Raw genomic sequence first — 144,179 nt, 5'->3', positions numbered from 1 at the left:
TTTCCATTTCGTACAGTTTCTTGCTTTGGTTTTCGTGTGTTGTGAAGTTAGGGGTTTGTCCAGGGCTATAAATTTCTCCTCTATGCAGCGTCGCCAAGTACCTCCAGGTCTGCCTCTCATGCGCTGTACTTGAGGCTTCCACTCCAGTGCCGCCTTTCTACAAAGTACGTACACTATCCACTTCCATTGGCGGTCTCTGATATCTCTTGAAATAGATTTTTGTTGGCACCGCCTATGCATTTCAGCGTTCGATATCCAATTGTCTGGCCAGCAAATACGTTGAATACGCTTTAGGCAGTAGCTCACAAATACTTGAAGGTTTTTTTCATTTTCCTCTTTGAGAAAATAACTGAGTAGAATGTGTTTGTTAACACTACAGAAATCTAAGAAGTTCTGAACTAGTTCTGAGTTTCGTTGTCTGTGCTTCTACGGACTTACGCAATTATTTACTTCCCAGGCTCAATTTTCAAAGCTACAATAGTCAGCAGAGCGGATGCCTTACACCTGCATGTAGTAGTCAAGAAACTCTCACGCACAATCAAACGGGCAGTAAGCTTACGTAGTGACTGCTGCAATGACTGCCACAGTAAATGCCGCAATGATTCTCATGGAGATCACCGATGAAATCACAATCATTGCGTTACCCTGTTTGTTGAAGTTAATGATAGTGTTGTTGATGCCTCGATAAGCTTGGTGAGGCGGACGGTCGCTTGCTTTTTGCTTGGAGACATTACAGACGCTTATCTTTCGAACATTTGTAGCCACGTTTCACGATGATCTTATTTTTTTTGTTGTCATCATGAGAGGTCTAATCTGTTTCACTTCCTATTCTCCACTACCCGCGAATGTTGCATATGCGAGTAGGTAATAAACGTGAATACTCTTATAGTTGTTTTTATGCCTAAGGCACGTAATAAATGCATATTTTATTTATTCTGTTTTCTCTATGCTGCTTGTGATCTTTGGCCTTCAATCAAATGCACTGTGCGTCCCTGCTGTTCTTTCTCCCACCATCTTCTTTTGTCCATTCATTGGCGCTTTGGTTATCAGTACTGTTGGGCGCATTATTATGATGATTATAATTTTTATTACTCTGGCTGGATAATTATATACGCATGCATGTATATATTCGCAGCTGCCGTATTTTATTATATTGCGTATTTATCCTTTCGGCTCCGCTATTAATTTTTCTTATGTGAACTCAATTCGCTTTTGTTTACCTTAAGTTGGCGATTCTTGCAAATGTACCTAATTAATAAATTGTTATTATAAATATTACCACTTACATAGGTATCTGCAACGTATAATAGGAGAAAGAGAATTCTGTTAATCCAATTCAATCCACAAAAATGATTTACCGATTCACATACGGCAAAATAGTTGTAAAATTGACAATCAGCTGGCAAGACTGTTTTGAAAGGTTTTTCTTCATAGAAATTGGTTTGGTGGAATATTTTAGTGTTTTTGGTTTCTTTAATTATTATTAATGATACAAGGTGGCGCAAAAGTAAACTTGCGATGTTTTTTGGCTGTCATTTAAAAAAAAAGAAAAAACTTTGATTCTTATTGTGGATTATTTTTATTTGGTCTTTTAATTTTTTTACATCAAGTCGAGAATATGATGTCATGTAAATGGCCGCCGCCACAGTTGATTGCCATTTGAGCCCTTTTTATGGCATTTGCCATCACTTTGGCCCAAACTTCCGGCGATAGGTCCTCACATTCTTGACGGATATTGTCTTTAAGAGCTGCAAGAGTCTGAGGCTTGTTGACATAAACCCGCGACTTCAAAAAGCCCCACAAAAAGAAGTCTGGAGCGGTCAAATCAGGCGATCTTGCTGGCCAGTGCAAACCGCCAAAACGGGAGATTAGGCGCCCGGGAAATGCATCCTTCAGCATATCGGTTGTGGCACGTGCAGTGTGTGCCGTTGCACCGTCCTGTTGGAACCACATGTTTTCCAATCCCAATTCATCAAGTTGCGGCAAAAAGAACTCGTTGATCATTGCTCTGTAGCGCTCATCATTCACAGTAACCGTTTGGCCCGAGATGTCTTCGAAGAAAAAAGGTCCGATGACAGTGACTTTGAGCGGGTGTAACGGCTCTTCGTGGGTTACACGCGGATTTTCAGTGCCCCAAAAGCGTAAATTTTGCTTATTTACGTACCCGCTAAGATGGAAATGGGCCTCATTACTCATGATAATTTTTGATGAAAAATCATCTTCCTCTTGGTGGTGATTAAGGATGGCTTGAGCGTATGTTAGGCGCGATTGGCGGTCAGCAGCTAGCATCTGATGCACCGTCTGGACTTTGTACGGAAACATCTTCAAATCTTGTACCAAAATTCGCTGTAAAGACCGTCGACTGATACCCATTTGCGTGGCACGTCGTCTAGTCAATGTCGACGGCGCTTCCCTGACATCCTCGGCTACAGCAGCAATATTCTCTGCAGAACGGCTACTCCGGGGTCTGCCACGTCTGGCAGCATCTCGTGTTGTGCCACTCTCTTAGAGGCGAGCGGCTAAACGTTGCAGTGTTTCACCAGCAGGCGTTGGACGGCGAGGACATCTGCGACGAAATTCACGTTGTGTCAAAGTCACCGACCGATTATTGGTCAAATAAATAGTCAGCAATATTCCGCGTTCTGGAGCAGTGTAGCGTAACATTGTTTATTAACGTGTATTTCACATGTGTTTACTACACAAATGTCAAAACAGAACTGACATTAGGGGCCAATCGCAAAATTTATAGCATTTTCTGATAGAAGGATTACTGTAGCGCCACCTGTTATAAAGAAAAGGCAAAGAGAAGCAATAGTTGTAGGAAATCCGTAAACGACGTCTACTGAGGCGTAATAAGCAATAACAGGCCAAAGAGCATAAGGACACACGCTTTTTTCGGTAATATGAATATATAACTAATAATATCTAACAAAAATTGTTTTAGAATTATGCCTACAAACCTCATTTATTTGTCGGCGTTCATTTTATTTAGTCTTTCCTTTGACGTTTCTCCTTACATTCGTAATAATAATTATCGATAACACAGGGTTGTTGAAAAACGGTATCTTTATAACCTACGATTTTTTTATAATCTCGGATTTCGGGAAAGAAACTGTTTGGGTAATCTCGCTTTTTAATTACGGATTGGGATTTACGCTAAGAAACATGCAGAGATGACAGAGAAATTTGCTGTCGGATTGAAGCAGCGAGGAAATCTTTCTTCGATTACAGGAAAGTTTTTCCCAATAAAAGGTTGAACATAAAATTACGCCTTCGGTTCCTTAAATGTTACGTTTTGTCTGTTTTGTTGTACGGTGTGGAGGCATGGACAGTGTCCATTGGACACTAAAGGTTACGAGTATGAATAAACTAGCGACGTTTGAGATGTGGGCAACAGCGGATGATGAAAATATCGTGGGCACACAAAGTTAGTAACAAAGAAGTCTTAACGAAACTTGGAAAGGATAGAGAGCTGTTATTAACGATAAAAGGCCGCAATATTATATATATTATATATATATATTATATATATTTTGGTCATATTATGCGTGGCACTAAATATGAATTGTTGCAACTGATCGTGTAAGGTAAAATCGAAGGCAAACGAGGAATTGGAAGGAAGCAAATGGCTTGGGTCCACTCAGATCAGTTAAGTACTGCGGTACTTTTGGGCGCTTAGGCGAGCATGCATTTTTTTAAATACTGTTTAGTAGGAAGTAAGTAATCTAAAGGCTGCTTTGCTGACCAGATTTGGCTATATTTGCATCTGCAAACCTCACGAAGCAGTCCCAAGATCAGAATTCTTTGGCTTCCCCTGACTATCCAATATGAAAAACTGGAAATTTTACTTCTCAATGCAGCCGTCGAAATGAACGTCAGATAGAAAAGAATCTTTACGGTTCAAACGAATGTCAACTACTGCGATCGAGACCTCATATAAACACCTTCAAATCGCCAGTATATTGCTAAAACGAACACAAAAATAGTATCAGCAACGACACTCCTTTTACGAGGGCGGACACTTATTCATATGAGTATCATAAAATTGTACAGGTTGAAGCATAGGAACAGAGATAAGAATCAACAGAGATGGAGAAGTAAAGAGAGGGAAGTTTAGTAAACAAAGAGAATATTAGTAAATACCTAAATCATTATCCTACAAAAACCATATAAATTGAAGTTCCACGCTCTGTATACATTTAAAAAAAAAATGTATTAAAAAAAGTTGCCTTTAGTGCATGCTAAATATGTCAAAGTATACCTATGATTTTATTTAATTTTTTTAATACTCGCTTACACATTTAATCTGCTTACTGCTAGCATGTGTGACAAAAAACATTCTGTAGCATATTTTGGGTGGCCCTGGTGATGATATTAAAGCACCTCATGTAGGTATTCATCAATTCCTGCATAATTTCTTCGCTCGAAAATTTCGTGTGCCTTGTTCTAAACGCCTTAATGTGTGCTTCCAAGGCTTTTTCAGATAATCTGCTTATGTATTGGTTTTGCATTTTTAGAACAACATCAAGACGCACACCACAAATAGGAGTAGGAGCTCGGCCTAACCCCTGACAGAAGTGTACGCGACAATTATTTATTTTTATTGATCTTGAAATTTTTTCAGTAATACAATATCTCCCTCATCAATTTAGACATTATGACCTGAACTCGACAGATGGAAACATTTCAAGAGAACAAAAAGAGGTTGTCTGTAAAGTCGGTTTACTGACGATATTTTAACGTGACAACGTCATAAGAAAATACTGATGTAATGGTTGCATTTTTCAAAAGAAAATTTTAATTTTATTTGTTTGATAGATATTTTGTATGGCTATAGAGAAGGAGGTAAATGGAATCGCAATGGAATTGATCAAGTTACATTTACACAAACATGAAAAATTACGAAACATTAATCAAATTCATAAAATATATGTTCAATTCCGATTGTGTATCAGACGTTAATAAGTCAACAACACTAAGAGGCATCATCATCGATTTGACTTTTTCAAGACACATTTCCTATCATCGTCCTATTCTCAACAGAGAAATGGTTCATTTCCATGGTACCACACAGAAAGAAGGTATGTGCAAATACAAATATGTGAATTTATATACATATGCGCATATACATGCATATATATGCTCACTCCAGTAGGAGAGAGCCAGATGTCGAACGTTGCCTAACGCGGGGGCCGATTGTGCCTCTTTGTCGTTCGTTCCGCGCTTTCGCTTGTAGTTCAAGCAAGGTAACGACGCATGAACAAGATAACGACGCATGTTTTGGTTCGTGCAGTCGGCTACATCGAATTATAAGACGTTATCACGTCAAAACGTACCGCCCGTTTTTTTAAGAGTATCGTAAGTTTCAGTATAAACAGCTAAGATGAAAGTGATCGGAAAAGATTTTTGGTTATCGCTAGAATTACTAGTTATTCTCTAATTTTAACCACATTTTATAAAAATAATAACCAATATAACAACCTTCAAAATGTGTTTAATTCCAGTTAGATCTATCGAATCTCCCACTGTACGCTGTTGGCCGCGCCGGCTTTGGCAACTAACATTGCTGAGCCATTTTCCGGCATTTAGTCAGGCGGAGAGCCAGAACTGGCAACCAAAGGCGTTGCTAAATTCATTATAATTGATTTAATTAATAAAATTTATTCAACTATTGTCTAAAATAATGGTTGCGTGTTGTCGGCGATCTGTCAAGCGTACACACACTCTCAAGGTACATCTACATATATATATATATATATGATATATATGTATATATATGCCGTTGGCCTTTTTGCGGCGTTTGCCACATTGTTGCTAGCTTTTGTGGCAGTCATTTGTGACGTCGCGCATTGTATCGTTGATGACTTCGGGTAAGCCAAAAAAAAAACGTTCTGAGAATGAGCGGTGTGTGCTCACTTTTGTTGAAAATGAATTGTCTGGGTGTTCACCAAATGGCTGCCAAGTATTATTAGCATTTCAATTGAATTTTGTTTTGCAAGTGTTAGTTTGGAGTGCGGTGAACGTGCTAAGGAAAGCTTCACACATTTTTTGCACGTCTCTATTAAATATTTGCGGAAATTTTGTGCACAAATTAATTTCGGCTTGAACACCTGCCAATGAAGTACCGAATTCTTTAAGGTGGCACCGTAGGGAAAATATTCTTTGTAGAACTTGTTGTTGTAGCAGTGCCATTGTGTAGTGTTTTATGGCAAGTGTGGCTTTATAGTGACACAAAAGGCCACACTTAAGCGCAATGGTCAAGCATTTCCATGCGCACGTCAAGGGGGAAAAATAAAGCTCCTCCATTATTGTGTGAAAAAAAATCTTTGGAAAATTTCGAGAATAAGTGCAAGAAAACATGAAGGCTACCCTGATTAAAATGAATATAAAAATTGAAGGAATTAGTTTCGCCCCTCTAAGTATATATGTGCATACCTTTAAGGTGTCTCAGCCCAAGCTAAATATACAAACACACAGGTAGGCACCCATACTGTCACAGCCACATTTTTCAGCTTCCAATTGCATGAATTTCGAAACGTACCTACATTTCCATTGCAGGTGTAGATGGGGAGACGCTTTGCATATTCTGCACTCAGCTATCGTGGCTGAACGAAGGGGTGTTTGCTTGATTGTGTGGCTCCAACTAACAATTGCATTTGTTTCCTTTTCGGTGTAAATTTGTTTGTGCAAATTTTGTCGCTGTTTTTACCAGCTTCTGTCAGTTGCACGTTTTGCACTTTTATTTCTACTTTTTTTCCATTTGCTTGCTTGGTTGGTTGCTGAAGGAATTTTTTCAGAATTTCCAGCCGACTGAGGCGGAAAAATACCATAACCACATAACGGGCAGCTAAAGCGCAGTGTAAGGCAATGCAAGGCGTGGTTGGTTTGCTTTAACAGCTAAACGACGTTGCAATGTGTTTCAAGGACAACAATGCTGCCACACCAATACAGAAACGACAGTGGCAGCAATTGGTTGGTGATGGCTAACAGTGTGAATGCTGTTGCTTTCTTTGGTGCTGGTCAGTTTTAGTTGTGGCTTTTTGTGGGTATGCCTGAATTCGGGTTGAGTTTGTTCGTTGGAGCGGAAGCTCGTGGCACGTCAACGCAAGGACATGCTGCTAGCGCATCGCCACAATCCGCTCTCCACAATTCAACAAATCCGTCCATGTTGTTGCCTCGTTTCCGACTATCCATAATTGTTGGTTTTGTTGTTGTGGTTGCCTTGCCACTGTTGTCGTTGCAACAAGGCGTATAACAATTGTGGTCGCTGTTGCGGAAAACTAAAAAATCCTCAAAAGTATTTCGTAGCAAATATGAAAAATAAAATAAAATTTGTTATTAAAATACGATGAACACGAATTAAACGACAAATGGAAATGTGAAATGCGGTTGAGGTGTGCGCTGCGGTTCACAATAAAGTGAATGCAAGGAAGTTGATGGTTTTGACATGCCAAAAACAAAAACAGAAATAGAAGAAAACTAACAAAAACTGACTTATTTCAGTGAACAGCATAGATGGTTAGAGAAGCATAGTTAAATCGTACAAATGTGCAACGATTTGAAATTTTAAGCAATTTAAAAGAGTTTTTTTTTAACTTAAAATATTTACAAATTATCTTTCTTTGTGGGTTTCAATAATATTTAGAGGCCAATATCACTATGCACATTGTTTTAGAAATTTACACGCAGGTATTTTTTACATGGGTATAGTTTATATATGTAGTATATTCATAAAGGTTTGACATTATCTAAATCTGCACGTCAGTTCTTCTTTACGAATGTTGGGCTGTATTGTTTTTTTTTCTCTTGTTAGTGTATGTGACATGGACGGTTTTATCTTCGTTTTAACGGAAAAGTCGATGGAAAGTAAGTGCAAAAGGACATTTAAGGCAGGGCTGGGGCAAGCTTTACATGCTCCGGTGATGCCAATGTATACAGTCTTTTGCAACCTCCTCAGTTTAGTGTTATTATAGCCCTTCCGGAGAACTTCCCACCAAACTAGGCACCCATACCATAAAATTGGCAAAACCCCTGCGTTGTACATCTAAAACTCGACCTTTGGCTGGAGTCGCCATTTTTTACCGAACATAGATTTGCTGGAGTAGAAGGCTATACTGACCTTCCTTACCTGATTTTCAATGTGTAGCTTCCAATGGAGTTTAGAGTCAAGTATCACTCCAAGATACCTAACTTCCGATGAGAGCGGGAGAACGTGGTTGTTGAATTTAGGAAGTCGAAAGCGTGAAGGTTTATATTTTCTGGTAAATAGCACCAGATCCGTTTTGTCAGAGTTGACTCGGAGGCCGCAAGTGGCAGTCCAGCGACTGAGTACAAGCGTGGCTGAGGGAAACTGTCCCGATACCATCAGGACCAAGACATCGGCGTATGTTACTTAACCCTTGGCCTTATTTAGCATTACCGAACTTCGTCAATAGCAACTAGCCAAAGTAGGGGCGAAAGGACACCCCCCTGCGGCGTCCCCCTGTGAACGAATCTAGTGACTTGAACCCATCTTGCGACCTCACTATATGTTGTTGACTAATTTCTAAAGTTTATTAGCAGCCATCCGTGGATCTGTGTCTGATGCTAGCAAAACAGTGGCGTCTGTAAATGCCAGTTCTTCGTTGCCGGTGTAGGGATATCAGCTGCATATAAAGAAGACAATGAAACTGCCCACGGACACTACCTTGAGGTTCACCTACTTCCATTGTTAGTATATCAGAATACTCATCTTCGAATTTTACATAAAACTGTTTTCCAATTATATAGCTTTTCATTAATTTGTAGTAGTCTATTGATAAATAAGTTAAGAGTTTTTGTAGAAGTCCTGCATGCCAAACTGTGTCAAAAGCTTTGACTATGTTGGGATATACTGCGACTTCTTCTTGATTGGCGCGATAACCGTTTTTCGTGGTAACCGGCGCTGGTTAGAAACACCAAGTGAAGTCAAGTCCTTCTCTTCTTATCTTTCCAACGCAGATGAAGCAAACCCAACGGCATTTAAAAGACGAAGAATTATACTTTAAAATACTATGTTTACTTTTTTATGAAGATCTAAATCTGCATAGCTACATAACCTCAAAAATGGACAAAAACAGCGTTTTTTGCACTTTTAGGTTAGTATATCTCAAAATCCTGACGTGATAGAGCAATTTAAACCCCGGATTCGGATTATACGCAAAAAATTACTTCGAAAATGACCCTACACTTTCCTAGGACAAAACGTTGCAGACCTGTGTAACGTGCAAAGGTAAAAAAAGCGCCCTACGTTAGGACGGGCATGATGAGAGTCTTGTAGAGTGTTAGTTTTGATCTTCGAGAGAGAACTTTACTACTCAGTTGCCTATTTAGTCCAAAGTAGCACTTGTTGACAAGAGAGATTCTGTGTTGGATTTCAAGGCTGAAATTAGTATCGATGTTAGTGCGGGTTTACACGTTCGATTTTTATCGCTATCTTCAAGAATTTTAACCATAACTCTGTAACTTTGGTGGATGGTGGAATGTTTTTGCCCGAATCCGAGTTGGTGGTATTATTTTATTGCATCTTTTGTATAACATAAAACTCCCTTCTCTGGGAGTTCTCTAAAAATTTTACCCGTTATTAGGACGTATCCTGGCGACTTCTTAGGATTGATTCGCTTCCAAGTGCATTCTAAGTGAATTTTGTTTTTAAACAATTTCGGGACTTGAAGCACTATTCGCCCCGAATTCGGGAATACTGATGCTAACACAATTTTTTTTTCTATTTATTCTTTGAGAGCTGAACGCTTGCCGTGCTAACAAAGCGCATTTGGGGTACTTAAATTAATATTCAGACAATTAGTTTGAATAGTTAAGACAATAATTTGTGCATGTTGTGCAGAATACATTTGCTGTTTGGAACGGGACAACATTGAAGATGAAACATTAATATCATAGAAGGTGAAGGACTTGTAAGTAATACACGTTTTCAAGAAAACGATACTTCAACTGACAATCGGCGTAATATAATTTTTCTAGAGCTGATCAACTCAAATGCTAGCAGTTATAATTTATGGTTAATAGCGTAGCACTAAAAGTTTTTACAAACAATCTCACTGAACTTTAAATTTCTCTCTCAAATAAATTTTTGTTTTCTAATTATTTCATATTTTTACTTTACTTCATGTAATAGTAATCGGTCCAAATTAAAATAAAGTACAGCCAAAAGGCATCAAAGGAAATCAAAAAATGCGCTTAGATGTTGTTTTAAAATAAAACATGTAAAAATTTAGATTCGTTCAAGCTATTATACTTTTGTTAAAAATACGGCTTTTAACAATTATATGTGAAAAATTAGATTATTTAGTCATCCACTTTCATCCACCATGAGCACGTCTACAGGGCAGCCATTAAAAAAATTAGCATTTTCAAGGATTCGCTCACACGTTATCGTATTGAGTTCAGAAAACTCGGAATGTTGTGTTTCAGCTCTGGAATGGTTGTAGGCCTATTCACATAGATTTTATTTTCGGCCTGTTCACATAGAAATTAATCGACCGAGAAACTTATTGTGTGCCTTGTGGCTCCATCTTGTTGAAAATAAAGATCGTCTATAGTATGTCTATACCTTCAAACTCAGGCCGCAAAAAATCTTCAATCAGTTGTCTATGGCGCTGTCCATTAACAGTAATAGCTCCTTCATATTCAACTTCCAAAAATAATGGGCCAATCATTCCACCAGTCCAAGATTCAAAGAGTATATTTTAGTGACTGTAATAATTTTTTCTAAAATTACTCGGGGTTTTCTTCTCCCCAAGTGCGGCAATTTTGTTTGTTGCCAAATTCATCCAGTGTTTTTGAGTTTTAACACTAAAGATGAGTTTTGCGATACGTTTTTCTTACAGGTTGACCATTTCCACAATAAGTTTCAATTCATTTTAACGCAATGTTCTATCGTGTAAGTATCCTTGATTAAAATTGCACATCTCTCTGCTTGACAAAGATCATGCAAACAAAGGCAATGTCTAAGAATTATTTACTACTGACATCTGGGTGTTACTTTTGAAAGACCCTTCATTTGCTTGAGAGCTATTAATTACATATTTTTATTTGGAAAAAATATTTCTCCTTTGTTCGGGAATTTTTTAAGGAATTTAAAATTAAATTTGACGTAATTTTTTCTTCAGACAAATATTTGGGTAGGACTATTGTTTAATTATCATGGATATTTTTCATTCGAAGTCCATATCATATGGAATGAAGCTTAAACCATGTATTCGAGTTTTTCAGCGAGAAAAGTTGAAAAGTGATTGAAATAAATTTTCTCTCTTAAATTTGATATACTCACCTTTTGTGGGCATCAACCGACAAAATTTACTACCATTGTAATTAATGAATTATAAAAACGTACGTACTTTGTAAAAAATATATAATTGGGGCACATAAAGGATCGTCTATTAAATCAAATCCATGAAGGTTTTTGAGCAGAAGCATTTTGCATTTCTGGAGCAAACAAAAAAAACGATTTGACAATAAAAGTTCAGAAAATGAAAGCACTCTTACATTTATTCTCTTCATTTTATTTGTTTAAAACCAAAAATTGTTATGACGCTTTTCAAAACACTATACAAGGTGGCACAAAATTAATCACTTGTCAGAAGATTTTTAATTTTTGTAAATGGAGTCGTACGCCAATAGTATTTGGCACTTGTGAACTAAACAGCTACACTACACAAACAGAGAGGCAACGGAGCCGAGAGAGATTTCCATACGCAAAATCATTTATTTATTCAGTATAAAAGATACTCAAATATAAAGTTGGATGATTAACTTTGCGCCAACTTGTTGTGAAAATCACGGCCAAAAATTATTTGCTCATGTTGCTCGAAATATACCTACATATATATTTATAATTGGCGCTTACACCCTTTTTTGGTATTTGGCCGAGCTTCTCCTCCTATTTGTGGTGGGCGTCTTGATGGAGGGGTCAACAGTTTTAAGCCGACTCCAAACGCAGATATTTTTTATGAGGAGCTTTTTCATGGCAGAAATACACTCGAAGGCTTGCCATTGCCAGCCAAGGGGCGAGCGCTATTAGAAAAATTTTTTTCTTCATTTTGGTGTTTCACAGAGATTCGAACCTACGTTCTTTATGTATTCCTAATGGTAGTCACGCACCAACCCATTCGGCTACGGCAGTCGCCGAAATAGCCATAGGCCATATTTTAATGACTAACAAATATTGGTATAGTTTGAGTTTATCGCAACCGGTAATTTAGAATTTGCTTTATTAAATTCCTTTAAAGCATTTTTTTTATTAATGTTTAACAACAGTAAGCTACGTCTTCTATTCAAATCTATTTTTGGGGAAGTTTGGCTATTCAGCTCCTCATTTTTATTTACATACCACAGTGAGAGTCAGTGTTGCGGCATTCGCATTATAAGCCATACATTTTTTCTCGCTTTCTTCTTTCCCAGGTGGCACCAGTTTAAAAAATATTTACTCTAGGTTCCCCATGCTTATAATTCTCATGGCTTATAAATTCTCACTTTGAAGTGTTTTTCACGTCGCACTTTTTTGCATAAACCTTGTATTTTTCATTTTTTTCTGTTCTTTATGCCGCGCATTTCAAATGAAATACGAAAAATATGCAAATTTTTGGCGCTCAAAGCTGACTAAAAAATATGAAAATAAATGTGCATATATGTGTATGTAGTGTGCATGTGTTGGTATATGGAGTTGTGCTCGCATCTGCTTGGCTTATTTCCTCAAATTCATCCGCGTATTTGTTTTTGGCACTACAATTTCCCAAAGGAGTTTGCCCTCGCCCCCGTCTGAACGACCTTCACTCAAACCTCGCTTTTGTTTGATGATTCCAACAGTTGAAGTAGCAAGAGGTGTAGGTATGGCGGCTCGAAGTAGTCTGAAAGTCGCCGGCAAAGCTCAACTCAAAGAGCTTCGAAGTGCAATGCGGTTGTGCATATTTTTATGGCACACTGTTTTCCAACACAAATAAACAAAGCTGTTTTTGTTTGTGGCACAAAAAATTTTCACTAGAATTTCATATGAGAAAGAAAATGAGCGGGATAACGGAATGCGGAAGTGTGATAAGACGCCAGTGTGGAACTGCATTATCATACCAATGTAATCTGCTTTACAACTAACAGCGGAAAAAGTGCTGCTATTATGGCTGTCTTTATTCGCGGCTAGCAGCTCGTGTACACATCTACTGATCCCAAAGGAAATCAAGGACGTGTGAATGCGTTTCATTTCAATTCTCTGTGTTTTTGTATTTGTAAACCCCATTTTTCAGCTTTCATATTCCTCGCCTCGCCTCGTTCGCTTTGAGTGCTGTAATAGCTTTCAATTTGACTTCTGCATGATTTACGCCAAAGTCAAAAGGAATATAGGAAGAAAAAACATAAAATGAATTTACAATCAAATAAAGTATTTAAAAGTATGAAGGCAATGTTTTGCTTTGGGCAACTTTTTCAACAACAGGCTGTATAAAACCAATGCGCGTATGTATGTATGTGTGTGTGGAAAAGTACGTGTAATATGCAAATTACACTTGTAGACTCCGACGACGCAGATTCAAGAGCGTACTGGGAGTTTTCGTGTCCCCTCGCTGTTAGTGAAAATTACAGTTGTAATCTCTGTGGTGTTAAGTACGAGTTTTAAAATACTAACACATGCATATTTTTATAAATAAAAGTGAAAGTTTGTTGTACATAACCTCCCTCTCACTTGATAAGGTCAATAATTTTACTTTTTTTGGTTTTCGACAGGCTGCATCACCAAAGCATGTGGCAGTCGCACCAACGTAAAGACAAGCTCAGTACTCCAAATTCCAATGCAGTGTGCTGCATTACGCTGCTCTATCTAAGCCAGTCGAGCCAGTAGCGGGAGGCAAATAAGGCTGCATATTATCGCCTCCGTTATTTTTAATAGTATTTGCTGATGCTAAATAATGCTCTCGATACCAGCCCGGCAAGGGGAATTCTCTGGAATCCGATTAGTATAGAACAGCTGGGAGATTCTCACTACACTGATGGCATTGCCCTCCTCTCACAACATAGGGGACAGACACATGCAGAAGAAGTTTGATGACATCAGTTTTCACACAGAGGGCGCAGTTTTCACGCACGTCTACATATAAATGTGCGAAAAATGAAATCCACGCAAATCGGCACTTCGGAGACAAACTCTTTTATAGAGCAAATCGAAAACGCGGACAAATTTACTTACCTCGGAAGCCGGGTTACGTCAGATGATGGAAGCATGACTGATATGAGTGCAAGAACTACAAAAGCCAAATCAGCATTTGCCAGCCTAAATAAGATATAGTATTCAAAACAACTGGTAAGATTAAGAATTTTTAATTCAAATACAAAATCAGTTCTTCTTTGTGGTCGTGAAACATGGTTCATATCAGCATCTATCACACAAAGCTAGCAATCATTTGTTAACCGATGTCTCAGAACAATTCTGCGTAAATGGTTAATGGTTAATGGTTGTAAAGGGTTAAGGTATGGCCCTTTATTGATCTATGCTGTCTATTGTTTTTGTTGAATCCGAACATAGGACTAGGTCCGATGAAGTTTTCATCTGCCCCTTTTTTGGCTTGAAAGTCTACCTTTTCGTTGCCGTCATATCCCTCATGTCCCAGTACCCAAATTAATGAGACATTGTTTTTGGATGCCAGGTTATTGAGTGCCTTGTGGCATTCTAAGAGGGTTTTTGAGTTGTAGGTATAGCTATCTAAAGCTTTTAGAACTGATTGGCTGTCCGAGAGTATTTTGATCTTTACTCTCTTGTGGTTTCTACGTTGCATGACGTTGCTGCTTCCATTATTGCGTATAGTTCCACTTGGAAGATGGTGGTGTCCCTGGTGAGAGTGAATGATTTGTGGATTCTGGGCCCCACTACTCCTGCTCCTACACTATAAGGTGTTTTTTATCCATCAGTGTACCATTTTTGTGAACCATCATTCATCCATTTTGGGTTTGTTTTCCACTGGATCCTCTCAGGAAAGGTAACTGTGTATCCTTTTGTGAAACAGAGGGTTGGGTCAATGTGGTCTGAGACTTGAGCCATGCTTATGGTGGTTTTGATTTTATTTAGGATATTTAGGTGACCGGTGAGGTTTCATAATTTGAAATTTTCTTTCATGTGTAGCACGAGTGCTTGCGTAGCTGCTTCCTCTTGGATTGCTATATGAAGTGGTGGGAGATTAAGGAGTATATAGTGGCCTGACAATTGGATCTCGAACGATCAACTCCTTGCAAGAAGTGAACAAAAACCAATAAGTCTTCAAATACAGAGTCGTTCAGAGGACGTTCGAAAGAATCAAGGGGCCGTAGCCATTTTGACGAATTTTTAGGAGTTGATGGAAACCTAATAAGATCAATGCTGAAGCGAAAAATCTACAACATTGGCAATCGTGTATTTCGGTACAATGCGTCTCCAATCGGCTCGACAGCAACTAAGAATAATAATAGTAATAATAAGAGAATAGCAAACTGTGTTGACATTCCTGCTCAGTAAGGTTTGAAAAGTCATAATGAATTGTCCAACGTCCGAACAACTCTTCCAGAGTTTGAAAATGTGCTTTAAAAAAATCAAAAAAAATTTTGTTAGCGAAGTTCATAAAGTGAAGTGTTGAAAATGTCGATTCGTCCACGTCTCGACTTGTTGGCCTTTGTTCTCCGACTTCGTAGAAAATTTTACGCAAGGATATTCGCTTACGTGCGGAAAAAAATTGTCAAAAATCAACACAATTTTTCAGCCACTTGAAATGCGCACTTTATTAAACCAAAATTCCATTACAAGGTCATCATATGAATGAAAAAATTTTTTTCAATCTTTTTAAACTTTCTTTAGTTGAAGCACATTTTGCCAATACGTTATGCCCGAATTTGGTTTGGAATCATTTTACATCAATGAAATGTCAGTGCGTATAAGTAATCTAAAAATCTTTTCCTTCTTTATTTGTGTACTCATGGTTCTTTATATCTTTTTTTAATCTAAAATTTGTGCAGTGCCATCAAAATGTCATATTTTCCAATTCTAATCTCCATATCTTTGAATACTCGTACTTTGCCCTATGTGATTGTAGGATTATCATTTCATCAACCACTTTATTTATTATGCAATACTGCCTATACTCACTACCAAAGCAAGTAAACAACGAATGCCAATTCGAATTATATCAATATTTGAACTTACATCCAAAAAACCGAGTTTAATTATAATATTTTCTACGTTTGCAGGTAATTTCCCGAATTGGCAGTCACATATAACAGCCAGCTAACGAAGTGACATTTCAATTTCGCGGTTCACCAAAGCAGATAACGCACCTTAAACTGATATGATATGACCTGCTAAAAAACGAAAAATATATGGGGAACAAAAATGAATACATAGTTGTTAGGCCAAAAAATATTCAAATGTTGAAAAATTTCTTTTAGAGTTTCTTCGAGATGGAAAGAAATGAAAATTCAAAATTGCTGCTTAACTTTGCCTGTAAGACAGGCCGACAGCCGCCACTGCTAGCTGCCTTAATTTGGGTAATAAGTTATTATAATTATATTTCATTCAATTAAATAAATAAATAAAAATTCATGGAGATATATTGATGTACATTTTTTTTTCAAATTTATTGAAATTATATGCTGTTATGTAATTAAATGACTTCTGTTAGTGTGCTTTTATATTGCAATATATGTATGCAATTTTACCCGTAGGGTTGGAGGGAAATCGCCGTCATATTTAAAAGAAAATCTTCGTTTGAATTCATTTATAAAAATTGGTGTTTAATATTAATCAAATATATATTTTCCGTTGTTTGTTACAACTTGTTTCCCTCTTTCACGTAGCCTGTGAATTCCTGTTTTGTAGAAGTCCTTGGAGTTAAAATAGTCAGCAACTGCCTTAGAAACATCTTAAAATTTTTTTCCCGTTAGACAATTTTGCAGAGATCTGAACAGATAATAATCAGATGGTGCAACGTCAGGTGAATGCGCTGGGTGACTAAGAGCTACCTATCCTAACGCATTCGGTTTATTGTGTGTCACCATTGCAGTATGCGGTCGAGAATTATCGTGGTGGAACATTATTACTTTTCTGGACGCTAATGCTAGCCTTTTTTCTTTGATAGCTGCATTCAATTTATTCAGCTGATTGCAGTACTGATCGGCGTTGATCGTTTTTCTCTGTTTCAGCAGTACAATTTCGTAGTACACTGAACCTTTCCTGTCCCACCACAAATAAAGTAGTACTTTACGTTGATGTATATTTCGCTTTGGAATTATTGCTGATGACGTTCCTGGTTTGTACTGTGATTTTTTTCTCTCAATATTCTCGTATATAATGCATTTGTCATCTCTAGTAATCAACTTGTCCAAATACGGCTGCACAATATGTCTAATCAGATGTGATGAGTACATTTTTATACGATCAAACAAACTCTTTCCGTTAATTCATGTGGAACCCAAACACTTTGCTTTATCATAAGCCCCAGAGATATAAAGTGATTTCCAATAGTTGCATGATGAATGCCAAACTCTTCTTCAAAATCTCGACTTGTTAAATGTGAATTATTTTCCAACATACAGTAGATCACAAAACATCATTATCGGTCTTGGATCGTCATCCAGACCGATCACTTTCTTGGAGGCTCCGATCCCCAGAACGAAATTTGCTCAACAATATTTGACAGGTACGAGCATTTACCATATATTTTCCAAATACCGTACATAAATTTTAGCGTGCATCCGATACGCTGCTTCCTCTGTGGAATTCATACAAAATGTAGTGTCGTAAATGCACTTATCTACTGCCACTTTAAATATCACAAGTAAATGATGAATAATATAAAAGGAACGAAAAATTACCTGTCTATTTAAAATACGACAGAGTTTTCCCTCCAACCCAAAATTTTGAGGTTGGGTTCCTAGAGAGTTCCTGAGCAATATGAGAGAAATTAAATATCTGACCATACCAAACCAAAAGGGGTAAAGATGCCTCTATTGCTTCTGAGCCTTTCTTTTCAGAGGAATTTTACTCAATAGAGTAGATTTAAGACTTTTAACTGGTTAATCAATTAAATATTCGCCGTTGCTGTTTCCAACGTCTTCCCACCTCTCGGCCAATTTGTTGATGCCGTTCCGTAAAAAAAGGCTTCATATGCTTTGGCAGCGTTTTAAAAATTTCTGTTATTTCTCAACGATTTGTTTGCTGCTAGGCAAAGGTTAAGTATTCATTCGGTAGAACTCTGCCTGCTCTACAAAACTATGTTGCTTGTGGTTTTGAGTTATTTTATTTTTTATTAGTTTTGAGACTTAGAAATAGATTACTTCGGAGGCAAAAACCAACATTTTCGATATCGAAGTCACGAGTCTACAACAAGGAAATGGTTTGCATTGTTCAAAAATGGCGTCTTTGACTTCGATAACACGTCCCGCAGCGGAAAGTCTTCTGAATTCGATGAAGAACGTCTCAAATCACTTTTGAAGGGACCGGTGGCTAAACCAGTTGGTGGAAAAAATGAACTGCGATCATAAAACGATTCTCAATCACCTTCATTCAATGGGATTTACGGAACAATTGGTAGCCTGGGTGTCTCATGAGCTCAACGAGAAAAACAAAGAATGTCGCCTTCGAATTGCTTCTCAGCATCTCGCCCGCCTTCGAGCAACACTCGGTCATAAACAGCGGTTTTTGTACCGAATCGTTACGGGAGATAGCAAATGGTGCCTATACATCAAAGGCAAAGAAAGGAGTGGGTGGCTCCAGGAGATACGCCAAAGCCGAGAGTCAAACCGGATCTTCTTCCAAAGAAGATCATGATATGTGGTTGGTGGGACTGGGAGGGTATGGTGTACTGGGAAATGTTCGAAAGGAATGCCGCCCCCGTGAATACCCCCGTGAATGAGGCTATTCGACAGACAATACCTGATTCCCGCATACTCCTTCATGACACTGCCGGATTCCATTTTGCACATGTCGATAAAATCGCAATCCAAGAGCTCTCCGGATCTTGCACAGACCGATTATCATCTTTTTCGCTCCCTGTCAAACTATATGAAAGACGTTACCTTCGTTAACAAAAGGGTCCTTAAAAATTGTCTCAACAACTTCTTTGACACCAGACCAGGCGATTTTTGGTGGAACGGAATCAACAAATTGGTCAGAGGTCAGAAGAGGTTGGAAACAGCAACGGCGAATTTATAATTGATTAACTTTTTGATATAATTATTGCTTTTTTGTTTAAATAAAAGTCTTTAGTGAAAACGCTACGAACTTATTTCCCAACCCAATATGTGTGTGACAGCTGAAAATGGCAACTGTGCTTACATTTCTGTTCACCAAGGTTTGGAAGTCATTGTGAATCTTTTAGTTTGAAAAATATAAATCTGCTCCCGAAATTCAAAGAGAAGAGTTGAAGAAGACGTCGTTCTCAATTTGATGGCATTTGTCCTTCGACTACGAGGAAAAGTTTATTAGATTTATTATTCAGCTTTATTAGCAAAAATAGTCAAAAATTGGACTGATCGAATGGACTATGTAACTCGTAGCTTCGGCGGACATATGACGGATATTATATTACAAAATTAATGTGATCAAAATATCTACCGGATTATAGTAAAAAAAAATTATTGCAATAATATTTCTATTTTGTATTATCATTCTAAGATCTCAATCTCTTTAAAGCACACCCTATATACATGTATTTACAAACATTTTAACTTTGTTCCCGAGCTGTTTAATATATGTTATTAAAAATTTGTTTATTTTCATTTTGTTTAAATTTTTTTTAGTTATAATAGGGTAATCTGAACTTTGGCCTCTGTGCGATATACCTTAAGCGTCGCCAATCGGGACCAAAATCTATATGTTATATTTTCGATTATAGTAGTAACGACGCAGAGTTTGAGGATTAGTAAATATGATGTTGTTTCTACTTTTAAGAACCAACTTAATGTATGGCTCTAATTTAAAACTTTTGTTAGGTATTTGGCCGACCTTCTCCTCCTAAATTAAGGTTGTCATACTAATGGTGACATATAGAGCTTTACATGTCCCTGGCCAATGGTTATTTCAAGGTTTATTTTAGAAAAAAACCGGGCTTTTTGCTACTTTAATTTCATTTATATTAATTATTGAATTGTGTCATATATTTTTTTACTAAGAAATAGTTCAGATTTAGATACTTTATGATAATCTTTTTAATCTGATAAAGTCACTTGAAGATTCGCCATTGCCTGCCGAGAGGTAACCGCTATTAGAATTTGATGTTTTTTGCCCACCATAGCGGGCCTCGAAGCCAGACCAACGCATTAATAATTACGTAAACGTCCACAAGACTGTGGTATTTACGATTCGCCTCCCTGGGTCAAAAGGGAAATGTATTTTGTTCTATACTTTTAATTTAATAATAATGGCATAATAGAAAACAAAAATTTTTTGGATTACTGTACCTATTCCTAAATTCGATATATGATTTTAGGCAGCTTAATTTATTCACAACTATATAACATATAACATATTATATATTTATATTAAGTTTGTTGTAATTTTCTACTAAAGCCCACTTTAATTGTTTGCTAAGCTCAAAACAATAAATCTCTTAACCAGCCGCTTTATATTTCCACATCTTTCCTCTTCTCCTGTTTCGTCAACTCTTACATAATATCTCTTAGTTGCCACCCGTTTAGCTCCTACAAAATGCAAACTACCAACAAATTCTATGAAAAATTAATACCTCTAATAGGTTCCAATAGACTACTGTGCAAAGCGCCCATCTAAAATCTCTTGCCAATCCTCTGCGCCATACACTAAGTGGCACCCTATTTGGTTGCGCCACTACGGTAAATACCGACTACCAGATTAAGTCCACCAGTCGAGCGTTTCAAGCGTAAAAGGTGCTTCGGCAGCCTTTACGCCACTCCCGTCTAGCCACTCCTGCTAGCTACTTGAATGTTGTGTCCGTTCCAGCTGCTAGCACTCATCCAGCATCCAGGATCATCGCATAATTCTATGTACCCGCATTGGCGCAGTCAACCAACACTGGCACAGACAGTTGTTTCCTCAGCTGTATGTGTGTGCATGTGTGTATTCAGTATTGGAAGCACAGCTTCACATTGCCTTACATGAATTTTTCATTTAATTAATTACAACCGCAGTCTTTAGGTGACGCGCACGTGTTACCAAAGCCGCATAAACACATAAATATACAGATGCAATACAATATATATATAGAAAGTTCTGTGTTTGTGAATATGAGAGCGTCACTAGTTTAGCTGTAATATGTGGCTATATGAGCGTAAGTCACTGCAACGCGAGTAGCTGCCTGCGAGAAAAACAAGTAACGGGATCAAAATATCTACATATGACCCATGTATGTTCTTGTTGTGGCAATATGCCGCGTCTGTTGGTTGCACCACCTAAGTGTAGAGTTTCTGCGGGCGAGAAAAGCCTTAGTATTTTTAAGCTGCCTTGACTGCTAATTCGTATTCAAGGCGGTAAAAATATTTCAGAATTTAATTTGGTTAATTTTCCACTGTTCTGTAGCTTTTTGGGTTCTGTGAGGTATTTTTGTAGGAATATGTAGTTTGCTGAACTTGAACTTGGAAGTTAAATTCCGGGAGACGAAGCTTTCTTTATATTGCTTTGAGGGGCAATACTAGCCGCCTGATGTAGTGGTGACCCAAGGCACAGCATATTGTAATAATTTGATACTCGTCTAAATTTTTTTGAATCTACTTGATTTATGAGCAAATTTAAGCAGATTATACATATGTACAGCTAATCTTTTCTTGTAAACTTCCTTTACAAACGCTCCAATAATTACGGCGTGTGCTTTATTAAAAAGAATATGAATATTCTTAATGCAACCTTGAAAAATAAAAAATAATAATAATAATAATTAAAAAACAAAAGAATACTCATCCCGTTTTATTTTAGATACAATTTTTTGGATATTTTTGAAGAGAAATTCATAGAGGATACTAAATAGTATCGATTTTTTTCTTGTTCATTCCTCTCGGGAGCATAGGGACTCCACAAGATTTGTTTTGCGTTGGTTTCGTTAATCTATTTGATTTCTGACAGGATAGGTGATTAGCCTGCCGCTATCAGTCCTAAGTAGTGGGAATGCCCACCTGTCGTTGCTTAGATATAAAGCCTTCTTACTGCTTGGAGCGCCATCTGTGTATCACATTTTTCTGGCAAAAGGATCGCAAAGATGGTTGAGGACTTCGCTAAATTGGTGTGTCTGCGCTATTACCGCGGCTGCCCGCTTCCTCTTGCTGGCGTCACTTGATGCAATGTGTAACCATGTGCTTTTCTTTGTTTTTGCTTGCTTTAGCAGCCACAATGCAAATAATGCGCTGACTATTGTGCGGGAGGAAAGATGTTAAGGATGGGTGAATGAAATTTGTTTTTTTTTTAGAAAGAAGGAAATTTAAAAAGTGCGAGGACCGTGCTTTACGTGGGATTCGAACCCACAACCTCTGCTATGGCAGGCTAGTGCACTTACGCAAGACTACCGAGGCACGCAATAATATCGAATATATAATACGAAATTTACAGAAAAGTGCATTTTTTCTATAAAAATTCATTTGTAATTTTCAAAGCGTTAAAATATAGGTGACGCATTTTTTGGCCTTAGACAAAATTTTTATTGGCCATCCACCAAAGATTTTGCAGTTTTGACTAATTTCCTTATTTTTCATAAAATTTTTATAAAATTATAGTTTTTTCTACAACGAATTTCGTATAAATTGGGGCTTAAAACTTTGTACAAGATTCATAAAAATTCGAAAAATTTTCACAAAAATTTCAAACTTTTCAATAAGAGTTTCTAAGAAAAATTTGGGTACACAATATGATTCTCAATTAAATTTTAAGATAACAAACTGCATGTTTGCATCGTCTGGAAATTTTCGATGATTTTTATTAATTTTTTCCTTACTCGACATTAGTTACAGTGGGAAAATCCACACAGCAGTCACACTAAATTTAAGTTAAAGGTTTAGCTGTGATGTATTAAGAGGCTTAAAGTACAATTTTCTGGCAAATATTTTTGTTGCACGTCTTAACCCGGTATATTCCTCTGTTCTGTGTGTTTTTCACCCTTTCCTGCAAAAGAGAAAAAAGAGGCCTTAAATGTTCCACTAAAATTTCTCCGTTATTTTTTCCATAGAATTGCTCAACATGCAGCCAAAATGTGAGGATAACATAGTTTCTTATGACCATTTATCATAAGAATGTAGCCAATGTCACCCCCCTCAAATTTTTCCTTTGCATGAGGTGTTGATTAGCTCCTTCTTTTCATAGCAAACTTTAATATGCCTTTCGGTAGACCATAATACAAAGCAGACGTTACCAAATAGTCTCATTAAAAAATGCATCTTCATTCCTACTTCCACTACTTGTAAACGATGGCAAAGCAGCTTAGAATTTCACAGGTTTTAATTTCTCGAAATTGCGCATGAATCACAGTTTAATAGAGAGCCATTAAAGAAATAAGTTCACCACAGAATTGACCGGAAGAATTAAAAATCAAAAATCAAACTAGAAGCACTAAAACCAACAACAACCTTCGCTTTTATTAATGTCGTCTACACTCATACAATAAAAGAAATTGCCTTGACTTTAATTACAAGTATTAAAATATCAAAAGAAGAGATTACTTGGTCATTTGGTGATAGAAGTGCAAGCACACATAGAAGGGTGTTTTTTTAGAGACATAGGATGTTTTTGTTTTCTTAACAATACACAAAAGGTCAATGAAGTGACCAATATTCTAGCTGTATTATTATTATTCTTATTATTAAATTTGTATAATAACAAATATAAGGAAGCAGTAACAGGAGCAGCATATGACATCGGCATCAAAAATAAAATGGTTTCAATTGTTTTCTAATAGCTTCTCATATAAGACATACACAATTCGAAGGCATCAGAAAATTGTAGAGCTCTTCATATGTAAGGCTACATCAAGCCGCACGACATAGATTGCAAGAAAAACTTAGTCAAGCAACTATTTGTTATAGGCAATTTTTCTGACTTTTAGTGCTTATGGGTAGAGCTTTATGAAAAAAGACCATGCCAAGGCCAGAAGTATAAATTGTAACCCGTGAACACAGAGTGGTGTAGGATTTTTCAATGGATACAATTTTATTCTTACCAGCTATGCACTTATAAATAGGATCTGCTAGGTGGTATATGACTTAGTACTAAGTTTTTCAGAACCACTCCAGATTGTGACGGATCGATATCTTTGACAATATTAAGTTCACTTAAGATTTGCGAACCAATTCAATTGAACCCAAAACATGTCAAAATGTCGCAAGTGCCTGACTAACAGGTATACGAGTATTAAGAGATAATCTTCTTAACCTACCAGCTGAATCATGTTCACTTAAGCATGCAAAAGTGTTCTTCTACGGCGTAGTGATGCTAAACAGATGCGAGAAGCATATTCTAAAAGGGCCTAACAAAAGTTATATACAACTTGTGAAGAGAAATGTGTACAATTACGCATACGCTTTTGGAATGGAGTAGTCTTTAGTGTAGAGTCGAAAGTCTTTAATTTGATTTACAGTGTACAGGTTAGACCACGAAATAGGTAAGGTCTTTACTTTTCTGGAAAAAACTACTCGAAAGCAATATCAGTATTCGAATGTAACCGATTTTTCTCGCACCAAGAATAAACTCTGCCTACGTCAGATTGCAATAAAACTAAGTTTTCAAATCGTAGAAGTTTTTGAATCGAGAAATATGAAAAACAGAGAGCGAAAAAAAACATGAGCTTATATTATCAATAAAATTATAAAGGGAAATGGACCAAGAATACTGCCTTGAGGAACACCAGACGTTACCTGAAAGGAACCGGAAGTTGTGTTTCCCAATGCAACTGTACAGGTTCTACCAGATATTTATATATGATGCTGTCCAATTTAGCAATGCCAAGAACATAGAGATGATTTAAAATAAACATCTCCGTTCATCTTTCAAGATAAATAGATATAAATAGTTTTTAGTTATTAAAGAATAAAGTTGTAAAATTTCCAAAAAATTTCAAAAAACACATCGTAAGCCTCTCACCAACAATAGGCTGTCGCCAAGGTGTACGCAAAGGGAGATCTCCTCGCTATTCTAGAAGCAGACTGTACAATTATAGGTTCGCAATCAATAAGAATCTAAGGAAGCAGTATTTCACTATCTCTGTGAGTGCCCAAGTCTGCGTGCTCTACGACGTAGATGCTGGAATTGTCGATGACTAACTTGAAAGAAATTGCAGAAAAGAAAATAGACGACTTAGGCAGATTCATAGTTAAATCAAGACCAATAAAAAACAGTGGTTCTACAAGTGGTATATCAAAATGGCATCTTTAGCGCTAATTAGGTCTGAGCTGTGCACTTAGAAAATACCTCCACAAACACAAAACCACGCTGATTCGGGCTTATTAGGCAAGACTGAGCGAAAACCAGCTTTGCCTTAAAAATAATCACAAAAAATTTTGAAATTGTTGTCATTTTCGTAAAAGGTCTGTAGTTTACAAATTTAAAGTCAGTAATTTCCATTTTTAAAGATTTAAGTTGTACGAGCTTTTTCCGATCCGGTGACAATAGTCCGGATGAGAACGACTTATTCAAAATTAGCATTATTGGCTTTGTGAGCGAGTAGCAATTTTTGAAGGGAACGGGTGGTAAGCTATCAGAATCGGTTAGTAATTGGAGACGTACAAGGTGAAGTCCAAAATAAACAAGACAAGATAAAAATGTTTTTGAAGGCGCCATCTGTTTAATGAGTTAGTGCGTTTCAAGTTACATCTCTAGCTGACTTCCAGTGGAAGCTTGATGACATTCGGTTCAGTGGAAGCGAAGTTATAGTGTCTAAAGTGTCAGTATGTTTATGTCATCGGTACAAAAATTAGTTTCGATCAAAGAGCTAATATCAAATTTTGTTTTAAAATAGGTAAAACGTTTACTGAAACATTTGAATTGATGATCAAAATTTGTGGCGATGATTGTCTATCTCGTGTCAGAGTTCATGAGCGTTTTCACGTTTCAGAGATGGTTTTGAGGACATAAATGACAATGAACATATGCGCCGCCGAAAATCAGTTATTACCGAAAACTCCATTGAAATTGTTTGTAAATTTATCAAAAATTAACCATTGAAATTCAAGGAATCGCAGTTGAATATCTCCAAAATATCGATTTATCGCATTTTAACTGATTATTTGGGCTTATGTTTCATTCCGCACAAGTTAACTGAGGACCAAAAATTGCTCAGAATTCAACATCCGAAAGACCTCATTAAAGAGGCGCAAAAATACTTCCTTTACAACATTGTAGCTGGTGATGAAACGTGGTCTTGCCAACTTGAACCTAAAACTAAGAGTCAAAGTGCCGAATGGAAGGCCCTAGATGAGCAATGCAATTTCCTATCTTGGCGTTTTAAAGCAATTGTTGCATCGCATTCGTCGAATTCACTTATTGCATGATAATGCACCATCTATCTCATCGATCCACTCTTCTGACTGATTTTTTGACCAAAAATACCATTTTAATCACCGTATTCGCCTGATATAGCTCACGGTGACTTCTACATATTCGGAAAATTGCATTTCGCCATGAAAGGAAAACGTTTTGCGTCCGTAGAGGCCATCCAAAAGGCGTGGACCGACGTCCACCGAACCATATACAGTATCTCGACCATGTTTTCTTTCTTGTTTTGTTAAGCATTTACATATACATATGAGGCTTACGGATGCCTAAAATGTTTTCCCTGTAGGTAAACTGTTGGCCATACATTTTTTGGTAATTTCAAAAGTCTAGTGACCAGAAATGATAAACATACAATACTATTTACTGGAGCAGTTGATTGCACAATAGTACTCATCGATGTTCTCTACGGGCATCTGAAAAATGCACCCATTATATTAGTATATGTACACTTAGACATTGAGAACATACTTGTTCGTTTCAGTATACGGTACATAAAGGTTTTTATTATTTTCAATTAACAAGAATTCGTTATGCACACTTAAGTACTTAAGCAAAGGCAATAAATTTTTCGTTTTGCTGGAATTTGGCATTTAGCATATTATTTCGCACATTCCGTCTTTCAATGCCACATAAAGAGCTGAGAGGACATTAAAATACGCGGTAAGTGTTGGCGTTTATTTGTATGTGCATTTAGTTGAATATGTGTAGTTACTCCTATACTATACATATGTATGTGACATGAGCGTAAGAAGAGCGTTAACACCTACACAATTTTTGTCCCTCGCAAGATTGTAGCAACTCACTTCTGACGCTCATAGCATAAATAAATATTTACGGGCCCATAACTCTTGTTTAGTAGAGTGCCAAACATTCATCTCATCTTTAAAGCTTTACAAATTTTAAGCTATTGTACGTTTGTACTTACATATACCTATATAAAGGGCAATACACATTTGAAACATTTAACAGGAAATGAGTACCAATGCCTCTGAATGAGTTCGAAAACTAAAGCAAAGTCAAAAAGTTGTGATCTAAATACAGACATATAAAACTTGGTATTACAAGAGCGTAAGACGTGTTGGTATTTATAAAATGCTGATCCCAAAAATTTTACAATTAGTTCTACTAAAACTTCTTTAAAACTGATTCCTGAGAAAGGTTAAAAATGTATTTCTTCATCATCTTATAGTATATAATTTATTTCCATCTGTTCATGAATTGAAAGATCTGGGATTGATTTTTGGCGTTCATTTGTCATTCAATCTTTGTTGTATCTACTTCTTACTCTGCCTTAGTTTTTGTAATTAAAAAGGCTCAGCTAAACACCTATCTGAGGATGTACCGAGACGTAGAATATTATGAATATCTGGTCGGTTGTTGATTTTTTAGGTCTGGGTCACAGTGATAAGACCTAATCAGTTCCTTAACGGTGGGTTTTAGTCTTTTGTAAAATATGCTCAAAAGGGCTTTTTTTGCGAAGTTTACAAGGCTAATAATAGTCGATGCAGATTGCAGAATCTTGAGAACTTGCTTGAATACCATCCGACATGCATGCATACACAGGCTGTATATGCTTGAATAGCTCAGCCGGTAGTGTATCGGCTCCAGTATCTTTGTCGGCTTTTAACCGTGCTAATTCCGTCTATTCGCATTTCGTCATAGTCAAGTAATAGAACAGCAGTCCGGTCAACAATAATTGCTCTTATATGTTTTAAAATTTCTATGTATATACCGCCAATCTCTCTATAAAAGTTTTCAGACTTTTTTCCTTTCGGTGAGCATCTCAAGCTCTTCGCATTTATGTACTATATTTTGGCTTCTTGTTTCTTATTGCGAATTATATGTACCTCTTATTTTTTCAACTCCTGATAACAATCCCACACAGTTCGCAACGTTGCACTTCCCGCCATCCCAATTTCCTTTTCGGACACGCCGAAATCCGAACCCTTCTTTGACAGCGATAAGCAGAGAGTGAAAAATGTAGTTCCATTGCTCGCGCACGCGATCTCCTTGAGCGGTTATGTATTAGAGCAGATGTGCGAGTCAAGAGCATATGTGTTTCGATTGCAGCTTTTCGATGTCTTGATAATGATCTGCGTCGATGTTGGGTCTTCGGATAGTACGCATATCTAAATCACAGGAATCTGTCTTGAACCTATCGCAACAAAAAATTATAGATTACAAGATCGCGACAACCGGGGGAATAATTCTGAGTGTGACGTAACAATAAAAAAATAAGTAAGTGAACGGCGTTGTAGAGGAAGTTCGCTCATGAATAATAATAAAAATGAAGAACAATATATGTTTATATATGTAATTGGCGCTTACGCCCTTTATTGGGTACTTGGCAGAGCTTGCCCTATTATTTCTGGTGTGCATCTTGTTGTTGTTCCTCAAATGGAGGGACGTACAGTTTAAAACGGACTCTGAACGAATGGTTTTTTATGAAGACCTTTTCCATGGCAGAAATATACTCGGAGGCTTGCCATTGCCTACCGAGGGGCGAGGGGCAACACTGTTATTTGATGTTTCCTGTACGAAGATTCAAACCTGTGCACTTCCAAATGGTAGTCACGCACCAACTGATTCGGCTAAGTTGGCCGAAAACATTGCAACAATAAAATAAATTTAAATATTATATTATTATGCCAACAATTCAGCTGATTCCATTGAATCTAGTGAGAGTATGACAGCTTCTTGCGGATGTCACCAGTTTTGATGTTTTCGATCAGCCACATAGCTTGATGAATGTTTTGGGCTGGAATTTGTTACCGCCGATGTCGATCAGCTCCGGTCCATAGGTGGATGCTTCATCGTGTAATCTGAATTTGGCGGTTATGGGACAAAAACTTACTTTCTTACCCACACTTGAATTTATACATATATTTTGACCTAAACTTAATGGTTACCAAATATTTGAGAGTCCGTAATTAAGGTCGAAATATCGACAAATAAATAATAGCAACAACTTAAATTACTTTTGTAGTATTAACCGGCCTTGAGCTCACGAAATAAGAATATGAAACCCAGATATTATATTTTATTATTGGTTTCTCAAAACCGGCACTGACACTTTTGATAAAATGTTGAAAGATAGTGGGGGAATAATCGCAATATTCCAAACGCGTCATATCACCAAAATGTTTCGTATTTCTATTTCTCATTGTTTCAAAATGACTACGTAAGGACCCTTATGACGTATTCTGAAGTTAAATTTAACCAAACCTTCTTGATGGTTACGGAAATGCGTTGTTGTTCGTTGCCTTGTGAGAGTGGGGGTTTCACCAGCAAAACAAAGCCGAATATAACTGAAATTGCTTGCATATTCAAATAGAAAAAGCGCCGCAGGACGTTTAATTAAGAACACAAACAAAACTCTGAGAGTCCACAGCGCAACGACAGTCGCCCAACAACCAACGGGCAGTAGACAGACGCGCCGTCGGGCTACTAGTACAACAAAGTACAACGACATACATGAACCTACCAACAAATATGCAGGGATTCCTATGTAGTCAACTACACATACATATGTATGTGTGTGTAGGTACAGCATTTCAGCAAGATTGGCAAGCAGCAACAGCAGTTGCAGTCTATTTGCTTATGTGATTGCTTGTTGTTGCAACAGTTGGTGGCAGCAACAATGGCAGATGCAAAATATTTTGTTTTAATAATTTCTCATTACATTAGCTGAGCAGGAAATGTGTCGCTGCCACATACCACATGTCATATGCAACAGCTATCAAAGCGAAAAGCAAACGCTGCAAGGCGCACTTACCACATACGTACATATCTATGCCATTATTGCTATTGTTGTTGTTGATGTTGCTGTTTTTGCTGTTTTTCCTGTCACGGCTGTTTGGCTATTTGGCCGGCTTTGGTTTGCGTTGTCCAGTCTGCCACTCAATTGCCTGCCACACAGTTTCATTGCAACACTAAGAAAACAAAAACCACACCAACAGCAAGCAACAGCAACAACATTTCGGATAAAGGACAATGCGGGCAGCTTCTTAAGGAGTTAATGCCATTGTTGTTGTTGTTTTTCTTGTTAACAGTATCATTGCCATTCAATTGAATTGTAGTAAGTTGTTGTAAGTCTGTCGCCTGGTAGGTTTGCGCTTTAACTATATTGCTTGTCCATTGACGCAGTCGCCGTCAGACGGCCACCGGCAATTGGGATCTACCAACAACTAGTTTGCGGCTTTAAACTGCGCTGTTGCTCTCTTTCTGCACCGTTCTTCTTATTTGACGCTGATGATGTTGGCTGTTGTCGCTTTCCGTTGTAGGATTTAGAGTACAGTGTTGCTTCGGTCATGCCATTGCTGTTGTTGTACCTTATGCTGTCGGCTTCCATTCAATTGTGCAAAGTCAATTTACGTAATTGACAATTTTTATCAAACAAAGCGCAACGAATGGAAAATTTAAGTTTTTTAACGATAATAACAACAATAAGATTGCATTGTGTTATATAAATTTAATAAGTGTTACTACGAAAGTGACAAGTTCACGAGGAATTTATGCTCTTAACCCTGGTTCAGACGACGATTTCTATACCTAACTTATTTCGGCGTCGCAGTAACCCTTGTGGGCATATCACAAAACACGATATCTCACATGTCAACGCAGGATTATGAAGGAAATTTTGCGAGAACTATAACGGCCGTATATCAATGTAATAAGTGATGAGCAACTTTATTAATTTCGTGGTCGAGTATATCTCCCTCATATATCCTGTTTAAGCCAGCAAAATATGGCGTACAAATATTTTGGGCCAGTGATGGGAAAACAGCTATCCGTAGCGTGGTAGTATACGAGTATATGTAGAATTTAGGCTGACAACGGATAATTTCTTTATTTCATTGCCACTTGCCAATGTGTTATAGGAGATTGGTCTCAGCTAGGTTGACACATTTCGAAAACAAAATCGCTGCATATCAAGCGAGTTGCAGTTTTAAAAGTTTTTATTGATAGCGTAATCAAAGTTTGCAATCCTCGAAGATACTGCACGTTTGAGTTACGAGACTAGGTAGGTAGGTAGGTATAGTGGTTGTCGGTTGACACACCTAGGCCTGCTGTAGGCCCATTGTGATACCACCAGGACTGTCCCCTCTCCTCACTCTACATTGTCCTCATTGAACCAACCTGTGGCTTTAATATATTTAACAAGACTTGTTATTTTTACATTGGCTACTTCTGCCAAGTTATTCAGGGAACTTTTTCCTAAAATATTGAACCTTCTTCCATCCAGAGCCATGCACCCGCATAGAAAGTGTTCTATAGTCTCTTCTTCTTCAATATCGTTACAGCTTCTACAATAGTCGTTATAGGGCGCTCCCAGCCTACTGGCATGTCTGCCAATCAGACAATGCCCTGTTAGGACCCCGAGTAGATTTCTCATATTTTTCCTGTTTAGTTTTAACAGTCGGTTTGTGCGGCCCATGTTCCATTCCGGCCACGTCATTTTACTAGTTCTACAGGTCAAGGTCTGAGACCAGTTACGAGACTAAGCCAAACAAAAATGCTTTTCTGTTTTTTTTCAACCTCGCACAACCCCTGCTTCAACATTCCCTACCTTAAATAAGTCTTAAATTATTCTCGACTACAATCGACCACCTTTTGGGTGTTGATACGGTGCGTTAAATGCTGGGAATATATACTCGTGCATCCGAACGGATGTTGCATTGGTGGCCATTGGCTCGTTCTACAATCTTTTTGATGGAATGACATTGGACATATTATTTATCGCGATAATAAGCCAACAAGTCGTGTAAGTATCAGTCGCCGTACTTATCTAAATTTAGAGTTATGAAATTCAAAAAATTAAACAATTGAGCAGTTGTGAATACATGTTTGAATCAGTACTTTTCTTTTCAGGAATCTAAAATTGAGCGTCACGATGAAACTGGCCGATTACTAATCAATGGCAAGTGTCTTGTTAGCCAACATGTGAATAAAAAAAAACGACGGAACAGTGTGTCAGGAGTACATACAATCATGGTGTAAGCAATAGATTGAGTCAAAATCCCTCAATTTTCCACAAAGGCGCATATTGATGCGGTCGGTCGGGTGAAAAGACTGTTAAAACATTCTTATTCAATAGTGCAAGGAATAAAGTTTTGCTGTTTTATTGTAATCTTGTTATTATATAAAAGGTGATCAGATTTTATGTATTTTTTCCAATAGGGTTTTCTTACAGATCACGCGTGACTACTCAAACTAAACACGTGCTTTTTTTCTGTATTGACATTACATCATGGAAAGAATTACGCCTCATAAAGTACTTGTAAACGGACAATTGTGTTATGAAAATCGACGCTCTGTGAAAAGGGTTCATCGCGCGCTCAAGCCAAATTATAGTGTACATAACCGTTCAGCGATGAGGCCCATTTTTCACTTAAGCGAAACTGCCATATTTGGGCTGAAGAACAACCTCAAGATATGCAAGCACAGCCATTATATCCATTGAAAGCAACTGTTTTGTCCGGCCTATGGGCTCGAGGAATCATTGGCCCATATTTTATCAAAGGCGAGGCTGGCGCCAATGTAACAGTGAATGGCAAACGCTATCGCTCCATGAAAAACGACTTTTTGATGCCGGAAATTGAAGCGCATGATCTCAACGACATTTGGTTCCAACAAGCGCTACTTGCCATACAGCAGAGAAACAATTGATTTACTGCGTCGTGGTGTTAGTGAGCAGTTTATCTCTCGTCTCGGACCAGTGGATTGGTCCAACAAGATCGAGTGATATCACACCTGTGTACTTTTATTTGTGGGGGTATGTAAAGTCTAAATGATTTATGGATTAATCAGCTTCGATCGCGGCATTTGAAGCCAACATTATACATTTATTTACGAGATACCCACCAAAGTCCCCCAGCGTCCCATTAAAAATTGATGTTTACGGATGGTCGAATAAGGGCGCAGTTGAAAGTGATTATCTTTAAAAAATACATATCATTAATGGTTCTACTCAAAAATAATAAAGATTGTCCAATCAATATGAATTTTCGTTGTTTTATTTCAATTTAAAATCCGGTACCTCTGAATTGATCACCCTTTAGTAGATTTTTCTGAAAATTGATTTACTTGTTGATTACTGATTGAGTTAAATAGGAAGTAAACTGAAACTGAAAATTTTGGTAAGGAATTTCGTAACATTTGAAAACAAATTTTGTTTTAAACACTTTTTTTTTAAATTTGAATTTGTTATTAAAAATAAACGAATCGATCGACGATTGGGCGATCAGTACTTATGCGGAGAAGCTTGGAATTCCGTACAACCCCTGTTGCAGAAGCTGTGGGGATCCTGTAGAGAAAGAGACGGTTGAGCACATTCTCTGCAAATGTCCGGCTCTGGCGGATAGGCGCTTGAGACTCCTTAGCATACCCTTTGGGATGGTTTGAGCGAATTCTCCAGTCTAGATTCCTTTTCCCTCCTCCACTACATAAACAGCACTGGATGGCTGTAGATGGTTTTTTCTTCCCTAAATTTTTTTACAGGTAGTGGTATCAAAAGGGCACGTAAGTGCTACTTGAAGTGTACCTGTGGAACTCTTGCCATGTAACCTACCTACCTACAGAATAATAAATAAACATATTTCGGGATTGCAGTATTCAATTACGGGATTTAGGGATCACGGAACTGCCATCGCTAGTTCAATTACCTAGATGTAATATACATTAACGAATATGCTAATAAAAAACATAATATTATTTAAAATCTATAACTTATTTTTTCTTTGTTATTTACTTATACCCACACTCTCGCTCTTGAATGAAATTAAATCTACATATATCTTGTGTTAAATAGGTATTTACACCTTAATAGCAGCTCAGAATCTTTTGGTTAGCCTAATCTAACTATTGAACGCTGATTACCATCTTGTCGACAAGGAGTTTCGCTATTCAGCCAACCCATATTGAGTTGAATTAGATTTTTCTGCTCGCAGTGCCGCTTATCGCCAAATGAAACAGCAAACAATACGGGTATAAGCAAACTGTTCAGATGGCTAACCACCGACGACCACCGCTGCTGACATTCATTGCAGCGGAAGCTCAAACGGACGCACTACGGAAATCGCTCCCGGCCTGCCATTTGCGTTATGCGTTGATGTGCTGAACTACATTGCAACAACTACAAGCTTCATATTTCGTTTGCTGCCTTTACTGGTAGTTTTCTAGTCTGCCAGTAAAAGCAGCTTTGGCACTTAAATTATTGCTATTAATGAATTTGTGCGCGCTTCCATTGTGGTGATTTCTTTCGCGCACAAATTGCCAACCATCAGCGATATCTTGATAGCTAGCCACTTGTGAGGCACGAGTTAAATGTCAAGAAGTGTCAATCCACTGGAGTGCCTCTAAATTCATTCACTTTGTCAGCACCGTCAGCAACACCTTTTGTTTTCTATCTCCCAGCTATTTGATTAAATTTCTTAAAATTCTTATATTTGAAGGCCTTCAATTCATCCGCATTGCTTTGTCCCGCCTTCGGCTCACTTTATAGCCGCCGCTTCACGTAGGCTGAATTTATGTAGTTACGACGTTATTGCTAACCATTCCTTGGAGGCGTTGGTGTCAATAAAATTTGACTGCCATTGACGCCTGGTTATCACGTCGTGCCGAATCAACTTATTGAGAAATTAGTATTGGCAATTGTTATGATTATTAGCAGTCATTTTTATTTTGTTTATTGAAAGGTGAAAAATCGTGACTTCCTTGAAATTGAAAATTGGGAAAACTTCAGTCAAAGTTTATGAATTACTTTATGCCCTAAGCAGCTTTTTGTGGCTAAATTTGTGGCTAGATTTTAATTCACGTTGAATGCAAAGAACTTATCAAATGCGAATATTGTTTCTGGATAAAATATTTTTCCGCTGCTGCGATAATCCTAAAAGGAGTTGAGTCGAATACATACTTTTTTGGCAAATTAATTTATGGCTGTGTGCAATTGTGATAATTGGTAGAATATATTATATAATTTGTATTGACTGTCAAGCTGCACTTTGCTAACCAACGCAGCTCTTCGAAGTTAGTCGTTGAATGTAAGACAAAACTGAACAGTGTTGCCAAACACAACGAAATTAGTCTGGACATTGTGGTAATACATGGAATGAGTTAGCTGATAAATCGGCAAATGAAGGCTCTGCAAGTATGCCACTAGGTCCTGAACCCTTTCTAGGTGTCAATTCTGCATCGATTCAACTATGTATTGACAACTTCATGAGGTCTACCTATAGAGGACGTTGGTCTGGGTTGAATTGTGAAAGAACTTGTGAAAGAACCGAACAGGAAAATAGCGACCTTTCTCCTAAAACTCAGCAGAGAGGGCCTGAGAGTACTGGTGGGTGTAATTCCAGGGCAAAACGGCTTTGGTCAGCACATGGGGTCGTCGACAGCCTTATATGCCTATCCTGTCTTGAGGATGACGACAAAGCAGAGCATTTTCTCTGTAGCTGTCCGTTTTCCAGAATCAGACTTAGGGTATTCCTACTAAGTATGGATAAAGTTCATACTCTTCCTCTTCCGGATCTCTTAACCCCTTCGCTACATCTTTTTATTGCGCCATCCAAAAACTCCAAATCCAATTTGTCTGAGTATTTATTTTAGGACCAATAACAATACAAATAAATTTTTTTTTTATTGTATTTTTTATGTTAAGTGTTTTTTTTTAATGTTGCCATATGGCAACAAATGTTTTGTATTGGTTTCAATCGCAAATAAACTTCTTCTGCAATCTAATGCAAGTTAACACCTTACGCGAAATTTGTTGCCATATGGCAACAAGCTTAGTTTTAAAAATTAGCACAGCTTTTAAACCTGCGAGCGACAAAATATTTATATGCCAAATGACAGATTGAACATTTTTCTATATACTTTATTCAAAAATTGTTGAAAACATTTGCCCAAAATGCCTCAAAAATCTAAAAATGCAAAATACAAATTTCAGAGTGAAGTGCTATATGCCAGAAGGCTTTCTTTAAAAATATTGTATTACCGATATATAATGGGCGGTTATTATTTATTTTATTTCTGTTTAACCATTAAGCTTCAATTTTTGAAAATATGTAACAAAAAAGTTGATATTTTTTACAAGAGAGTGTTGACGGCCTTTTAAAGTTTACTGTTGCCATATGGCAACAATATCGCGAAAGGGTTAAGATTCATCAATGAATCTCTTAAGATTCATCAACGAATCTCTTAAGATTCATCAATGAACTAATTTTTCCGTCTTACCACACACTTTTATCTTTCCTATCTCTATTATTTCTACTGAAATCAATCCGCGTGTAGTACAATGGTCTCCTGACTGAGTGGTTGGACTTATCCAATCCCCCACAAATCTAATCTAATTTAATCTAGTAGAATATATCGTCCAAGTTATGCCAGAAACATGAATGTGCAAAAATGAAAATGCTGGGAAATCAAGTTTGAAAGTTTTTTCTGATCTTCTTCTTGATTGGAGCGATAACCGCTCACGCGATTTTGGCCGAGTTTCACAAAGAGCGCCAGTAGTTTCTTTCTCGAGCTAACAGGCGCTAATTGGACACACCAAGCGAATCCAAGTGCTTCTTCACCTGATCTTTTTAACGCAGAGGAGACCTTTCTCCTCCTCATTCAGAGCCAGAGAGTTTTTTATACCGCTCGCGCAGCTGATGCACGAAAGCATTTTACCAAGAGTAAACGTGAAAAAAGAAAATCAGTAATGGATTTCAAACATAATAGTGTGATTGAATTATATTTACCTAGAAAATTACAACCAGCGACTGTTCCTGAGCTTGAGCACTTTAAAGTAAATAAAGCTTTCATCGATTGGCAGTACCCACCACAGTTAATGGTTTGGGCCGCTGTAAGCGCAGAAGGGCGCTCTCCAATCATTTTTATTGAACTTGGAGCCAAGGTAAATGAGAAATATTATAGGGAAAGTATTTTGGAGGTGGCTTTGAAGACGTGGGCGGACAAACATTTCAATGGCAGACCATGGGCATTTCAATAGGACTCGGCACCGTCTCACAAAGTTCAAGTGAACCAAAAATGACTAGAAAACAATGTTCCGAACCTCACAACGTCTACACAATGGCTCTTAAATTCATCAGACGCGAATCCGATTATTCTCTTTGAGCCATCTTGGAGAACAAAGTCCGAATTAAAAGATTCACCAGTCTCGAGGCGCACACTGGGGATTTTTGTACAGAGATGCGGAGAAAAGTATACATCCCAAAAAATATTTACATTTTTACTACTAACGAAGTTGTATATATTTGTGTATGAAAAGAACATGTTTAAAAACTATTTTTTAAAAAAATTTTAAAAAACAATGTTTTTTAAAATTCATAAATTTTAATTTTTTTTTTATTAATAGGTATAAGCCAGCAAATATTTACGCACAGGATACATGTAAGTTCATAATTCTGAATTACCATCAAAATGTCAAAACAAAATTAAAAGTGTTTCGTTATCATTATGCACACACTAGAAAGCGTTTAGTTATTATCATTGCCAAAAAATAATCAGTGGCGCCTGGTGGCGCCTGGTGGCACCTGCAATTGATTAAAACTGAAAGAGACGCTATTAAGCAACACGTTGATACTAGTTTCTGACCGTAGGTAAATGTAGCTCAACTTGCAGATCCAAGAATATGAAGGAATATGATTTTTTTTTTTTTTCGTAAAATTAATTATAAATAGATAATCAAATGCTTTACAGCCTTTGTTCTTCCGGCTAAAATATATAAAAATATCGTACCCTAAATGAAAAATAAAAAATTGGAAGTCGGCTCAAGCAAAAGGAAAAAAAACCACCTTGGGCTTTGAGGTTTTTTCTTCGTCAGTTCAATACTATAAAAAAATTATACTTTTGACATATCTATAAAAAAAAACTGTAAGTCGGAGTTTAGTAATTCTTTTTGATTTTATTGTTGGTTCTATTCTGGAATTTAGAAATACCATTAAACATTGCGTAGGTGGTATGTTGCAAATTTGACTTTCTTCCGCTAAAACCCTACTGTGAGGCGCTGAAAAAAGCCATTGTCACCAAAAAAGACAAAGTGGGACACGTGCAAGTCACATTCGGGTAGCTTGTGATTCGTTTCTGGACCGTCTCAAGGCCATAGTCAAGGCAAAAAGTGGTCATATCGAGCAAAAGTAAAATGATTCTTAATTTTGTATTATTTTCACACATTTTTTAGTTTGAATTGAATAAAAGTAATTTCCAAACTAAATCTATGACCTTTTTAATTGGTTACTCGAGTACCGGACCCTGTACTCGTCTGTTTCGTTATTACGGCAGCTTCTTCTAATACTTATATATCTTCAAAACGCCAAACACGGCTGTTGCTTCGCGATGTTTGTTTTATTTTCATTTTATGCATGTCCAACACTGCCAGTAAAAAAATTTGTCAAAAATCAATGCGAAACCTTTTTACACTAAAATAGAATGAGCTATAAAATTGTGTACCCAGGTTTTATCTAAGGACTCTGAGTAAAAAGTTTGAAATTTTTATGTAAGTTTATTGAATTTGTATATACTTATTTTGTGCCATTTTTGAAACTTTGCGTTATATACAATAGTTTTTTGTTGTAATTGAAATTAAAAATACTTGTAGGTAAATAAAAAGCCTCACTTTTTAATACAGGGCCGTCGAGGTAAATCCGGAAATTATTTCGAAAGCTCTGGAGCAGTATCGTTAAGTCTAAAACCGCTGATAAAGGGCCATATTTTTAGTGTATTGTATCCTGATTGATATTGGAGTGCCGGAGTAAGTGCTAGTGAAACGATGAGTCGAGAGCAGGACAGAAGAGCTGCGATAATAGAGTCACTTTGCACAGGAAAAAGCCCTAAAGAGATAATTGAGTGGTTTAGCTACAAAAAAACGCAAGTTTACGAAATTGCAAAAGTTTTTCGTGAAGCCGACTGCAAGGATGATGTATTTTCTGATCGAGCAAGTCATACAAAGACTCATGCTGTGCTCCAGAATAACCTACCCTACCACTGGTCACCAGATTTTTGGCCACCTTCCTCATAACACTAAGGACGCTCTGAAGACAACCATCGAGGAAGTGATGACCACAATGGACAAAGAGGAGGTAGCTAGTGCGTGTGGGCGCTTCAGGCTCCGGCTGGAGCAGGTAATTGCACGAGATGGAGGTTACATTGAATAATTTTCAAATATGATATGTGTACTCACATTATACAAAGTTAAGTGCAAATAAAATTATTTTTGAGTAAATATCCAATAGTTTTGTTTTTAAGTTTAACATTCCGGATTTACCTCGACGGACCTGTATATAGCGAACAAAGCAGCGCCAAATATAATTTTCAAATCACGCTATCTTGCAAACTGGAGCCATTATGACCCATTGAATTTAGTAGAACCAAATTGTTTCAGATCAACTATCTAAAACTTTGCCCAACAAAAAGTTGAAAATCCGAGTGCATTGGTAGTAGTGCTTAACAAACAAAAAATCAGTGAAATCTGGAAGCAAAAATTATCAAGAGAATCGAATCAGAAAACGTTTGAACTCCGTGCATCGTGAAACTATGATATTTTCCTCCTTTATAATTTTTGATCGCTTTGAAATTAGTTCATTTTGCTTAAAGTCTGCACAATTTGAGATTATCTTTTTATCTTTTTTCAGGGAGTGTTGCAAACTTACTTACACGCTTATACATATACACATGTGTATATGTATATATATATATATAAATACACATACATACGCATGTCGCCTGCTTTATGTTGTTCTCTCTTGACGTTCATAAATCATGACCCATTAAGTGCAGCTACTGCACTCACTTTACCTTCTTCCATTGTACTGTAGCGCATTGTTTTGTGAGTGAGGAGCCCTTTTTTCTACACATACTTAAGAATGTATGTGTGTATATATGTATGCATGTACCTACATATAAACATATTTTCTTCATTTGATGCCCGATTTTGCTCGCATTGCTGCATTATTTATGACCTCAAAAGTTTGCGCACGCACACTGACACACACATACACGCACGCATTTAAATCTTTTTATGAAGGATGTATTGTTTAAAAGCATACCTAATATGCCCAAATCAATATGAAACGGTTTCTTTATTATACTTTGCTGATTTTTTGCTAACGCCGGCCAAGGCGGCTGAGCGGGTTTGTGCGTGTCTACTGATTGGTTGGTTTCTGGCTCGATGCCCACTGTGTACATGAAATATGAAATGATAGAAAAAAATTAACTTTAAATAGCGGTTGACCCTCGACAGACAGTGGCCAACCTCCAAGTGTATCTTTGCCATGAAGGAGCTGCTTATAAAATTAAACCTGCTGCCAAAATTGGAGCAGAAGTTCGGCCAAACACCCAGAAGATATTTTATGCGCTCCTTATATATACCTATATTTATTTTAGCTACATATGCTTGTGTGCACCTTGAAGTTTAAGCCGCATTTGCGCTATGCTTTTGACCACCACTTTGCCGCAATCCGCTTCATTTTTTGGTTTATCAACTGGGATTATCGATAAATCGCACAACGAAACGTAGCGCGCGCGAGTCAGCTTCGGACAGCAGCAAAGGTAGTGGCGGCGCGCGGCTTAAACGAGTACACTCGTAGGTACGTCAGCCCGTCTGTCTGTTACGTGGTCAGTATGTGCAGATATGTGGCATTATAAATGAAATTTATATGCGAAATAAGAATATAAATAATAAAAAATCCAGCGTGCAGACGGTCAGAAATGTTGCGGCAATAATAAATTATATTTCAGCTGCGTGGTATATATTGTATGTATGCACATATGTATATATGTGTGTGTGTATGTATGCCGAAGTGTGCTACATTGTCAGCGACGACCGCGTTCCGCATATCGTAGCGAGCCGCATTGCGTCGTGCGTTGTGACAGATAGACAGGCGGACGAACGATGTGTCCGCGCCGCTACTATTTCTTTAATTTTTTTCACGGTCTTTTATGCTTCTTGTTTTTGTTGTATGAAATAATTGAAAATCGCACATAAATTGTATTTCGGTTGCAAATTTAATTTCTCTGTGCGAACGTTGGTGGTTGTGTGACTGTTGGCCATGGAAGGCGTACGCGTACGCGTGGGGTGGCGTTGGCTTAGGCCTGGCTAGAACGTGTCGCGCAATGCGGTAGCTGTAAAACGCTGTTCGTGCGGTGGCAATCGCTGTTCGATAAAGTGGTTGCGGCTTGTTGATGTGGTCACAGTGATGCTGATACGTTCACCATTGATGCGGTTAACGCGGCTATTCCAGCAATGCCTCATCCTTGCTTGCTGCTTACTGCTGATAATGATGATGTACTCGTTCGGTTATTGCTGTTACTGCTGCTGTTGCCGATTGCTGATTGCTGTCGCTCTGGTCTGCCTTTAATCGCTTGTGAGCTTTAGCCGCGCAGTAGCTGCTGTGGCATGACACGTAGATTTTGCGCTTATAAGGCTTTTAAGACACACCGTCTTCTGCCTTTCTGATGCTGTCATTATCCGCTTGTCAATGGGAATTGCCATGATTAACATTTGATTTTGGAGAGCGTTCTCGAATCATTGAATTTGATCGTCTAAAGTTAGTAAGTTTCCTTGGGGTTTTGCTCTTTGTGTCACTACCGACTGTCAGTTCGAAAATTGTAAGTTGAATTTAAAATTTTTCAAAATGAAACTTCAAAAATTATAGAGGAACTCTCTTCTGTTCATCAAAACTAGCTGCTTTACGGACATAGTGTAAAAGTAATTGTTTCCCTTGTAGGATAAAATCATAGTACACTCATTGAGGCTACAATCTTCTCACGGAATTTTGCTTCAAATCAAATTCGGTGCTCCCTTACTTTTATTTGGACGTATTTAAGTATTGCTGTTTTGACTTTTTGTAGTTTTTGCTCGTGCGTTGTGCGCAGGTATGATTTTATTTTGAATAAAAAATATATAAGATCAGTCATAGTCAGATTTTGTGGCCAGACGCTTTCGTGTGGGTCAAACTGATCTGACGAACCTACATATAAGATCGGATCTTGCAAGTACGGTTTGGCGGTTCTAAGATGAACTGTGGTGTGGCAGCTGGCTTCTATTCGAATCCGTTCAAATTATCCAAACCAATTCGACTTTTTGACTATGCCAGCGTGTTCCAGGTAGAAATATGATATTAGCAATCAGGGAAGCTAAACTAAACCCTAAAACACTACAAAGATTTTGGTGCAAGAGTAGCTGTCTTTTCAGACAGTCAAGCAGCTATCAAGGCCTCAGACTCCAACTCCATTTCATCAAAATTAGGTTCACAACGTAGAGAGGAACTAGAACTGCTTGGCCATTGGCTCCAAACTCTGATAAGGGTTCACGGACACAGGATTATAGAGGGTAATGAGAAAGCAGACGAGCTAGCAAGAAAAGGTACGACACTAGACATAGCAAAGGCGGTGGCGCCTGCACCCCATTCAACAAACATCCATTGGGTCACACTATTATGCTTTAGCCGAAAAAAGATGGTACTACAACAAGGAAAACATGACCGTCGTACAACAACCGGAAGACGAATTACATGTCTCATGCTCTCGCTCAAACAGTTCACGTATTACCGCAAACCTTACAGGTCACTGGAAGGTAGGGGATCATGCAGCCAGACTCAAGACTGCAGAAGCTGTCAGGCGGAGGGGGTGAAAGAAAGTCTTATTTATGCGAATGTCCAGGTTTAGCTAGAGCAAGACTTCGCTTTTTCGGTAAACCTTTCCTACAGCAAATTAATGAAATCTCAGACATAGAGATAAAAGATTTGCAAACAAAAAAAAGACATCATACGAAAACAGTGGTAATAAAACGGCGCTAGTCGCTAGTTAAGATTATTTAAGGGGGTCTTCTGGTCTCGAGGCCCTGAAATGAAGGGTTTTTTTGGGGATTGATTGTGACAAATCCTGTGAATATTTAAAAAAAAAAATTTTTTTATTTTAAAGGTACATGTCTTGGCTTTTAAAAAATGGTTTTGACTTTGAAAAAAATTAACACCCGCGACCTTGAAATGGCGCTGAAGACGTTCACCTCCAAACGAAACAGGTCTCCATTTTGGTCACGGTTTTTCCACCTGGGTAATCAGAAAGCAAAAATTAGATATGCGTTGTCTTCAGAGTTGCCCTGGTTAAGTTTTCCCGTGACAGATTTTTTTTTTTTAATTTTTTTCAAAAGTTATGCAACAATTTGCAAAAAAAATTTTTTTTTGCTCATTTTTTGAACTTTAAAAGGTTATAAAAATGGAATGAAAAAAAATTTCAAAAATCGTACACGGGGAAACTTAGCGGTAAGTTTTCCGAACCTTTTAAGACCAAAACCATTGAAATCGGAGTATAACTACTATGAAAAGTGTGACCAAAATGCTTAACAAACACGATTTTCGGGGAAACGCGTTTAAAGATAAAGTTTATGATGAAAACGGCCGGAGGAGGGTACACTTCGGTGCCCAGAAAAATGTGAAAAAATGCGATTTTCAAAAAATCCTTTCTGTGGCGTATTCTCGCATACACAAACAACAAAATTATGCAAAAAAAAATATCGATTTTTTTTTCGCTGGAGACCAGAAGACCCCCTTAAGTACAAATGTACAAAGTACAACCACCTGAACAACAACAACGGTGGCGGGAGGGAATGGAGTCATTATCAGATAATGCTTTTTTCATTACTATTTTTGTGCTTTCGATATGAGATTGGTTTTGTATGTAATTTGTTGGACTAACTCGACGATTCTGGAGTCCAAAAGTGCAGATCACATTATATATATATTAGGGTGGTCCAAAAATGCATGGGAAAAAATTTATATTAAAATTTTTATGCTGCCGCCCCCCATAATGGTAAAGAATGAAAAATAAAAAGACCCGTATTTTTTTGTTTTTAATCAGACCATATTTAATGGTGCCGCCGGGGCTTTGAAATATCCCATGTATTTTGCATGGGAAAAAAATACTTTTTCGTAGATTTCATGTAAAAACCTGGAAAATTAATATATTTTAACCGGATACCTCAGTTTCTCTTCATAATTGGTCAGGGAATAACAACCAATTATGAAATAATTAATTTTTTTGTATTAACTATTTTTTATAGAACCCCAAAAAGCCCTCATAAAACAAAAATCTAAGAAAAAATCGAAAAACAATATTGTATATTACTTTTATGAAAATAGTTAATACAAAAAAAATTAATTATTTCATAATTGGTTGTTATTCCCTGACCAATTATGAAGAGAAACTGAGTTATCCGGTTAAAATATATTCATTTTCCAGGTTTTTACATTAAATCTACGAAAAAGTATTTTTTTCCCATGCAAAATACATGGGATATTTCTAAGCCCCGGCGGCACCATTAAATATGGTCTGATTAAAAAAAAAAAAAAATACGGGTCTTTTTATTTTTCATTCTTTACTATTTTGGAGGGCGGCAGCATACAAATTTTTTTTGGACCACCCTAATATATATATATACATAATTGGCGCGTACACCCTTTTTGGGTGTTTGGCCGAGCTCCTCCTCCTATTTGTGGTGTGCGTGTCTTGATGTGGTTCCACAAATGGAGGGACCTACAGTTTTAAGCCGACTACGAACGGCAGATATTTTTTATCAAATTGGAAGAAACTGGAAACTGGGAACCGATAAGATCCAGTGATTACTATCGAAATGAAAATTATTTAAATAAAATTACACTCAGCTAAGCTCGGACGCCGTAGCCGAATGGGTTGGTGAGTGACTGCCGTTCGGAAGTACGCAAGTTTAAATCGGCGAGCATGAAACACCAAATAATAGAAAAAGTTTTTTTCTGCCATGACAAAGCTCTTCATACAAAAATATCTGCCAATCGGAGTCGGCTTGAAACTGTAGGTCCCTCCATTTGTGGAACAACATCAAGACGCACGCCACAAATAGGAGGAGAAGCTCGGCTAAGCACCCAGAAAGGATGCACGCGCCAATTATATTTATTAATCAATATATATGTACCTATACACTTTATATACGATGTATTTTGCTAGAGCGTTTTTATGACCACTGATTACAAAATTTAAAAAAATTAAACTAAGGTCCTGAAAATCACCACTTGTGTGTCTTTTGGGTGGCTATCAGTGCCCTTATGTTTGAGTTTAAGAAAACGTGGTTTTGAGTGATTGCCACTATTGTACTGGTATGGCGTTCAAATTTATGCCTAAATTCAAGCTGGGTAAAAATTGGCATTATTTTAGTTCTTAGATTTTAAGTCATAGTTCCGCATTTGGGCATAGTTTTTGGCATCATATTTTTCCCCATATCTCTTTGTTAAATTTGTAACAGCCAATATGTTTAACAATACAGCGAATCTGTAGTTTATATCAGAAAAAAGGGGATCGCGATTATAGTATAAAAGATATATAATATGTATAATTTTTTTTTACATGAAAGTTTGTATAAAACTATGAGTCGCAATTACTCAAAAAACCCGTGTAGTCTTCATCGTTGTCAAGTATAGCCTGGCATCTTCTTCATGCCTTGAACCAGCTTTTCTGCGTATCTCATTGACAAACAGGACTAAATTTTGCGAACTTGACGCACGAGTTGCTTTAAATCATGGACTGGCCTTCCGGCAAGATGGGGAATGGGAAGGCCAGTCCATTACTGTGACGCCATTTTCTTGTTTTGTTGTTTCTCAATGTGTTTTTCTGAAAGCAGTGGTTTTGATGATGCGGAACGGTAGGATATGTTCGCCTCTTTCAGTCGGCGTTCGATGGTGTTGATACTCACCTCTATTCCTTTTTTAGCAAGAACTGATCGTGCTTGGCGTAGTCATAAAGAAGGGTCACTTTATCCTGCTTTTTTGTCCTCTCCCGCTTCAAGTCGCGCTCGGGAAAGTCATCAACATTTTTGTACACCTTGTAACACAACAAACTTTTTTGATTTTTTAATTACTTTTGCTGGTACGGGGTAAGATAATTTCGGCCCTTTCGAATGCGTGCATAAAAATACCGCCTCAAAATGCTTTGCGTACTTCTCATTAATTTTTGTTTGGTTGCGGGAAAGTTTCGCACTACACTAACCTGAGTTAGCACTGGCGTCGCAGCCCTTGAGTGGGACTACTATGCAGCAAAAAGCAGAACGAAATATATCGTGAAGTTACACAAAAAAAAAACCGGTTCTTTTCTTCTGACACAGACTGTACATTCAACAAATTGGCTTCTTGATGAAAACATCGTTTGGTATAGCGTAACTTTGCATGAAAAAAGGGGCAGACATTTTTTAAGCAGCAAACTGTATTTGTTTAAGTAAATTACGGCTCCACATTGCTAGGTTAGATTCCGTGAGGTGGTAGCGGTTGCCCACTTTCGGACAGTTGGTTCATAGCCCATTGTGATGCCGCATGGGGAACTTGTCTTTATCTATCCCAAACTCAGTGGGAACTGTACACAAATTTTAGATGATCCCTAATTTCCACCGTGCTGAGATTTTCATACTCATAGAAAATTTTTTTACCTAAAATAGTGAATCTACGTCTAGATAGAGCAGGGCTGTGACACAAAAAGTGCGAGATCATCTCTTCCTCTTCTTAATTAAGACCGCTGCTGCGGAAGTCATGTGTTGGCACGCCCATTATTTCGGCGTGTCTGCCTAATAGGCAAAGCCCCATTATAATGGAAATCAGTGTGCTAAGACGATGCTTATTTTGCCTTAGCATTGAGAGTCGGCCACAATTGTCGGGTCGTTTATTACGCCATCTTTTTTATAAGCTGCTCTTACAATTTTCTCAAAAATGAGCTGCTTACATGCCAGTAGGGGTAAGTCTATGTCATTGCATGTGCACTCATCAGTCAACTTGGTGCCAAGTATCGCAAGTTCATTGGCCCTAGAGCTCCCCTCAATGTCGCAAAGACCAGAAACCTATGTTTGGGTGAAATGACTCTGCCACCTCGTTAAAAGATGTACGGCATCTCATGGCTGTGTTGGAAGTTGTCGACTGCTTTGTAAGGGATTTCATTGCCGGCATCCAGGTATCATATCACGCTGTACCGGTGCTATGGCTTTTATTATTGGCATCAGTTCAGCCTGAAAGACACAGCAGTTGTAGGGAAGCCGTAAACTTACCGGGGGTCTGGCCAGGTGTTCGGAATATCCACAACGCTATCGTTGGCGTAAAAAACTGATTGCTTGTTTTGGTCGATACTATTTTATATAGTTTGGAGTATAATTTTTGGGCAATGATTTTGTTTTTTAATATTTTTATCGTGTGCTTGTATGAACCCCAAAAACCCCCTGCCTCCTGTAATACGAGTATATTTTCTATTGAAATTAATGTGTTAAGGGGGGGGGGGGGGGGGGCGGTAGGGTCACAAAATCGAAATTTTTTTTCTTCACTCATCTTATAGTAAATCATTTCAAGAATGTTGTGTCAAAATTTTAAGTGGATCGGAGCAGAACTCTGAAAGTTATAGCCTTTGTAGGCACTTTACCTCGAATGCGGAGCATCGATAATTTCTCAGAGTCATTTTTTCAAACGCGTTTTTCCCGAAACGACTTCTTAAAAGTCGGTGCCAATCACAACTCCGAAACTATTCAACCGATTCTTTTCAAATTTGGCACACGTTTTGTAAATCAAAAATACCTCCCCCCTACACTGTTTTTTTTATTTTTTTTTTTTTTAAGGTTGTTTTTCACTTACAAATATGGCGAAATTTTTCGCCAAAAATGCTCGTTTTACGTTTTTTTGCCACCAAAACTACAAAAATGAAAAAAAATTTTATTAATGTAGGGGGGAGCATTACGTCATACTTTAACTGAAAAATTCGACTTTTTTAGTTTCAGATGATTCTACGACGAATGCCGATTGGCACCGCAGAGCACCTCTCGAAAAACATATCTCCAAAAAAACTCTGTCATGGGCTTATTTGTCAATATTTTATTATTAATATTTTTTAAAAACTTATTGAAAAGATGTACAATAACATGCAACTGATTTTATTAAAGTATCTTAAGCCATATTTCTGTAAAAAATTCACAAAAAAAGTGTTTTTTTTTTAGCGCTAAACCCTACCCGCCCCTTAAGTGGCATGTAGCAACATGTTATGCTGTATCTCTAGACTGCGTTCTGTAAGGTCATACGGCGTGACTGGTCTACAGAAATAAGCCAAACTTCTATTGTAGCTATGGACATCCAAAACCAGTGCTTTGTTGGACACGTACACATATGACTAAAACTGCTCCAAAAATTTATTGAAAAATAGAGCTTCCGGCTATCCATATAGTCGATTTTATTTTTCATTATTACTTTTGTAAAACTTGGCGCTCTCTGACAGGGTTAAGTTCTTAGGGCTTGTCCTTGACAGAGGGTTAACGTAGAAGCCTAACATTGAGGAGAGAATTAGGCAGGCAACAGTCGCCTTTTTTGTAGGGGCGCTATCGGCAAAAGATGGGGCCTTTCGCCTAAAGTTACTTTTTGGCTTTATAATACAATTATAAAACCCATTTTTCTGTACGGAGTCCTTGGTGGAAATTGCTGGGAAGGATGGCATCTGTTAAGAAGCTGGAGAGGGTTCAAAGGTCTGCCCTCATTGGAACCAGTGGAGCGCTTCGGACCACACCTGCTCTAGCACTCAACGCTATGATGAATGTGGCACCCGTGAACATTGCAGGAGAAACTGCTGCTGCACACGCCTCAATCAGATTGAGGTGTTCGCGCCATAAGCTAGACTTAAGCTACGGAAACTCTAACATTCTTAACAACTTTGAGTTCATCTCCATGGTGCTCCATGGTCCCTATTAAGCAATCAAGGCCTTGGGCTCGTTGTTTGTGCGTTCGAAATTAGTCGGGGAATGCCTAACTTCCTTCTCGACTATATCGATATTAGGCTTATTTGTGTTGCCGATCACAGCGGCATAGAGGGAAACTGCTGGGCTGATGAGTTGGGTAGACAGGGAACGCTTGAGACGGCTTCCTCGCAATATGAGAGGACTGGAGTTCCCTTAAGAATTTGTGGCCTGCTACTGGAAAGATGGGCCTCGCGTCAACTCAACGAGCGCTTGGTTAGTGCACAAATGAGCAAAGTGGCGAGTTCCTTCTCGCCGCGAGTAGTTGGGGGGCGCTCGAGAGAAAGGCTAACAAAGCCACAGCTGTTGAATTTTTTTGGTAGCCTCACCAGATCCTGTCCGTTAGGTGTCCATGCGGTCTTGGAATTGCCCAAGCCTTTTCTGCAGAAGCTGTATGGGGGACGAAGTGGGATCATCTCAGCACCTTCTTCTCAGCTGCCCTGCTCTCGTCGGGCCAAGTTTCATCATCTGGGCCCTCAATTTTTTCCTACACCAGCGGAAGTTGCGGGTTTAAATATCACACATCTGGCGAAATTCATCAAGTGGGCTCTTCGCAAGGGCAGCCATTTAACATAACCTAACCTATTGTAGAACTGTCTATTGAGTACAGTAATGCCCCTTAAATAAACACCCTTTGCGTGTCTCCTTTTCATATTTTTATGCATAATTGCACGCATGTCATTAACAGAAACTCTCATCCTAGTAAATATTAAATTGATACGTTCCTGTCCTGTATCATGAGTGTGTGTGTGTATTTTATTTTATTTTTCTCGTTTTACTGCAGCTACTGCTGCCTCTATTAACAATTGTTATTTGCATGTAAATGTAACTTAAGTGTGTTGCAAGTGAATTGAAAATATCAGCAATTGCTTGTATGTGCTTATTGTTGCTGCTGTGCGTGTGGTTGTCTTTGCATGCGTTACGCACGCATCAACATCAACAACAATAAGATCAGCGGGAACATCATCATTGGCAGGAAAAGCTTGACATGGTGCAGTGAACGGCCAAGGGAAAAAGATGAGCCGAAGGCGGGCGAAAGGTCAGGCAGCCAACACAACAATTCAATTAAAGTAATTTTTGCTTGACCACCTCCGGGACCAGCCAACCGCTTCAATGACTGTCTGACTGACGTAGTGACAGTACCGCGTGGCTAGCTGAGAATGAATGAGTGCATGCACATTGTTGTGTCACGCATGCATGAGTGTGCGTGTGTGCACGTGAGTAACTGCATGATGATTGGCAATGTGGTTAGCTTGGCCGGCTGGCTGGTTGAATTGATCAATTATGCTGCAATCTCAAGTAAAAATATGAAAATAATCACACAAACACACACACTTTAAAACAAGCTAGCGAAAAATGCATACATTCAGGTGTACTGCACGTATAAGGCCGTACCAGTGCGTGTGTGTGTGTATGCGAGCGCAATTTGTGCTGTGTTGGCATATTATTTGTTTGCTTGGGCGCCCCAAAAAGCTGTAAAATATTTTAATTACTTACAAGTGGTTTCATTAATAAATAATTGGTCTTATCTTGCCATTGACACATGCATTCGTCTAGCAACAAAAACAATAATACTTGCATATGGATGTGAGCGCATTTATTGGCACACAACCGCACTTTCAAGTGTTTCAAGTGCCGCTTCACTTTCAGCTACGGGTTCGGCTTTGGCGTCGGCTGTTGTGGTCAAGTGTCTAGGAGATTCGATATGAGCCCAACAGTGAGTCGTGTAATATGAGGACATTATTGGTTAGAGTATTTCTACCACTTTTTGCAGATATACAAGGTGATGTCCAAAATAAACAAGACTGGCGTCATAAAAATATTTTTGATGGCGCCATCTTTTTAATGAGTTAATGCGTTGGAAGTTACATCGTTAGCTGACTTCCAGTGAAAGCTTGGTGACATTCGGTTCAGAGGAAGCGAAGTTATAGTGTTTAAAGTGTCAGTATGTTTGTGTCATCGGTACAAAAATTAGTTTCGAACAAAGAGCTAATATCAAATTTGGTTTTAAAATCGGTAAAACGTTTACCGAAACATTTGAATTGATGAAAAAAGTTTATGGCGATGATTGTCTATCTCGTGTCAGAGTTCATGAGCGTTTACACGTTTCAGAGATGGTTTTGAGGACATAAATAACAATGAACATATGGGCCGCCCAAAATCAGTAATCACCGAAAACTCCATTGAAATTGTTTGTAAATTTATCAAAAATTAACCATTGAAATTCATGGAATCGCAGTTGAATATCTCCAAAACATCGATTTATCGCATTTTAACTGATTATTTGGGCTTATGTTTCATTCCGCACAAGTTAACTGAGGACCAAAAATTGCTCAGAACTCAACATCCGAAAGACCTCATTAAAGAGGCACAAAAATACTTCCTTTACAACATTGTAGCTGGTGATGAAACGTGGTGTTGCCAACGTGAACCTAAAACTAAGAGTCAAAGTGCCTAATGGAAGGCCATCGATAGGCCACCACCCAAAAAAAAGGCGTTTGTAGAAGTCAAAAATCAAGTCGATGCCCATTTGATTTTACTATTCCAAGGGAATTGCCCACAGGGAGTTCGTACCAATGGGCCAAACCCTCAGTGCAATTTTCTATCGTGACTGATTTTTTGACTATAGATCGCATTTTAATCATCAATCGTAATCGTATTCGTCTGATATGGCTACCTGTGACTTATACCTATTCGAAAAATTGCATTTGCCATGAAAGGAAAACGTTTTGCGTCCGCAGAGACCGCCCAAAAGACTGTTACAGACATCCTGATGGACATTCAAGTCAATAACCTGAAACACTCTTTCAGAAAGCTTTTCGATTGCGCAAAACAGTGTATCGAGGCCAGAGTGGACTATTTTGAATAAATAAGATCGAAGTTATCAGAACAAAGCTCCTGTCGTTTCTAGTTTAGCTCAGTCCTGTTTATTTTGGACTGCACCTAGTAGAAGTACATTTGTGCTCACATAATTAAGTCACATTACCTTTCTGCAATATTCGCAATTTTTTTTTTAATTATGTTCATTATAAACCAAAAGCTCTACAAATCTACAATCTACATAAATGTAAAAAATATTAAATATTATCATCAACATATTTAAGTCTTTAATCTTTGGAAAACTTTTGGATGCATATGTTTATACTTCACTTAGTTTTTATTTAACTTTAGTAGAATAAAGTGAAAGCTTAAAGTCGGTTAAAAATTGTGTGCGGGACATTTTTTTTAAATAAGATGTTGAAAATTTTCTGCTGATTTTCTTAGTTGTCGAAGCAGTCTATTGCTTCATCGCAGCTATCTATTTTTGGTGACTTTATGTTGGTAATTTGTAATTTCTTTCCTCCTTTTTCGCTGAAACCGCTTATATATTGTCAGCCTTGTAATGGCTTCATGGTACCACTTTTTAGTGCAGCTTTTAATGTGTACCTCTCGTTTGCCTACTGCTTCATTAGCTGCTTCACTTATATTAGATGACAATTTTTTCCAGGATGTTTCTGTGTCGTCCAAAGCTTTTGTGTTATTTATTTCAGTGATATTGATGAGTATACTTTGATAAAGTTTTAATGTAGAAATTTGTTTAAATGATTTGATGTTGAACTTCTCTGTTGCATTCAGGACTTTTCGTGCAAATGTTATGGGATTTTAGCAGAATTAAATTAATGTTATTGTTAGAATTTCTCGTTTTTAAGGGACAATAATTTTATGTAACAAATTTTAGTCTTTTTAGCCAGTAAGAATCTTTGTAATAGTTGGCTAATAAATAAATAAGTAAATAAATAAATAAATGTGTACAAGCGCATGGATGGGCAACTTCACTGCCATGCAGATAGTGCCAGTTGGCTATTTATTATTTAGTCATGCCAACAAATACATACATATGTTCGCTATTCACATACCTACACACAAATAAGCACTTTGGTATGCAAATTTTGGTATCTTCATACACACCTTTATGTGCTACGTAGTACATGTATGTAATTGAGTGGGTATGCGTGTAAACAAGTATATGTACACATGTATGTACATATGTATGCATACGAGTATTTGATTGAGTACTAACCGGATAAATACCTGTAAGCGGCAGCATCTTATTAAAACTGCAACCGACCATTAAACTATGCAGCACAAGGACAATCCTGTAACAAAGTCCTATTGTATGCCTATGAGTGTAGGTACTTATATGCGTGTCTATGAATGCAAGTGATTGTCTTCTATGTTATTATGCACAAATTGGGCACTTGTTCAAATGTTGATAGGCATTATCGCACTGCCATTGTTGGTTGGTGAATTTTTGAGTGAATGAGTGGCAAATAATGAAATGGACATGTTCAATGATGCATTCAAATGTCATGTATGCCGGTAGGCGAACTTGAGAGCAGCTCAGTTAATTACATGCGTGCATATGTGCGCTCATTTATGCTCATAAACATGGAAATGTTTGCAATGTGTACTTTGCGGAATATTAACTCAAAATCCCTGAAGGGCTACCGAACTGCAGCGCTTCAAGTGAATTTGGAATGTGACTAGTTTGCTTATCTTCTGTTTGTCTACGCAAATATGTAACTTGTGAGTTTCATACGGAGTGGTCATATAAAGAGGAAATCGTTCCACGGTTCATCTCTTCTTGATTAATTTCGAAGTATTGTTAAAAAAAAACTCGATACAGAAGGCGATGCCGTTAATATCTCGTCAGTCGCACCACCGCAGTCAACCTTGAGCGAGCACTTATGGATTATCTTTGCCTCAATAATGGCATTTTCGCTTGATGACAAAACCGCCGAGGCAAAAATCGGTCATCGGGTGCCCAAAATTCGGCATAACGTGCTAACAACTGAGCCAGAATTTCGATAATATTTCATCCGTCCTTGGTATGTCAATTAGACAAATCAAAAAATTAAAATTTAAGCAATAAAAAAATGACAACTAAGTTAGAAGCATGAAGCAAAAATGGCAGGAGATGTAAGATGTAGGTATAATTTGCACCCTTTGTCAATCGTTTTAAAGTAATTAATAAATCCGTGATGTCCTCTCGGAAAAGCCATTTTTTATTTCAGAGCAAATTCTAAAGAAAAAGTACTCAAAAGCATATAAATGAAAACTTTGCTAAAAAAGTTAACTGGCAATATCATTTTTGTTGTGCGACAAAAAGTGGGGACAATAGGGCGTTCAGTTTGTTCATGTCCCAAAAGGCAAAATGAAAAGAAAAGATTTGGTAAAATCTTGCGACACTTTTTTGAAACTAAGCGAAAAATTTGCGTCTATCGCATTTCGGCAACGGATTTCGAGATCGGGCCAGATCGGAAGTGTACGAAGTTGTCTAGCGATGCTCTTCCGATGCCTTTCAAAATTTCCAGTGCTGGAATGAACTCCTGCGATTGTCGCTTCTACGCAAACAAATTAAGTTCTTTTTTATTTAAAAATTATAGCTTTATTCAAACGAATTTCGACGTAGATTAAATACTGATTATTATGTGTTTTACCTAGAAAAAGAATTGGTCCACACTAACGTAGAAATTCTTTATATTTATATATGTATAATTGGCGCGTACACCCTTTTTGGGGTTTTGGCCGAGCTCTTCCTTGATGTTGTTCCACAAATGCAGGGACCTACAGTTTCAAGCTGACTCCGAATGGCTGATATTTTTTATGAGGCGCATTTTCATGGCTGAAATACATTCGGACGTTTGGCATTGCCTGCCGAGGGGCGACCGCTATTACAAAAATCTTTTTCTTAATTTTGGTATTTCACCGAGAATCGAACCTACGTTTTCTCCGCGAATTCCGAATGGTAGTCACGCACCAAGTCATTCGCCTACGGCGCCCGAAATTCCTTTTACTGCTATAAAAAAGGTAAAGGGTGGTTAAATTTCAAGGGCCGATATTGAATGTGAACCACACCTAAACGTTAAGTTTTTTGTGCATTACATTTCACATTTTTCAATTTCAGATTAATCTAATTTGAATCATGGAAAGATACATAATCGAGCAAAGCGTTAAAGTTATTCACGCTTATTAAGAAAACGGGCGTTAAAATCAAAATGCATTTCGAAGAAAATCATCTTCAGTGATGAGGCACATTTTCACCCCAGTGGATTCGTCAATAAGCAGAACTGCCGCATTTGTGCGAATGGTAATCCAAGAGTGATTGTCGAAAAACCAATGCACCCACAAAGAGTGACTATTTGGTAGGGTTTATGGGCCGGTGGCATCATTGGGCCGTATTTTTTCCAAAATGAGGTCGGTCAGGGAGTTACTGTGAATAGTGTTTGCTATCGTGAGATGATAACGAACTTTTTATGGCCCGAATTGGATATGCATGTGGACGATATGTGGTTTCAACAGGACGGTGCCACTTGTCACACAGCTAACGAAACAATGGCTCTTTTACGCGAAAAATTTGATGGCCGAATAATCTCACGTCGCGGCAATATCAATTGGCCGCCAAGATCATGTCATTTGACACCGACTTCTTTCTTTGGGGTTATTTGAAAGAAGAGGTGTACGTCGATAAGCCAGTAAACATTCAAGAGCTAAAGGATGAGATAATTCGGCACATAACCTCAATTATGCCTCAGCGTCATCGAAAATTTGGACCATCGGATGGAGGTGTGCCGCCGAGGCCGCGGCTGTCATTTGGCCAATATTTTGTTCCATACGTAATTGACCCATACCAGTATTATCATAATTAAGGAAAGTGACAATAATTTCTTAAAAAAATTGTATTTTAATTAAAATCAACACCGGCCCTTAAAACTTAACCAACCTTTATAATAGTGGTCACTTACCATCGAAGAATTATTTTCGAAATTATAAGCCAAATAATTTAGTCGGTAATTCTTGTTAAGTATTTATCGTCTCCATTTTAATATTTTCCTCAAATTTCAAATGACATATGGGACGATCGCAGTTTTTACAAAACGAACGATAATCCCGAAAAATAAGCATTTCTGAAAAAGCAGAGTGAAAAATGCATGTGAAAGTGAAACTGACTTATTTGTTTTCATTTCGCATTCTCATAGAACGAGAATTGAGTCTCTGGTCTTTGACATGCAAAATCACCTCTCACAACCCTCATTTAGTTTCCATGCTTTTCTATGAAATCCCTTTATTTCGAGAGTGTGGAAATTGCTGCTAACTCCAAAAGATTTTGAGAGTCTCCTTTGGTATGAGGCTGAGTATTGCCTCCAATTCTTCGCCTCATTTGGACTTTGTTAGTTAAAATTACAACTCTTGTATCGTCGAAACTATAACTCGTATCGTTTCCATGGCGTAGTATGGCGCCTTAAATTTTCCTACTCATTTGATGCTATTTATTAGTATTATTTTCGAATTGAAGAAGACTGTGAAGTTAAAAGAATTAGAATAAATATTTAAAATTTGTTCAATTATTCTAATTATATATAGATTTTGAAAAATTCATTTACATGGTTTCGGTTAAAGGATGAAATCTATCAAAAAAAATTTAGCTCGAAAACCATTGTACATAAATAATAAAACAGAAATCATTGTATGCATACATACCGCCCATTTCTACCAGAGTGTCATAATAATACTAATTTTTTATATAAGTATGCAGGTATCGAGTGTTTTTTCTAAAGCTAGAGAACCTAAGATCATAATACAAAACCGAAATATTGTTGAAATGTTTTTTTTTTTTTATAATCTGGTAGATAATTTCATGGCATTTATTTTTTGAATATGATACCGCGGCTATGAGTTACATGGACTATTCAACCAGTTCAATTTTGGGTTGCTTTTTCTAATAAATCTGAATAATAAATCTAAATGAGCCCAATCAGTAAAAATGTGACGCAAACGATGGTCATTTGGCATTAATTCTTACACGAGCTGTATTTTATAGATATTTACGTAAAATTTCCACGTAATCGAAGGGCAAAAACCGACAAGTTGAGAACGGCGACCAATCGACATTTTGGTTTTTTTTAACATTTCGCTCTGTGGACTTCGCGAACAAATTTATGCCTTTCAAAGTAAATTTACACAATCTAGAAGCATTATTCTGGCGTTAAATAATCCATGATGACTTGCCAAACCTTACTTAACAGAAATGTGAACACAGTTTGGCTTTCCCAGCTTTTAAAGCTTAGTTATTGATATAGACAATTCTCATGCAGGTAAAAAAACACCCGATGTTTCTGTCTAGAACAACTAGCGCCGACGCTTGTAAATTTTCCGTTTTCATGTTATGAAACTCCAAAGCGGCGCAATTACTAATACATATAAATATATAAAATTTAAAAGTAAATACGTGGTTTTGTTTCTTACTGGTTTCACGGCTTCCATATTGCCATTTCCTGAAAGGAATCGCACCAGGATCGACAAAATGGTTCGCAATTGACCGTAACTGTACCAGAATTATATTTCACTACCTTAGATTTTCTTGCAGTGATATCCCAGCATATACTTGTGTTCACATATATATACATACATACATATGTATATGCATTCTTAGACGACATTAAAATTATATGTTTACCATGTGTTTACCTATTTATGCCTCTTTGACTAATCACAACTGCTGCTACATATTCATGTAAGAATATCTGCAATATTGTAATGAAATTTTATTAAACCTGCTTTATTGAAACGAAACAAAACCGCCCACCTACACGTACTCATATTTAGTACTCATAGAATGTAGTATGTGCATATATATGCACACTTGTGTGCACAAAAATAGCAGCACGCCATATCGCGAAAGGTGGGGTAAAAGCGGTGGCGTACGTTGATGATGTGGTGCTAATGGCGTCAGGACTGTGTCCTAATACGATCAGCTTAACTCTTGGGCCACAGGCTGTGGCCTAGGTTTGAACCCACGTAAAACAGAGCTTATGCGTTTCACCACCAGATATAAGGTACCAACTTTTACCGTACCAAATATTAACGGACAAACTCTCTCACTATCACCCAGCGCAAAGTACTTAGGGGTAATTTTGGACTACAAACTAAGCTGGAAATTAAATGTTGAAGAACGGGTAAGGAAGGCAGAAATTGCTTTATATGCCTGTAAACGTATGCTTGGAAGAAGATGGGGTCTTCAACCAAAGCATACATTATGGCTGTATAAGACGGTTATACGACCTATTCTATCGTATGGTTCGGTAGTTTGGTGGAAGGCTCTAGGGAGAGAGTACAATACCAAACTACTCGGCAGAATACAAAGATCAGCATGTGCAATAACGGTTGGTGCAATCAGATCATGTCCTAGATAGGCTCTCAATGCACTGACACACGTTATTCCAATAGACCTACATATTAAGAAGACGGCAACCATGAGTGCATTTAGGTTAAACGAAGCGGGCCGCTGGAGAGAAAAAACTTATGGTCATGCTAGTCTATTATTGCGACAAACTCAGTTAATCTCGGTGAGAACTGACTACATCGTCCCGACGGTAACTTTCAATAGGAATTTTGCCACTCTCTTTCCAACTAAGGAAGAATGGAATAAGGGATTCTCTCTAAACAACTTCGACACTACAGTCTTTACGGATGGAAGTAAAATGGGCTGTGGTGTTGGAGCTGGTATATATTCTCACAGACTTAAAATTGAGAAATCTGTGCGTCTCCCTAATACCAGCAGCGTCATCCAGGCGGAAGTACTGGCAATTGGGGAAGCCTGCAGGTTACTAATCGTAGATTTCTCTTTTAAGGGTAATATCGCTATTCTCTCGGATAGCCAAGCTGCAATCCAGTCACTGGGTTCGGTTACAACAACCTCTAAAGTGGTGGAACAAAGTAGGAATAGCCTCACCATCTTGAGTGAAAACCATAAAGTTACCTTAATCTGGGTCCCGGGATATCGGAACATTGAAGGCAACGAAAAAGCAAATGAACTGGCAAGAGGGGGATCTGCCATGAATAACGCTCTTGCAGAATCGGTACTCACACCATTAGGTGCAGTCAAGAGCACAATTTCCCTAAAATACCTCTGAATCGCAGACTGTAGGTGAAAGTCCAGACGAAATGCAAAATTAGCAGAACGTTATGGCCCACCTACAACCTCAAGCAATCGTCGGCATTAATAAGAATGAAACGACGGGACGCCTGGAGACTAACGGCAGTCCTAACTGGCTTCTGGTCTGTCGGAGAACAAGCAGCCAAAATGGGTATCCCTCACAATACATACTGTCAGAGTTGCAAACAACCGGAGAAAAAGGAGACAATCTTCCATTTCCTCTGTGAATGCCCTACCCTATGGAAGGACAGAATGTTAACCCTGGGCCAACCGCTGTTCGAGAATCTCGAACAACTATCTGGCTTAGACGTTAACAACCTAATAAGGTTCCTTAACCGCACAGACTGGATATAGTTATGCTGTAAATAACCGTTAAACAAGTTGGTAACGAGGATGTGGCAACAAAATGGCGCGGAAGCGCTAGTTGGATTCTGGAAGAATCACCACTTTAAACCAACCAACCAACCATCGCGAAAGTCAGACTATTTGTATATTTGATCCTTTTATTCTTGTATGGAATATAGGACCTCAACAAACTGTTTCCACTGGCAAGTATTTTAACTTCTCCCCATGTTTTGTTCGTCTTTTCCATCTCCGCCTCAGTAATACTTTTCCAAGTGTTAGACGGTCTCCCTCTGTGGCGACTGCCCTTCGGGTTCCATTCAATTGCAGTTCTGGTGTCGTCGTTATTACAGGGTCCGGCACTCGAAGTGTAACGAATTAAGAAGGCTATAAATTTAGTTTGGAAATTTACTTTTATTAAATTTAAAGTAAAAAATGTGTGAAAATAATAAAAAATTAAGAATCAATATACTTTTGCGCAATATGACCATCTTTTGCCTTGAGACGGTCCAGAAACGAATCGCAAGCTGCCCTAATGTAACTTGCAGGAGTTTTGGCCCACTTGCAGACAATGGGTTTTTTCAGCGCCTCTGTGTGGACGTTATGAAGTTCAGAACGTTATAGCCATTCTTGGTTCACTCTAGCTTTGTGAGACGGTGTCGAGTCCTATTGAAATGCCCATGGTCTGCGACCAAAAAGTTTGTCTTCCCACGGTTTCAAAGCAGCCTCCAGAATACTTTCCCGATAATATTTCGCATTTACCTTGACGCTAGACTCGATAAAAATGATTGGAGTGCGCCCATCTGCGCTTACAGCGCCCATTACCTGTGGCGGGTGCTGCCTCCTGGTGGCCAATCGAGGGCTCAAATTGTCGTATGAACGGTCGGTCTAATAAACCCTATCGTTTTGGGAGTTTACAAATTGTTCAATTTGGAAAATTTTCTCGTCAGAAAACGCAATGTTCGGAAATTTACCGCTTTCGGCCAAGCGAAACAACTCCTTCGCTGCCTCAAGTCTGACTTGTTGCTGCTTTGGTGTGGGATTTTTTAAATGAAATTCTTCAGACATTTTGAAGGAAGTTTGAAGCATGTTTTTTAATTTAGTACAAAGACTGACACTTTATATACAGGTTTTGTAGTAGTATAAACCATTTTTTTTATAAAAAAAATAAAAAAAAACTGAAAAAACAATTAAACAACACTTCGTAATATCTCGCGCTGCTATTATTACGAACAGAGGTGTATACGTCCAATAATATATGAGTTTGAATTCCCGTAACTGACCACAATTTCAATTATTTCTTGGCATTTTCCTTTCGTACACTTTGTGGTTGCTACATTTCCTAATTGCTGATGTCAAAAATGTATTGAAAGATCTGAACACGTTTGTAAGTTCTTGCATAAAATACCAATTTACAGATTCCAGTTATAGATATTGGCATTTATTTTGTTGATTAGTAGTTATCAGCAAACTTTGCTGCATACTTTGGGGCGTTTTGAAGTGGCCAATAAATATCTGAAATTATTTGCGCATTAGGATAGCTTCTAAATATATTGTTTTTATATTGTTAAGAGTAAATAAATAATTGATGTAATTTTACGCATGCTTACACATACACTGTCTTGTAGATATGTAGAAAAGGAAAAAATTTGGATATCTTTTTACTTTTTTATTGCAAAAAAAAATTCCTGAAGATACTTTCTAGCTCTAGACCACCGGGACCCCTTATCTTTCTAAGCGTACTATATGACGTTTTTGATGAAGGAACATTTAATGCATTGTCAGATCAACTGTTATTTAAAGAAAAAAATTTCAGTGAGCGAATGCCAATCTGGCTTCAGATCTAACACAAGTTGTGTCACTGCTTTTTTAAAAGTTATTGACGATGTTTGGCTTAACAGGGATCTTGTAACTTCTCTAACGCTTTTTGGTCATTCTAAAGTACTTGACACTGTTGACCATTACATATAAGTTTATGGTTGAAAAAATTGTGGAATTTTTCATCTTCAGCATGAAATCTAGTCAAATCGTATCTTTGTGAGCGTTCGCAGGCTGCTGCGTTAATAATTCATTGCCCAGTTCCATATCTGTAGTTAAAGGTGTCTCGCAAGGTTTTTTGTTTGGCCTTTTATTATTTTTATTATATTACATATGCAGGTGCCTATATATGAAAGTGACGATTCAATTCCTTAGCAAGCGGCGAATAAATGAAGCAACTGATATAAATAAACATACAAATATGGAGAAACTGAGAAAGAGTTGCCAAAAATTAAATTTTTTTGAAAGCATCTAATCAGTATTAGCAAGACTGCGTTCATACATGGAAACATTTAGTGCTTTAACTCTTTACTTGTAAGCAACGGGCACAATGGGAAAAACCAAACGAGAATTCGCAAAAGAGAAGCTCTGTATGAACGCGATCTAATAAAACCTTTCTTATAAAGGGTGGTTAAATTTCAAGGGCCGATGTTGAATGTGAACCACACCTAAACGTCAACGACACCGATGGACTTATTTCTTTGGAGTTATTTGAAAGAAAAGGTGTTCGTCGATAAGCCAGGAACAATTCAAGAGCTAAAGGATGGGGTAATTCGGCATATTAATGGCATGGAACCTCAATTATGCCTCAGCGTCATCGAAAATTTGGACCTTCGACGAGACTAGTGCACTGCTTACTTCCATTTCCGTTAGCGAAGTGGTAATTGCTTCCGGATATATATTATTGAAGGCACCCTCGATATCTAGAAAAGCAGCGAGGGTATATTCTTTGTAGTGAAGTGATTTGTCGACTGTGTAAACTAACTCATGGAGCGCTGTTTCCACTGATTTGCCTTTGCTGTATGCATGTTGTGAAGGTGATAGGTTGTCGCTAATCCTTCCTTTGATATGCACATCTAGCAACCGATCTAAAGATTTTTACAAAAAGGATAATAGGCTACAATATATAGGGTGGGCCGTTTGCTTTTTGAACCACCTATTTTTTGAGAATGGTAACACAAATGACATGTTCATAATTTACTTAAAGGTTTGACATTTACGGAATGGGACACTATATGCTTGAACAAAATTGGGAAATATTGAAAACCTATTCCCAAAGTGGTGAGTCTTCTTCTTCTTTTCTGATTTTCACATTGGTGGCTACGTCAATAAGCAAAATTGTCGGATTTGGGGCTCAGAAAATCCACACGTTACTGTAGAGAACCAAATGCATCCACAACGAGTCACTGTTTGGTGCGGTTTTTGGTCTGGCGGCATCATCGGGCCATTTTTTCGAAAATGAGCGAGGAGCCGCGGTTACAGTAAATGGCGGGCGTTACCGTGACATGCTCAACGAGTTGTTTCCAAAAATTGAAGAGGATGACATGGCCGACATTTGGTTTCAATAGGACAGTGCAACTTGTCACACTGCCAAAGTTACACTTGAACTTTTGGCTATTGAAAACTGAATAATCAGTCGAAATTCTGATATCAATTGGCCGCCTCGGAGCTGTGATTTAAGCCCTTTGGACTATTTTTGTGGGGATCCGTTAAGGACAAATGCTATGCTTTAAAACACGAAATCGAAGTTGCCATTCATGAAATTGAGCAATCGAAAATGTGCTTAAAAATTGGGTTGATCGAATGGCCTACTGTAAAGCCAGTCGTGACAGTCAGTTAAACGAAACTATTTTTTATTCATAAATCACAATGTTCAATCTTCAAAATAAAAAAAAAAACTTTGAAAAAATATTGATTAGATTTTTTTATAGCCGATTCAAAAAGCAAATTTCACATGGCCCACTCTATAATAACATTAGTCTTATACTCATTACGATTTAGATTTTAGATTTTACTTTTCTTCATATCTAATTAATTTAAGCTTCGTGAAATGTTCTTGATATTTTTAAAACATTTATCATTAAAACTTTATATATTAAAAACGTAAACAGTTAGTCTTAAATTGATAAAAAAATATAAGAAACTTAGTTGGTCTTATAATTATTTCGTGTGGTGTAGTTAATGCCGTAGATAAAGTAATAGGTGGCGAAAAATTAGTCACTCTATGGGAAGATTTATAATTTTTACAAATGGCGTTGAACGGCAATCATGTTCGAAACATAGGAACTCTAAGCAGCTGTGTAAAAGTTAAAATATAGATTGTCACCACTCAAAATCATATTATTTTGTTTGGTAAAAAAATTATTCAAAAACAAAATTGGATGATTGATTTTGCGCCACCTTGTATATGGAATGGCTCTTAATTATTCGCTATCTACGATAGTGCCTTCAACAAATAACTGAATGTATTTTAATATCAATATCGCGCGCCTAGAATTTTTGTATGCCTCTTGAGAGTTTACTGAAACTGATATACTTTATCATGGTGCACAAAATATTGATATCAAATTAACCTCAGTATCTCAGCTTTACTGGATAAATTTAAATAAGTTTTCTCTATTTGTCTTTCGAACGGACTTCTAGATAAATAAAATATAAAAATATTAATACGCTTTGAATTATAAAAGCGCAAAATTTTTTACAAATTAAAAAGTACTATTTTTTGCCTCTTGGCTTTTCGCACTAACGCAGTTCTTTCATTCTCATTATTTAACCTTTTTCTCTCTCTCATTTTTTAAAACAGGATTGCGTAAGCAAATAAGTTTTATATTTCATATTTAAATATATTTTTACCGTACTTATGTGTATCCATTACTGAAATATGGCCAAAGGTTTTTGTATTGAAAATTAACAAATAAATACATAAATATTATACATAAATTCACGATATATATCTCAAACTTTTTTACAGTGATGCATTTTCTCTGTGTCCGAAAAGTTTTAAATCGCTATGTTTGGCAAACTATTGCCTTTTTGGGCCAGCGCTAAAATAAATATGAACGGTACGTCATGCGGATTGCCAAAAACAAAATAAAAATACTAGAGAGTGCTACGTACTCGTACATTTCTGGCACCTATTTTTGTTTTTTTTGTAAATTAAAAATTAAGTTTGTTAGAAAAAGTTACTTTTGTAGCAAATATAAAATTTTTTTACCTTATTAACCATGTGTTTAAAAGTGTGTGCTTGGGTATCACAGGTGCCCTGAGCACGACATCTGGTGATGCCCTTAATGCCATTCTGAACTTGCAACCTCTAGATCTTCAAATTCGAAAGGAAGCAATGAAGGCGGCGTACAGGCTCAAGTTAAACGGAGTCTGGGGAAATGAAGGAAACACTGGCCACTGTCAGATATACCTCCAGTTGTCGGAGCGGTGCACACTGTTCTCGATGCCAGTGTACAATCGGGTGCCTGTCGTTAGCTTCGGTAGGAAGTATAATGTTTTGATCGCAGACAGAGACCAATGACTAAGTCCAGAGAACCTATTAACGGCATACGATCACACTTTCTATACCTACGGATCCAAAACCAGTGATGGAAGCGGATCTGGATGGTACTGAGACGAATGCACTAAGTACTTCTATGAACAGAACTCCACAGAACAGATGGCCACGGTACTCCTTACGGAAGTCTATGCCATCTTAAATGTGGCGTACTGGCTGATTGAGAAAAAGTGGCGGGGCAACGGTATTGGAATTTGTAGTGACAGTCAAGCTGCACTGAATGCCATTGTTAACCCACGCTGCTCTTCGAAGTTAGTCGGTGAATGTAAGACAAAACTGAACAGTGTTGCAAAACACAACAAAGTTAGTCTTATTTGGGTGCCTGGACATTGTGGTATTACATGGAACGAGTTAGCTGATAAATTGGCAGATGAGGATTAGAATATTTATTAGGTGATGCAAAATATTTAGTAAATTATTGGTCTAGAGCTCGAAAATTTAGGGTATTTTCAGGATTTTTTTTAACAAAAAAATGAAAAATGAAGTTTAAATTTTTAAGGGTTTTTATTTAACTTCTTTTACATCCAAAAATTAAAAAAAAAAATTGTTTTTTATTTTAAAAATGCCGCTTATGGTGTTGTCCATTTTGGCTCTTCTATTAATCTGAAACACTACAACCAAAAAAAAATTTAAATCAGTATGACTGTAGTTATGTCCCGTACTAGAATAAAAAACAAATTGAAGAAATGGCGCGGTTTTGAATTTGATACTCTAAAAATCGGTTTTTTCAGTTCTGTAATCAAAAAAATACGAAATAAGTAACTATTTAATGGGCTGTAGAAGCTATAATATTGGGAATTTCCGCATAAATATTCTTAACACACTTAAATTTCGAAATATCGAAAAAACAAGAAATCGATTTTTTGAAATTTCTAGACCACTGGGTGTATTGAAATCGCTCCGAAAGTGAGCCGCCTAATGGTCACTGCACTTAAAACCTGTGATAATGTGCTTTTAAGTTTTCGGGTTTTTTTTGTAATGTCGCGTAGAAAAATTAGCAATCTATCTGAGGAAGAGATTTTGGCGATGATGAATGGAATTTCAACCGATGACGAAAACACAGCAAGTGAAGAAGCATGCGTTTCCGATGATGACGATGAAGAGGCTGCAAATGACTCAATTTTTTATAAGGATATCAATGAATGTCTCAACTCTACAGATGCATTAATTAAAGCAATAAATTTGAGTATTCTCGACGATTTTGGAGCACATACGACTATAACTGCAACTCTTTCAACGGAGGAAAAAACTGCAGCCGCTTCCAATTCAATTCGTGCCATGCTTCTGTTGCTCTTCGGTCTCAATAAAGCAAACGCTGACGTGAACCCTTCCCCTGAGCTTGGATTTGAGGATGGCGGTCCTGCGGTTCCAACGAATGTTGTTTTTGTTGGCAATTCAAATTAATTAACAAATAATTCACTTACTCTCAAATCAATTATGTACGGATAGTTCAGGCTGTGGGCTTATAAGCAAATATGTTCGTCAAAAATGCAAGGCAACCCGTCCCGCCAATACGAGTATATGCCAGCTAAGCCTCATAAATGGGGAACACAATTTTTCTATACATGCGATTCGATCGGCTCCTCATAAGCTTCCGAAATTTACTCAGGAGCTGGAGCTAACGTCATACTTGAAAATACTCGTGACCTTGGAGATGTATCAAATGTCTTTGCAAGATTTTCTCAAAATGTTCCTAACAATGTCCTTCATATTATCTATTTCGAAAATTTGTACACTTCGCTCGGCTGGATTGACTACCTTCGGAGCCACGGTATTTACAGTTTGCGACTGTGCCTGCAAGTTGTCTTCTGATGCTGCACTTGCTAAAAAAATGCTTTGCGTGGCTATTCTTTTTAGCGTTTGAAGGTACAGTTTTTGTTGTTGACTCTAATGTTTATAGCTCCATACAAAAACAGTGTTTTTGGTATCTTCTTCCGTTGGTATCCAACAATTTTTGTCTCGATCGAAAAAAAAGAATATATCGAGAGCGGCAAGGATTTGATGTACGACGTTATTGGTCGTTGCCATATTCGTATGAAGAGTAGAAAGTGGACATATCGCATATTTTATCAAATCTTGGATATGGCAATGATAGATGCCATACACTAGGCGGTGTAAGGGCGTAACTTTCGTAGTGCAGTCGCTGAATAAGTGTGTTTGTTTGGTTCTCTGCAGTCCCGTAGTCGTCCATCATTACATACGGCATCTTCTGTATCAAAAAAGCCACAAAATGAGCGGTTGCAAGTCTAAAATTTAGGCATTTTTTCAAAATGTAACATTCGCCCATGCAATTCAAGTACAAAAAGGTGCTTTTTGCAGTACCACAACCAAAAATAAAGAATGAAATAAGAATTAGTAAGTAATTAGCATTTTTTGAGCACAATAGAAAAATTAGGCACTTGAGGGTTAATATTGATCCCTAAGTATAGGAATCTGGAATTTAGATGGAAATTGTAAATAATTATCTTTTATGGTTAATAAGTAAAAGAAAACCCTTCACATTCATATAGAAATGTATGTATATACATACCCGTATGTTATATTTTAATCACGTATTTGTTGGAACTTCTTTAATTAACTTCATTTAGAGTTCATCGCCAATTAATTCATTCCCCAACTAACAAAAAGTGACCCTCATAGCCGCAACAAAATAACTTTTATGGTTATTAAATTTGGCTGCAAGCAAAATATGAACAAGTTCTCCTTACCCATTCCCACAAACTACCACAACTTTAAGGATTACATATCTATACACATACTCGTATTTATAATACTTGTCCTGCAAGCAGCGGCATTTCAACCCTTAGTAAAACCCAAATTCTAAATTGGTCTGCATAATTTTAGCATTTCCCTGAAACTCTCTTTAGCAGCGTCGAAAACCGTATTTCATTTTCTAATAAACTACTCTCGCTAATAATTCACAGCGTGTTAATGAATGTATCGCCTAAGTAATAAATTTTAGGCTAAAAAGAAAAGGGGAGACAAATAATCGTTCGCGCCTGAGATCGAAGGGTGTCGCACGTGCGATAGATTTGTACTGAAGTCATAATTGGAGTTACAATAGTCTGCTTGTACATGGGTGGTTAGATATGTACAGTAATGTGCATAGCATAAGCATTTTTTTCTTAAAGCAAAATGTTATATCATCTTTGTCACAATATTCAGCTAATTTTGGGGTGCTGAAAGCAAAATAAGTTATGGGTGTGTGAAGAAATTCCGACATGCAAATTTCCCGAACACAGAACCTCTCCGACATGACTCAATCTAGACAAAATATTTAAAAAATCGCGGAACTTAGTTTTAATTATTTTTATTATTCGCCTGAATTAATTCCTGTTTCCATTCAAAAAAGTGCGTTCGAGATACCTAGTAACAAGGTGCATACGATGCTTACTGACATGCATATATGTATGCGCCTGTAAGTCCCGAAACCATTATTTTTCTTTTTGCTATTTTTTGGATGAGCCATGCAGGACTATAATTTAACTCAAGAAATGAAAAAAACTTGCAGCTATCATCGCTACATCTGCAAATCACATCGATTTAGAAATCTATAATTTTCTTTAGTATGTTCGTTTATTTGCTCATAGAAACAATGAGGAACATTCTAACACTGTCTGATCGGCAGAATATATTCAACGAGGACCCTTCGAAATCAATGACAGCCCTTACGATGGCGCTTAATGCTTCTGTGGGTCTTATATGTCGAGTTGTCCATGAAAAGATCTCCGAAGTAATATAAATAAACGATTTGTGCAGAAGACAATTAATTTTTCCTGGAGCAAATACGGAAACAACGAGATATTCGATCAAAACACCTTCCAAACAATATTAATCCCCCTGAAGCGCCTGATTCTGGTGGTTGACGATTTTTTTAAACGATAAAAATGTTGACCGAGACCAAAAGACCAACCGCAGAATTCATCAGAATAACAGATGGCTATATTCCAATCCTACAAAGGTTACTGTTGTCATACACACGAAGTTACCAGCCACTGTTATGATTTTAGATGTTATGAGCAATAAAGGACATGCCATCCCTTCACACTTCTTCTAACCAAGGATTTCAGGTGAAGTCTGCTGCATATATAGAGGCTCTAGAGACAGTATTGAAACTCTGGATTGATTGTGTACGCGGTGATATCCAAGACATCTTTCAGCAAGACTCTGCTCCTTCACACAAAGCGTGGGCGACGCAAGATTGGTTGACTGAAAATTGGCATGTCCACATAGCATCGAACTTCTGATCGGAATAGTTTTATAGCTATAAAATATAATAAATTAATGTTGTGTATAAAATTATTGAAGCTTTATTAAATTTTGCTCAAACTAAAAGCTAATTAGTTTAACTCTCAAGTTGTCCTCAAATACCACACGCACCCAATGAAGTACGACGAAGTCGGCACCTGCGAACCCTAGAAGTGACTACCTAAGTATGAATGAAATGTTATTAAAAAATATTAGTTTTTCAGTTATAAGAAATCACTACATTTTACCTTCACTGCTAATTAAATTACACCAATCACTTAACGCTTTTTTCAGTATGAATATAATTTTTTTTCTTCATTGCTTCTTGTCGGAATTTAGAGTTGTCGTATTTTGCCTTGCCTGGAAAATGCGTTATGTGTATTTTATCTGGTCGTAATTTTATTATATCTGTTTTAAGTCCTGTCTTCTTTTATTCCAGAAATTACAATATTAGGGGTCATTCAATATGACTAATTCAATGGAGGAAAACAAATATGTAGTTGATTTCACAATATTTTTACACTCACCATTTCCACTCACCCTATCACTTAAAGCAGTGAAAGAAATAAAAAAAAGTTTAAGTCCAAACGGCGCAGATTTTTATATGCCCGATGCATGGTCATATAAGGCTCATATTTGCATCTATCATGAAAGAAGATACTTATATAGCTCTAGCAGCTATTTAGTAGTTCTAGTTCTTCAATGTATATTCCCAAAAATATTACATATACATATGTAAATATAAAACAAAAATATATATATACTCGTATATATAATATATTATTAAACACCTCGATATAACGAGCCTTGATGAAATGAAAAACTTAATAACAATTTTTTTGTTGATTTCTCTTAAATCCGTGTAGCGAAATGATGCATAAAAGATATAATGAAGAAGCTTTGAGCATGAAACATTTAGGAATTTTTTGACGTTTGAAGTCCCGTTAGCAAAATCAAATGAAGAGAGCAAAAACTTGAAGAAAAGATGTTCGGTTGATGGTCGGTATTATTACAGGATACAATCCAAGGAGGACCCGATAAGCTTTTTTTGCTTAGAATTGCTTAGAATGCAAATAGCGCTGAACATTTTCTCTGTGAGCATTTGCTAGTGCAAGGCTACGAGTTTTAGGTTCTGATATTATGAGAACGAGTAGATTTACCAAATCTGACAGATCTAACTATTTTTTTCTCTGTTTTATCCTATATTTTTTCTTCTCTTACTTCTCTTCTTTCTTCGACAGTCTTCACTTTCCAAAGCTTTAAATATAATGGACTTTTTAGCCTGAGTGTTTTAGGAGATACCGGTGCTTCTTGGCTCGACCTTTTAAATTTCAACCTGTAGGCGGACTCCTGCTCGGCTAGTGGAGGTTAAAACAAAAACTTAACAATTTAAATTTTCTTATTCACTATAATTCATTCTTGACATGAAAAACCGTATTCCTGATACAAAGTCTCATTATTCCCCTCACATTTTTTTAATTTTTTTCAACTGTTTAAATTATGCCAGACACTAAAAATATGTGTTTGAAGTCGATGTTTCGTTATGTTGAATTAGCAGCTGAGTTTATTCAATTACATTATTCTTCGAATATTCCTTTATACCTTTTTGGATTGCTAGAAAGACCTACTAGTTAGAGCTGCATTGAAATCATAAAACTCAGTATTCCTTTTAATTTAAGGTCAAGTAAATTGAAAAATGTGTGACACCAAAGATGAAATGTCGGTGTTACTTTCAAGTACAATTTATAATTTTCATCTTACTAATGAAGAAGGCCCGAAATTCGGTGATTTTCATAATCTGTACGAAACCTTAAAACTGCGCCCCGCCAAATTTTCAGAATATTTGGGAATGAATATCCACACTTTTGAATACATTTTATTAAAAACTGAGGGAAAGCTTCGAAAAAAAGATGCAGGATGTCAGAGTAGACCTAACTCATTCGAAAAATTATGATTGATAACTACAAAGAACTATGTTCTTGCCCTGCGTTAGGTAGAACCAGATAAAAATGCTTAGAAGCTTTTCAATATGAGTAGTTAGAATGCCTCTCGGGGTTAGAGCTTCAGAGCTTACTTAGATTCGCAAAACTCGCAGACGTATTACAAGATGTCTACTACACAGAAACGTAAAGGTCGAGCTCCATCTGGTAACACTAAGGACCAATAAGTTTATGTGCTGGCTTTCAGCAAGCCAGGTCAACCTAACCTCATTACCTAACCTATTTATTTTAAATAATAATTTTGGGTATTAAAAAGTGGCAAAATTCAAAAATTGAATGATGAGCAAGAAGTGGAAAAATTCTACTTTCCATGCATCTTAGTTACATATTACTTTTTAAGTGGTTTCTATTTTTCTTTGAATCAGTGAATAGTGAGTTACAAATTTGTTCATGCAGTGATTTTTAGGGATGGTTTTTGTGGTATATGTTGTATTTATTTTATATAACACATACAAGTAATCTATCGAAATTTTCGGCCACTCTAAATTTCCATTTTATTATGCTACAATTAAACTATCAATAAAACTGAATACTTTAAAATGTTCTAAAAATTCTGACAGAAATTTTAAATTTTAATTAAATTACAGTGTCCTCGTTTATCAGAACAACTGAAAAAAAAACTTCATGAAAAGCCTCACTCTTATCGTAAGCCTTTGATCACTGCTCTAACATGAACACATATTTGGAATACCCCTTTTCTCTGCTATTATCGCAGCTCCAACATGAACGCCCTTTTACAGAGTAATAATTTCGTACAACCGATATGAGTGGACGAGACTAAGTTGCGGCGATGTATGTTGCGTTTCACTTCACAAGTAATAACTTTTTATTCCGCTACGAAAGTTTTTCCCAATGAAAGGTAATATAATAGAAATAAGCAAATAAAAAATAACAAAATGAATAAATTTTAATAAAATTTTACGCTGGACAAATCGCGTTTATTCACAATATGGAATAACCACAAATATGTTTTATTGAATAAATTTAGCCAATTAAAATAGGAATTAATTAAAAAATATTGGAGCAGATATATATGCAATTTGATAAATAGGTAAAACGAAACTTTTTATTTTATAGTATTTTGCATTTACACAACTATAAATTTTTAAATAATAAAATTAAAAAAATAAATAAAATCAAGAGCCCTCAACCGCAATTCCACAATGTATTTAATTTTTTTAACTCTTATTTATAACAACTTCTTCCCTTTTAAATTTGGCGCGCTTAAAATTGAGTTTTGAGCTATGCTCTAATGGGTTTTTTGTACCTATAATTTTATGTAGAATCGGAATCTACTAAGAACGATTTCGACCAAATCTGATAATTGGTTTGGTAATGAGCAAAAACACTATTTTTCAACAAACCTTTTTTTGCGCCTACAGCATTCTCATAAAAGCAAAAAAAAAAGATTCTATCTTCATTCACTCCTCTTTGCAAATGCTCCACAGCACTTCGTAGCTTTAGCTATCGCATAATTGCCAATTACAAAAGCCAACAATATTCTGCAAATTATCAACGTGTTTGTGACTTCAGCATAATGTTATCTTAAATGCATTTTAACTATCGTGCCTCATAAATGCCATATTTGCATTGAGCGCCTATGATCGCTTCATAACGCCACACACGCCTACTACCTGCAGCTCACTCCATTCTACACACCACAGCGCCCACTGTTGTAGTCTCACAAAGCTTTGCATGCATTTCCTGAAATCGTGGTGCGGTAATAAATGTCCAACATGTCAATAAAAATTGTCGTGTTCTTGTCAGTGTAGTCGTAAATGACTGAATGGTGCAATCGATGTTGTTACATGCAGCTACTGTTTTTCTGCTGCTCTTAATGGTCTTGTAATGCATATTTGTTGTTGTGGCTGAGAGTGATCGCGCTGTTATTGCGATGTTCGTTTTGTGATAAATTGCATGTTTGCTTCAAATTCATGCGAAAAGGTCCACCAACATGCAAACGAGCTGAAAGGGGCTTGTAAAGAGTAATTTTTTTAGAGCTGTTTTATCCTGACGTAAAAAAAGTATTATCTATATTAAGTTTAATTTTATTTACAATAAAAAATGATTTCGGACTTAAGGCCACGAGGGGAGCGTTTGAGAAATGCCATTCTGTTACACCAATTTCTGGCTACTATTCGTGTGTCGCGAAGGGTGCGCCCAATACTAATGTCGAAAGCAAAATTGTTGGCTTGTTCGCTTAGGCCAGTGCCTTTAAATAGCCTCACAGAAAATAGCCAAGAGACTTCGAATGATATACACAGTATGTTCAATAAATAACATAACTTTTCAGATGTAGAATAAAACACGTATCGTACTGTGTTTGAAAGTCATTTTTTATTCAAAATAGTCTCCATTTAACTCGATACAACGTTCAGAAAGATCAACCAATTTCTGCATGGACTTTTTTATGTCATCTAATGGAATGTTCTTTAACACCTGTGTCACGGCTGCTTGAATGGCTGGAATATCATCATAAAACGCACCTTTCATGGCAGTTTTCAATTTAGGGAACTGAAAATAGTCGCATGGTGATAGATCAGGAGAATACGGAAGGTAGTCGATGACACAAATATGTTTTTGCATCAAAAATTCACGAACATTTTTGGTTTTGTGAGGTGGTGCATTATCATGCAATAAAAACAGCTGTTTCCCCTCAGGATATTCAGGTCCTATTCAAAATAGCCAAGAGACTTCCAATGACATATGTATAAACTGGAAAGCTAGCGTTCACAGGCCTATTTTTAGAGATAATCTGAAAGCACCAGCAGAGTTAACTCTGAAAGCCGAGTTGAGTGTAAATACGATGAATCTTATAACAAATAATGCAAACTTCAAAGATTGGCAGCTGAACATAGCCGAGAGAAAAGCTTATCAGTGCGAGAAAATGAGTATGAAACTGTTTTTGTCGCTGCCTTGGGCTGAAACGGTTATTCAGTTATTTTTCATAAAAAGTGGTTTGTAGTCGCGATGTACAGAATGCAGAGGTGTGACTAACATCACAACTGCGATTTGGAAGGAATCGAATGATTTGTTCACGTAACCGGGGTTATGACAGTGGTTTGCTTACGAAAAAACCGTAAATGTGTTGGTGATACACAAAAAACAAAAATGTCACTGCGTTGTCGTCGGAACAACGACAAATTGGACGAGTGCATGGTGAAAATAAGTCGGAAGCTGTGGCCAGTATCAGACCGTTAACCTGTTCTCAGCGCATTTGAGAGAATCACGCAACTGGGGTCACTGTGAATGTGTTAGTGATATACAACAAAAAAAAAAAAAACAATGCAATGTCACTGCGTTGCCGTCGGAACAACGACTAATTGGACGAGTGTGTGAATATGTGTAAAATGAGCGGAGAGAATTCTGCTGCTGAATCCCCTATGGCGAGAGCCAAAGTTACTCCCACAATTTTGCTTTAAACAGAATAATGTTTATAGATGTTTTGATTAGAGACCTTTTTTCTGCCCCTACTCTTTGGCATCTATAAAAAAATGAATGCAATCGTAATCGAATTTAGTTGAAAGCAGGGGAAAGTGTAATAAAATTATTAGATGTTTTCTAAACTTGATCTCCAATAAAAATATAAAAAATATTCGAAACCGAGGTCAATAAAAAATAATTTTATATATTTTTTCCTATATTTTCTATCACAAGAATATTTACCGGCCTCCATTGACAGCTGCGGTTGGTTTTTCTTTCGATTCCCAAGTAGCAAGACTTGGTTGTGCCTACAAAAATACATTTTTTGGACTGTATCGGTACTTGTTAAATAACAAAGAATATTGAAAAGTGGAAAATTAAGTGACACAAAATATTTATTTTAAATATTAGCGGGACTGTTTATGCAGTTGCAGTGCCGATTACATGGTCAGATTTATAAGATTCGTTTCCTTTTTTATTGCAATTTATGATATAGCGTTAGGAAGAATGTGGTGAGATAAGTCGAAAATTGAAAGCTCGTAATTTTTGGATTTCGATATTTCGGGGCTTAACGATTTTATTACCGACATATTTGTATTTCTTTATTTTTTCATAATTCTCGTCATAGGTGTTTTTGAAATAGAAATAGAATAAATTGAATATTTTGAACTTCTTTGTTTCCTTCAAAAAAAAAAATTATATAATTTTTTTAAAGTAGTTATCTTGAGATTTTGTTTTAACAATTGAGCAAAACTAAAACGTTTGCGTTAGAGACAAAAAAAATTAGCTATTAAAATGCGTTTTTTTGCTGGCGGACTATTAGTGTTTTCTTAAAGGATATACCAGAATAAATTTTAAAATATATGGGCGGGCTTATCTGAAATATAAGGGATGAACCAATTTATGATGACTTGGTATACAGATGGGCCAGCTGCCATAGATAATACAGAGATGGGGCAGAGGTTGAGATACGCGGAAGCCATGGAACAACAGATGTGCATCTTAGTCCAATAGAAATATGTGCAGATTTAACTATCAGGGGAGAAAATGGTCACAGACACCTATGTTCCAGGTGGAAGGCACTCCAGTTTTCCGGACTAATCTGTGAATTGATTCTTGTGAAATTTGCATATTCTGCAGAGTACAGAACAAAACTACACGTACATAAGCCAATGCTTATGTAAACACTGATGTCTGAATGCTAAAATAATTCTGATTCATAACAGACTTCTCACTTGTCAAGGATCAAAAGATATTTACTTAATCCTGAAAGATATTTACTTAATACTGTCAGATCCTAAGCTCGTAGTGCTCTAGTGCCCTCTGAAAGCTTGTATAACTTATCAAATGAACTCAGAACGATAGAGTTACTCTGTATACAAATGGTCTTCAACAATACGCTGAAAAAATAAGGTTATTGGAACTTTTTTTATAAACCATCATACTTTAGTAAACTCTGAGCTCTATCCCCACAACAAATGATGGACATTTGGTTTTTTTATCAAAAAATTCCGGATATAAAGGGTGTTAAAAATAGTCTCAAATATTCAAAGAGACAGTAGTATGCACCAAAAGAAGCAAAAGTGCCTTAGCAATGGGACCCGCTTCTATTGGTTTGCTCCTTCTTACTTTTTCTTAGCAGCCTGTGTATAGTAGTTATTTAATAAAAAGTCCAAGCCATCATTTTCGAAGTGCTTAGAATGTATGATTCCGGGATCTTGAATGAGAGGCATACACATAACTGAATTTTTTCCGGCAGAAAAATGCCTTCATTGTGGAATCGGGAATAGCGCATTATGAGAGTAAATGCCCTGAGATAAGACTCCTCAATGACTGATTTATGTTTGCTGAGATGTTTCATAATTTTTCACTAATCCTTATAAATCTTTTAATCCTTCCAATAAACTGCAGGTCTTACCTTGATTAATCGATGCAGAAAAAACGAACTACTACTAACCAGAAATCTCAATTAGCTTACTGAAATTGATAGGAACGAGAGCTAAATTTTTCTTTTCTGCTTTCACACGTATACCACAAAAATTAGGCTGCTCTCACACTAATGTTTGTAGAAGTATACGACTTTGCGCGGATTCAGTACGGTTTCATCAAAAAAAGTCGAATTTTGGTTGAACATTTCTTTAAATTTTGTCCTCCATACGGCCATACAGGCGACGCAAAGAGGACTCGAAGTAACGTCGGATGTATACCTCGCGGTATACTGAATGATCTCGCGATCGTACAAGATTATGAAATTTATTTGGAAAATTATTTTTATTCAATTCAAAGTAAAAAATGTGTGAAAATAATACAAAATTAAGAGTCAATTTAGTTTTGCTCGATATGACCACCTTTTGTCTTAACTATGGACTTGAGACGGTCCAGAAACAAATCACAAGCTGCCCGAATGTGACTTGCAGGAATTTTGACCCACTCGCAGACAATGGCTTTTTTCAGCACCTCGAGACTGGTGAATCTTTTAGTTCGGACCTTACTCTCCAAAATGCCGCAAAGAGATTAATCCATCGTATTCGCGTCTGTTGAATTTGAGAGCCATTGTGTCGAGGTTTTGAAGTTCCGAACGTTGTTTTTTAGCCATTCTTGTTTCACTAGAGCTTTGTGAGACGGTGCCGAGTCCTACCATGGTCTGCCACCGAAAGTTTTGTCTGCTCATGGCTTCAAAGCAACCTCCAGAATACGATTAGAGAGCACCCATCTGCGGTTGCAGCGGCCCAAATCATCACCTTTGGCGGGTGCTGCCTCCTGGCTAATCGATGACAAATACACCCTATCGATTTGGGAGTTTACAAAATGCTCTATTTGGAAAATTTTCTCGTCAGAAAATTTTTTTCGAGAATATTCGGAAATTGATCGCTTTCGTTGATGCCCGTGCATCAGCTGCGCGAGCGGTTTGAAGTTGGTCACACTTCGAGTGCGGACCCTGTACATTTAGTATTACTTTAAGGACGGGCTCGAAGTGTCTCACTGACTCCAAAGATCGACCTATTTCCAGCTTTTTCACCGACATCGACCTTTCCAGGGAGTTTTTCCAGAAAAGGACTCCCTATGACACTATTTCGTTTAAAATAGTCTGTGAAAACCTAGACAAGTGTTGGGGGTCGACGTTAGCTGTCTGTCAAGGATTATACCAAGTATTTCACCTTGCCCGAAAACACCCATTAACATTTTTTAGGTATTATAATCCAGAGTACAATCTTCCTTATTGATTCATATGAAGTAAAAGAAAAAGTAGGCTTTTGGAGCTAACGAAAAATCCTTCGTGATTTCCACAATCTCCATTTGTAAGTTCTGTTTGTTTAGAGTAGGTATGCCCAGCCATTGAGCTCGTGCAGGAAGACATGTAGTGTGAAATTACTTCTGCAATGGCAAACAGTGGGATATCAATGTATAGGCTTTTATGCGTACGCAACACATTGGAAAAAACTGCATACATTGACTGTGGGTATTGCTGCTATGGAGTAATAGCCGTGCATGCAAAATCTATCACTTAATTATTTTTATTTTATTTTTTTACTTAAACTGTGTAATAAAAAAATATTTATACAAGTTTTGAAGAGACAACCCTAGCAACTGTACAAATTAGTTTGATTGTTCCTTTGAAACAAATTTAGCGACACGGGATGCTACTGGCACGGTTTTTTCACTTTGTAGCCGCCACTTTGCATGCAAATTATCACTCAACTAACATCTTGTCCTACCACTCCATGCAGCGATTATTACCAACCTGAAATTGAAAAATGCATTCACATAACATTTTGTATGCAAATTTTCTTATCTAAGCCTAATTATGCTAATTTTCCTAATCCTCAACAATTTGCATACGCAATGAGGATCTAATTTGCTCACTGCCTTGCATAGTGCTCCTGTATTAAGCAACAATTCGCAATGAATAAATCGTCTTTTCTTAAATTATTTATTATTTCGCACAAATTACAATAACTATACAAAAGGTGGAAAACAATTACACGGACACATACATAGGCACATATGTGCATGGCGTCAAAGGCCTTTGCAAGCGCTGTCTGGCCCATTTAGCAGATACGAATAGCGATATGCGAAGCATAGAGATTAAACGGCAATTACGATGATGGCAATCGACGCGACGGTAGCAGCTAAAGCGTTGGTGTCCAACACGTTGCTTATCTTAACAGCGGTAATTATTTAAAGCAAAAATCCGTCAAAACAACTTCCGCGGCCAAAGCAGAACAACTTAACTGCCTTTTGCTAGTTGTTTGTTGGTGAGTGAGTGCATGATTTGGCCTGTTCTTGGTCGTAGCTCCGTTGGAGCTGTCTTATTGGCTTTCACAACTTTTTCATAGGCAGTTTACTTACATGCGTCTAAAAATTTGCATTTGATTAGAATCAGCGAATTATCTACACATACTTATGTAGGTATGCAAAAATAAAGTGGCTATCAAGAGAGTTTTTAAGGCGTGCTTGTTCATCTTCTTCTTCGGCTTGTATGTATAGAAATATTGTGTGCTGGAAATAAGTTTCAGATTACTAAGTCGGGCCAACGTCGTACATTGAATTCAAATTTTTCAAAATACATAAGTGTAAGAAGTTTGCAATGAAGGAATGCGAAGAGTCCCCTTTGAAAGCCCTTGTACTCTTAAGGTATGCCATTTGTGGAGAGCGTGTCATTATTCTGTTTTACAAAATTCTAGATGACAAAATTCTGTAAATTGCAAAAAAATTCTGCTTTTTTTAAATTCTGCTTTTTAAAATTCTGCTTTCTAAAATTCTGCTTTTTAAAATTCTGCTTTCTAAAATTCTGCTTTTTCAAAATTCTGCATGTTTAATGCGAAAAATTCTGCTTTATTCAAGTTTTGTGATTTTCGTCATACAAGAAGTAACAAAATAATCATTTAATTCATAAATATACATATAGGTATGTTTAAGCGATAACAATATTTTAGTTTAGCCAATTACAATATTTTTTGGAATTCTTTTTAAATATGTAGTGTGACTTAATTCATTTCTTTTCTTAATAATTCTTCGCAGCTGTTCGTTTTTTTTAGAAGAGTTCTACGCAAAAATACTGTGGATTGCGTAGCCGGAATTGAACTGATGAGGGTTATTTTTTTGAAGCGCGGCCGAAGGCCGCCCACGCGAAAAGAAGTTCTACGCAAAAATACTGTGGATTCTATCGAAACTGAAGAAAAAATTATTATTATTATTTTTTATTTAATATCTCGAATAATAATAAAAAATAATAATAATAATAACTTAAATAATTACATTACCTCTTTAACATTGTTAACATTGTATTTTAATACAGAATTTTGTAATACAGAATTTTGAAAGCAGAATTTTAGAAAGCAGAATTTTAAAAAAGCAGAATTTTAAAAAAGCAGAATTTTAAAAAAGCAGAATTTTAAAACGCAGAATTTTGTTTTTAGAATTTTGTACAGACAGAATTTCGACACCAACCCCCATTTGTGAAATATAATACTTTTCACAAAAACAGGCATATAAGAAAATTGAAATTTTATCGAAATTATACTAAACCACTTTACTCCTTTATTTCTTAATAACCTTTCAAACACTTATCCAAAAAAGGCTGCTACAAGTCAACATTAGCTATATCACCGTAATAACTCTTTGTCCAAACAGGAGCACAATAATTGTACATAACTCTTTCAGTACTTTTGCTGCTCGTACTTCTTTGCTTTTAATGAGTTAATATTTTTCATTTTTGCTAACCAGCGCTGGCGTAAATGTTGGGAAATGAAGATTGATTTGATTGCTGCTACATGCTAATGACGGTGTTGCAAGTTGTAGAGAATCAAGCAATATTTGTTGTATTTGTAATTTGAGTCAAGCATACTGGTACTCGTATGAAAATAACTGTGTGCGTATGTATCTTGATTTTCAGTTCAGCCATTCTTCTCTGCATTTGGGTCTGGCTGTCCGTCGTCTGCTACAAAACGCTCTCATTAAGATTGTTTATGCGGAAGAAGTGATAAGCGCCATGAATCGCTTTTTAAAACAGACAATTAAATGGGTAATTAACATTTGATTCTTATTACAAGTTTTCAGTTTTATTTTTTTTTTTTTGTTTTGATATGTTTAAGCATAATAAAACGACTCAAGTAGTTACATTTCCTCGTCTCGCCATACTAAGTAACTGTTTCTTGCCGGTACTTTTTGATAAAAAACATGTTTTAGATATTTCAAAAGTATCAGATGCACATACAAAAAAAATTTGAAATATAGAAAAAAGAATTGTGAAACAAAACACAATTGCAAGACAATCAAAGTGAGTCACTGCTTTAATGGCTTGTTTGCGGCGTAAAGCAGGCGTCGGTCATGACAAGCATTTTGCTTTTGACAGGTCAATCGAACTAAAGAATTTCGGAAAATATTTGGAAAGGGCAGTCAAAGTACTTTCTAAATCCTCCAAAAAGTGAGGGGGTTAACTTTCGAAAAAAATACTTTTTGACAATTCACACCGAGTTGGATATGAATTTTCCGCTGCAATTTGTGAAGTTTTACTGTCGGAAATTTAGTTCAATTTTATTTCACAAAGTAATATTAAAGATGTAAATATGAATATCGATAATTTCATATTAAAGAATGCAATGATCCTGGTTACTATTAAAAAAAGAGGTTGTCTGTAAAGTCGGTTTACTGACGATAGTTTAACGTGACAACGTCATAAGGAAATACTGATGGAATGGTTGCAATTTTCAAAACAAAATTTTAATTTTATTTCTTTGATAGATATTTTGTATGGATATAGAGAAGGAAGTAAATGGAATCGCAATGGAATAGGTCAAGTTACATTTACACAAACGAGAAAAATGACGAAATATTTATCAAATTCATGAAAGATATGTTCAATTTCGATTGTGCATCAGATGTTAATAAGTCAAGAACACTAAGAGGCAACATCATCGATTTGCCTTTTTCAAGACACATTACACTCGAAACACCCCCTTTCATTTTCTACTTTTCCTATCATCTCCTATTCTCAACAGGGAAATGGTTTATTACCATGCACACAGGAAGAAGGCATATGCAAATACAAATATGTGAATTTATATACACATGCGCATATACATACATATATATGCTCACTCAAGTAGGTGTGCAGATGTCGAACGTTGCCGAATGCGGGGGCCGATTGTGCTCTTTGTCGTTCGTTCCGTGCTTTCGCTTGCAGTTCAAGCAAGGTAACGAAGCATGTGCAAGGTAACGATGGTTGAGCAAGGTAATGACACATTTTTTCGTGCGTGCAGCCGGCTAAATCGAATTATAAGACGTTATCACGTCAAAAAAAGATATTTTTGCGGGCGCTCAGTTTGGATGTAAATTTTGGTTTTGGTGTCACAAAATCCACACTATGCTAATGTGAGAGACACAGGTGAATATTTTTTGTTATTGGAATTTTTACCTTTCAGATGAAGCTTCAATTAATATTTTTTAAAGGGAGAAGAACTTGACTTGAAATGAAATAAGCTATACTATATTATCCCATTGGTAGGCGCTCAAGCTTATCAATCAGCATTTACAAACAACCACTAAGACTGGTTTGGACTTGGTCTTACGGTATGCAATTTCGGGATGCTCTAGCCAAAAGTACAGCACCTCTATCTAGCGTCTGCTAAACGAAAACCTGCGGAGCATAGTAAACGCGCCATACTATTATATTTATATAAGGAATAGCGAGTTTTGACATACCAACCGTGATTGAAGTAACGAAGCAATTTGCCATGGCTAAAAAATCATGTTAATATTGTAGCATCCAACTTACTTCGGCTGAATTCCTCTCGAAGACGATTAAAATACACAACGGTAGCAAACCTTATGGAGAGCAAGTAGCGATGTAAAATGCTTCTTAAAACAAGTTAAATTACACTGTGCGACAATTTTGGGGTCATCAAAATCAAACCACACCGGACCTTTTTTTTCTGAAAATATACCTATTCAATAGCAAAACCCTCGCTGGGTTTTTAAAAGTTAGCTCGATTTTTTTTTTATTGCGTTTTGAAGTTTTCTATTTTCTTGAGATTTTGGAGTTTTACCTGTACGCTAAATTTGACTTATAAATCGACTTTTGTTTGATTTAATCGATTTATTTTGTCATAGCTTGATGCAGAAATTTCGTACATGTACAAATAAACTTATTTTGAGAAGAACCTATATCTCAATACGCAATTTTGAATACCAAAATTTCGAAAAATTGTATGTTTTTACCATTTTTTACTGTAATTATGAAAATAATTAAAATTTCTCACTATTTCTTCTAGCAAAAATGTTGCAAAATGTACTAAAAAAGTCATTTATAAGATAAAAACATAAAACTGAACTTTAAGTTTGTTATTTTCTAAAAAAATAAATTTTTAACAAGATTTTCCTTCATAAAAATAATTTTTTTATACTCTGCTTTACATTTTTTTTTAAATATCTAAAAACTCTGTAGGTAAAAATATTAAATAGATTAAGTAAAAAGAATATGGACTTGAATTCTTATAATTTTTTTTTTTTTATTAAAATAAAGAATTTTTACGTACTAAAACCTTAGAGACGAGCTCTTTTCGACAATGATTGAATTTCAACATCATCATTATCAGAGTAATCAGATTCATCAGTAAAGAATTCCATGCCTGTCTCTTTTTCTTCTACCTCATATTCTTTTTCCTCCTGGTTACTCCATTTTCCTTCATTTTCTTCCTGGTCGTATTGAAAAATATGTTAACTCCACCAACATATTTCGGCTAGTATGGCACCTGGAGCTCGTTTTCCTCGGTATCTTGACTCAAATGGCATCGCAGTTTGATGGTAGCGCTCTAAAACAAACATTTCCTGATAAGACAGACTACAACCTTCTTTATACTTTTTATTTTGGAATGTGTGCTAGCCACTTTTCTATGTACTTAACAGGCTAAAAGTCTTGTGAGACCAATCTTGCTTTTCACTACTCACGATCACATTTTGTTACGTCCAATATTCATTGGAAAACCGTATGTATCTGGAAAAAATACTAGCAAAAATAGAAAAATCTGAAAATGTGACGGGTGGTTACGTATAAAATTATTTTCATAATTACAGTAAAAAATGGTAAAAACATACAATTTTTCGAAATTTTGGTATTCAAAATTGCGTATTGAGATATAGGTTCTTCTCAAAATAAGTTTATTTGTACATGTACGAAATTTCTGCATCAAGCTATGACAAAATAAATCGATTAAATCAAACAAAGGTCGATTTATAAGTCAAATTTAGCGTACAGGTAAAACTCCAAAATCTCAAGAAAATAGAAAACTTCAAAACGCAATAAAAAAAAAAATCGAGCTAACTTTTAAAAACCCAGCGAGGGTTTTGCTATTGAATAGGTATATTTTCAGAAAAAAAAGGTCCGGTGCGGTTTGATTTTTGATGTCGCACTGTGTTATCAAATGAAAATTGCTTATTCGTGTCTTTTTATACCCATATATACTAGGTGCAATTGTACAACGCTTCTGAAATTTAATAAAAATCGCTAATATAAAAAAATGTATGTGTATATGTATATGTAGATAGGACCGTTCGACCAAACACTAAACTCTGACGTCATAGTACCTCCCCTGATCCCATTGCTAAGACCATCATTTGCTAACATCGCCACCGATTATTTATTACTGAGCTTTCACTTCACAAAAGATTTTCCTCTCGATCTAGAGCAGATTGGAGAAGGACGCAGGAATCTGCACCAACGGGATCGGTCACGGCGTTCGAGCAGAATTCTAATCTAAGTTTAGTTAATGCGTTTTCAGGAAAAACCTGGCATAATGCAGGCATAATTGCTAGCAATCATTGAAACCATGCAAGTTGGAGCTAAGATGGCTATTTTAATGGATAGGCAGGCTGCTATAAAGAAGGTAAACTCAAATATCATAACTTCCAAATTTGTAAATGCAGCGCACAGAGAAACTCAGCTCTTTTAGTCAATCAATGGGAACGTCGCGGGGAAAGTTAAGGCTGACGGGCTTGTTAGGCTACTAACTTAAGCTCGAGCGAAGCGGAAGCAATATTTTCTTGCGTCTGCTGAAGTTATTTCGAAAAAAAATTTTAAATGTTAGTAAAAGCTTTTAAAGTGAATATTAGCTGGCAGGGTGTAAAATTCAATAAGAAAATGCCTCCCTTTCTTAGCTTTCCCGTACAATTTTGTTTTTCTTTCCAAAGCAATAGATGCAGTTTGCTTTTGTTTTCCCTGCATTTAATCCAGCACTCAAACTAATACACTTCATGTATTGCGTACTTAGCAATACCTGTGGACCACTCACAGGGTCACTACCAAACACCCAAATTTTTGAATACATACCTATTCTCAGGCTTGGCCTTTCATCTCTCAAATACCATCGCACAACCGCACTGGCATAGCCGCAAAACCATTAGAGTGAAGCAATTAAAATTTGCAAAGCAAAGCTTTTGAAAGTGCAAAATGCGAAAATACAAAATGCAAACTACAAGTGTCAATCTCAATATTGTAGCCACCCATAAACACCTGTAACACCTATGCATGTGTGTGAGCATACACTCATACATAAGTGCGTCTAAAACGATGAATATGAATATGAATTTGGGTTGGCGCGAAAAAGTTTGCATATCTGCATATCAAAAGCATGCATACCTTGATGCAGAGTTGCATTTGCATAGATAGGTGCGTGTGGGACTATACATGTTTATATGTATGTATGTAGTAACCTCCGTTACGTTTTATCGCACACATTTTTGACAATTAACAAGTTTACGCCACACGTTGAATGGACAGGGAGGAGCGTATAGGAGAGAGAAAGAGAGAGGGAAATGAGAGTTAGTTTGCTATAATACTGGAAAGGCAAGGCATTAGATGTGTATGTGCATGTCTATTAGGGACGTCAATTTGCAGTATTTTACTGATCCCGTGACTTTCGGGATCTTATTCTGTAAGCACGCCAAACTAAGATTGCCTGAAAATTACTTCTAATTAAGTTCGAAATATCGACAAATAAATACAATAAAACAAATAAATATAAATTATAATCTAATTTCTTGTTTTACAGCTAATCCGGCTTTTTGCTCACAAAATAAAAATAAGAAATCTATAAACTATAAAGGCAATTTAAATCACGTTAAAAAAGAGTCACAACAACCTATGTATTTAGCTTTTAACAATATTTTAAAAATGCTTTAAAAAACTTTTTTTTTTGTTAACAAAGTGTAGGAAAAATTATAAACATCATATGGCTCTTTTTTGTTTTGTCGGGAGAGACTAGCAAGTACAGCACTCAGACACAATTAAGTTTATTATACTGTACTCGAGTTCCCTTTTTAATTTTCTTTAAATCTATCGACCTCCGAAGAAACCTGAGCAGATCTTGTAGTGCCAAGGAGCCAAGGTAGTCAATGACAAAGACCTCAAGCCTGATTCGAGCGAAGGTCGGGCAGATGCACAGAAAGTGGTCCGCTGTCTCATTCTCCTCACCACATGCTGGGCAGAGTGCAGTGTCTGAGATGCCTCGCTTTTCCATGTGCTTCGCCTTTGGAAAGCGGCCTTTCATCAGTCCAACCAACTGCTTACAGTCTCCGTTGCTTAATGACAGAAGGATCTGCGACAGTCGGTCGGAAATGACAGGTAACATCAGTTTTGCCCATCTGCAGTCTCTCTCAGCTTGCTAGGCTCGCTTATGAGTTAGAGTAACCCGTGTGATAACCTGATACGGATTCATAGATGAATCTTTAAAAAGCAGCCCACACCTCTTTTCTTTTTCTGTGCGATTTCATGAGTTCTGTCCAATTTATTGCAGTGGCAGCTGCCTGCATGTCAAATGATCCGAGTATTTTAGACATGGTCTTCAATTTTTTTGAATAATTAGTTTATTTGTCAGCTTCACTGTAATAAACTGAACAAATTTTGAAAAATTTTAAGTTTTTTATTAACTATTCTTGCGCTGTACAATTGCTGTACTAGTATAGCCTCACAACCCTCTAAAGGGCGCAATCTTGTTTCTATCATGAAATAAATAGAAACGGCGTGAGGTTTGCCATTCAAGAAAGAGGTATACACCATGATCCAATTATTAAAGGTTTGCTCACTAGTGACATTCGATTTTTCACACTCTCTTACAAAAGGTTGTATTTAAGAAGCTGAATAAAGTGAAACAAATTAAATACTTTTTGGTAAAAATGGTAGCAAAAAAGTATTTTCTTACTTAAATGGAAACAAACTGCGAACAACTTAAAAAATTAATTTTAAGTGATATTTGAATGTAAATAATGGTACAAATAGAAGTTATTAGCGGAAATTTCCAAGTCTAATATTAAAACAAGAAATTATTTCACTTAACCCAAGACTTTATTTTGTGAATTAATTATTAAATTTAAAACCGATCGCGAAGTTGGGAAGCTTCACCAATATGAAACTATTTTGTTAAAAATAACTAAATAATTGGCACGTACAATTCTGTTAGTTGTTTGGCGAGATCCTCCTCCTATTTGTACCGCGTGTCTTGATGTTGTTCCACAAATGGAAGGATCTACAGTTTTAAGCCGATTCTGGCAGATGGTTTTTTACGAGGAGCTTTTTCATGCTGGTACAGTACTTTGCTAAGCCTCCTCTGGACACTTCATCCATCCATGGTAAGGTGGGCTCATTGGGAACAAGTTCCGTCAATCCCAACTTTTTTATAATGAGGTATGCAATGTTATAGGTCGCGCCGATACTATCCAATTATTCTCCCTGACGCAACTCTTGGGGAAATGCTAGCTCTTTGCAAAACATGAATTACTTCTAAATCAATGCATCACAAGAATTAAAGCTTTGTAAATTCTCCACTCATCGATTACGTCAAATACTCTATCATGTCCTGACTTAAGCGGTATGTATTCCATGTCATACTACCATAGTCTTGAACATACCGATGAATACTCTTGAGCGAGTTGTTGCTCGTAAACAGACCATTTTGAAAATGAAATGTTTTTTCTACACATTTTACTTTTCCTCCACTTTTACTCAAAATTTCTAGAGCTAGCAACCCAGGGTCTTGCTAAGGGAGCCGATTTGTCAAGAGAGAACGAGAAAGCTGCATACTGAGCAAACCTTTTATCATTGAATCATGGTATACACCCAAAACGAGTCACTGCTCAGTGTGTTTTTATAGCTGGCGGAGTATTTCCTTGAACCCGGACCGTATGATAACGCTGTAACGGTGAACGGTGAATGTTATCGAGACAGAAAAACATTTTATTATGACCTGAATTAGATAATAATAAGTGATTTGAACTCGACCTAATAAGTGATTTGAACTCGACCGTGCTACTTGCCACATAGGTCATGAAAAAATGGCCAATTTAAGGCCGAAGTTTCCAATTGAAATTTTATGTCAGCGGACTTATTTCTTTGGGGCTACGTGAAAAATGTGGTTCGTGTCAATAAGCCAGAGATGAGTGTTGAGCTGAATAATTAAATTATGTGAGAATATAGCAAATGATTTACAGCCCAAGCTATGCCAAAAACGCATCGGATATTTTGATATGCGCATCCTGTGTTGCCAAAAGGATTGTGGTAGGTATATAACGTATATTGTGTTTCATTTAATGTATTATACCTAAAAAACATGAACAAATAAAAAAAGAAATATTTCCACAAATATGTGTTATAGTTATAAAATAAAATATTGGTCTAATTGAAACACCCTTGATTAGGTTAGGTAGTGCCGGCTAATTATTATTATTTTATGTAAAAGCCGAATATATTATTATTATTTTATGTAATACTTAATACACGTCTTCGCGAGTTTTAACAAACCGTTCAGCGATTTGTCAGCAATATCCTTCTAGAATGAAAAACATGTTGATCCTATTCACATTTGTCGAGTCCTACAAAGAGCAGGGCAGTGGCAAAGTAGGTGTTACAAAGAAATCCTAGCATTCACTTCGTTGCATGCGTTACACGCATTGCTCTGGACTAATCCTTAGCATAGTTTTGACAGTTTTTAACGAGGTTGAGTGATACGACACTGACTGCGTTTCCAAAGCTATTTCCTTGTTAAGTTCCACCTTAAAATAAAATTAAAAGCAAAATAAAAATAAACACCTAAAGCTCAACCCGTGTTGCAAATAAAACTTTCCTTTCCTAAATATGTGGATTTTTGTAATAAAAATTGTACTAAATGCATCTGATATAAAATATGATACTCAACACACACGGGATTGGAATCGAATAGTGCTGGAACTTTCGGAATTAAAAAAAAATGAGGGTATGTTCTCACAAAGGAAACTGGCGTGAACTTCAAAGCACACATGCATATGTCATACATACATATCATTCGTGAACGTGTGTTAATGCGAAAATGACCATAACCATTTTAATGCGATGGTGAGCTTGTGGGCGTATTTGTATACCTATATAGGTGTTGCCAATTCATGCCTCGCTCCCGCTCACTGGCTCACTTCTCGCCCCCTCTCGCTCTCTCTCTCTGTATCATTTGGTCAGTTGCAGTTATCTTTGCTGCCATTAACTACATATCTGGCATCATGATGCAGGCGGTAATGGCCTTTACCGTTTCTTTTGCTCATCCCCGCCCCTGATGTTGACGATGATATGTGTTGCTAAAGAAGTATGAGTTTATGCGTTTATGTTTGAGTGTGAAACATATATGTGTGCGCTCGTCCTTTACGATTTGTTCATGGTCAAAGAAAAATACGGCAATGCAGTAATTTTTGCCATTGCCACACACTTGGTGCTGCGCACATGCATACTTAGCTGAAGATATGCAGACATGCAGCCATAGATGCTAGTCAGATAGCTTAACAAAATGCCTCTGCTCTTGGCTAAATGAGCAGGCAGACAAATAGTCGCTGGAACGCTATGTAGCCAGAAAGACTCCTGGTTGAGTACTGGAAAGTGTGTGAGTTGGAGTTGTCCTGAATTGAAGGTGGTGTTGCTAAGGCTAGTGATGAGATTGCGACCAACAGCCTACAGTAACATTACGAGTACACTAAAAGCCATCAATATCTATGTACCTAAATACAAGTATAACATGGGTGTTGTTGTTGTTGTTGTTGTTGCATCGCTTTTATCAGTGTTATTCATCGGTCATTCTGCACTCATTTACAGTTCATTTAAATTATGACCAACCAGATAAAGTGCAACCAACTTTCATTGCCATTTCGGGTTCGTGCCAATCCACTTCACTCTCCTACACGCCACTCTTAAGCATAATAGTTCACTCCACTCCATGCACATTATTTGGGTCCAGTTCAGTCTACCGCAATCGTGTTCAGTCCAGTTTAGTCGTTGCGTCGAATATTGTTGCTGCAATATCGCTTTGCTCTATTGATGCCTACTTTTTGTGCAGCAAATGAAAGGCAATTTCAAACTATTATCCTTGTAAACATTCAACGAATGCTTTAATGCATGCTTGAATGAGCTACGGAATGAATGCCTGCCGGATTGGTGCAGAAGCGAATGTAATGCATCTGTTTGTTGGTGAATTCATAAAAATCTATGAATCAAGCCAGCTTGCTAAGTGCAAATGTGCACACATACACATGGGTATGTATACAGATTCATATACAAGCATACCAACAACAAGTATTTATTGATGCTTTTAAGTGTAATTACCAATGAGCTGAGTAGCAAACGAAAACAAAAATAGATAAAAATATAATATGAGTTTGGTTTGAAGCTCGAAAATTCATGGCATGATAAATGAGGCTTTGAAGTACTTATTTAATGATGTGTTAGGGATTTGATTTTTGCTTTGAATACTTCGCAGTGATTGGAAATAATTTTTAGGATTGCTTAAAACATAAAACATAAATAGTTGATGTTCCGAATTAAAGGGTCGTTCTCAATATAAGAAGTGAACCTGTGGTTGATTTCCTTTTAAACAAAATGTCACTTTGGTTATTCTGACACTCGTAGTAGTTGCGTGCTCCTTATCATCGGCTTTGTTTTCGAAAACACTGCTGGAAATGCCACTTCAGTTATGAGGCTTAATGACCTACTAATTACTCACTGAACGAAGTTTGTTTTCAGCAATCGCTATCAGTATTTAAGACAGCACGTTTCGTAATTGTGTTATTAGCCGCCTTGACGATGTCAGTTGTACTGCTGGTAAACAACAGACGGCAAGGCTGAGGAGTGACATTTCAGTTTACCAACATAATTTGAGGCAAGCGGCCGCTTAGAAATTAACTCTACTTTTTGTTCTACTTTTCCACTCCGACAAATAAATATATCAATAATATTATTTCAGAGTAAATCAGTATCATTGCGGTCGCCGTAAACGAATGGGTTAGCGCGTGGTTACCATTCGGAATACGAGGTAGGTTCGAATCTCCGTGCATGAAACACCCAAATGAAGAACAAGTTTTTTCCAATAGCGGTCGCCCCTCGGCAGTCAATGGCAAACCTCCGAGTGTATTTCTGCCATGAAAAAGCTCCTCATAAAAATATCTGCCATTCGGAGTCGGCTTGAAACTGCAGGTCCCTCCATTTGTGGAACAACATCAAAACGCATGCCACAAATAGGAGGAGGAGCTCGGCCAAACACCCAAAAAGGCTCCACGAGCCAATTATATATATCTCTAATACGTAGAGCAAAAATCATTGGATATTACTGAGCGATGTTTTATTTTTATTTCAAAAAGAAACAGCTTAGGGAACACTAATTTTTGATTTTGTTCTATTTGTAGGGCAACATCAATTCCAAATACACAAAAATTGGACGATAAGTTCGGTCAACTATCTAACACAGGGTGTTTACTGTAATTATTTAATCATTTTATTTATTATTATTTTACTTAGTAATTTTAAATATTAGATTAATCTGAAAATACACAGCATTTCTTACTGATTATGAACTTAGAACTACAGTGTCTCTTAAAGTGAGTCAATCCCTATACTTAAAATGTAAAATAAAACTCTGTGTTATATTTTCCGTGCACTATGTAATGACTTTGCGGCCGCCGTACCCGAATGGGTTGATGCGTAACTACCATTCGGTATTGCCCAATGGAAGTGATACTCCTGGCATGAAAAACCAAATTATAGAACAAGTTTTATCTAATAGCGGTCCCCCCTCGTCAGGCAATGGCAAACCCCTAAGTATATTTCTGCTATGAAAAAGATCCTCATAAAAATAAAACCATCTGCCCTTTGGAGGCGGCATAAAACTGCTGATCCTTCCTTCGTGGAAGGCCAAATGGCCAAAAAAAAGGTGTAAGCGCCAATTATATATAGTACAAGGTGGTGCAAAATTAATCACCCTTTCGGAAGACCGAACGATTCGTGGAAGGAATGAAAAAAGGTAGCGTAATCAACAACAACGCATGTACACAAAGAGAGGATGATTTTATCAATTTTAAGAAAACGGAATGAAACCCCAAGAAACTAAGATAGAATGGCTTACTTTGTTGATTGCTTTTGAAAAGTCGGTGCAGTATTAGCTGGATTTAGAATGTAACTCGTACGTATTGTAGCTGCAGCGCGGATCTTATTGTCTTATAATATTTTATTAATCCAGTAGCTGAAAAACCGTATACTACAGAAAAGTTCAGTGATGTCTATCTATTGCATCGAAAACTAAGCCCAATTTTATCAATATCTTAGTATAACTGTTAAATGGCGCTTCATCGCACTCAATAATTATCCAATGGTGAGAAGTTTTTTAGAGGTGTTCTATTTAGCAGAGTGTTATTCGGCTCTGAGCAAATTTGACAGAATGAGCTGATGGGCTAACATCACTTGGAATGTGTTTACAAAAAAACTGAGATTGTGTTGGTGATATACGAAAAATAATTTGCAAATTTCGGCTGGCAATAAGATTGTGCAAGGATGATAGAGTACATGGTCACGCCTTCCGAATTCGCAGGGTTGTAAGAGCCCATGAATAAACAAACAAAAAGAAAGGGAATTACTTATTTGTGAAGAGGAATAGTAGGCGAAAGCAATGGAAACAACCAAATACAAGACATTTTACGCACACATATACTTTCTTGCCACGGTCTCTTCCGCATAAAGACGCAATTTCGCACACGACACTTCGTTTGCATTAGTTTATTTAGTTTATTCTGATAAATCACAATGAATTTTCATAAACGTGTAATTTTTCCTCCTATTGTTTGCTATGTTTACTTGTTTTGTTGGAAAAGGAACTGACATTAGACTTGTCAAAATCGCGAAAAATAAAGTAACTGTTTCGGGAAGTCAGCACCTATGGCTTAATCTTCACCCATTTTGCTCGTTGCTATCTGAACAACGACTGATTGGACGAGTGTGTGAATACATGTGAAGTTATCATGCAGATTTCGGCTGCCGTGACTGGCAGCCGAGGTTCCCCTCATAATTTTGTTTTTCACCATAGTTAAAGAGCAAACTAGGTAAGTCTATCTCACCTTTGTTCATTACCTTCAGGGAATGGGGTGTGATGAGTGAGATAGGAGAAAGGGAAACAGAGAAATCGCGAGGGAGGCATACTTGTTTGTTATGAAAATTTTATAAAATTTTTGAACCTATTCGCTCGACGATTTTGCGAGTATGGTTATTGTATTCAGGCTTTGTAATTTTTTAATATGTATGCATACCCTGCGATAGAAGCTCCCTTCAAAGTTTTTGGATAATCTGGCGCATCGTTACACCTATTGACCGTTCCTTTACGCCTCAGTAAGCAATCACGATTTAGTCCAAAAGGTTCTTCTGCATCAATTCATATTGATCGAATGCTCTTATAATAAAAAAAGTCTGTTCTCGTCAGTATGACCAGGGCCGTAGGGAGCATATCCGGGCCCCGGGGGAAACTTGCAAATGCGGGCCCTTTCCAATTATGTCTAATTCATATAAATACGTATAATCTCGAGTCCGGGCCCCTCTGAAAACTCCGGGCCTGGGGGAAAAAGTACCCGATCCCCCCTCCCTCTCGTCGGGCCTGAGTATGACTTCCATCACAAACGATCTCTGGGACTAGCTCTGACAAACAAGCTGAGAGGTAAACCATTTTAGAACGCTTGTTAAGGTTGTACTAGCCTGTAAAATATGCATCAAGAACGTTGGATTATTATGGAACTTCGGTAGTCAGTCAGTGAGTTCGTTCAAATTCGGATTGACTTTTTCGAAAATTAGAGCTTTTATTATGCCTTATAGGTAAAATTCCTTAACAAACAATTTTCCCCTCGAAACAGTCAATGAAAAGCTATATTGAAAACGATGCGCGAATTTTCTTAACATATTACTTTGAAATCCTTCTGTATTCCTTTTTTATGATTTTCCAATGGGCGCGAGTAATAAATAAAATACTACAAAAATAAGAATATCGAGAAAATTTACTCGGTGAGGTAGAACCAAATTATGTAAGTACTCGGTGCTGTCGTTAAATGAATTAAAATTAAAGGAATACAAAAGTGTTGCTTCATAAGAACGACCGCCGCTACCAAAGCCATTACTACACTGCCGGGTGGGTGAGAGTCACGTACAGAGCCATGTGCCACCCATGCTACTTGGTCCTTCTGCTGCAAGACGCGGCGCGAGAATGATGACGATAAGGAGTGGTGTGAGTTGTCGGCGGGTATTTTACAGCAGCTTTGGTGAGCAAACTGGGGAGTGCAGTAAGAGCAAGTGGAGGGGGGTGCAAGAGCGTGTTGGCTGGTTTGGTAGTGTTGCGTACGAATTTTCGAATGTTATAATATAATTTCGTTTTAAAAGTGACGCGATGTGGTTACGCACATGCGAGCGCGCTCACATACATTCACTCATACACTCACACCAAAATATTTCAAGAAGCGTATGCTCGCATACATGCATTCGTTTTTATATTTTTCCAGATTCAGGCACTCATACACACACATGCGCACGCATAATTTATCGCTTTAATTTACCGTTCATTAAATTTGATCATAATTTACGACTCAATAAAATTAAAAAAAAAAAAAAATGTGCGAAGAGGCGCACAAGCACAACACCGCGTCGCACTATAGACAATTTTCATTCACATTTACTTATGTATACAAATGTTTGCGTTTATATGTATCCATGTAGTTACATCCTTAAAATAAAAATCTCATATTTCTACAAATTCACGCTTTTAAGCAAATATATTTACAAAAGCGCACTTGCATATGAATGTGAGAAGGTAGTTTCCGGGGTTTGTCGAAAAATGTGGGAACTCACCACAAATTGAGAGTCACCACATTCAACCACAACAAAAAGGCATACAACGCAAACAAAATTAACTGAAAAAAACTTAACAAAAGCACTAATAAAGTTTTCAAAAAGAAGAATAATTGTAGAAGAGTAACAGTAATTGGCGGGCTGTTAACGCAATCGCGCGCTCCACTTGCATACATTTAGGCGCTGTGGAAGGGTAGACTTTGGTGTTGACGATTCATGTGTAGAAGCTTTGAGTTTTTAGGTATGCGTGAAAATTTCAATCGAATGAGGTTCACTATATTCAATTTTGTTACGGTTAGATATTTGTTTATCGAGTGAACGAGGATAGAACTGGGTACCTCATGTAATCAAACAAATCGTCGGCGCAATCGGGCATCGGTAGCCATGTCACTGTTGACAGTTATGATTTCGAGGTTGCAAAAGTGTTCGTTTATCTAGGAACCAGCTTTAACACCGATAACATTGTCAGCCTTGAAACCCTAAGCAGAATCTCTCGTGTCAACAAGTGCTACTTTGGACTAAATAGTCAATTGAATAGTAAAGTCTTCTCCCGACGAACAAAGCTAACACTCTACAAGGCTCTCATCCTGCCCGTCTTATCATATAGCGCAGAAGCTTGAACGATGACAATATCCGATGAGGTGTTCCTTGGAGTGTTTGAGAGAAAGATTCTGCGGAGGATTTTTTAATATTTACACGTTAACGACGGCGAGTATCGTAAGCGATGAGACAATGATAATAATAATAAAGATCCAGCGGCTTCGTTGGTCATGTCATCCGAGTGGATACAAACGCCCCGCACTTGACTTGGAATGTCAACATTTTCTTTTCTAAAAAGCAGTTCTGCAGTTCTTCCCATACGCTTTTCGACTATTAAATGAGTTAAAAAATCCCTAATTACACCACCTAGATCAAAGGGTTCCCGGAGTGTATGTTATTCGGAAAGCTTAAAATATAAATGTATTCCTTAACAGTGATATTATCGTCTTCAAAGTAATCCCCATGGACTGTCACGCACTTATGCCAACGTTCGATCCAGTTCTCTTCACTGAATACCCTTTCAAAGAATGTATTCAGGATATTCTCACTGGTCTTTCAAAAATATATTATACCAGCTGGCAGCTGTACCCGTCGGGCGTTGCTACGCCAACAACTAAAACAAATTTAAGAAAAATAACTTTAAAGAAAAATCAGTAGATACACAAATATTCAATTCATTCTAATCCATTTTATTGATTTTGTTTATTTCGAAAAAAATTGTGACATTACAAAGTTTAGTTTTAATTCGATGTTTATTGAAGTGCTGTGGGATACACAATATTTCTTGTTTTTCCATCTGGCGCGTAGACGAATAAATCAGAAGACTTTCCGACACGTGAGCGAGCCACATAGAGCTGTCCATGTGAGAAGCATGGATTCTCCAAATTTAATCCCCACACTTCACTATGGTCTGAAATTCAAATTTTTTGGCATAAATTAGAAGGAGTGGTACTAGGCCATTGAAATTTCGCATACAGGTTATATATGACTTAGTTAAGAAAATTCCAAATGGATCAAATCGGTCATTCCGCCGACAAACACGACGCGAAGTCGCGTCTCCGTTCTAGGATCGGCTGGAACCGATTAGCGTGTTCGAGAATTTTTTGGCTTTATATATACGCAATGCACGTCGACATTGCGCTCAGTTTAATACTGAACGGCATTATCAACGTTCTGCGTGCAGCGGTTGGGTTAGAGTTCGAAACATTATGGCAAGCAGTAGTAAGAAGGCGAAGACATACCATTTCCATTCGGAATGGGAAGAACAATACTTCTTCACAGAAGTTAAAGGCAAAAGTGTTTGTTTGTTATGTAATACATCTGTGTCAGTTCCTAAAAAAGGAAATATTGAGAGGCATCATAAAACTGTACATTCGATTTTTGAGAAGGCATTCCCGTTAAATTCTGCCACCAGAAAAGAAAAACTGAAACATTTAAAAATCCAGTTAATTGGACAACAGTCAATATTTTTGAAAACAATCGACAAAAATAAGTCTGCAACTGAAGCATCTTATCGTGTTTCCCAGATAATTGCACAAAAGAAAAAACATTATGAAGACGGGGAAATCATAAAACAAGCATTTTTGGAAGCTGCAGATTCTTTATTCGCCAACTTTAGAAATAAAGACGAAATAGTGTCTGCTATAAAATCTATGCAACTTTCTGCTAATACAGTGATGAGGCGAGTAGAAGTAATGAGCAATGATATTTTTTTACAGTTAAGAAGTGACTTAGATAACTGTATTTATTTTTCACTGCAACTGGATGAATTAACAGATGTAGTTGACACCTCACAGATGACCATATTTGTCAGGATGGCTTTTAATGATTTTACAATTAAAGAAGATCTTTTGAAGTTTATTCCACTCAAAGGACATACTACTGTTCTAGAGCTGTTTTCTCATTTAAAAAATCTCATCTCTTCTGAGAAAATTCCAATATCAAAAATGGTAGGCCTGACAACTGACGGTGCTCCAGCTATGGTGGGTTGTGATAAGGGACTCGTGGCGCTATGTCATAAGGATTAAAGTTTTCCACAATTTCTTAGTTACCACTGTATTATACATCAGCAAGCATTATGTAAAAATTTTCTAAACTTGAACAACGTTATGAAACTGGTGGTGAAAATTGTGAACAAGATTAGAGCTCAAGCGTTACAAAGAAGATTATTTAAAACCTTGGCTGATGAAATTGACTGTCAGTACGGAGAGCTACTTCTTCACTCTGAAGTGCGATGGTTAAGCAGAGGACGAGTGCTCAAACGTTTCAATGATGTCCTGCCTGCTATACTCCAATTTTTCAAAGAACGCGATAAACCGATTCCTGAACTGGAAAATTCGACTTGGCTCAGAGATTTTGGTTTTCTTGTGGACATTACAGAGAAATTAAATGAGCTTAACTTGCAGCTTCAAGGCAGGGATAAAGAATTAGCGGAAATGATTTCTGATATAATGTACGATACTAAGCATTTTCCTATTCTTTCCGAAAAGATATCCAAAACTCTATTAGAGCCCTATGACAGTAAATATCATATGGAAATAGTTTCTAACTTGAAGGAAAACTTCAAAAATCGTTTCAAGGATTTCAGCAAAATTGCTTTAGTGACGCAATTTGTTGTTTCACCCTTCATGGACATTGATATACAACAGTTTGCAACTTGTGTTATGAACAACTTTGGCGAAGACATTGCTTTGACAGAAATGGAACTGATTGCTTTTCAAAGTGACTTGACTTTAAAATCTTTAGGTTCATGTATATGGACTTTAGTAAGTAAAGATAAGTATTCAGTTTTATGTCGTGTTGCGTTGAAAGTGAAAGCGTTATTCAGTTCAACTTATTTGTGTGAATCTTCTTTTTCCAATGTGAAATTTATTAAAAATAAATACCGCAATCGGCTTACAGATATACATTTGGATAACTGTATTCGAATGACTGTATCAAATTATACTGCAAATATTAAAAAAATTATCGGTGAGTCAGAATGTCAACCTTCTCATTTTATATAATAATGTACTATTACTGTTTTGTTGTTTTTTTAAGTCGCTTGTGATTTGCCATTATGACTGCAAAAAATTTTGTTACGATTGATAGGTGTGAACATGGATGTAGTTGTGCATAAGTATTAGCACTATAAGTCATAAGTTTATTATATAAAGAACGTATATTAGTAAAATAAATACATGTATTGTATGTCGAATATAACTGTGTATTATTTAATTTATGTTGGCTTGTGCAAGTAGCTCGCTGTTTATTTCAAAATCTTGAAAGTAGCTCAACACATTGAAAAGGTTGGCGACCACTGCTTTAAGACATGCATTAAGTTCAGCAGCGGGGGTTGAACATGTCATATTCGTTTACTCTGCGTAAAAATACATGGTCATACTAATTTATATGACAATCGGTTGAACGGGGCAGAAGTTGCTACTCTGCAGCGCCACCTGGTGGCGAGTCGCATCAATGAGTATATTCTACAAACCTTCTTCGTGGAAAAGTACATATATATATATATATACCAATTTTTATAATAATCGGTCAAGTATTAGTTTTTGAGTTCATCGATGACATACAGACAAACATTCATTTTTATATATATTGAAGGAATTTGGCATTTTTGAAAAACTCTTCATTTATTGCTTAATAGCAGATAAAACTTACTCCGATGTCAAAAATATGTATTAAGGAAATGTCTTTCACTTGATTCTAAATGAAAATACCTGCATATGTACACTAACTACATAAAATTGGTAGTTATAGACTTATGGACTAGGTCACATTTGGTGCATTTTTTCATCTTTTAAACAGTTCACTAAAGAAAATTTACTGGGTATGGGAATAAGTTACGAATTATTTTAATAATTAAATAATACCTGATTTGTGAGGTATGTGCCATTGGAAGCTACAACTTTACTCCATCTTTCAAGCAGCATACGGATTCCTCTGATGAAAAATTCGAGTTCTTCTGACTTGATCCATTCATTGAGAAAGTGTGCGATACTTTCGTAAAAAGTGAACCGCTCTCCAATAAGGGCTGACTGCATTGATCGGAACAGATAGTAATCCGAAGGTGCAATGTCTGGGGAGTACGGCGGGTGGGGCAAGATTACTCAATTCAGTATCTGTAAATGTGGCCTGGCGCTGTCATGCAGCAAAATCAGTATGTCATGATAGTAGACATGGTCCATTCCGTCCGCTTTTCTTTGAGAGCTCGATGAGAGCTGATGTCGCTAACGATCGCCGGTGATAGTTTCAAATGGTTTAAGAAGTTCATAATAGATGACACCCTTCTGATTCCGCCAGATGCACAATATAACCTTTGAAGCATGCATTTTTTTTTTGTCGCTGTCGATGGATCTGGTTCACCTAGTAGGCTCCAACTTTTTTGACGCTCAGGGTTATGATAGTACATCCATTTTCATCGCTAGTAACGATGCGATGCAGAAAACATTTTCTTTTCTACCGTTTAAGAAGCATCTCACACGTCACCAAACGTCTCTCGATATCCCTCTCCCTCAATTGATATAGCATTCAGTTACCTGCTGTCTGGACCATTCCCATCGCGTGCAAACGTTTACCGACACACAGTGCGGCCGATTCCCGAAAAGCTGGCCAAAACTCAAAAAATTAAGTAATTGATTCAAAATTTCTTACTCGGGGGTTGTCGGGGTCGCTGATTACGAATTTTATCTTAAAATTTTGAAAATCCACCCCCTTCCACCCCAATTGGCCACCCCCTCACGTGAAATAGCGTATATTCAAGAACATAATCAAGATGCATGTAAATTTATATGTTTTCGGGGTCGCAAGGTAGCAAGTGGTAGCAGCTGAATCTTGTTTTATTCAGTAACCATTACTTTTTTGAGTAACCTTTAATAGGTTTCAAAGCAGCATATGACGGCGTTGTATTACTATACAGTTTGAAAGCTCAAATTTTATAAAAAAAATTGCAAAAAATGTATCTACGTATTGCTGCAGCTAAAAATTTTGTGTCGAGGTATTGATATGTACTAAAGATTTCTCGTATTTTACTAACCTTCCGAAGATGATTCCATTTGGTTTTGTTCAATTTACTCCATTACAAAATCTTTCAAATGTGTGCAACTTTCACTATTCATCGACAGTAATACGATGCTCAAACGAAGGCCACGTTGCGACTGAAAATACAGAGGATACTTAGGGTACAGGACGTTGCTATGAACGGTTTTCACTACTCAAGGCATTACTGTAGCCAACCCAAAGACAAAAAAACTCTATCTAGAAACTTTTTTTTCGACTTTTGGCCAGCTTTTTGGGAATCGGCCGCACTATGCGACGGTTGATCTGTCAACAACAACTCTTTAGACATATCATCAAGGGTTCGACATGCGTTGTCATCCAATAATTGTTGTACAATAGTTGAGTATCTTCGAATTTTTTCGGTGCCCCTTCGCGATCTTTATCATTGTATTTGATGGAGCGTGATTGCCGTAAATATTGATCAATATATGACACGTTTCAGCTGTACTGTTCTTTAAAAGGTAATAATGAGGCATGACTTCCCGCAAATGCTGTTTTTTCGGGACGAACGTAGACATTCTTGACGTCAGATAAAAAACTGCTGTTGTAAAAAACGTTTTAATATTTCACGTTCGTAGTGATAGGAACCAAGAGCAAAGCTTTTATGTGTGACACGATAAACACGCTAGATCTCGGCGGCTCGATTCGTTGACGCCAAGGTAAGTAAAATGTTCATTATATCCTTAAGACCAACTTCTGCCCATTCTGAGCTTCTCCTACAAACGCGTTTCTGTTTAGCAAATAGTTTTCACAAGAAACAGAAATAGGCTGAGCTTTACATTTTCTTGCAGGGAGATAAGTGAAGAATACTCCTCAGCCTTCACTTGTTCATATTTCTTTAAAGTTTTTGGATTTTGTTTTTAAGGTACAAATAAGATGCTTCGTGTGTTTGTATGTATGTAGCAGGTGTATGCATACAAATGCCTGTACCTATATTCGCTTGAAATCAAACGTACAAAACTAGTGAAGTAGAAATAAAGTGAGTGCATTTCTGCTTTTTTAGCGTTTATTTTGTGGCTCTTGTTTTATTTGTGTTCTTCACCAAAGCCGTCAACCATCGTTGGTATATATGGATGTGCATGTACATACATAGAGATGTGTTAGTTACTCGTTTAATAAATATTTACTAGCATATTTGTTCGTAACCGAACGGCGGTGACATTGGTCACACCAAAGGCAACAACTGTCAGCAAAAAACTAACAGCAGGCGACAGCAAATCCTTAGCAATCAGAGCTGTCAGCATTTGCTATTGCAAATATTTGCATCTATGCCTGTATATAATTGTATATACACACATACATATATATATATATATATATGGTATGAATACGACAGTTTTGCTGTTCACAAAAAGTGAATTTGTATATCTGTCGTCGATGACTTGGCCAGGATGAAAGAGAGCACTGGGCACTGAAAAGCTGCTGCGGCGGGGACAGTCGCATGGAGATCCGAGTTAAACTTACACACGACTGCACATTCCTACATCGCCATATATATGTATATGTATGTATATTCGTGTTCTGCATGCTGATATGTTGCTTGTGGTAGCCTCAACAGCAGCGGGGCATGCAGAGCAACGCCAACAGCAGCGAAAGTGCTAAACAAACAAAAATATATTTTTTATGTTTTCTATTTTTCGCTCTTGGTCGTTGCTTTTGCTGTTGTTGGTTTTTTTGCTGTAGTTGTAGTTGTTGCCCGCCGTTGCAATGACGGGTTTGCTTTATGGCAATGTGGCATCAACACTCGTTGACTTGAGGGCATTACAAGGCGTGCTTCTAAGTATATGGCTTTGCTGTGTCTAACCGTCTGCCCACCTGTATATGAATTTACCTTTTCTGTGTATTTGATATTTGTTACACAACTTTTGCTTCACGCTTTGTTTTTGGAACTGATTTTTTTTTTTTTTGTTGCAATTTTTTTCTTTGAGCTCCTACTCTTGTTAGTTACCGAAGCGGCACTTTACTGTGTCAGTGTTAATGCGGCAGTGTTTATATTCTAAGTTGATTTGACAGCTAAGCAAATCACCGTTTTCTTAAATGGAAGTAGAGGTATTGTTGGAGTCGATGTAGTAAGACAGCCTAGGAAGTGTTTAGAACTCATGATCTACATATTTTTCTAATCAGAGTTGGTTTTCTTTTATAAATTATGTTTAGCAATATTTCATTATTCATTATTATCAGATAAATTCTTGCAAATACTGATATGAATTTTGGGTGGAGTAAAAAGTTTTATCTTCATGTCGCTGATTCCAAATAGGGATTCCAAATAATTGATTAAATGCGCATACGACAATTTACATAATTTTATCAACACTTTGGACGATTGGTCAATCAAAAAGGAATGGTTTGAATCCCCCATTTTTTTGGCTTTGTTCACTCCTCTCGGGAGCATAGGGCCTCGACAAGACTCTTCCATCATACACGGTTCTGTGCTGTTGTTTTTCCACCGTCCTATGAGATGTTGCGCAGCATCCCGTGGTTTTCTCAATGTGAGACCGCCACTTTCTGCATTTGATTTGTCTAAGGATAGGTTCCTCGTTCGGTAATCTCCACAGTGCATCGTTACTTATGGTGTTTGGCCATGCTATACCGCAGATCATTTGTTGATGAAGAATTGTAGCCTCTGTGTGATGGTTTTAGAGACCAGCCATGTTTCGCTTCCGTACAACAATACATCATGAACCGAATATTCGTAGTTTAATGCGCCTGGAAATTTGAGAACTCCTCCATGCTGTGCGTGCCAGCGCGACTAGTTTAACCGCCTTCGCTTGCAAGTCAGAGAGTTTGTGAGAGAGGAGATGTCATCGGCGAATTCCATACGATGCCTTTTTTGTACAGGGTCCATTGGCTCATGACGTCATCAAGGACGATGTCGAAGAGAAGGATAGGGGACAACCTTGCATTGCGACTGCGTTGGTAGTGAATGGATCGCTGATATCACCTTTGTGAAGCACTGCCAATTCGGGGCTTTGATTGGCGGGAACTCCCTGCCTACTCAGTGCCAGCCATATTGCGTCTCGTTTGATAGTGTCGAACGCCTTATTAATGTCTACGAACAGCACATATAGCGGGGAGCACCACTCAACTGATTGTTCTACTATAATCCGACGTATGTTGGCTTGGTCAACACAGCTTCGGTGAGGGCGAAAACCAGTTTGCTCGTCTCTTAAGGAGCGTTCGATACCTTTGTGCCTGCTTTGTTTGATCACGGTGACAATTTTGTAGATGGTGTTAAGTAGGGTTATTCCTTGCCAGGTGTCGCAGTCACGCAGGCTGCCTTTCTTGGGCAGCTTCACTATGATGCCTTCTGTCCAGCACGGAGGCAGCTTTTCACTGCTCCAGACGGCAGTGATGTGGGGATGAGGAATTCCCTCTGATATTTACGGGTCGGCAGTCATTAGTTCAGGCCGCAGCTTTGTTCAGCTTCAGCTTCTTAATTGCATCCTTAATCACCGCTAGGCTGGGGCAGAATGTTGTTATTTTATTGCTGGTTGTTGGGCTGCCCACTTCAAAGCTAGGTATACTGCTAAAAGCAATGTTGCTAGTTGCTTCAAAGTGTTCCTTCCATCTGAGACACTCCACATATCAAGTGTTTCCTTTTTCTGGGCAGAAGCGGGCATATCGTGGCACAAACTTGCTTTTAAAGTAAAGTATGCCATTCGATACCCAAATATCTGTAACCCACTTCCCAGACCATACTTCTAATCTCAATCGGTTCTGGCCTTCATTACATGCTTAAAAAAAATAGCACCAGAGATGAAACATTAAAAGAGCTAACAGATGTCAAATATTCACCGATAGGTCCAAAGTTGATCACCGTACCATTCTCGCTGCTGGCGATAATGACTGAAAGTCGATCGGAAACTTTTGCAATTTTGAAGGTACATCTAATACTAAAGATAGGTAAACGGTCTTCTTTGATAGCTATTTTATTTCAACAGCAATCAAGTCATTGCCCAATTACTAGAATAAATATCTAATAAAAAAGACGGGTAAAATAAAAATAATATGGATCCCAGAGCACAAAGCGATCACTGGAAATGAATATGCTGATTCTGCAGACATAAAATTTCTTTCCCCTCGCCATGTTTAGCCCTTCCATACAAATGGACATCTGCAACAACACATGGACTCACTTCACTCCAGAAAATAAAATTGTTCGAAATATACCACCAAATATACAACAACCGCCAGCTTATGATTAATATTCCTGCCAAAATTTTATCGCCATTAACTGACATTTGCAAAAGTTGCGCTATTTTGAGTAAATCTAAATATCTATGCAGGTGTTTTCATTTTTTTACAGTTTTAAAAACGAATTTTAATTTACAACAAAGAGCTTGTATTAAATTTTGCATTAAAAAATGGATTCAACGTTGGGAAATTGTTTCGGTAATGATACTCTAAAGAAAACAGCCGCTGACAAGTGGTATGAACTCTTCGAGGATGACGAACGTTTTGGCAGTCCGCCGGCATCGAAAACTAATGAAAACATCAAAAAGGATTAATAACCGCAAATTAACCATAAGAGAGCTGGCAGAGGACTTGAACATTACTCAAAGATCCATTAAAGACATTGTAGTAATTGACTTTTTGGCACTACATTAAATCTAAGAAGTAGTTGTGTTCCGTTTGATATTTGTTTTGGGTGTAAATCTGTTACTACGCCGTTAGAAGCAGTCAATCTTTACGCTGAATTTTTCCAATGTAATTTTGTTCAGAATGACAGTGGTTCAGATTCGTATTGTGTTTTAGATCGGCCCTTAAATCCATCTTCAACTCTGAATTTTGGGCATCTAAGTATTTCAGATGATGATGTCGAACATGGAATATTACCTTAAAATCCTCTTCACAGACTAAACTTTCCGTAATTTTTCTAAATAAATGTCCGGCAGTTACTTTGCCTTCAAAATTAATCTTAAATAAGTCATTATACTTTGGAATTTTCAGCGATGCTTGGTATATTCTCAATTTCTAAAAGCCACAAAAGCAAGAGATACTTTGCTCCTTATCGACCAAATTTCAAGCTCTCGGTAATTTCTAAACTTTTTGAGACCATTGCCACTAAAAGCCTAATTTAGGGATCAGCACGGATTCGTCTTCTAAGCAGGGCAGCAAGTCGACTGCATTTACGTGTATTTTTCCAAAGCTTTCGACAGAGTCTCTCACAACATTTTATTATACAAATTATATTCGTATGGTTTTCTCTCTGCTTTTCTGCAATGGTTGAAATCTTATTTATGCGAAAGGCGTGGTCATTATTGATGTATATCTTCTGTAATATTCATTGAAATGTGAAATGCTTCAGAAAAGTTTTTTAAGGGGCAGATATCTGTAAAATTTCGAAAAAAAAATGGTTTTTCATAAAATGTTAATATAATCCTTTAATCCTCGTCCGAATGGACACAAACGCTCCGGCTTTGAAAGTATTCGATGCGGTACCAGCTGGTGGTAGCAGAGGAAGAGGAAGGCCTTCTCTGCGTTGGAAAGATCAGGTGGAGAAGGACTTGGCTTCACTTGGTGTGTCCAACTGGCGCCGGTTAGCACGAGAAAGAAATGACTGGCGCACTTTGTTAAGCTCGGCCAAAATCGCGTAAGCGGTTATCGCGCCAATTAAGAAGAAGAATCCTTTAAGAATATGCCAGCAAATTTTTAGAACGTAAATTTAAGTATTACTTATATTATAGATCGTCAACCGTGACGACTCTATTCCTTGCGTTCGAGCGCTGGGAGAGGTATAGTTAGATTGCCGACTTTAGACGCGTTTATCTCAAAACTATATTTTTCCTGCCTGAAATTTTGCAAACACCTTTTTTATGATATTACTTTTTATGTAAATGTACAAGTTTTCGAAAATTTTTTCGAAGTAAAAATAGTAGGCAAATTCGCCCCAAAATTAATTTTTTTTGAAGCATTTTATTCCCCGAACTTCTTTTTCTATTTTATTTTTAATTCATATAGAAATTATGACATTAATAAACAAAAAAAATTACAATGCTCACCGATTGAGAAGCCCCGCTGCGACCTTCCTGGAAGAATAAAGTGTACATCCGCCATTTTAAATGATTGAAATAAAAATAAAAGTTTTTATATTATTTTAATGTATAAATAAACTGTATGCCAATTTTGAAAAAAATATATTGACTTCTTCATTTTATATAATATAATTTTAGTGAAAATCAGGGAAAATATGGCCGTTTATAGGTATCTGTCTCCTTAAGTCCGCTATTCTTTTTATTATTCATCAACGACATTAGCAATTGTTTCTCATTTGCTAATTTTCTGTTATATGCTGACGGCTTAACCCTATTTTCGGTTATAAAAAACACAACTGTAAGCTTCAAGCAGATGTAAAAAATTTTTTATGGGTATACAAAATTTAAACTTTCTTCAAATATCAAAAAATGGTATCATGTCACTTTTTCTAAAATTGCTTTTGCCTTTCATACTTCTTATAGCAAATCTATTATTGTACTTCAATGTATAATATTAAAAAATCTAGGTGTGATTTTTGACAATCGTTTCTCATTTAATAATCACATTAATTTCTTATTTCTATTCTGTCTTAGGCTTTGTAGGATGGAATACCCTGAAAATGCTGTTTACTGTATTCGTTCGCTCCAGATTGGAATACGCCGCCTTTATCAGGAGGTATACCATACATTTTTGACCGATAGGATTTATACTACGATTTTCTGATTTTATCCCATCTTATACATCTTACTGATCGACTTGAAGTGTTTAGAAAGTAGAAGATCAATGCTTCCTCTCTCGTTTGTTTTCAATGTTATTAAAGGCGACATTGATTTCCCATTTCTGCTTCATAGCACTTATTTCCTTACACCCCCCAAAATTCTTCGTAATGTTCTTCCTTTCTATTTAAATAAGTTCAATGCAAATTATGCTCGCAATGCTCCTATTGAACGAGCTCTTCGTGATTTTAATGACATATTCAATCCTAACTTGCTTGATTTCTCAGTTTTCAAGAAAGACTTTTCTGTACTATTGAACTCCATCATTTAGTTAGTTTGAGGTAAGCTTGTATATTTAGTTAGATGTATGTTTGTAATTGACTTATGTAGATATTTCACAATATTCTTTAGTTTTAGGAGTCAGTCTGAAATTATATTTTCTTGACTTGTTGAAAATAAATAAATAAATAAGTAAATGTTTGGGTATCGAGAATTACATGATTTCCACGGCTGAATCTGACCCAATATTCATGAAACGTATCATTACTTGGGACAAGACGGGGATACATGGGTCCATGGGAACGAGTGAGTGGAGAGGTCCGAATGAACCAAAAAAGAAAAAAAACCAAAAAACCCGTGGTGTTCAGTCAAAAAAGAAAGCCATGCTCACCGTTTTTAGGAATTATAAAGGTATAGTATAATACATCACTAATTTTTGCTAGAAAGTTCATAAAGATCATTAATGGGGCGTTAAGAGATGTTTTCGCGAAGCAATGCGCCAAAAAAGAAAGGATTTGTGGGAAGAAAACTGGTGAATAATATACCATAATAACGCACCATTGCACAGTGTCATCATTATCTGTGAATTTTTGACCCAGAACGGCAGGAATACCAATAAACATCCACGGAATTCACCTGAATTGCCTCCCTGTATTTTTTCCGTTCGATGGAGTCAAAGAACCACAACCAAAAAAGTAATGGAAAAATCGAATATGGCTCGGATGGCTATAACGAAAGCAGAGTTTGCTTCGAGAGCTGATTCAAACGCTGGCATAAAGTTCAGGAATAAAGTTGTAGTTTGAATTTCCCAAATATATTCCGGAAACTTTTTCATCAAGATATTGTGTATGGGTTGAAAAGGCCCGGACCTAACAAAGAAAACACGTGGTGTTTTGTTGAAAATTAGCTTTATTCATTAACGTATTTTCCATCAAGAACAACGCAATCATTCCAGCGCCGCTCAAATATTTCAATACCACTTTTGTATAACGATTTATCTTTTGCCTCGAAATCGGCTGCAGTTTCAGTGATAACCTGATAACCTCATCAGGTCAGCCAGTAGTCGCTGTGAGCCAAATCTGGCGAATACGGTGGATGTGGGAACAAATAAAGGTCAATTCACGTAGTTTTGCCTTTGTTTTGCCATCATCAACACGTTCTTGTTTTTGGTCAACAGTGAGCAAACGCGGGACTCACTTTCAACAGAGTTGTCTCGTAGTCAAATGCTCATGCAATATAAAGCAAGCACCTTTTGATATCTCTACGATGGTAGCTAACTCACACAGCTTCACTTTTCAATTATTCAAAACGATTTTGTGGATTTTTTTGATGTTTTCTTGTGTTAAAGCCGCACGTCCTGTACGTCCACTACGTTGTGCATCATCGGTGCATGTACGACCACGTTCGAAGTCAACAAACCATCGTCTTATTATTGTTTCTGATGGAGCGTAGTTCCCATAACACTTTCCAATCCATTGTTTCACTTGAATGGTATTTTTCCCCGCAAGAAGCAGTGTAAAAATAAAACAGGAAATTCTTTTTGACCCAAAATAATAGTAGCGTCGCTCTTAGCCCCATACTTCACGCACTACTTAATAAAATATCATGAAATTTTAACAGGCCTTTTGAGGTTAGTACTAATTGAAAAAGTGAATGCAATAAAAATAGTGCCATCTATGTGATAGGCCCGGGACTTTTCAGCTCATGTGTTATGTAATTGGTTGTTTGATCGAGCGCCTCCTCCTTTTTGTAGTGTGCGACTTGATATTTTCCTCAATTAGAAGGACCTGCTATTTTAAGCCGACTGCGAACGGCATATGAATTTTATGAGAAGCTTTCTCATGACAGAAATACACTCGGCGGTTCGCCATTGCCTGCCGAGAGCGACTGCTATTAGAAAAAACATTCTCTATCATTTGGTGTTTCATGTGCGGGGCTTCGAACCTGAGCACTACCGAATGGTAGTCACGCCCCAACCTGTTTGGCAACTGCGGCCATCTATACTATCTTGAACCCAACCTAGTATCTTCATCCATTTAAGAATCGGTCACTCAAAACTAATACATGAAAAGCCTTTTATCCACTCTTTTACAAAAATAGCCTAGAGGATCTACTTATACATTCTTGATAACTATTGCACTTTTTGTAACTTTGGTAAAATAATATGCCACCTTAGCTCCAGATATCCTTCCAAACTCCTGAAAAATCATCACCCTATATATTGTATTTAAAAATTTAAACTTCAAAAATATTAGATTAACCCTCATTGGTCCCATTAGAGCTTTCTGAACTTTTATTCACTATTTTATATACTGGAAGCACATTTATATTTTAATCCTTTATTATATCCCGGAGTAAGTATTTTTTATTTTTATAAGATACGCGTTTTAGTTTTGACTAAGTTACGATCAGAGTTACTGGTTAGTATTGCTCTTCAACTAAATGAGTTCGGTTTCAATATTCCTTCAAGATTTTCAAATATCTTAACCCTGTTGTTCTAAGCAAACGAATCCTAAATGGTGAAAAAGTGTTCACATATTCCAAGTTTTAAATTAAAATGTAGCGCCATTCAACCTAGTTCAATGTAAATGACTTTATAGCCAGTTTTTATCAAACTCTAAATTTAGATGTAAGTACTCCCCACAGAATACAAAAGTGCAATGTTTTTATAAATGACATGTCCGCAAATTGATACTTACTATAGTTATGTATTACAGTCTGTGCCAGAGGAAAAGAACCGGATTTTTTCTTGTGACTTCAAGATATATTTCGTTTTGCTTTTTGCTGCATAATAGTCCAACTCAAGGGCTACGATGCCAGTGCTAACTCAGGTTAGTGTAGTGCAAGTTTCCCGTAACCGCAACCAAACAAAAATGAGTGAGAAGTACGCGAAGCATTTTGAAACGGTATTTCTATGCACGCATTCGAAAGGGCCGCGCCTGCAAAAGTAGTTAAAAAATCAAAAAGTTTTGTTGTGATGTGAGATCTGCGGTACAAGGTGTACAAAAATGTTGATGACTTTTCCGAGCGCGGCGGAGTGAGGACAAAAAAGCAGTATGAAGTGATCGTCCAACTTTTAAGCGGGACCCTTTTTTGTGACTACGCCAAGCACGATCAGTTCTTGTTAAAAAGGGAATAGATGTGAGTATCAACACCATCGAACGCCGACTGAAGGAGTTGAACATATCCTACCGTTCCGCATCGTCAAAACTACTACTCTCAGAAAAACACATTGAGAAACAACAAAACAAGAAAATGGCGTCACAGTAATGGACTGACCTTCCCAGTCCCCATCATGCCGGAAGGCCAGTCCATGATTTAGAGCAACTCGTGCGTCAAGTTCGCAAAATCTAGTCCTGTTTGTCGACGAGCTACGCTGAAAAGCTGGTTCAAAGCATGAAGAAGATGCTAGGCTATACTCGACAACGAAGAAGACTATGCGGCTTATTGACTAATTGCGACTCACAGTTTTATACAAACTTTTATGTACAAAAATTTTAAATATATATCTTTTATACTTCATAAATAATCGCGGTTCCGTTTTTCTGACACAGACTGCTTATGTATATATAAGCATACATACCTATATGCTTAGAATAGAACATATTTTTTCAACACCATTTTTGTATTATCATTATGAAGCCCACTTCAACATTGTCTTTGACGCGACGAGGGTCATTCGGTTCAGGCTGATCTCTGCTTTGCGCTCTATGGTGGTGGTACGCTCCCCAAGGAGTTCGATTGTGTGAAATACAATTACACACTCATAAATTTACCAAAAAATTCATTTGTTTTGATGTCATGCTAAAGCGCACATGCTATTTTTCATGTCCTGCCAGCATACACACACACACATTTTTACATACGTCTAGATAGAATAGTGGGAAATGTTGCCACCCACCAACTTCATGCGGATGGATATGTAACACATGCCAACAATTTCTTCAAGAAGCATTGGGGCATAGAAAAACTTATATGTGGAAAGAGGAAACCGGAAGATACGTATATACGTGTGTATATATATATAGATATATTCGTAGATTCATAACTAGAAACCGGAGCGCCAATTTCAAATCTCTAAAGTAATAAACCAATTTAAGTTGAGAAAATAATCAGCGCTCAGTGGCACCACGTAGTAGATGCTGAGGCATCGACAGACAGAATGATTGCTGCCACTGCAGTGCCCACCAACCATCCTGTACCCATCACCGGCCAGCAAACCGTTCTGATTGATGCTTGTACGGTTAGCAACAAGAACAATCATGCATTTATGTACATACATACGAATATATACATACATATATATACATATTTACACTGTGTTAAATAAGTATACCATACGAAATTTACGGAGAAGCTTGGAAAATGTATTCGTTTCTTTTTAAATTTTAATAATATTTTTATGAAAATATAGTTCATTATCTTACAAAACTATAAAGGTCCAAATTTCTAGGTTCTCATAGACAGATTTCTAGGTTTACATCGATATTTTTTTAACAGTTTTTTTCACAAAATTTTCATCAAAATTTTAAATTGATCAGAGTTTTTAGAAAAATTTCGAGTATGCAGTTTTATAGCCCATTGAATTTATGAGAAACAAAGCGCAAGTTTCAAGTGACTCGAAAATTTCGTTGATTTTTCACAATTTTTGTTTTGCTCACGGCGTTCGGTGTTTGCTTCCATATAACAAAAATCTCGAGCATTCGTTATTTACATGAAATAAATGCGCAAGACTGCCAGACAAAAGCGCATGAGTCTCTTAAAGCCTGCAACTTATTATATTAAAACTCAATTGGATATAAAACTGCGTACACGAAATTTTTCTAAAAAGTCTGATCAAAAAATTTTAAATTTTGATAAAAACTTGTCAAATTTTATTTTAATTTACCGTTTTAAACTTTGATTTATATTATAATAAAATAAAATAAAAGGTTGTTTCAAGTTTCAAAACTGATTTCTCATGTCCCTTAATCCATTGATGTATTTCGGAAGTAAGGGAAAAGGGGGCATACGTTTAAGCTGAAAAATATTGAAAAATGTCTATGTAAACCATAAAATAATTTTATGTTATTTTATGAATATTACTTAGTTATTTACATTTTTAACTTAGTAATTCCCGTGAATTGGTTACATATACTAGGTTGTTCAATAAGTTTTGTGGTTCCATAAAACAAACTCAAGTTTTTGGTTTTGAATACACTTTCTTATCCAGTATAGTCTCCATGGACATCAATATACCTGAGCCATCAAGATTCATATTTATGAATTGCATTCCTGAAGTAAGAATCCGGAAGGGCTGTAAAATATGCTTCTACAGCTGTTACCTCACCATTTCATAAAACATGCTTTCCACGCATAAATCTGCTTAGTTTTGGAAACAGATAGAAGCCGGAAAAATATTTTTTTTTCTTTTGCAAACTGGGTATTTTTTCATGAATTTTTTCCTTCAGTTGGTCTAAAAGGTTACAATAGCATTCAGAATTTATTGCTGTACCAGTTTGCAAGTAATCTACAATTACAATTTTTTCGCATCCCAAAAAATTAGGCCAACACCTTCTTTGCCGATTTTTGAACACAAATTCGTTTCGGAGCCAAAGAACCAGGTTCACACCATTTTTTATCCTCGTGGTTTAATTTATATAAGATCATGGCCATAAACCCAAGCCTCATCCATAATCATGAATCGACAATCAAAATCTACTTTATCCTTTTGAAAACTCCCAGGTGTTGCTGAGAAAGTCGCATTCGAATTTGTTTTTGTTCCATCGTTAGCGAATGCGGCACCCATTGTGCATACAGTGTTCTGAAACCCAATACTTCAGTTAAGGAATAGCTTACACTATCTAGGGTCTTCTTCAAAATGTCACTCGACGATTTTCCAATACGATTTCCTGTTTTTTCTACGATTTCTGGTGTTGTTGCTATTTTTGGATATCCTCGACGTGGATCATCTTCAAGGTTTATACGACTACGTTTAAATTCATAACCCAATCTTTCTACTGTGCTAATTGATGGCGAAAAAATCCTTGAGAATTGAAACTTTGCTCACGTTCATATGAAGAGTGTACCAGCAAATCAAAAATCGAATTTAGACTAGTAGCGATGCCCTCTCTTATCGAACCACGAAACTTATTGAACAACCTATTACCATGTATTGACAGTGCCTAGTTATTGATCCTTTATATAAGGTGATCAATTTAGAGGTATTGGATTTTAAATTAAAATAAAACAACGAAAATTCAAATTGATCGGGCAATCTTTATTATTTTTGTCTCAAACCATTCATGATATTTATTCTTTAAAGATAATTTCTCTCGAATGTTGGCCGCAACTGCGCCGTAATTCGGCCATCTGTTAACTCTCTAGAGGTCATCGGTCGGTATCTCGCGAATAACTTTACTATTGGCCTTCAATATCTCTATCAAAGCTGGTTTATTCATAAAGCACTTAGACTTTACATACCCTCACAAATAAAAGTCCAAAGGTGTGATATCACATATTCTTGGTGGCTAATCCGTTGGTCCGAGACGAGAGATAAATTGCTCACCGAAACGACGACGCCGTAAATCCACTGCTTGTCAAGCTGTATGGCAAGTAGCGCAGTTTTGTTGGAACCAAATGTTGTGGAGATCACGGGCTTCAATTTCCGGCAAAGTCCTTTATCATGGCGCGATAGCGTTCACCATTCACTGTTACATTGGCGCCAGCCTCGTCTTTGAATAAATATGGTCCGATGATCCCTCCAGTCCATAGGCCGTGTCAAAGGCTTGTTTTCAATGGATGTAATGACTGCTCTTAAAGAGCTTTGGGTTGCTCAGCAGCCCAAATATGGTAATTTTACTTATTGACTCAGGTATTCGGCCAAAACTGGGTTTTATCGCTGAACACCATAAGTTGGCCTGAGCGCGCGATGAACATTTTCCACAGAGCGCCGATTTTCGTAATACAATTGCGCGATGTGCAAACGTTCTTTAGACGTAAGACTTTCCATGGTGAAATGTCAATGAATAATGAGAAAAATTATGTATTTAGTTTGACATTGGTCACGCATGACCTGTCAAAAAAATCCTATTGGAAAAAGTACCTCCAATCTGATCATCCTTTATAATATATGTATTCCATGATATTTTTGTTTGTAAAGCTTTCAGTTTTTGGAGAGATGAAAACGATAGAGAAATAAAATATAATATTATACAACTTAACTTAGTATTTTCAACTTAAACTTTCTACAAAAGCTTTGAGAACCTATAGTTTAAAAACTATACATTTCCTACTCAAAAGTGATTTTCTCCTTTCTCAGAAGACCTAGGTACATATGTTAACCCATATACCAATTTTCGAATCCGTTTGCTTATCAGAAAATTTATTTCTTACGGAAAGGGCTAGTTATACTATACGCTAATTTCTCTTCTAAACCTTCACTAAAGTAATAAATTAATCAACTTGAGTATTGTGAAAACTCCTACCGACGCAAAATCACTTTTATTTCAATTGTATTCAAGATAACTTCGTGCAGGCTTTCAAAGTCGACGCCCTCATTTAATGCGTCGTTGAAGAACAGAGAACCGTCGAAAACTATCTCGTCTTCAACTAAGAGTCAAAACAGAGCAGAATAACAGAAGAAGCAAAAGTTTTTCTGTCTATGCTTTATGTAGTTTTTCCTTAGAATTTTCCGAAATAAAAAGTAGCTTTTCCAAGAGGACATCACTTATATATGAAGTAGCTCAAGCTGGTCGACGTAGGATGAAAATGATCTTATTGTACGTCATCTTTCATTATAGCTTCATGGATTTATGTGGTCTTTGTAGGAGAGCGAACTATGTTTTCATGAAAAAATTAATTAAATAATTAAGCCCCAAATAAATGGTAAAAACTTGCCAATAAGTCCATGTGCTATAGTTATTCAACACAGTGTATAAATACATATTTGCAATAAAATAAACGGCTTGCAACAAAGGCTTTATACATATTTACATATGAATATTGTTTAGTAGCAACACAAATATCCTCATACATACAAATCGAAAGTTGAACTGAGTTGAGGAATTATAGAAATTTATAAACACAACAGCAAAGAGGAGGAGCTCCCACTGCCAAAACTTGTCAGAAATAATAAATTAAGTATTTCGTCTGCATTGCCACTGCGCGTGGATGGACGGACGGTCGGACGGATAAACGAATAAACAGGCAGCGCGGACAGATATTTGATAGTACTTCAATTGCGCTGAGTAAGTGAGGGATATTGTGGCCCTGGCCGGCTGGTCGGCCGGTCGGCTGTCAACATTTTCCCTCCGCTCCGTTAAACACAAATGTTAAGATTAAGATCTACTTTACACAGCCGCAATGGCGCGCCGGCCAAGCTATTGCTGCAGCAGGTCTCCCCGCCCGCTTTCTGTCTGCTACTACTGATGAACAGTGGAATTGAATTTAAAGCGAACGGCCAACTGTACTCGTACTTGGCTAAATTGAATTTTTCAATTAGTCGCTAGCCGATACAAACGTATAGCATTTGTGGGTATGTGTTTGTTTGTGTGTAACAATGTCCGCTTGTGAGCGCCGTAATTGATGAAGCAATTGGCCGGTGTACTGTGGTAAAATCATTGCAGGTTTGGTTAGCTAATCGTAGACGCAAAGGTGCATGTGGCTGCTGCTGATGCTGTTGCTGTTGCAGTTGTTGCCTGCGCGCTCAGTTATAGTATTGTAGTAAAGAGCTTTATTCAATTACGGTACATTAGAATGGGAGCCACGGAGCAAAATGATTTAAAATTAACATAAAAAATACAGTTATATTGAGATAATATCAGCGACATAAATTGCTTGGCTGAGTTTACAGCAGTTTTTGTTCAGTTACTGTTTAAAAAAAAATAGTGTGAGGACCATTTTTTGTATATATTAACTACGAAAGGCTAAATGTTATATTTTTTATTACCAAATATGTAAACTTCTTACGCACTAAAAATGAAATCGATGAAAATTAAGAGCTTAGGGTGGTCAGCTGTTCCAGCTGTTTCCAATTTTAATTTTTTTTGTTTAAAAATTCCTTTACAGTCTATAGAGTATCCTTTCAATGTTTTTAGCTTAATAGAAAGTCTAAAAAGTTCCTACAAAGTCTGTGAAGTCATGAGAGTCCAACGGAAGATGAATAAGAACGAAAACTTTAATCGTGATTTTCTCGAGTTTCTTTATAATACAATCTTCTTCTTAATTGGCGCGATAACCGCTTACGCGATTTTAGCCGAGTTTAAAAAAGCGCGCCAGTCGTTTCTTTCTCGTGCTAACTGGCGCCAATTGGACACACCAAGTGAAGCCAAGTCTTCTTCACCTGTTCTTTCCAACAGAGAGGAGGCCTTCCTCTTCCTCTGCTACCACCAGCTGGTACCACATCGAATATTTTCAGAGCCGTTCGCAGGATCGTTTGTATCCATCTGGACGACTTGGCCCAGCCAGCATAGCCGCGGGATCTTTATTCGTTGCGCTATGTCTATGTCGTCGAAAAGCTCATGCAACTCATCGTTCTATGGCCTACGATATTCGTCGTCACCAGGGCAGAATCTTTCTCTCAAACACTCCAAGCGACACCTCATTGGTTGTGGAGAGAGGGCATTATTACTCAGTTGCCCACTTGATCCAAAGTAGCGTTTGTTGGCAAGAGAGATTCTACGTTGGATTTTAAGGCTGACATTGTTATCGGTATTACTGCTGGTTCCTAAATAAACGAAGTCTTTTACAACCTCAAAATCCTAAATGTCAACAGTGACGTGGGTGCCGATACACGAGTGCGCGGACTGTTTGTTTGATGACAGGAGGTACTTCGTTTGTCCTCATTCACCACCAGCCTCATTCGCTTTGCCTCTTTATCCAGTTTGGAGAAGGCAGCAGCAATTAGATACATGAAATTCATATCAAGACAGTTGGTAACGTGATTACGAAAAAGGCAAACGCGAACTTAGCGCATACAAAGTTTAAATAAATAAATTCGGTTTTTTTAATATATGCAAAAAATAGCTTCAAAAATAGCTTCTTTACATTTATTGGAAGGTCCACTTCATGGCTAATAATTTTGTGCTTCTAATAAATGAAGCTTAATGCGAAAGGCAAGTGAAGGCATTTTCGGTCCACGATAGCATGTTTCGTCCATCCACGTCCGATTCGCTGGTACATGGAACAAACTTATACCTGCATCACTCGAAGTCTTGCTGCAAATTGCATAGCTTGCATTATGCACTTTTAATTTTGTATTAGCAAATAAATGACTTTTAACAGAATTCAAGTTTTTTTTTTCGACTGGAAAATTTATGAAAAAAATAAAAAATATTATTGCAAGCAAATAATATTTTGAAGAAAAGCGAAATTATCTCCTATATATATGTAGGTAAATGCCTCCAAAGAAGCATAACATGAATCGTCCAACGAAGAAAAACAACATTGTAAAATAGGCTGCCGTATGTCAAAAAATGAACAGAGAGAGCCGCTTCATTATTTCACCTTTATTCTGCCATTATGGAGAAATATGAGAAATGTTATAAATTAATTTTCTTATGGAAGGCATTCGACTAGATTTAAAAATGTCAATCATTTAGCTAGTCGAGTTTATCCTTAAACCTTAATAACTTCGCGATTTATTTGAAGATCAGTACACAATTCGCTGTTTTTAGGTTGTTGTGATGTAAAGGAAAAACCTTTAGTTTTCTTATAGCTAAATAAGTCTCTATAGGAAGTTAATTTGCCGTCAATCTCACTTTTTGGTTCATCAGAAAAATCAACCAAAACATGATAAAGGCTATGAACTGGCTCATGAATCACACGCTGAAAAGATTTACAGATATAATCCATAACGGTATATATGTATGAAAAGTGGGAATCCTCCACGATAACTATTTAGTTTAGTTTAAGAAGGCTAAGAGAACCAGTGAGACAATTTCCAGTCTGCAGATACAGGGTTGTTAATATTCGACGGACCCATCTGGCACCCCTGTATCTTTTGACAGAGACCTCAGATCGCTTAAAGACATCGAGCGTTGGAAGCGTCAGTCCAAGCAGATTTTACCATGGAACAGTAAACGCCACGCAAGCGCTCCTAAATTGTTGAAAGTTACATTCAACAAGAGAAGTCAATTGGGAAAACTCAACGTGCGTATAAAAAATGAAATAATGTGAAAAGGGCGCCTTCTAAGAACACTATTAAACGTTTGTACGAAAGGTTTTCGACTGGTGATGCGACCAAAGCGATCGGATCGGAGAATATTGCTCTTGTACGGGCCAGTGTTGAGACGTCGCCAAGGACATCCCAAAATCGCCGTTCTCAGTAGTTGGGCATTGCTCGGACCACTTTACAACGAATTATCGGCATTGATTTGCATTTATTCCCGTATAAGATTCAATTGACGCAAAGATTGTTGCCTGCGGACAAGCCTCGTCGATTGGAATGGGTCCAAAAAGCACATGTGGGCAACCCTGTATTAACCCGAAACGGTCAAGAAGCCAACCCCAATACCCTTAGATGTTTCATTAACTATAAAAAAAGCATTTGACAAAGTTCAACACAAGAAATTATGATCTAGATGAATCTTATAAGTGAGGAGAAGAAAAGTGAGGAAAAAGGTGCCCACGCACTTTGCGATAATTATTGCCTATAGAACTTTGAGTGTTTTCTTCGAAATGCCGATACTTCACTTTTCTTGGACCCGCCAAACTCGCCTACTTGGGTTTACATGATTGTAATGATGATGCAACTCACGACTCTCAGCAAATCAGAAAAAAGCTTGTCACATGCTTCGTATACAAATGTTAATATGAATATTCTAGGTTAATAAAGTAAACATTCCAATCTGACTGCAATAGGCGAACTTGCAACTGTAATGAATTTGGTATTCGGTGACAGCGGGAAATACAATAGCGACCATTTTTTTTGTGTTGTCAGTCTATTCGAGTGTTCAAATGCGTTGCCAATAAGAAGTAAGGCTACAACAATAGCAAACACTACATAAAATTGTAACAATAGGCACATAAAACATGACAGAAGTGCGGTTGGCTTGCAGCTCATTGTTGTTGTTGCTATTTCTGTTGCTCTCGTTTTTATGACCACTTTTATTGCTTTTGTTGTTGCAAGAGAAGGCATCACAAATCATTCGATTGGACACTCGCATCGCCATTCAAGTGCCGCCAAAAGTAACACATTGTGCGCGGGTCGTTGGAACAACAATCAGCGGATAAGCCATGGATTGGATATTTCAGGCAGAAGAATAAGAAATAACAGAAAATGTAAAAATAGCAAAAAAAGTTGTTAGAGGTAGGAGCGTTTATTGAATTGAATGCGTCCAGGCTATGGTAATATCACAAGTCACCATTGAGGTGGAGAGAAGAGAAATCCTTTCTAGATTTGCTCCATTTCTCTTAGCAGCTTTGCTATTTAGTAACCAAAAGCGATCAGAGGAAAAGAAAAGTTAATACTGCTATATTAAAAAAGAGCCTTTGAGTATTGCAGCAGCTAAATCTTAATATTCAAAAGCAGCATACGCTAAGCCAGACAACAGTTTGGCAATATTAGCCCACGAAGCGCTGACCGTTGTCGCAAGCATGCACCTATCAACGTATGCACAGTGTTGCACAAAATATTTGCAACTGGGTTTTGGTTAACTTCTAAAACTAAAGCTTTTATAACAAAATTTCACAAGTATTTTTCTTATTTGTATTTATCTTATTCTTCTTCTTATTCTTTTATTTTCATTTTATTCATTTATTATAGGTTTTCATCTGTTTTTCTTCACACAATTACATAGTTATAAATTATACAAGTATTACAAAGTATTATTAAAATTCAAAATGACGAAATGTTATTGTCCTTCCGCTAATGTCGAAATCCAGCTTTCGCGCCATCTCTTTGGTGGTCTTCCAGGTCCGCGCTTTCCATGTGGTATATAGTCTCTCGCTATTCGGATAATTCTGTCGTCACTAGCTCTAGAAACGTGATCATTCGAAGCTCGTCTTCTTGTTCTTATAACCTTCACTACGTCATTAACGCCAGTTTCGTCACGAATGACCTCGTTTCTAATGTAGTCAAGACGTGTTTTTCCTACGATGGATCGTAGAACTTGCATTTCAGCTGTACGCAGTAGCTGTTTTGTTTTTGCGTTTTCAGCTCGTGCTTCGGCTCCATAGGTCAGGATTGGTCTTATTACAGTCTTGTATATACGCGTCTTGCTTTCAGTGGTCATATATTTATTCCACCATACAACATCCCTAATGCAACCTGCAATACATGCGCCCTGCATACATCTCTCACTGACTTCCTTAATAATGCCGCGGTTACTGGATATTTCTATCCCCAGGTATTTAAATTTCATAACTTGCTCTATCATCGTCCCTTCTATTGCATCTGATCGCATTCTTGGCAATTACTAAACTTTTTGTTTTTTCTCTGGAGACCTCCATATTAAACTATTTGGCTGTAACTACAAACTTATGTAGTAATCTTTGCAAATTGTCTTCAGAGTCCGCAATTAATATGGCATCATCTGCATAACATAGAATTGGTATGCGCATATTATTTAGACGATACCCATCTAATGACTCGACTTCTTTTGTTATTTGGGCCATTATTGTATTGAAGAGTATTGGACTCAGCGAGTCTCCTTGTCGTATTCCGTTTGCACATGGAACTTCGTTGATATATTTTCCATCTATTGTGATTTTTGTTTTGCAATCACAGTTCAGGTTTTTAATGACGGTAAGAATGTCTGCTGGTACACCTCGTTTGGCCAAGTTGTTCAAAACATCTTGCAGTTTGACTCGGTCGAATGCTTTTGTTAAGTCAACAAAGCACATATATGCTGGTGCATTAAATTCAACTTTTTCACTATCTGTTGAATGATATATATTGCATCTACAGTGGATTCTATTTACTCGAAAACCTTGTTGTTCCTCCAGTGTGGCCAAGTACGAGTTTAGTTTGCCCAATAATGTCTTTGAGAATAATTTTTGCGTTGATTGAAGCAATGATATACCTCGATAATTTTGTGGATCTTTTTTGTCACCTTTTTTAAATATGGGTATCGTAGTGCTGGTTTTCCATCCTTGAGAGATTTCACCGGTTTTAATTACGAAATTGAATAAATTTGTTATTTGCTTGTGTAATTTTTTACCGCTATATTTATGCATTTCATTTGTTATAAGATCTTCACCTGGTGCCTTTATATTTTTTATTCTAATGATAGCATCATTCACTTCATCTATATATATATCTTTGTATTTATATTTCAAATAAATGTAAAATATGCAGCAAGTCTGCGTGACAAAGTCAAGTTGATATCAGTAGAATGGGTTAGCGATTCTATGTCAAGTGATACAAATATTATGGATATTGTGGACAATTTTTCTGAAAATTTGTTCACTTGTAGGCTTGTAATAAGAAGTAAACTGAAAATACTAAAAGGAAATTCAATGCTGTGAAATTTATTCAATGTTGAATATTTTGATATGCACAAGTTTTTTTGAAGTGCAATATTTTAGAATCTAAATCATCAATTAAAATTTTGTATTATTTTTTACTTTTAAGGATAAAAATACATTAATAAATTTTAATTCAAAGTTTAATTTTCAATTAAAAATTTTGCAAAAAAATTAACAAAAATTCAATTCGTTTCCGAACAAATTTCGTTTAAATATTTATTTAATCCCAAAAAGTAACACATTTTTTTAATGCTAAAACGAACCGGAGTTACTTCACTTTAAAAAATTCTTCACTTTACCAAAATTTTCAACACTGCATAAACATCAAAATTATTATTTTTTTTAACAATTTTTTCAGCTAACCTCTTATTAAACTATTTACGACTTTGTCCAAAATACTTGGATCATTTGACATGGAATCGCTCAGCTGATTCATTCGCAAATATCAAAAATATGTGTCTTGTTTACATTCTAATTGTGAAGTAAAAGTTTCTGATTCGAATATCAGGCTGGAAGGGGAAAGGAGTCCGTCTTTTCAACTACCCAAATTGGTAGAAACACATTTGTTGTGGAGCAGAGCTTGAAAGGGTTATAAGTTAATTCCTGATATAAAAATATTATTTTCAATATTCTATGGCAGAATTTTCTGGCAATCATTTTAAGCCCCACTTTTAAGAGAAGTTTCAAAAGTCCTTGTTAATAGAACACATAAGGATAAAAAAAATCGAAAATATTTGAAGGAAGATTTTAATAGCGATCGTCGGAGATACAAAAACCGTCGGTACGAGCGTTTATTCGTTATTGCTAGAATTACTCGCCTACAATTAAATATTAAGTAAGTTTTTTGAACGCAAGTTTTTTTCGTGATAGACTTTGTTCAGAGGTGAAGGGTATGTATTTTAATCCTGAAATTCTCCACTAAAACGAATGCTGATAGTCTTTCAGTGGTACTTCTCAAACATTGTGCTGCTCTTGCTTTGCCTCGCAAGTTAATTTTTAAAAGGTCACTAGACTCGAGCAGCTTTATCGATAATGAAAAGTGGTGAAAAAGCGATGTCTGTAATTGCAGACAAATTAGGAAACTCTCGTCAGTATCTAAATTATTTGAAAATATTGTCAAAGAAAATATTTATTTTGCCACTAAAAGTACCCTTGAGGGTTCCCTTGAGAACCTGTGGTCTACTCCTGGAAAAATGGGCCTCGCGACAACTCAGCGAGCGCTGGGCTAGTGCACAAAAATGCAAAGTCACGAGACCCTTCTGACCACGGGTAGATTAAGGGCGCTCGAGAGAACTTCTAAGGCTAACAAAGCCATAGCTATCGAATTTGGTAGGTATCCTTACTGGACGTTGTCCGTTAGGTGTCTATGCCGTGAAGCTTGAGATTGCTTCAATACCTTTCTGCAGAAACGTCTCTCTGAGGAATGAGGTAAAATCATCTCAGCACCTTCTTTTCAGCCGCACTGCTTTCTTCGGGCAAAGGTTTAAACATCTGGGCTCTCACTTTTTCGCTACACTGGCCGAAGTTGCGGATTGAAATATCACACATCTGAGGAAATTAATCAGTAGTTTGAAGCGGTTAATGCAAATGTAAATCGCCACTTCTAATCCAAGTCTCTTCTCCTTTTCCCCTCCTGTCTGGTTCCTTCTCCTTTTCCCCTCTCCTTCCGCTGTATGGTATCACAACGGGCAAATTTTCAATTTTTGTTTCCTAACTAGCAATTTTCAATGAAGTATCGCACACAATTTTATTAGATAAACTTCTATTTCAGGGTTTCCATTCAGCTTTTCTAGATTGGCTGCGATTGCACTAAAGTAATAGACAGCGCCCCGTCTGCAACTTTCTCTGAGTCTTCTGGTGTATCTCAGTAAAGTATTTTGGGTCGCTTGCTTTTTGTTTTATTTATCAATAATATAAGTAGCTGTTTTTCTTTTCCTTCCTCCTATATGCGGATGATTTGAAAATATTTTGTATTCATTTCATTCAAAAATAACTTACTTATTTCCTCATTCCTGATGTTACACTTCAATCTGTCCAGTCACTGTTTGTAGTGCACGTTTGCAATCATATAGACTTCATTCTATCCAAATAGCTCCTACTTTGCGGACCCTTGTAACCTTAAGTTGTTATAATATTTGCTGCATTTGTCCGATCTACATTAGAATATGCCTTGCTTTTTGGAGATATTTCCACCAATTCTCTATTGACAGAACTGAATGAGTACAAAAAGTTTTTCTTAAGGGTCCCAAAAAAAAAAGTTAAAACCGATATTTACTATAAATTTTTTAGGTTTTTTATTTAACTTCTTTTACATACAAAAATTAGGAACATAATAATCAAAAAGAAATGAAATTAAAAAAAAAAAGAATTTAATTTTAAGGAATAGCTTTAAATAATGGAGCTGAAGTTGAACTCCCGAAAAATTTGGCTTGGACGGTGCTATACATTTTGGCTCTTCTATTTACCTGAAACACAAAAACTAATACAATTATTAATCAGTAACTGTAGCTATGTCCCGTTACTAGAGTAAACAAAAATTTAGAAAATGGCGCCGTTTTGAATTTAACACTCTAAAAATTGTTTTTTCCACTTTTTAATCAAAAAAATACGAAATAATTGAAATAATAGTATGATTCTAGTACGAGCGATAGCCATTGATCTTCTGATCAACATATTAACATTTCTGGCGATTCGGTTGAATGGGATTTCTTTGACAACACCAAGCCGCGAAAAGTAGTTTTGAGATAATTGAGTTTAAAGTTTGAGGTACAGGAGTGCGCAGACTCGTCTCTACCTAGTAAATGGTCTGTGGAAGCTATAATATAGGGATTTACCACATTAAAATTTCACAGCATATTCTTTGAAATATCGAAAAAACAAAAAATTGATTTTTGTAAATTTCTGGACCATCGGGTCCCCTTAAGTATGCTTTCTTGTCCCTGAGTTTCCCTGATCCTGTCTCGTCATATGAATCCCGATTACTTATCATTAGATTTAAACCACTAGAGAGTAGAATATCGATATAGTCGCTGTTTTTTGTTTTGTTTAATATTATCGTGGAAGGCGTTGGTCTTCAAACCAGAACGTTGGCTAGAACAAACTACGACGACAATGTCGCTATTACTCGTTCTCTTCATGAACTCCATGTTGTTTTTTTTATTAAAGCTTTTTATACAATTTAATTAATACTATCATGAAATTTGAATTTAATTTTTTTTATTTTAAAAGGAAGCATTTTATATTTTAAATACATACACGAAAAACATAAGTAAAACAAAATGTATCCTACTCGTTTTGCATGAAGTCTCCAGCAGTTATGTGCTTTATCTGTCTTTGCATAATATTCAGCTGATTCAAGCTGAATGCAGCCACGTTGGCATGGTTTTAATGACGCTGTTTGTGAGCTATAGCAAATTGCTTCGTCATCTCAGTGACATTTAACATGCCAAGATCACAGTGAAGATCGTATGCTTCGTATGTGGTCAATTTTGGATGGGGAAAAAAGTGAGGAGATAAAAGCAAAGTTGGATGTTATCTATGGCGACACCTCGCCATCTATGACCACAGTTAGATATTGGTTCAACGAATTTAAGCGTTGGCGACTATACGTTTTTGATGAAGGGCGAATAGGATGCCCGGCAGATGTCGTTACCGAGGAAATCATTCAAAAAGTCCACGATATGATTCTCGCTGAACGCCGAACGAAAGTGCGCAAAGCAAACGGGGCCATAGGTGTGTCAACCGGAACGGTAATCAATATTTCACGTGATAAGTTGGCGATGAACGAATTGTTTGCCCAAAGGGTGCCGCAATTGCTCACGGTGAACGAAGCAGTGTTTGGAACAATTTAAGCGAGATCCGAACGAATTTTTGCGTCAAGTTGTCATCGTTGATGAAACCTGAATTCATCATTACTCACCAGAACTAAACAACAATAAAAACAATGGATTTCTCCCGGTGAATCTGCTTCAAAAAAGGCGAAGACAGCCCCGTCGACCAGAAAAGTCATAGCGACGATGCGAACGGCTTCATCCCGATATATTTTTTGGAAAAAGCAAGAACGATCAGTGGACAATACTACAGTGAGTTATTGGATCGGTTTCATAAAAAAATGAAGGAGACACTGCCGCATTTGGCGAAAATGAAGGCGCTGTAACACCACGGTGACGCACCACCATTTGCACTTGGAGTTGTCGCCGACAAACTTCATGAATTGCGTTATGAATTGCTGCCGCACCCCCCATATTCAGCCGATCTGGCTCCCTGCGACTTTTTCCTGTTTCCTAACATGAAGAAATGGCCCGCGGGAAAAAATTTAGTTCAAACGGGGAAGTCATCGCCAAGAGGCGTATTGGCGGAGCTTTGGGAGAAGTGTATATTTCTAAAAGGAGACTATGTTTGAAAAAAAGAAACGTTTTTTGAAAAAAGGGTGTATTCATTTCTAACACGGGAACTTCTTGAACCCCCTTCGCGCATAAATGAGTGCATGAAGATTTTTTAATAATTAAAATGTTTTTCGAATTAGAATTTTTTATTGTTTTGTCTTTCTCTTTGTTTAAATATTTTCCATCCGATAACCAAATCCATATTTATGAAACTTTCAACCGGCATATGAATAAAATTAGAAGTTTTTAAAATACCATACATTTCCATTTAAATTTTAAACTTTTTAATCTGAATCAACTTTCCAATGATTCGGGTACACATTTTAAACTTAGAAAGTCTGTAGGAAATTTTTCGGTACGCATTAACATGTCTTATGAAATTTTTGTAAATTAAAAAAAAACGTTTAACTCGAAAAATATTGTAAATATAAAAAAAATCCTCTTGCACTTAGAAATCAATTTATAAAAATAAGTGTGAAAATATATAAAAAATTAATATATAAAATATATATATAAAATTTAGAAATTTTAAGCGACTGTATAAAAACACTGAAACGAGCAGGACTATAATTCTGTTCTACAAAAGGGGCCTGCTTTCGATATAATTTCTTAATTATATGATTATGGCTCATGCCATGCAACCTTTTCGGAAAGCGTGTGGTAGCGAAGTTCGATCTACAATTGTTTAATTTTGATCAAAACCATCGTCGCATGAGCATCGCTCAGAAATTGTTGAATGACGTCAACCATGATCCAGATTTGCTTAAGACGGTCATAACGAATGTGACGAATCATGGGTACATGGTTACGATATCGAAACTAAAGCCCAATCGTTCCTATAGAAGAGTCTAGAAGAGCCAATACCTAAAAAAAGCACGCCAAGTTCGATTGAATGTCAAGGTTTTGCTCATCGATTACCATAGCGTGAAGTTATGCGCCGTTTGCGTGAAGCAATACGAATAAACGTACGGAATTGTGGAAAAAACTTATGACTTTTGCACCTGCTCACTCATCTTTGCTTGTGAGAGATTATTTGGGCAAAACCCACACCGTTATCATGCCTCCGCTACCGTATTCACCAGGCTTTTGCGACGATTGAGGAGATAAACCGAATCGCTGAGAGAGCTCACGGACATATCAAAAAGTGCAAATCAGAACTTCTTCGAGGATTGGAAGAAACGCTGGCACAAGTGTGTTATATCTGACGGGGACTACTTTGAAGGCGATACAATAGAAATCGATGTATAAATAAAATAAAATTAAAATTCACGTTATTTTTTGAATATACTTCGTATATGTTTTCTGTTCCAAAAATCTTATAGTACATGGAGTGCATACGTTGTTTCATGAGACTGTTTATTTTCTCATCAGGGATGCCAAGCGCAACTATAAAGTTGGTGTCTTATGCATAAAAATATACAAATATGTATGTATGTGTATGTGCTTACATGTATGCTTGTACTATTATAATTCTTGGAGGCCTAATTGACAGAAAAACCAACGATTCGGTTGGTTTGTGGCAAGTTAATTTCGATCACTTGTACATAAATAAATACGAATACAAATGCATAAAGACGTGCATATATAGTATGTATGTGTACAATCTGCTAAAACTGTTCTTCGCTCCAAAATTTTTGTTGCAGCAGTTCTAAATGTATTTGTTGCGACTGTCAATGTCAACATGGCAATAGTTGTTGGCGACCAGCAGCGGTCCAGTTTCTTTGACAAAACCTTATTGGTGTGTCATGGCTGCGGCTGTTCATTTACATTCCACACTGGCAGTTGCAACACCGACAACAGACACACACATGCTCACAGCAGGCGCGTGTGGCACTGACTGGGTAGACTGATTGTCGTTGGTTGACCACGAACCAAGCCAGCTTAGCTTCCTTGAGTGTCGAGTGGTGTAGGCAGTTGCAGGTCGGTCAACGTGAGTGAGAATGTGTTTGTATATATGAACTTATGTATGTATGTATGAATAGTGTTTTAAAGTATGCATATTAGGAGTAGCACTGCTGGTAGCAAGGCATGCAAAACATACGACAAGTAACAGCTAAACAAACAATTCCCAATAACTTACAGCCTCCAAGCAGACACACGCTCTCATACACACACATACCGCCGCACACATGTGGATTTATATTGCATACTCTCGCAAACACATAAAGACAATGAAATACTATAAGTATTTTATTTATGCTTCATGTTCAATTTCAGTTTTGTGGCGGCTGTGGCAACCACAAAGCAAAATCTGCAAGCATTACATCGCAACCGAAGTAGGCAACATCCCAGGGAATGAATGCTGTCCACCCTTTTTTCAAAGAAAATGCTCCAGTTGTTGCGCGGCTATAGTAGTGGAGACACATCGGCATTAGTAAAACAAACCAATAGACAGGCGGACAGACAGACAACGGGACACAGCTCAAAAAGGCAGACATGCTGACAATGTGAAAATGAGTTAATAAGCAACGAGGAGCTTCCAGAAGGCAAAGATGGCATTGCCATTTACAAGGAATGTGTGCGAAGGTAAAGCGAGAGCAGGGCAGGGTGTGTTTTAAAAGTATGTTCAGCTCCCCTGTCAAAGTAATCGTACCTTGCGGGCCACTCGCTTAACTCTTCCTTGATTGTTCGTGCGAGTGGGTTGTTTACGAGTTGATTCTGAAGTTTGGTGCAAGTTTTTGGATTCACCATTCAACGTCGAGAGTTACAATACTGCTTACCCGTCGGAGCTTTTGATACATTGTATTGGTATTAAACGGCTAAAACTGTCAAATGTGGTATTTTAATGGAGTGTCCAATGGGTAGCCGGTTCCCTATTTAATGGAGTGTCTGTAGAAATACCGACGTAATGGTCGATAGAAGAGAGTTTATTAATGAGAGGTTAAATCCACAAATTCTTAGTCGAGCACTGTCATGTGCTACTGATTCCACTAAAATAAGATGTACGTATATACTTATTAAGGCGGTTCAATTTATAGGGGATAATAAACCTTTTATAATATAATAATAAACCTATTAAAAATATATGTATGAACAAATGCTAGTAGTCGAAAAATGTTTTTGAACTTAAAATCTGATTTCAAAATTTTGAAAATTTAGTACTTAATTTCCTCTGGTCCATCAGTTTGAAGTTCCCTCTCCAGCCGAAAGCCTTCGAAGCTAGCACTGCGTTAAAAGGGTCGCTGGGTGTAGTAAGAATGACTGACGATGAATTCATATGGAATTAAATTTTTCCGGTCTTGGTATATCCTCTGAAAGTATTATAATATTATTATATAATATAATTGTAGGTCCCTTTCAAAGCTATCGACTATTTCCACAATTTTTGAGCACGCGGTCAATGTAAAACGGAGATTTGCAGTTAAATCTTTAATTTGTCCAAATCAGCATGGCTTTGTTGCCAGCAGATCTACAGTATCTAATCTGTCTGAATATTCCATTGATTCTTTCCCTGCTGGTTTCCAGGTCAACTGGACTTACATTAGTTGCTGGAAAGCCAAAGTTTCGCATAGAGTCTTAGAATGGTTTAACTCTTATTTATTTGTGCATTAGACGTTCTGTTGCAACAATTGAACCTCTTTGCTACCACCTGTGGTGTTAGAAATTTTTTCTAATAGCGGTAGCCCTTCGGAATTCAATGGCAAACCTCCGAGTGTATTTCTGCCATGAAAAAAGCTTCTCATAAAAAATATCTGCCGTTCGGAGACGGATGAAAACAGTAGGTCCCTCCATTTGTGGATCAACATCAAGACACACGCGACAAATAGGAGGAGGAGTTCGACCAAACACCCGAAAAGGGTGTAAACGCCTGAATAAAATCTGTGACATTTTGATGAATGTTTAAAATTTGACTTAAACTCTCAATGGTATTTCTTATATGATGAGACTTTTTTATAAAAATATTAAACATAAGAGAAATAGTCCGAACTGAGCATAATGTTGCTGGAAGGTGTACGAGGTGTGTTCAAAAAGTATAGCGAATTTTGTGTTTTTTCAAAAATTATTTATTTATTCTTTAATATCTATTTCTTTCCTTCAAAGTAATCCCCATGAGATATTATGCACTTGTGCCAACGTTTTTTCCAATCTCAAACCACTTCAAAAAATTATTTTTTTATCTTGTTCAGCTTCTCCTTCGATGCCGTCTTTATCTCGTCAATCGTAGCGTAGCGTCGTCCTTTCATGAGTCTCTTCAGTTTCGGGAACAAGAAAAAGTCACAGGGGGCCAGATCTGGGGAATACGGTGGCTGTGGCATCATTAGTGTGTTGTTTTTGGTCAAAAAGTCGCGCACAAGCAACGATGTGTGAGCAGGGGTGTTATCGTGATGCACGAGCCAATTTTTGTTCTTCCACAAATCCGGGCGTTTCTGGCGGATTGCTTCGCGTGAATTGCGCATAACTTGCATGTAATATTCCTTATTGATATTTGATATTTGACAAGTAGAAACTACGCCATAAATAAAAATGGAACGATACACGCTTAAACAACGCATTGAAATTATTAAAACTCACTTCAAGATTTTAAAGATGAGTTCTTAAAGTTACACCGATCGAAATCTGATCACGAATTAATATTATTGGACGCTTTATTTAAGTCTTAAGAAAAAATAATTCTTAAGATTCATATAAAAGGTGGTGTAAAATTAATTACACTATTGGAAAATTTTTAAGTTTTGCAAATGGCTTCGTATATGACATTTGTGAACTATACAGCTGCAGCAGACAAACAGACAGACAATCAGTAGAGCGCGTAAAGGTCAAAATAAAGATTACCAATATTCAAAATTATTATTTTTTGTTTAATAAAATAGTTATTCAAAAACATAGTTGGATTATTAATTTTCCGCCACCTTGTAAGTCTATAGGTATGTTTCAGGGGCTCGATTTTATTTGAAACAAAATGTCTTGTTAACAGTTATTATTTACGTTTTACTTTTATGGTTTGATTTATTGATTTTTTCACATAAACAAAAAATTATATACAAAATTTATAATAAAGGCAAAGCACCTTTTACTTCTTAAATTAATTAAACTTTGAAGTTCGCATTAGTAGTGCGCAATACCCTCAAGAGTTCTCCTCCCATAAGTAATAAAAAAAGTATATGGTATTGAGCAAAACATACGCCCGAAGACAACAATAAATATTTTATGTCTAAAGTGGCTTATATTTCATTTGCTATGCACGAAATTAGATCCCCCAATATGGAATCAAAATATATATGTATATATAATTGGCGCGTACACCCTTTTTGGGTGTTTGGCCGAGCTCCTCCTCCAATTTGTGGCGTGCGTCTTGATATTTTTCCACAAATGCAGGGATTTACAGTTTCAAGCCGACTCCAAATGGCAGATATTTTTATGAGGAGCTTTTTGCCTACCCCATTGCCTACCGAGGCCGACCGCTATTAGAAAAATGTTTTTCTTAATTCTGGTGCTTCACTGAGATTCGAACCTACGTTCTCTCTGTGAATTCCGAATGGTAGTCACGCATCAACCCAATCGGCTATGGCGGCCTCAAATTTAGAAATTCAGTAATAATAAAAAGGAAACGTGTTTTACATGGCAAAAACGATCTTGTAATTGATAATTGTGAAATTTAGCATCATTATCATCAGTATTACTGTTTCGTACAGACCACTACTTCTGAAACTACAGCTCTCCACTTTGATCGAATCTCTACTACGACTTTTCAGTTTGTGATTCGCAATTTTCGACTTCATTGTCGACTGTGACCTCATTCATCCACCGACCAATCAGTGATCTATGTAACGATGTGCTGGCAGCTTTGTTTGTTGGTCGTTCGTACATACATATGTTCTAACCATCTTCTTCTTTGAGATTTAATGAAACGTTTCGAATTTTCATGATATATCAATGCTACAGTTCGTCATTATATCTGATTTGATATATTCTGTCATCCAATCGCAAGGACCACATATTTTTCGTAGTGCCTCTCCTTCAAATCTCAGTATCTGGGCGCTGTCTGCTGCCTTAAGTTTCCATACCTGACTGGATGTTAGTATGGGCATCACTAGCGCGTTATACAATACATTTTCATCTTTTGAGCTATTGATAGTAACTGAGATTTAAGTAGCTTCAAGTGAGCGAGGGAAGCTATATTTGGCACGTTTACTTGCACGTTTATTGCTACTTATATGCCAGCATATATAGGCCTAAGTATTTATTTAAATTTGTCAACTCTCCGTCGCTTTCAGTAGGAGCATCATCCCTTGTTTTCTTTGGAAAGTGCATATGTTTCGTATTCTATATGTTAATGCTGATTTTTTTAAAGAAAATATCAATGAGGCAATTCCTCATTTGTTCATCATTCATATCATAAGACCATTAACTGACTTAGAAGAATTTTAAGAGGATAATTTAATGGATAATATGAGGCCGATCGGATAACAATCTTTGTACCATTATCAGAAATTATTATCAGAAATAAAATAAATACATGCGAAAAACTGAATCGACGAAGCATAATAGATTACCAGCTTTGGCCATCCGCTATGGTGAAAAACAAAATTGTGAGAGTAACTTCAGCTGCTACGTCACCGGGTAGTCGGTAGCAGAATTCTACTTGCTCACTTCACACGAATTCAAATACTCATCCAATCAGTCGTTGTTCAGATGTAAAACGGGCATAGCACCCACACAATCTCAGATTTTTGTAAATAAACCGCTGCCATGTCCCCATTTACGTCAGCCAATCAGATGATTCCTTCAAAATTGCTGAGAGCGGGTTAACGGTTCGGTGTTGGCCACACCTCTGCATTTTCAGTGAAATACTTCGCTATCGGTAATTAGTTTGTCTTTTTTTTGAGTACTCTCATGAGTACTGCTATATGGTACTCACAGTCGCCAACGTAAACGCAGTACGGCGTAAGCTAATGCGATGAAACTAATGAGAGCCCCATGTAAATTAATTCTAACAACCCTTCCGTTCCGTAGTATCGTCTATTTCATCTTAGGATTATGGATAGTTTCCGTAGAACCGTTTTATATTTGGAAATCATTTACAAAATAAACATAGAAAAATTTTAATTTTTCTTTAAATGACTTAAAAACAATGGTGAATAATATTAACTATAGATAAATGAACTATTTGCATTTGTTGGTTTTTGGCTTTGGTTTATTATACAATGAAAAATTGTAACTGATTACGCGGATGTGTGAAAAAGTGTGTATGCAAAAATATCAACGACAACGTGTTACATGCACGCGGATTCTTTTAACTGATTTAGATATTTCTCCGTTTAAAATTTTTTTGCAATAAGACGTGATCAATATCTTCTTCCCTCTCCGTTCAGATTGGGCAATTTGGTGAACTGTCATGGTCAAATCTAAGGAGGTATTTTCAAAATACCCCTTGTTCTGAGAGGTGATAGTTTGCCACCCATGGTTGCTTTTTAGGCACGTCGTAAAGATATGTATTAGCTCATGTGTCCATCTACCCGCGGATGACCTGTTTCACCTGTCCTGCCGAAGAATGCGTCATCGGAAATTGTCCGGAAGCCGCCCTATTTATACTCATTGTACCAGCCCAGATTGGTGCCGCGTACAAAGGACCGAGTTGACAATTCTACTATATAATAATATTCATTTGATATGGCTAGAGCCTCCGTTGCTTGGCATTATTTGTGGCAGACAAGACTGTACACACGACACCTTCTTCGCTGCGTATTCTAAAGTTTAAACGACTATTAATATTTAATTACGGATTTTGAACTCATAGTTACAGTCCCAACATTTACCTTTATACATTTTACTGACTTCTTGGTACTTATTAGGTTAGGTTTGGTTAGGTTAAATGGCTGCCCTAGCTAAGGGCTCACTTGGACAAATATTAAAAATTCATACATGGGAGAGGAGAAAGGAGAAGGGAAGGAAGAAGGAGCCTTGGGATTAGAGACGATGATATCCATACATTTTACGACGACACCGACGGTGGCTGATTTGCGTTCGTAGTTAGCCGCAACAAGCTACTGATGAACTTCACCAAATTTATGATATTTACACCGGCTATATCGGCAGTCGTAGCGAAAAAGTGAGAGCCCAGATCTCTAAGTCTTTGCCAGACGAGAGCAGAGCAGCTGAGAAGAAGGTGTTGAGATGATTCCAAAGTTCCCTGTCTAGCCAGCTCATCAGCCCAGCAGTTTTCCTCTATGCCGCTGTGCCCGGGAACCCAAATGAGCCTGATGACGACATATTCGGATGCAATCGAGAGAGAAGCCAAACATTCCCCGACCAATCTCGAACGCACAAACAGCGAGCCCAGGGCCCTAATTGCCGATTGGCTATCGGAGTAAATATTTACTTCCTTAACGGTAATTACCGAACTAAGCAACCAGTCCACCGCTTCCTTAATTGCGGATACCTCCGCTTGGAAAACACTGCAGTGGTTCAGGAACCTAAATTTAAGTTTGATGGGAGGCTCCTTACAGAATACTCCCCCACCAACTCTTCCGTCCAATTTCGAGCCATCCGTGAACATGTTTGCCATGCCTTGCCTGCAAATGTTGCACCCCGCCCACTCATCCCTTGAGGGAATGTGAGTAGAAAAATGTCCGCTCGGACCTAGCGTGGGTGTACAGTGGTCCAGCACCATGGGGATGAACTCAAAGTTTTTAAGAATGCTAGAGTGTCCGTAACTTAAGTCTAGCCTATGGCCCGAACACCTTAATCTGATTGCGGTGCATGCAGCGGTAGTTTTTCCTACAATGTCCACGGGCGCAACATTCAGCATAGCGTTAAGCGCTAGAGTAGGAGTGGTACGGAGCGCCCCACTAACTCCAATGAGGGAAGACCTTAGTACCCTCTCCAGTTTCTTAACTGAAACCATCCTTTTTAGCGAGTTCCACCAGACAAGGGCTCCGTATAGCAAGATTGCTGCTTATTAGAACCACATCAATTTTGTGCTCTGGATTATAATCACCCCGATATCAACCGCGAATTCACTGACTTTGGTTCTAGGATGCATATCCAGTCTAAGAACACTGTCGTAAATAAAGTTCCATAGTAGTAGGCCTAAAAGTTAACCTGCTGTTACATTGCCTTTGTCAGTTCTAAACCTAAAATATCTCCCAATTATTCTGATCATATAACTGGGAGCGCCTAATTTTATGAGGGTTTCTTTAATATACTGCCATCTAGCTTTATTAAAAGCGTTTTTAACGTCCAAAGTTATCAAAGCGCAGTATCCTTTTTTCCCTCCACACCATCTCTTGCCCTTAATGGCTTCTGTTGTTAATTCCACCGCGCATTTGAAATCATCAACTGTTGAGTGGGATTTCCTAAAGCCGAATTGGCTATCGCAGATGGCCGGGCGGTAAGATGCGGGCTCACGAGTCTTTTTATTTCCTTTGGGTAAAAACACAAGGGTTTGCAACTTCCACCTCTTTGGTAGGTTTGGAATGCCTCTTCGTTTAGGTAGGTTTGGAATGCCGCTAAAAATATGCCCGGGCGTTTAGAAGTCGTCATTTTCATGGCCCTATTTGGTGTACCATCCGGGCCTGGAGCTTTCTAAGACTGAATTTTATTGCACGCCGCTTGGAGTTCCCGCTCGGTAATACAAGGGATGCCACCTACTTCGTGCTCAATGCAGTACGGCAATACGTTCTCAGATCTTTGAAGAAAAAGAGTACCACTTGTTAAACAATACTCCAGGGGCTGATATCAGCTTCTTCGTAAAGTTTTTTAAAACTTTCTTGTTTGCTAGTTTTAATAGCAGATTTTAATAACTGCCTTGCTGATCAGAATGTTGTTTGCAAAATCGGTTCTGCCTTTACTGCCCTGCATCTTACGTTTAGCGCGGAGGCAATTTGATCTCAGTAGCTTGATGTTTTCATTCCACCAGTAGCGCGGAGATACATATGTGTTTACGTGCAACTCGCCTAGGCAAGGAAGCGTCGCAAGTTTCTCGTAGTCTATCTACTAGGATTTACGTTATATTCTCGGCTGGACCTGCTGTGGGTTGGCTCTTAAGCTTTTTGTTCTTCCACTATGAAGTTTGTTAGTTTGGGTGCGACTTTGGTTCTCCTTTTGTGGTAACGTCCATTATGATAGCCTGATGATCACAGAGGGTGTAGCTCTCGCTCACTCTCCATTTGATGTTTCTAGCAAGGGAATCATTTTTGGCAGGTAATGTTTATTGCTGACCCGAATCTCCTCTTCCGGTAGGCATAAGTTGACTTGTTATTTACTATAGTAATGCGGAGTTAAGCGAATGCTATAAGAAGCATTTCTCCTCTTTTATTTGTACGCCGACTACCCCATTCTGATGCCCAGGCGTTATAGTCACCCGCTATAATTAGGGACGATATTCCCACGACTTCCGTTATAATATGTTGCAGAAATCGTTTGTACTATTCTATGGATAAGTTGGGTCTGGCATAATAACTAACGAAGTTTATTTCATTTATTTTGGATCACACGAGCCCTTCCCCAACACCATGCTCCTCTTGGAAAGCAAGTCGTCCACAGATCCAGATAGACGCGCATTTTTTGCTATCGTAGACCCATCTGTTGACATTTTTGCACCTGTTGGGCTCACTTATAATACCAATATCTGCTTTCTTTTCCTTGAATGTTTATGGTAATAAGTTTTGCGCAGCTTCACAGTGGTTTAGATTTATTTGAATTATTCTCAATGGCGTTTATTTGTTAGTGCTCCTCTAAATGCTGGACAACTATAGTCCCAGCGATGTGGTTGATGATTCCTTTTCACAGATCACACATTTCGGGCTGTTGTGGCGATGTGACCGTCAATACCACATTTTCTGCATTGTTTTGATTTATATTTCGCTAGAGAGTTAGACGACATGTGGCGATACTGTAAGCACCTGTAGCATTTTTGTAACGAGAAACCTTCTCGTAAGCGACATACAACCTATCTGATCTTGACATTGCCAATTTTCATCAGCTTTTTGGCTTTCAGAGCTACCGCTAATGGTGGCCGTTTGAGTGCCCGCAGAAACTTCCAAGGAATCCTTTTATTTCTGCCAACTCCCCATCATCAAAACCAGGTAAAGTTTTAATCGAATTGTGCACCTCTTCCTTGGGGGTTACTCCATCGATGTCCTTGCAGTCTATTGTGATGCGTTGAGTAAGCTCCTTCACTGTTGCTTCGCTACCTAAGGTGATGGGCGTGAGGGATAGTTTAAAATTTGTAGATTTTTGGTATGATTTCGGCAGTTCAATTAAGAAATCGATACTGATTCAGAGCAAGTTTTGAATTTTTCGACGCCTTTCACTTCCTTTAAAGTATCAGCGTAAGAGCTATTACCCGTTTTACAATTATTATCGCATGGGGTTTTATTTTTCCCGTAATGCTTTTATTAACTTCTCTGGCCTTCTTTGTGGCTCTTCTGCTTGAGTTGCAGCTGCACACTTTTGTGGTAGTCCAATGGTAGAGGGATTTTATGTTGAATATAACGCCCTCATAGGTTGATGGATATTACGGCGCTTTCTTTCGTTTTCATTTTATATGTTCTCGAGGGTTCTTATTTGGTTCCCTCAGCTTGCTAAATGAGTTTTTCGTTTCCAGATCTTGTTTCTGCGCGACAGCCTGTTAGCGAGTAAGACAGCACTCGAAATGCTTTGTGGCTCTACGACTCGGCAAGTACTATCCGTGGGCGTTCTTGCCGGTGAGTGAGTCAACCGTGAGATTTTCAATTAAGCTTACGTGACCAACTTAATGAACACGAATAAAGAGCATTTTATAAGTTCTTTCAGGGTTTCAACGGGAGGAGGGCAAACTTGGCATTAGCATGAAATCCATTTCTGTACACTCTTGCATACTCAGGTAACAGAATACCAATCTCACCAGCTCAAAGCAAACATATCAAAAGTGGGTTTCCATTGGATTAAAACCTTACAGGGCTCGGTTTGAAAATAGCTCCAACACAATGACTGCATTTTAATCAAAACATTTGATACACCCAGGATAGTTTTACTCCATTTTACAGAGGGCAAAAGTAGCTGGTGCTCAAAATTCGGCCCACGCATTCTGTTCTGCGGCGTTCATGAATACAACTAGCTTTGTAAATTCAAAACATCTTTTCTCAGACGTAGTATTTACTCTATAATTTTTTATTATTTTCAAACGACATAAGTGCAATGATTACTACATCGTGACTAGCACTGTAGCTTTGCAGTACTTTTCATACCAACCACTTCAGCAGAGCGTTGCAGCCTGTCACACACGTATGCACCGAGATTAACTGGCCTTAATTCGATTATGCGGCGTGTCCCCAAAAATTGCACATTCTGTCCCTTTTGCATGAAGCTAAGCAACGCAAATAATAATAAAGACAATGAAATATTTCAACAACGTCTGTAACACCGAAAACTCACATTGTAGCAAAATTATTTGCAGTCCGCAGACGCCCTTTGATTGCAAATGATGTAATGGCGGCCACTGTTGTTGTTGTTGCTGTTGCTATTTGTTTCTTCTTTATTATCCCTTTGTCGAGTGGCTATAAACGACAATGACCCCTGTGTGGCATCATGAAAATGCATTACGTGCCACATGGCACACCAACCCAAACAAACACATGAATTGCAATGTGCTCCTGGGGGATTCGCATGCAGCTAATCAATATCGATTTGGAGTAAATCTAGATGGCTGCAAAAAATTTACCCTTACGCTTACTTAGCTCGTTGGTTTGCTTATCATAAAAGCCATTTGCGAAATGCACTCCACTTTTCATATGAGATGCAATGGCAGGCGGGTGGACATTATGACATTACCACTACCACTACCACCACCACCGCCACAAACACCACCGCTGGCACAATGAGATTGCTATGCTGCAAAGCACAGTTTTGGAAAGGTTGTTGAGTTGTAAATGCAAATGTACTATAAGCATGTACATCCGTGCTCGAAATAATAGCAGCGCTACAATGTGTAAAGTTTTGCCTAGTGTAATATTTAATTTAGAATAAAAAATGTTTATCATATTGTAATATAGCTCAATCTACAACAAAAATGAAGTTTCAAAATTTGCAAAAAAATTTAGAACAAACAAATTTTTAAGAAAAACTTTGAGTATGCAGTTTTATACCCTACTAAATAATGTGTATAAAGTGGTTACAAGTTTAAGTTCATTTTTGATAATTTTTTTTCATTCACGGTGTTATGCATTTTCTTCCACATAACGAATACTCAAAATTTATTTGGAGAAAATGAGCAAAGCCACTGGCAAAAAAATTAAAAAAAAAATCAATTCGATTTTTTAGCCAATTGAAGCTTGCCTTTTTTATAACAAAATTCTCTGGGCTATAAAACTGCGTGCTTAAACACCTGATTAAATTTTTTTTATTTTATTAAAAATTGAAAATAAATGAATAATCATAGCTTTGTAATATTTCGCGCTGCTATTATTGAGCACACAGGTGTTTGCATGTTTTGGTACTAAATATGCTAGTGCATGAGTGAGTGAGGCCGATGGTGGGGGTTGTGTGGTACGTGCCACCACACTTTGGCATATCAATAAAATTAGGTAATAATAATTCGGTGAAAATCTCGGCGTGCCATCGACATTCATTTCTTTTTAGCTGTCCGATATTCGACTCCCTTTCAAATTACTCGCTGCCTGAGTTGGAGTATTGATGTTTTATTTTAAATCCCCTGGAGGCTAGCTGACTTTTTACTCCGCCCTTTCCCCCAAGTGTGCTATTTGCCACATTTTATATGCCAAAGAAGGAGGCAGGAAAGGGAGTGTCTGGTTAAAGGTTTTGAGCTACTTTTACACAAACAAATGCTAGAGAATGCATTGCAGCAGAAAATTTATGACAAAAATAATAACAACAACAATACAAGTAAGACAAAATGTCATGCATACCTAAGTACTATGGCACATAAAATTAAGTAAAAGTTGTTATTAAACAAATTCACTTCTTTCCTTGCAATCAGTTCATACGATTCTGTGAATGGTTGGAGAAAAGTACACTGAGCCAATTACAATATTAAAATACACTTTACAAAAAATTTAACTTAAACAATTATGACTTAATTCAATAGACTGAATGGGTTACTCACGAAAATTTATATACCCAAGGCGTCAAATGAAAACCAGAGGAGGTAATCAGTTTTTAGCTCTCAATCTGTCTTTAATCCTTAAAAAGCCTCTACAAACTCGCATAACTAACGGACTTGGTACGACGAAAGATCCACGGAAGATCATTGGTTATCTCTACCCTCCAATGAAGTCACTATTTGGTGTGAATTTTGGTCCGGCTGTACCATCGGCCCTTATTTCTTCGAAGATGTGCAAGAACTTGGACACACCGATATCTGACGACGATACAAACTATTTGTGGCCTGGAATGTGTTGCGTAGATCTCACACAAATGCGATATCAACAGAATGGCGTAACTTAGCGTACTGCACGGGAAGCATGGAATTTATTAGACGAGAAGTTCGAGAACTCCAACGGGTCGCGTGACGGCGATATTCGCAGATCACCGATACCGTATGACTTAACACCATTCGACTATGAGAAGTGGTGTTCATGTGGCCTCCTAAAGACATGCAAAAAAAATGAATATTCTTTGATAACTAACTCACAGACATTTTTAAAGTCTTTCCTTATATTTCAAAACACATTTCATTGGCCCATTGAGTCTTTGATGTCTTCAACTCTTTCTACGAAATCTGCTTCATCACCTCAATCATCTCAAAATACTTCCCTCAAACATAAGTTCTGAAAAAAGGTAACGTTTAGTTCGAATTGGTTTTTGAGTGGTGCATATCTGGCCGAGTCTTATTATCGGAGTGGGCCGGGAACGTAAATTTTTAGCCCTTTTTTTTTGTGTTTTTGTGCTGGGTGAGGCGGGTTTACCCTCCTCTTCTTCTGGGGCGACTCCCTTCTCGGCACTACCTTGCATTACTTCGGGAAGACCCAGAACGGTGTGCATTAAATGGACCAATACTATTCACCTACGTCTAAGCCCACTATATTTGTAGCCAGCTTCATGCTATAGGCTCGTCTTCTAGTGTCTCAGTGCCGTCATACCAGTGGTATGTGTGGCATGCTCTCAGGTTCCTCTCACATGGGCGTATGTATGTTATACGCTATCGAGGTTTCTTTTGCATCTGCAGCAAAGAAGATGTTGCGGTAATATTATGCCGTCTTTTGTCGTCATGAGCACATGACTCTACCGTCTGTTATTTGTCGTCAGTTCGAAGACAGGCCACGTCCTATTGAGGGTTGATTTGTTTTTCTCTGCGTTTTGTGCTGCCATTCCGCGCATTTCAGGTGCAGCATTATCCTCTTTGCAAAACTTTTAACTGCGATCCAATAGTCATGTGATGCACACATGTTATTGATTAAGCTGCCTGGGCTCAGCCAAGACTAACTCAAGCGTTCGGCGCTCTTCGTTGAAACGATCGCAGTAGCCTTTATATTTTCGTTGCTTCATTATGCTCACATAAGACCAATAATTGACGTTGAAAAACGGAACTATTGAAAAAGTGTATCAAACCGTTGATTTCGGATGGACATTGTCAATTGAGTATCCTTAAACCAAAACTTAGCAAATTTTCTTTAGCAAGTATGAGTAGATGCTTAAAGATCGCACTTATTTTTTTTCCTCTTATTTGGTACTCCATTGATGAGCTTGGTATCATTGTCTATTGCCTCTGTCCTTTGAAAATTCCTTAAGTTAATCGTTTCAAGTACATGCAGGTCCCCACTCTTTCCTTGCTTTAACTTTGCACCATGGGTATCGAGTAGATGGATCTTCTCACTGGAGCATCATCGTTTAAGTACTTATTATCTAAGTTAGAGTAGTAGTTTAAGGAACTTAACGATGCTCCTATAACGCACTGTAACAGTTGTATATACCAGGGTAAAATAATCGAGATAGATATGGACATATCTTCTTCTTAATGGGCACGATAACCGCTTACGCGATTTTGACCCGCGCCAGTTGGACACACGAAGTGAAGCCAAGTCCTTCTCCACCTGATCTTTCCAACGCAGAAGAATGTCTTCCTCTTCCTCTGCTACCGAAAACTACATCCACTTTTCGTGTGCTAAAAATAAACTTCCGTCCGTCCGTCTATTGAGATAAGCGATAATTCTCATTGCCTTTGAGTTCGTTAGATTCCAAAATGAGCAGCTAGACAGAATTGAGTTTTACTAAGGCATGTGCGAGTAAATAAAGCTCGGTCCGGGACGGACTAAAGATGTAGGTAGGTAGGTGAAATGGTTGAAATACCACTCTGGCACTCCCCAAGTACCACTAAAGCGCCGCTTTGATACCATTATGAGGCCTCACATGGGCAGATATCTCCACCCAACCACAGCTGTTGATATAATGGAGAAGATTGATTAGATTTAGGTTGGCACACTGCCCTAGGCTGTCGAAGAAAGAATCGTCTAGCTGCCAAAGGCGGACATTTACAGAAAAAGTGCTCTATAGTCTCCTTCTCTGTTAAATGGTAAGTCTAACTTTTTCGCGTGCGGACCGATCGTCCAATGACCGGTAAATATAGCTACGAGTTTGGAAATTGAGTGGCGTTAAACTGGGGTCAAAGCGTTTTATAAACAGCACATGAAGAAATGTCTGCGCTTTCCCGAGAAATAAGTTGTGCAATTCCCCTTTAAACATCTAAAGATGTTTTTATTAATCTTTTGAAATCTTTAGTTAAAATCTTATTTAATTTTTCTAGTACAGCGTTGCCAATATTAGACGGATTCATCTGGCAACCCTCTATATTTTGACAGAGACGTCAGATCGCTTAATGACATACCGCGTTGGAAGCGTCAGTCCAAGCAGATTTTTACCATGGAACAGTACACGCCACGCGAACTCTCCTAAATTGTTGAAATTTACATTCAACAAAAGGAGTAAATTGTGAAAACTCAACGTGCGTTTAAAAAATGAAATAATGTGAAAAGTGCGCCTTCTAAGAACACCATTAAACGTTTGTACGAAAGGTTTTCGACTGGTGAGGCTCTTTCTAATCCAAAGAAGCCAAAGCAAAACTGGCCAAGGCGTCTCCAAGGACATCCCAAAATCGCCGTTCTCGCAGTTGGGCATTGCTCGGACCACTTTATAACGAATTATCCGTATTGATTTGCGTTTATTCCGGTATAAGATTCAATTGACGCCTGCGGACAAGCCTCGTCGATTGAAATGTTTGGGCCCATCGAAAACCGTCTGTAGTAGTTTATTATCCATAGGCTATACTAAATAAATAAATAGCTAAATTCCTTATTGCATGACGTGTCTGTAGTTACCGAAAATAAAGAGTTATGTTGATTTATCTAACTTGAGATTCCTTCCTACCTCATAAAGATTCCCTGGTTGTTATCGGTTTTTTCCTTCTACGGAAGCGATGTTAGCTCAAATTATTGCATGCAGTCGACGCACTATCTCTAAGCAGTGTAAATTGCTTTTACTCGAATTGAGTTTCGAGTTCTAATATGCTATGACTCATATACTAATGCGCCAAGGTTAGCTACTTTTTACTCTTTTTACTCCGTGTAGCTAAAGCCAATATCTTTGATAAGTTGAGGCTGATGGTGTTAGATTTCTGGCGATGGTTTAGCTTTAGTTGTGGTGGTTACAAAACACAAATGCCACCCTCACTCATGAGAAGAAGCGTTCGCCAAGTGCCCGGTATTGTCACGTTCAATATTAACAGTAGCCGCCAATCGACCAGTGTCATCCCCCTAACTACGTTACACATACAAAATTCGCTGTGTGCCAATGGCGTTTGATTCGCTGTGTTTTTGCATTTGTATAACGAACCTATTTTCTGTCCTTCCATTTTATTCACCATCATTCTGCTTCCCACTCTTTTTTTACCCTGCTCTTCTTGTGATTTCTTCAAATTAGTATCATTATCATTAAAAATGTGCAAAGCCAAAAGGATGAGCTAGAATTCCTTATCGCGTCATGAACAATGGCATTTCGTGCGTCGTGCCGCACCCGCCAAAGCAAGAAAATTCACCAGCAAAATGCGAAGTTACTGCTGCGATT

The sequence above is a fragment of the Anastrepha obliqua genome, chromosome 2, assembly GCF_027943255.1.
Source record: "Anastrepha obliqua isolate idAnaObli1 chromosome 2, idAnaObli1_1.0, whole genome shotgun sequence".
Classification (NCBI taxonomy): Eukaryota; Metazoa; Arthropoda; class Insecta; order Diptera; family Tephritidae; genus Anastrepha; species Anastrepha obliqua.
The sequence above is the reverse complement of the archived record's forward strand: the minus strand, read 5'-3'. Positions refer to the sequence as shown.